Genomic DNA, 121896 nt, shown 5'->3' on the forward strand with positions numbered 1-121896 from the left:
AACCAGCTTTAAAGCTTTCAAAGCTTTGCATGGAGCGTCTCCTGTATCTTTAAAGCTGGTTTCCATTGAGATTACATTGAATTACCAAGCAAAACGTTCAACTATATATCTGTAGTGTGAATGAGGCATAAGGCTGATTTGACCTTTGGATTCCAAAAGCAGTGTACTTGAGTACTATTTTGAGGTACTTTTATTTTACTTGAGTATTTACACTTCAATCAACTACATCTCAGAGGCAAATAGGCCTAGTGTAAGTTACTTTTACACAACTACAATGATTTGAAAACTTTACTTACAGTTACTCTGCAGATTTCAATACAAAACGTACAATTAAACCCTTATTTATACTTTGGCTACTCATCTATCACACTATTCAGTTTACTGTGAGATACAGTATACTGTCATGTTATTCACTTTACAGAAGCCCACAGTGGATGTGATACATAGTCCACTTTTAGGTGATCACCCTTTCACCTTTTAGGTGATGTGGGTCAGTAAAAACAGAGAGATGTGTCTGGGTGAGCAGTGAGTCTCTTATCACCGCGGCTCAGTGACGTCATGGTGTAGTTTTCCAACCACCGTGGTGAGTGAGTTATCACCTAAACTAGGAGGCCGACTTGATGTCTTAGTGATAAAAGTAAAGAAATGTGTTTAGGTGATTCCTTGGCCTACTGGCAGTAAAGATTTAGTGCAGTGCTGATCAGTCCAGAGGTTCAACTTGCACTAGATAGATAGATAGATAGATAGATAGATAGATACCTTTATTATCCCACAGGGGAAATTCAGTTGCCCAGAGGCAGCACAGCAGTTAAGGTTACAAGTTACAGAGAAGTAAGAAAAAGAAAAAGAGTACTGTAGTATACAGTCCAAAGAGCAAGCACAAAAAAAAGATAAATAAAACATAAAGTGTCGAAAGCTATTGCAAAAAGAGAGAAGAATATATACATAAAGTGACCACGAAACATTCAACGCTCATAAGTGACACGTCACACACGCACAAAAAAAGCTATACTCAAGCAACAAGACTAAATGCAACAAGACTAAACTAACTAAATGCAACTAAATGCAACAAGACTAAAAGCATTGCCATGTTATCTGAGGATGATACAAGATAACAGATCATGGAGTCACCAATATCAGTTGGATTCAGTGGCGTGCGGTGCATTTTATACCCAGGCCTTCATAGATAACAATCCTCCCACAAGCTCAGCGGTTAGAATTGCGCACAAATTCACATGATTATAGTGTCATTCATTCAACATAACCAGGCAACAATTACAGACAACACCGATATCCAAACCAAGCTGATGAGATCGGAGACTGACACACACACACACACACACACACACACACACACACACACACACACACACACACACACACACACACACACACACACACACACACACACACACACACACACACACACACACACACACACACACACACTAGCAGCTTAGCCATAGTTTCAATGCTTTGCAAATGAAGCTTTTTTGTCCGTTGTATGGGTGCCGCCATCGTTTTAGGCCTAGAATTATTGAATGCTTTAACCAGTGAAAAATAGCAGATATACAAGCTCACATACTAAAAACGGCTGGGTTGAAAATAACCCGATCTGGGTTGTATTATAACCCACCCCTGGGTAACTATTGGACCTACCCAACAGTAGTAAATTTTACACAGCAAAATGGGTAGGTCCTTTCTACCCAGCACCGTAGTAAGATATTCTACCACATCTGGGTAGAATTTTTTACTCACTCTGGGTCAACCACTATTATTTAGTATATATTTTATCCACATGTGGGAAGTATATTTTACTCATCGTAAATGACCATGCTAATATTATTTAACAGATAAGATTTGTTTCAGGGTTTTTTCTCAAATAATTTGTTCCAAGTATAGCAATATCTACATAAAGGGACATAATTGTAAATTAAGCAACATTGTTGAAAATCTATAATCAGAGAAGTTTAAAGTAGATCAACATAATAACCTCAAACTTATCATGAGTTCTTCTCTTTCAGAACAGCAGGGGGAGGGAGCTCAAGCATAAGCTAGCAGCCTAGCAGTTACGGTTAGGGTTTTGGCTCAAAAACTGACAAATGAAATTCTGACATATGACAGTCAGCTTGCCAAGGCAGACACATGGATATGACACATTTAGCATTTTTAGCTACCAAAAGCTTAGAAAATATCCCTGAAAACCTAGATAAATGCTTTTCCCAGCATGCTTTGCATACCAGGTGACCAGCTTAAGTTTAAAACTACCCATACTGAGTAAAACAATTTTACTCAGCAGCTGGGTAATGTATGAGCTGTACAAAACAACCCATTATACATACAAACACCATTATATTAATGGTACCAGAGGAAGGCTATTGGCTTCCAACGGTCACGTGCAACCGCAGGAATACATGGGACATTGGCTTGAGCTCGCCAAAAATAAAGCACACGAAAAAGAATCATCACAAGCCTATGATCACAAGCCCCTCCTACATCAACATCATACCCTGCTATAACATCAAATATAACATAAATTGGACCATATTTTCACAAAACGCGTATCATGGTGATTGAAAGGAGGCTTTAACCAGAAAGTATTTATGACAATGTTTATTAAGGTTAGAAAACGTTCGGGGGAATAGAATGGAATCCTATGGAGAACATGTTGCTTCTGGTACCAGAACAGCGCAACTAGCAGCCAACCATAGGAACTTTTAGTTCCATGTTTGATTCATTTTAAATCGGAACAACTACACCCCTGAGCTTAGCACAGAGCCAACTTGCAACACAGGCACCAACAACAATATAGCCATTAAAACGATCAATCATCATAGCAAGTACAAAATAATAGCCTTTTAAAGATTGATTAAACTCACCATGGCTGGTAATAGGTCCATCAATGCCAAGCTTTTCTTTAAAGTCCCCTTTAAGTCCCACTCGAAAAAGGTTTCCCAAATTGTCCAGTAAATCCAAATCCAAATCTGTTTATTCTCCTCCTTCAGCCATGTTTTGATATTTGTGCATTTATTTATGAGTTAATTTAGCAAACTGAACTCATCATCATCAGCTCAGAATAAACAGAAGAAGATGAAAACAATGGTTTGGTTTGGAGGAAGTGGTTCCCAGTTTCTCATTGGAGAGTTCTTTGAAAGAACTGTCCAATGAGAAACGGGAACCACTTCCAGGGATGGGATGGGATCTATATACTGTAGGGCTATGGGAAGCTAGCAACGCCAAAATAAAGGCCTTAGGTTTCTGAGGCAAGCAAGCAACATCATCAGGGCCAGCTAGAACACAGATATAAAGAGCTAGATGCCTCATTCGCCTCTGCAGTTAATTGAAGCGATGTGCAAAAGTTCTAGTCCGGACTTCCTGAAAAAACTAAGGGAACGCTGTCAGTCAAAGTGACTACTGGCCAATCACAGCGTGTCTTTTCCGTGACTTATCCAAGGACCACAATTCAAGCTACTTCTCTGTCTGTCTGTCTGTCTGTGTCTGTCTTTTCTTTCTGTCTGAGACTGTCCACGTCTGTGTTGGAAGGACTCACATTTAAGATTCAACATCAGGTTCCCAGACCTGATGTTGAGAAACAGTGATATAATCGACCATTCTGAATTAAAACAACATACTGATCAATAACATGAATCAAGTGTTTGTGGTATAAGTCCGGGTTGTCTAGATGTGTATGTAGACTGGATACATTCTCTCAGGTCCTAGATGTGTATATAGACTGATGCATTCTCTCAGGTTCTAGATGTGTATATGGACTGGATGCATTATCTCAGGTTCTAGATGTGTATATAGACTGGATGCATTCTCTCGGGCGGTTCTCCCAGTCAGTCTTCCAGTCCTTGTGTATATGTGTAACGGAGGTGATCCGAACCTCCCCACTCGGGTTCGTACCCGGGTCTCCCACGCGAAAGTCCAATATCTTAACCACTAGACCAATGGTCCGGGGGAGATACTAGACTTTTGAGGCTTCAAGGCTGGGGCTGCGACTCTCTCCGTCACACTCACCCCCATTTGATCTCCTCCTACGGGGAAGCCCGAATCCGGGTCACGGCACCAATGTAACGGAGGTGATCCGAACCTCCCCACCCGGCTTCGTACCCGGGTCTCCCACGCGAAAGTCCAATATCTTAACCACTAGACCAAACCGGGTGAGATACTAGACTTTTGAGGCTTCAAGGCTGGGGCTGCGACTCTCTCCGTCACATATGCATTCAACTGGTGTCTCCCAGAGGTCTAATAGCTAAAAAAAAAGGAAAAAGAAGATAGAAAAAACTGTCATTGTAGTTCCACTCCCTTGACTCTTGTCATAAACAGGGATGTAGTGACAATATACTGTACAGCACACAAGTCAAAATGTAGACTGTACACTGTCCAATGTAAAAAAAGAAGGAAAAAAAAAACCAGCAGCCTTGGCCGGGTGGCACAGTTAAGAAGCGAGGGGAAGACCGACACAGAGACCTCGGTGTATAGAGCAGGGTTCCTCAATTCGTTTTCCCCAAGGGCCGAATCATGTCTAGGGTACCAAGCCGAGGGCCACAACATTGCAGGGGGCGACGGTGGCGTTCCTGCTACTCCAACGACAGTTTTCGTTGTTGTCGGGTGAAAATCGTGTATGTCCAAAACCGTTCGTTTTGAATTTATCATTTTAAAAATGATTTAAACTAGTGAAAACAGCCGATCTACAAGCACACAACGCCTCGCGGTGCGAGGCGTTGTGTGCTTGTAGATCTGCTGTTTTCACTACTTTTGTGCGACGGCCTTGTATGATTTGCGAAAGAACGTACACATTTGGAGATACGAGATTTCCATCCGACAACGACAATATACTAGTGTTGTTGCTGCTCTTATACCACCATTATTACTGGGGTTGGTGTGGGCCAGACGGTAGCCCCCCCATGGGCCGCAAATGGCGGTGTAGAGGTTTACGCATGCTGGTGGCAGATATTAAAATGGAAATAGACGCTGTGTGTGTGTGTGTGTGTGTGTGTGTGTGTGTGTGTGTGTGTGTGTGTGTGTGTGTGTGTGTGTGTGTGTGTGTGTGTGTGTGTGTGGAGAACAGCACTAGAGGAGAGGATGTGGTCACAGAGCAGGCTGTACATCATGTTTAGATGTGAAACCTTCATCCTGACCACAAGCCTGAGCCTTGCAGAGAACACCTGCCTCTCTGCAACCCCCATCTCTGCAGCTCTCTGTACAAACATACACTGAACACACACAATGTTGTATCTATGTCAGCTGTATGGAGAATGAGCATTATGTGTAGTGGGTTGAGCTTTCCCTTACTTACGCCTAGTTATGTGTCGCCCCCCTAATTACCCTCATTCAGGCTGATTAATAAGATGCCGTAGCCTGGTGATGTGTTGGGTCTTTGGTGCAGTCTTTGATATATGACAACACAAAAACATCGATGCACACTTTAGAAGCGAGTAAATAGGCTACACAATATGGACAAAATATTGACAGACATATACATACTCCATACTCCACCATGCCAATATACCAATATTATATTTACTTTGCAATTATTTTATCATTTACAGATCCCCACAATAGATTACAAAAAAAAAAAAAACTACAGTATGTTTAATTGGACAGGAAACAGTGTCAGTTGTTATGATCGACAACATAAGGCGCCACTAAAATATATAAGTTATCAAGTATCATTAATGTTATCATGTTATCAACTGTCCCCTTGCCATTTTGGTAATGTGGCCCACAGGTACAGCTATTTGAGCCTCCCTGGTCTAGGGGGCCTATAAAGAAAATATATAATATTACATAATGGTGCTACTTACATTTGGTGGCTGCTCCAAATAAAAGAGCCCTGATTATGTAATAGTAATAGTTACTGTTTTGGGCAAAAGTAATAAGTTAAACTACTCGTTACAGGGAAAGAAATACTTTTTCTGATTCGCTATGTTTGTCCTTCTTCTCATTTCACTTCTCCAGGGTCCATTTGACTGGTACTTCCATTACGTAGGCAAGTGGAAGTGACTTGAGTTTTAAGGCAGCTCTTAACCGCGTCGGCGGCGGAAGAAGGCGGAAAGCGTCTGCTGCCAACAGGGAGCCATTGGGAGCTTGTCGGCAAGAGACGCTTGCCGTTGATAGAGCCGTCGAGACCCATGGGCCTGCTCACATTGAATACAATTCCTCTGCAATGTGTTCTTGTGTTTCTGCTTCAGTGTTGGAGCCGGAGGCGGAGTGTGTTGTCAAGTTGCCGCCCACTTCATGTTGGTCGCTTTAACTCTATGGTTGGTGGCGAGTTTCTTGATGAAACCCGTTTTTTTTGGTGGGGGTTGCCAATAATACGCGACCCCACCGGCACCTTCCCGTGACCCCACTTTGGGTCGGGACCCATAGTTTGAGAACCGCTGCTTTACACTATAGCTAGAGAAGATGATTATGTAATCAATCATCGATCAATACATCAATCAATGACCTGCCACACAATATAATTCTTGTAGCTCTTTTTTTTTTTTTTTTTTTTTATCTCCTCATATTCATCTCTTCATATGCATGTACAGAATTTATCTCTCCATAATCATGTTTTCATCTCTCTCCCTGCAGAGTTTTGTCCTGAAGACAACAAAAGAAAGCTGCTGTGGAGAAAGCAGAGGACAAAGCGTAATAAAGTCATTCACATCTTTAAATGTGCATTCCATGTTTTTCTACTGAAGAGAAACTATCTGTTCTCGATTGCAAAATGTAAATAAATTACATAACTCATTTAGGATGGGAACCCCTTTTGGAGTTCTTGTTGCTACAGTATGTACAACAGTGCCGTGATTCTTTTTCCACCCATAAAACATGATTATGAGGTATTATGATTAGGAGGAAGATTTATTTTCTCCAAAAAAGTGTACAGAAAGAGTTGAAAATATGTTCTGCACCCTTAATAACAGTCCCATTGCTATTTGTTTAACCATGTATTCGAGCCTGGCCTGAGCCATCCCATACATGTGTTGTACAGTATGTATCTTACCTCTAACGTCCATGGTGGTGTCAGAGATGATAGTGACGTTGGCCCGATCTACGCAGCAGGTTCCATTCCTTTAGACCAGGACACACAGACACACTTGTTAAGAACACATTTTACACAAGAGTGACACACACATTTTACACAAGAGTGACACACACACACACACACACACACACACACACACACACACACACACACACACACACACACACACACACACACACACACTCACAAGCAGCGTTCGTGTACCGCCATGGCAAGCGTTCTGTTGTCCTCAGCGGAAGGTGTGAAGTTGATCCATGACGACTGTGTGGGCCCACAATGTAAATACAGTCATCATGGTCTACCCGAGAACTGTCAGAGGGATAGACAAACAGAGACACAGTCATAATTAACAGACGGTGATGGAAAGCAACAAAGTCCACATTTGAATACAGGCCTTTTACAGAATATTGAATTGGTATTGCTACTTTTTCTTAAATGTGAGTCCAACACAGACGTGGACAGTCTCAGACATAAAGAAAAGACAGACAGACAGACAGACAGACAGACAGACAGACAGACAGAGAAGTAGCTCTTTTCGACTCGACAAGACAACATGAAACATATTTCACAGGTTATGGGGTTAGATTGTTTCCATCCGCTACAGCTCGATTTCAGATAAAGCTCTCAGAACCTAATTACGGTCCTGCACAGGCAGTTAACCCTGAACTCAAAACTTCTGCTTTCGAATGTTCCCACAAAAAAGTGTAAATCGCTATATATACATGCTCACAGTGCGTTTCCTTTTTCTTTTCTTTATTCCCCCCCCCCCCCCCATTATAACGGTTTGAGGTTACACGTCTGAATCGAAAAGAGCCAATAGTGACAAGCCTCCAACCAAGATGATGTAATTTTTAACGGCAATTGAACTGGACCTTGGCAGGGTTGTCCAAAGTCAGTGGTCGGGTCATGGTCTCACAGTCCTGTGGTGTTGCTGCTGGTGCTGCATGCCTTAGCAAGACTCAAACCCACCACCATAACAACCACACTGCTCCACACAATAAACATGGCTGACCCCCGGACGAGAAGTTTCCTCACAAATAAGGTTCACTGGAGGATGTTCCAATAAAAGTACAACTGGAAGTATTATTATTTATGACTTTTGAATTATTATTCAACTCAGTCACTCAGTCGAATGATCTTTGAAAAGTTGACTAAAGCCAGCAGTATTTATAAAGAGAAAGACACTAACGTGGAGCGGTCAGCTGTTCCACAAACGCTCCAACTCTTAGCACACATTAAACATTAAAGGCTGTGTGCACTTGAACTTGGATTGGACAACATTGGACGTTCAAAGGTTCTGTTGTCACAAACCTTGTCCTCATTCTGTTTTTGGGGAGCGTGTCGCTGTTACTACATGTCATCTTTTCGACACCCGACTCTAACCATCACCCTAACCTTAACCTCCGTGGAGTGAGTCGCTAACCCTCCGGTTGAAATGATGGGCGTTCGCAAAAGCAAGATTTCCCCCCTGTTTTTAATCATCACAAAAAAACGTTCCATGTGGCAAATGTTAAGTCAGTCAGCTCCTTGACCTAACTTGACCTCACAAAAGAAATGTATGTCTAAACCTAACCTGAACTCTAAAGCTAACCATAAACCTTTTTTGGGGTACAGAAACAATGTTAAACGTACAGTGTTTGGGGAGTGGAGTGGTCAGGTGGAGTTAGTGTGTTTATAAATACTGCTGCATTCGGTCACCTTTTCAAAGACCATTTTGACTGAGGGACTGGGCTAGATAATATGTCATTCAATAGTCAAAGCTTTAGTTTGTGTATCATTGTATGCGACGTGATGGTCGCTTATCTTCCGATTAGGGAGTCTTACCTGTAGTGCAAGGTAATATAGTTTCTAAACTTTCATTCTTTTTCATTTCATTCAATTACTTTTTTTCAAACATGGGTTTGTCAGTTTCTTTTTTATTTTGTGAAAAATAGCCAAGCCTCACAACGTGCACAAAGACAAAGATTTAGGACTAATTATCTGTGAATTTAAATAGTTTTAGTTATAATTGAAAACACTCATATGTACATTTTCAGTTAGTCTATGTAGTCTCCTCTTTTTATTTCAGACTGTTTTCATTTATTAATTAACTGACCGGCGATCGCAACAAACAAACTCGGTTACTTACATTAATCGATTACATTTTCCAGCGAGGAGGCGAAGCCTGAGGGAATCTGACCTGGAAGTGTTTCAGCAAGCCAAGTGTTTTGAACAGGGGCATAGTTCCGCCGATTTAAAATGAGCCCAATACGGAACTAAAACTTCCTATGATTGGCCGCTAGTTGCGCTGTTCCCCCCCCCCCTCCCGATCGCAAAAAGAATTGTTCTCCATTGGACCCCATTCATTTTCCCCTTTCGTTTTCTAACCTTAATTAACACTTTCATACAAACTAACTATCGCTAGTTCAAAATTGCCTTTCAATCACGATGATATGCGTTTTGTGAAAATAAGGTCCCATTTATGTTAAAATTGATGATAAAGTTGCGGGGGGCGTGGCCAACTAAACTGATACCAGCCGGCTGTGTTCTTCTTCGTGCGCTGTATTTCGGGAGGCTCCGACCACATTCTCCCATGTATCCCTGAGGTTGCACGTGACCGATGGCAGCCAATAGCATCCTCTGGTGCCTTTACAATCTATGATGGCAACACCCATGCCAAGGACCCAAAATGTGTCATTTGCGCTGCATAGATACCAATGGCTTCGCTTTGTCCATATCTTTTATACAGTCTATGGTTTTGAACTTCTATCTGCCACCAGACTTCCACTACGACACGGAGCAAGGTTCAGTCACACTAAAGACACTCATATGTCAATTTGTGGGTGTGGGTTTTATGAATATTGAATCAATGAAAGTATAAAGGCATATTTTCACTTAAAAAAAAAACGTTTGTTCATTTTATCGTCTAATCAGGCTTTTAGGAACACCCCAGACAGTTTTTAAGTTGTTTGATTCAATCAATATTTATTAGATATTCGATATTTATTTGATATTAATTTTATCAGACACGCCCCCTTCCCATACACACCCATTGTAACTTCAAACTCCATTACTTTTTTTATATAGTTTTATTTTTTTATTTTCTTCTTTTTCATTTTCCAAAAGAATTATAAAAAAATAAAAATTAATTAAAAGGTAATGGAAGAAGACTAAATAACAACTACTATTGGATCCTATTGGAACACAGGCCCTTTGATCTGGACATACAAGGTTTCCATCTGACAGTGATATCATGAAATAAAGCCTTGCCACGCAGTAAGCTCATTGGCTACCATTTCCAGGAGTTATTATTCTCAGTGGAGAAAACAAAAAAGGTATTCTCTCCAACTCTTTCCATCAAAGAAACTCTGAGAGAGCCGAGAGTGAGACAGTGTGACTGTAATATATAAATATCTTCATGTTCAAGAGTTCATTTCATGTCTTCATATTCATTTGTTCATCTCTCCCTCCCTGCAGAGTTTTGCCCTGAACACAACGTGGAAGCAGCTGTGGAAGCAAAGAACAATGTGTTATAAAGTCATTCATTCACATCTTCAAAAGTGCATTCCATGTTTTTCTACTGAAGAGAAACTATAGTCTAGATTAGAAGAAGATGAGAAGAAGGGGGAGCTAAGCTCTAAAAGCTAAAGCTAAGAATAGGCTACACCTTTGCCCAAATGCCGACTAAAGAAAGACTAAGCACTTAACAACTATCACACAAAAACATGTAATAAAACAACAATAGGCCTATATATATTTTGTTCGGACCACCATACTGTGCCTCATACATGTGCCTGCAGTCAGTCAGATTATTGCTCGTGTCGACTCAGCTAAGCATGTTTACACTTTGTTGTATGGCGGTGTTGCGCTGCAAACATAACAGCAGATCTGCAAGCCCACAGCAGGTCACGTCCGCGACGCGTTCTGGGCTTGTATGTCTCTTATGTTGACCATGTGAACTCGTATGACAAACTAAAGTAAATATATCGGACACTGCCTGCCTGCCTGCCTGTGAATGGAACAGATCAGTCTACAATTTGAGGGGGAAACACCAGCACTCCTCCGTCTTTGGTCTAGTGCTCATTTTTGCTGAGATTAATTGGCTCACAGGCTCAGTTAACGTTTGTTTTGTTGCGGAATTAGCAAAACATTAAAATAAGAAAGAAAGAAAGAAAGAAAGAAGAGGTTTCCAAAGAAAGAATACAGGTGAGAAAGAACACATTAATATCTGTATCTAATTAATAATTAGATACAGTAAAATCACATGCATGCATAATTAGTAATTATGCATGCATGTGATTTTACTTCTCTGTTCACTGTCTTTGCCTTAATGATTTTTGTATGCTGCACTGGGTTAGATCAAGCAGGAATTCTGGAGAAGAAAATAGGCCTAGTACTCATTTTGGTACAGAAGTTAACAGTAGTTGGCAATATAGTGTGAATGTCACCTTGTCTTGCCTGGTCTTATGTTGATTCGATACAGTGGTGAAATGCTTGGAAACGGCCGGTTCATTCCCGGCCGGTCCAGGCCGGCTATTAGGAAAAAATGTGTTTGCACAAAAGTAAAAATTAAACTGTTTGCACAAAAGTAGTGAAAACAGCCGATCTACAAGCACACAACGCCTCGCGGTGCGAGGCGTTGTGTGCTTGTAGATCTGCCGTTTTCACTAGTTTAAATAATTTTTTTAAATGATAAATACAAAACAAACGGTTTTGGACATACAAGGTTTCCACCCGACAACGACGAAATATAATTCATGTAATTGGCCCACTGGCTCGTCCCTTGTCATGATCTGAAATGGCAAATCTTTGAGTAGCAGCAGCTACTATATCTCTCTCTATAGCGCGCAATGAGGGCCTCTCCAATTCTTTTTCCCGGGCTGAATCAGGGGCCCAGCACGTCCCTGTTGTACAGTACTGTAAACCGATGCTGCCGAACCAGACATCCTTAATTGTCTTGGGTCTAGGCTATTATTGTAATCAATCAATAATAGTCTGGACAAAATTGTTAGAGTTGTCCTGAAATACAGAAACATTACTCTTAACCACAAATTCTAACCGACCTTGTTTACCCCCAAGATATTGTACATGGGGAATGCCCTGTGGGTTATTTTGATATTTATTGCCATAGTAGGCCTAGTTTTTTCTTCTTTACTTTTTTTCTTTTTTTTTTTTTTCTTTTTTTTTTTGGCACCGGTCATTGTCAGTATAAGTTTTGACAACAGAACCTTTGAACGTCCAATGTTGTCCAATCCTTGCAGGGGAAAGAGCTCAAGTGCAAACAGTTTTAATGTTTGGGGAATAACAGATTGAGTTTGTGAAACTGCTGACCAGTCCACATTAGTGTACCGGTATACTGGCTGGCTTCAGTCAATTTCCAAAGATCATTCGAGAGATTGGCCGCTATAATTCAATAGTCAAAGCTTTTGTCCTGTCTGCCTTTTTTCCCCAAACATTTTTTCATTCCAGTAAACCTCTGTGAAGAAAGCTCTGGTCCGAGGGTCAGCCATGTTTATTGTGTGGAGCAGCGTGGTTGTTATGGTGGTGGGTTTGAGTGTTGCTAAGGCAGCACCAGCAGCAACACCACAGGACTGTGAGAACATGACCCGACCACTGACTCTGGACAACCCTGCCAAGGTCCAGTTCAAATGATGACCATGATTGCGACCGTCAGGTCGCAGTTACTATCAAAACCTCAACCAGCTGTCCGTCCGTCAGTCACACGTCACACGTCACACTTTTGCCCTGCTCATATCTCCGCAACCGTTGCCCCGACCCATGGCAAATTTTGCACACACACTCCTTGCCTGGTAAACCACAACCTCCACCCATCAATTCTCACATGGCTCTCTTCTAGCGCCACCATGAGGCCGATTCTTGCAAAACACATTTTTGGACACAATGTTACAATGTTTGCCCTAAAATCACGCAAATCGGTACACAGTATGTCTACACTCATCTCATCAACATGGATCTGTCCCATTTTGCGCCACCTTCAGGCCGATTTTTTTAAACACATTTTTGGACACTACTCCTACAGATTTGGCCCTAAAATCACACAAATCGCTACACAGTATGTCTACACGCATGTCATCAACATAGATCTGTCCCATATAGCGCCACCATCAGGCAGATTTTTTCTAACACATTTTTGGACACTGCTCCTACAAATTTTGCCCTAAAATCACGCAAATCGTTACACAGGTACACACTTGCTCTACACTCATGTCATCAACATGGATCTGTCCCATTTAGCGCCACCTTCAGGCCGATTTTTTAAAACACATTTTTGGACACTGCTCCTACAGATTTTGCCCTAAAATCACGCAAATCGGTACACAGTATGTCTACACTCATCTCATCAACATGGATCTGTCCCATATAGCGACACCGTCAGGCCGATTTTTTCAAACACAACATTTTTGGACACTGCTCCTACACATTTTGGCCTAAAATCACACTGCAACCTGACGGTCGCTTATCTCCCGATTAGGGAGTCTTACTGGTTATTATATACTTCTTTTACAGTGCTTTTCCTAACATGGTTACACAGTGCTTTACATACAAACAGCAGCATGGCAATCATTAGAGACAAAGCTACAGCATATGATCAGTGAATACAATAACATGACATAAAAGAATAAAACCACATAAACAGAGATATAACATGAACCCAGATAAAATCAATTAAAAGAAAATGCTATAACTGGCCAGAAGAATAAGAAAATGACTTAACATAGAGGTGAGTTTTCAGATGTGATTTGAAAGATGACACAGGCTTAAGATCCTCACATTCCTCAAATGAATCATTAAAAAAATGTCTGTCTGTCTGTCTGTCTGTCTGTCTGTCTGTCTGTCTGTCTGTCTGTCTGTCTGTCTGTCTGTCTGTCTGTCTGTCTGTTTGTCTGTCTGTCTGTCCATCTGTCTATGGGAGTTTGTCAAGTTGTATTTGTGTAACCATGTTGAATGTCTCTGTTAATCAGTGCTGGAAGAAGTACTTCTTCAGTAAAAGTACAAAAGTATTGGCATGAAAGTATACTTAAAGTTTGTTTTAATTGTAGATCTACAAGCTCACAACACGTCACAATGCAGAGTGTTGTGAGCTTATACTGTAGATCGGCTAAAGTATAAAATATTAATAACCCAAATCAGCAAAGTATAATTAGATATCCAATAATTGCAGCGGGGTAAAAAGTACAACATTTGTCCCAGAGATACGATGGAGAAGAAGTAGAAGAAGTATTGAAAAATGCAAGCACAAGTAAAATAAAAGTACCTCAAAATTGTCCTTGAGTAATAGTAGGCCTACTTGGTTACGTTCCAGCACTGTCTGTTAACCTGTGTTTGTCTATGCCTCTGACAGTTTTTAGGTCGCTGGAACTTAATCGAAGGCTTCTCAGACCATACAGACTTTATTTACCTTCTGAACTGGACCCAGTCGTCATGGATTGACTTCACACCTTCTGCCGAGGACAACAGAACGCTCACCATGGTGGCACACGAACGCGTGTGAGTGTGTGTGTGTGTGTGCGTGCGTGCGATCGTGTGCGTGTGTGTTAGTCATGTGTAAACATGTGTTTGTAACCAAGTGTGTCGCTGTGTGTCCTGGTCTAAAGGAACGGAGCCTGTACCGTAGATCCGTTCAACGTGACGATCACCTCTAACTTCACCATGGACGTTAGAGGTAAGATACTGTACATACTGTACATGAACGCAACACAAGATACTAGACGTTGTCGCTGTCGTGTGGAAACCTTGTATGACCATATACAAGTCCAAAATGTTGCGGAGAGTTGCACGACTAATAATTCTATTCAAAAGGTCACCACTTTTGTTGGGACCGTCAGGTCGCAAGTTACTATGAAAAGCTCCACCGGCTGTCCGTCAGTCCCTCCGTCTGTCCCTCCATCTGTCCGTCACGTCACGCCACACTTTTCCCCCTACTCTTATCTCCGTCACCGTTGCCCCTATCCATGCCAAACTTTGCACACACACTCCTTGGCTGGCAATTCACAACCTCCACCCCTGATTTCTCACCCTCTTCTAGCGCCACAATCACGCCGATTTTGCAAAACACATTTTTTGGACACTGCTCCTACAGATTTTGGCATAAAATCTCGCAAAGCAGTACAAAGTATCTCTTAAGTCACGTCATCAACATGGATCTGTCCCATTTCCCATATTCCCTCCTGATTGGCTACGATTGCCTTCCTAAGTTTGTGTATGCGACGTGATGGTCGTTTATCTCCCGATTAGGGAGTCTTACTGGTGTAATAATTCTATTCAATAGGTGTGTCAGTGTCAGACACGGCTGATGGTACTACTGGCTTGGTTTTGTATTACATTAATATGTCACACCTGTGCGTTATGGCAGAGATTGAGAGAAGACAGAGATGTTATGCTTTATAGTAAGGTCGTGGAAGTATTACAATTATCTTTGGATTTGTTGGTGAAAGGAGAAATTTGCATTATATGCCAGTATGTCTCACATCTCCTAAACACTGTACTCATGATTTTATCTTTACCAAAGGCACTCGTAATGAGAAAGGATGTATTGCGTAAACTATATGTCTTTCCTTGCAAAGGTGTTTTAATCGTCAGCATAGGAAAAGTAATCTAACAAGTAACTTTTCCGTTCAGGATAGTAATCCTGAACAGAATACTTTTTTTAAATTCCTGCAATCCTGCAACGTATACGAGTTACTGTTAACAGTAACGTTACCCAACGCAGCGCATCATCCTGATGTAACACATAGACATGTGACATCATTAAAATGGTTGTTATTCCCCTCTCCAGGTGATATCATTGAGAGCAGGTTCAATTTGCTGTCTACTTGTGACGACTGTTTGGTCGTTAACATCACCACGACAGCATGTGACAAGTCAGGCAACACTCCCCCCGTCCATCACTCTCTGTATATCTTAGGTAAGTGCAGGTATGTCACTAACGCACGCACGCTCGCACGCACACACACACACACACACACACACACACACACACACACACACACACACACACACACACACACACACACACACACACACACACACACACACACACACACACACACACACACACAGGCATGCACGCACTCACAACTTCCCCCTACTTTCACCCCCCTTCCACTTTGTCTTGTTACACCTGGGGGAAAAATAAAGCTTTTCCACAATGGGATGAGAAAGGTTTACAGGTATATTCAGTGATTGTATTTCATTCAAATAAAAATATAATTGGTACATTTTCCATTCATTCTCCTCACTAGAATGTGTGCTGACCATATAAGGACTTCCACCATGGCCCGTGTTGCGAGCATAGCTAGATTCAGTTTTCAGAGGTAGCCAGCCAGTCCTCGACCAATCAGGGTAGAGTATGGCCATAGTTATGTTATGATGTTTAGTTATGATGGTCAAAATAAAGGTTTTGAGAACCACAGTCGGTCTGAATTAAGAACATCTGCTAAATGCCTAGATTGTAAACTACTGAACTCATAAAATGCCACAGTCTCGTAGTAAATCAGTATCATACATATCCTGAAGCTGGAGACGTAGGCCTACCGATATTCAGTGATTGGGTCTAATGATCAAAACGAGAACATTATAATGGTGTAAAAAATCTATAAAAAACAAAACATTTCCACGCTGTAAGGCCAGTAAGGGACAAGATGACCCCCGGCCACTTTCACTATCACTGAATACACCTTTAAGGCTGAAGGAGTAAGTATAAGATATCACAATCCAGTAGATGGTGGTAATGCAACACTAAAGGAAGAGAAACAAGATGGCCTCTGCTTTGTCACGATACAATATGTTTCAAGTTGAGCAGTAGAGATTGTATCTTAGCAACACTGACAGGGCTTCTCTCATTGGCCAGGTCATGAGTAAATCTCCCGTTAGAATACAGGTCTGACTGCGCAGCCAGTGCAGTGCCACTATCAGCCAGCCAGCCTGCTGGCTTACATTCGCATATCAAGGTAATTCTCACGTTTCTTTGGTCTAAAAACAGCTTGCAGCCAGCCTATTCATTGGTATAGAAAAATAGCAGATATACAAGCTCAGACAGTCACAGCGCGACACCGCACCGCAGCTTTGTCGTGTGCTACGTGAGTGCATTTTGTTTAGTGCTCACTCCCAACTGTTAAGGCCTCTCCATACTTTGACCGAAACCGCCGTTTTCGGTCAAAAGGTCCTTTTCTACCATAAAATTATATCCCTCTGGACTTCTGAAAAGCATTGGACCGAACGAGAGTTCGGAAATTTGCACGTCGGAAAACACAACTCACCGAACAATTCGGTCGAAGTATGGAGAGGCCTTTACACTGATTGTACGCTAGAGTCACTCCTCCCACGCTTGTTTAGATGAAACCGACGTCAAGGTTTGCCCAAAGTCGCCGAAATAAAACGAAATTTATAGCCAACAATGGAGCAAGGTCAATAACTTAATAAAGAAGCACAGAATTGACGAGCATCATGCACTTTGCACTGCTGTGTGTAACGGGTTGATGTCAGCAAAGGGAAGGTAGGACGCAATGGCATGCTTGATCCCTAGCCTATTCCTCAATTGTGAACAAAATAACTGCAGCTGAGCTAAGCAGTACCCATATATCCACAAGTCTCCCCTTCTCTTCCCCTCTCTCTGTTATATTATTTCTGATATGCCAGTCACGTGGATTAGATTTCTAATGGGACAATTTAACCCAAGAATAATTGCAAAAAACTATTTATATACAGTGTAGGCCCATCATGAAATAAAATAATTAATGAAGAGTCTTTGGGTGCATAAACAAGGGAGGTAGGCTACCCAGTCTTAGTTTAAACCACTTAAAACCTATGTTACACTATAGGCTATTCGAAAAAGCCGATCTTCAAGCTATGAACATTTTTTCTTTTTTTTTTAAGTGTAAAAATGGATTAATATGTGGGTCCCAGGCTGGCACAAAATATTTTGAGAAGGAGGTCCGTGACTAAATTGGCCTACATATCATTTTGGGGGTCGCATAAAGCACGCCCCGAAAAAAGTGTCCTCCTTTCTGAGGTCCTGCTGGTGGCCACCCTAGGCTCTCTTCTAGCGCCACCATGAGGCCGATTCTCGCAAGACACATTTTTGGACACTGCTCCTACAGATTTTGCCCTAAAATCACGCACATCACGCAAAAGCGGTACACAGTATCTCTACAGTCATGTCAACAACATGGATCTGTCCCATTACCCATATTCCCTCCTGAGTGGCTACCATTGCCTTCCAAAGTCCTGACGGTCGCTTATCTCCCGATTTAGGGAGTCTTAGGCTGGACTCACACATATTTTTTTGTTAGGTAGTGGCGCTGCTCAGCGGCGACACGGGCTGCAGAGCTGCTGCATAAGTTTGTTATTTGTTATGTTGTAAAGTGCGTCTTGTTGCCTCTTTTTGTTTTTTGTTGGTCGGGTGTTGACGTTGCGATACATTGCACCAGCACTACATTGTGAAAATGGCAAGTTTTCTGAGAGTTTTTGGCGTAGGGCTGCTTTTGCTGCTTTTTGCAGTGAAGCCCTACCAAACAATTGGCAACAACCAGCAAAGGCTCTGCGTAACAACAACGCGGCAGAAGTACAGCTTTCGCCTGACCTGCCCAAGGAATTACAACGACCCCTGAGAGGCGGCGCGCAGGACGAGGAGGGTCCCGACATGGGGGACAAGCCACGGGGACAACGGCGGAGGGGGAGACGCGGCGGAGCGAGGCAGAGGCTCCGGAAGAGGGGGAACAAACCGCCTCTACCATCGCTGATCCTGGCCAACGCGCGTTCCCTGAGGAATAAAATGGACAAGCTAAGGATCTACACCAGACACTGCAACGAGTACCGTGAGTCATGCGCTATGGTTATCACGGAAACACATCTCCATCCAGACATTCCCAACTCACTCGTTGAGCTGGACGGTTTCTCTCCTGCACGCTGTGACAGGAGTTTTGAGTCTGGCAAGACGAAGGCGGGTGGTATGTGTGTCTACGTAAATGACAGGTGGTGTAGGCAATATACAACACGGGAGACCGTTTGCAATCCGGACATTGAATTGCTATGCTTGAGTCTCCGGCCAATACCTCCCTAGGGAGTTTGGAAACATTCTAATCTGTGCTGTTTATGTACCCCCGAGTGCCAACGCAGGGAGAGCTGCAGCCCATGTAGCAGACTGTGTGCATAGACAGCTGCAGCGAACACCTGATGCTCCCATACTCATCCTGGGAGACTTAAATCATTGCAAACTGGAAATGTCCTTACCTGGCTATGATCAGTACATTAAATGTGATACTAGGAAAAATAAAGTATTGGACAAATGTTATGGGAATATTAAAAACGCTTATACAGCTAGAGCTAGGCCACCGATGCCGGCCAATTTAGGATTGGGTGCCGACTCGGACCATAATGTTATTCACCTTATTCCCACGTACCGGTCCGTATTGAAGAGGAGTAAACCCCTAGTTAAAACTGTCAAAATCTGGTCCACCGACAGCATTGAAACATTGAAGGGGTGCTATCTGAGCACAGACTGGGACATATTCCATGAACCTGATCTGAGCACATCCACAGAGGTTATTACAGACTATATTAACTTCTGTGTGGAGGCAGTAATACCCCATAAGACAATTAAACTGTATCCCAACAACAAGCCATACATCAGCAAGGACATCACAGAATGTATCCGACGCAAGAGGCTTGCTTTTAAGAACAAGGACCTTGTGCAACAAAGAGCAGCGGAAAAGGAACTAGATCAGAAACTGAACAAAGCTAAACAACAATATAAGGAATCCATCGAAAAGGATTTCAGGGCAAACAATACAAAGAAAATGTGGGCTACCATGAAATCAATTACAAATATGAACCCTACCAGGAAACCACTGCACTCAGCAGATGAGGGTTCCATGGCAAATGAGTTGAATGATTTCTATCTTAGGTTTGAGACACAGGATTTCTCTTCTGAATGTAACAAGGTCATTAGCAGTATACCAATAGGGGGAGATGTCCCAAAAATAGACATCGACCATGTTGAAGTAACTAAACTCTTTAAAAGAATAGATGCCAAAAAGGCTGCAGGCCCTGATGGTGTTTCATCTTTTCTTTTAAAAACATGCGCGGAGGAACTTACACCAGCTTGGGCCCCTGTCTTTCAAAGGTCAGTGGATTCACAGTCAGTTCCATCTCTGTGGAAAAGGGCAACTATTATTCCCCTTCCCAAAAAAGCTGTTCCCCGTGAAAATAATGATTACAGACCTGTAGCCTTGACTTCCATTGTAGTCAAGTGTTTGGAAAAGTTGATGGTGTGGAAGCTGAAGTCTAACTTGCATGGACAATTAGATTCACATCAGTTTGCCTACAGAGATAACCGTGGCACTGATGATGCAATACTCACAATAACTCACTCAATCCTGGGCCATCTTGAAGATCCCAAAGCTTATGCCAGACTACTCTGTTGACTTCAGCTCTGCTTTCAACACTGTGCAGCCACACATCCTTTTTAACAAACTGAAACAAATGTCTGTCAACCCGTATATCATTAGATGGTATCACTCTTTTTTAACCAACAGGACCCAACAGGTAAGAGTGAACCAGACAATATCACAGACCAGAGGAATAAGTACAGGTGTTCCTCAAGGTTGTGTGAGCAGTCCCTATTTATTTACGGCATACACTAATGACTGTATCAGCATTCATCCTGGTGTTTCATTTATTAAGTTCTCAGATGACACGGCCATTCTGGGTCTTATAGATGATAACACAAGCACCTCTGTGTATGAGCAGGAGGTAAGCAGTTTTGTACAGTGGTGTGATGACCATCACCTCACTGTTAACACACAAAAAACTGAAGAAATGGTTTTCGATCCAGGTCATGTGGGGGACCACACTCCCTTACTCATAAACAATGTTAATATTGCTCAGGTCGATTCATACAAATACTTGGGTGTGCATATTGACAGCAAGTTATCCTGGGATGTCCATGTTAATCATGTGTGTACTAAGATCCAGCAGAGACTTCACTTTCTGCGTAGGCTCAGGGTGTTTGGTGTCCAGCAGAGAGTGATGTTGCTTTTCTATCATGCTGTGATCGAGAGTATTTTCCGTTATACAATTTGTGTGTGGTTTGGTAATTTGACTGTGAGGTCAAAAGCACAGATTAATAGACTAGCTCAGATTGCATTGAAGGTGATGGGTGTGAGGGAGCACCCCACCCTTCAAGCAATATTTGAGGAAAGTGTAGTTAAGAAAGCTAAGAGAATAATTGCTGACCCCTCTCATGTTCTGCATTCAGAATACGAACTGCTACCCTCGGGTAGACGTTATAGAGTCCCAGTTAAAAACAAGAAAAGACATCTGAACAGATACAAATACTCATTCATTCCCATATCTGTTAATCTGCTAAACTCAGGCCGTTAGTAGGGGTGATGACTCTGGTGTAATATGTATGCACTTGACCTGTATATGTCAGCACTGTGTGTTGTGCACTATTCGTTGTAATTTACTTTCTGTATGTCTTGTCCTGTTGTATGTTATGTAGCAGCCTGCATGTCCAAGACAAATTTCCTTCGGGACAAAATAAATGAATCTTGAATCTTGAATCTTGAATGCGTGAAACATCGTCTGAGAATGGCCACTGGGTGCGCCGTACTAATGCATTGTCAATGCAAGGTTGTTTGGTTTTTTGTCGTTGCCGTGCCTCAAGCCATCTAGGCTAGCTTGAGACACGGCAACGACAAAACACCGAACAACCTTCCATTGACAATGCATTGGACCTCCCCCTCCCCCCCCTCTTTCTGACACGATAGCTGTCGCAAATGTGTGTGGCGCGTCTTACTGGTATAATTATATTAAGTCAAACGTTGTTTTGTTTTGTTTTTTCAGGGAGGAGGCGGAGCCTGAATGAATCTGACCTGGAAGTGTTTCATCAGCAGGCCAAGTGTATGAACTTCTCTCTGCCAGCAGACTTCCACTACGACCAGGAACAAGGTTCACTTCATTATTAACTCTTATACTGCCAGATGTTTTATTTATTTATTGGGTCTTTTGCCAGCACAAAGCGGCTTACCTTTGCGACGTTATAGTAGATAGATAGACATTTATTTATGTATTATTATTATTATTATTTTGATTGCGCAACATGCACTTTGGCGGACCAGGCAGCAGAGGGCGGCGTCATGCAAGAATTAATGTGAATTTGGCCGTTCTGAATTGCCATCCATTGAGACCAGTCACTCGCCACAGAGCCACAGGGCCAGAGAAATCAACACGGAAGAGAATTGGTCTCCGTTGATGTTAACGCATAAGGGATTTATAAGACCATCATTGCGGGCGATGTGTTTACAGTACACGGAGGCGCAACCCCTCATCAGCTTACGGACATCAACAAGGTAAACAAACGAACGGCCGTATTGGCGAGGAGCGACGTTCAGAATTGGGGCGAACAGGAATGTCCAAAGCGTTGATAGAGTTAACACCCATTTAGGCCTAGAATTATTTAACCAGTGAAAAATAACAGATCTACAAGCTCACAGCGCGGCACCGGGTGCCGCGCTGCGAGCTTGTAGATCTGCTATTTTTGAAAAAAGTCGTGAAAATGTGTGCAAATCTTTGACCATATGTATTTTCAAAGCGAACGTTTGTAACGCAAATTTTGCTTCTGGGGGGGTCCCTGCTGGAACTAAATATTTTGAGATGGGGGTCCGTGGCCAAATAAATATCATTTTGGGGGTCCTTCACATGAAAAAGGTTTGAGAACCGCTGACATAGTAGTCTCTCAGACTAACTGAGCTCCAGTTAAGTGAAAAGGACCTTTTCTTTGACGATGGCTGGCCAGATTGCTGACATAGAAAAATAAGGGTTTTCAAAAAATCTTAGAAGGATTCAAAAGACACTTATAGAATCGGGGCAAAATTCTAATTTTCACGATTTTTCAAAAATAGCAGATCTACAAGCTCGCAGCGCGGCACTCGGTGCCACGCTGTGAGCTTGTATATCTGCTATTTTTCAATAGTTAAAGCATAAAATAATGATACACAATAATGTGTACCCGTTCTAAATGGGTTAACATCCCACTTATAACCGATTCACAAGATCACAATGGGTTGTCTCGTGACGCATTGTGAGCTCGTAGATCTGTAATCTGCCACCAAGATTTTGTGACTCCCCGAACCGAAATAAATTTGTCTCTAAAAGTGGAGAATGAATCGGCTTGTCCGTAGTGCAGAGGGGCTCACATGAAAATATATTTTGCGAATATACGTATTACGTATATATTATATATACGAGGAGGGAACAGAGGGGGTGGGGGGAGGGGAGGCGGGCACAAAGATCAAACACAGACTGATCAAACATCAAATAGGGAGCTGCCGTTTGAATCCAGGGGCAAGTGTGATGAAACATAACAATGTGTGAGGTGACACCAAACGTGCACGTTTTGACTTTTGGCTCTTCAAAATAAAAGCAGAAGTGGATGGGGGGTTAATCGCTGGCAGCCTGGCACTCTACGGTCGGGATCACTTCAAAATAAAAGCACTTGATGGGTTTTTATAATAATCATGTGTTTCTTTCTCTCCCCACAGCGTTTTGCCCTGAAGACTACATGCTCAGGACCGGAGATATACGATTCTGTAACCCTGTAGTCATTTTTGAGGACAGGTCGGCGAACAGCATTTTCTGAAAAGTTCAATAATCATCCACCTTATGACGGGGAAATAGTTGTTTCTTTTTCTTCTTTTTTTTTATTTTGCCAACATGGTGATATTTTAGGTCACACTGTACACATGGGCAACTGGCAGTCCAGGGGCCACAGCTGTTACAATTACAAACATGCAAACATGACCCGCTCCAATTACTTCTACTTCTATATTAGTAGCAAAATTGACTAGTATTAGAATTGTAATGCCTTTGTATGTATTTGTATTTAAAGGACTCCAATTTAGAAATATTCAGGATTCATATAAATAAATTGCAGATCTACAAGCTCAAAACACATTAATTTACGAAGTTAAAATACAGAGATAAGAGGTTTCTGCTGGACAGTACATGCAACGTGGCCCTCTGGAGTGAGTGTGGAAATATAGTGGCCCCTTTCGCTCCATCATCAAAGTTGCTCACAGACTCTGCAAGCCTGATCTTAGGGGGAGGGCATTCCAGAGAGTCGTGGCTCGATCACCTTCAGTTTTTTACGGTCTAGGAGAGGACCTCATAGTGCACCTCTCGACCCATTCAGCTATGGCTACAGCAGAGAGAGAAGTGTGTCACAGCATGGAAGAATGTAAACTCAGAGCACGTTATGTCAGAGGATTTATCTTAAGTGGTTGATGTCCTACACTTTAACACAGCCTCGGACGACACAACATAGCCTACTATACTATACTATGTTTACTTAATAGAGTTTTCAATGTTAGAGGAGACCCTGTCCTTCAGTCTTATGGGCGGACATAGCTAAATGGCTAGAGAGGCGGAGGCTGCCTGGGAAACTGAAGGTCTCGGGTTTGATTCCCCTCTGGATTTTCTTTTTCTTTTTTTTTTTTTTCCAGTCCTGACTAACATGGAAGCTGCTGTGGAGAAAACAGAGAACAATAGTAATAAAGTCATTCAAATCTTCAAATGTGCATTCCATGTTTTTGTCTAGACTCTAAAACTACGGTGTAGTTTCTCTTCAGCAGGATAACGTGGAATGGAAAAATACAATGAAAATGTAAGCTTTATTTTTATTGTGTATTGTGTTGCTTACATTAAAATGTTAGTAAGCCTATACAGTATAATGTGATTATAATTGTTAGGGCCTTCTCTGTGTCCGGCCCCACCCTCTGGAATGAACTCCCCAAACCCATCAGAGATGGCCCCTCCCTCCCTACCTTCAAAACCGCCATGAAAACCCATCTGTTCACTATCGCCTTCCCCACTTGACCTTATATGAACTCTTGTTTTTATTGTTTTATGTTTTTATCTCTTATTGTACTCTCTTTTCTTAATTTTCCTAACAAAGTTAGTTTTCCCTCCCCCGTAGCCCCCGTAGGCTACAAGTGTACAACGTCTTTGAGTACTCAGAAAAGCGCCAGTCCCAGATATTATTATATTATTATTAAGTGGGTTGTGAATGGGGAATGTCAAGAGTACACACATCACAAAAGACTCAAAACATCCAGGAGACAGCCAGGGGCAACATTTAAACATGCAGGGTGTAGTGTGCAGATGTGAGTATCAGGCTGTGTGTCGGCCTTGAGTCATAGCAAACACTACAGTGTACACTACCATGTACACTACAGTGTACACTACAGTGTACACATGATACAGCTGCCTGACTGAAGGGAGGCACAGGTTAACTGAGGTAAGGCCTCCCCGGGCCTACTGTATACAGTAGCCTAGATCTGCCCCTGCATCCTTTTAGGAGGTCCAGTTAGCTCTAACGCCCTGATTGAGACTGGGAGGTCGTGTTTGGATCCCCGGCCGGGTCATACCAAAGAAGAAAAATGGGACCCAGTGCCTCTTGCTTGGCACTCAGCATCAATCAAGGGTTGGATTGCAACCGCATACAGTGAAATATTCAAAAACCTTCTTTTTTAATGGCATATAGAAAATCAAAAAAATCTGAAAAATATTACACGAGACCACTCAAAACAATTTGAATAATGTCAACTATCTGAAGTCAGAGTTGCTTGAAGTCCAGTGTGACATTTCTGCTGTAGTCTGTGATGATTGTGCTTTCTTACGCAATATTATTTTTATATTTTTTGAGACAGAGCTGTGGGTTGTTCCTCTCAGAAGAAGTGGATTGTGCAGCCAACCCTCTCCACCCCCTTGATTTCGATCATGACACATGTCCCCAATGATGATATTTTGACTGGTGTAGCGTGTCTATTTATATTTATACATGTATTTGGACGGGACGTCGCACATTAATGAACACACATAAAAAGCTGTGTACACCCAATTTAGCAAGAAGGCTAAATCCTACATTCAAAGGACGATTGCATAGCTTTTAGTATAGGCCCTCGCTTGGAAGCACTGCAGCAGCCATCTGTGACATGTAGATTATTGAACAATGTTTAACTGGCACATCAACTGTAATCAACTGAAAGTGTTTGCACGACCAGATGAGCGATTGTGAAACATGTCCTGGCTTAACCGCCTCTTGTTTACGGTCCATTCACCCTAGGATGACATTTGTATACGCAAGATTTCACCAACCTACTGTATGCTCCAAACTCCACGAACCCATGGTCAACTCAACTCCCTGTGTAGGGAAGTTGACATGAACATCTAAGCAGTTTTGGAAAGTAACTAAAGCCCCTTTTCCACTGACATGGCCCAACACCACACCACTCCACACCGCCCACTCGTGCCAGGTTTTCCACTACAAGGACCTGGGTAGAGTGGTGTGAAAGTGGTACTAAACATGGTACTAAAAGTACCCAATTCAGAGTAGGTCTGAGCTAGGCCAAACAGGGCCAAACATTTCATAATGACTGATCACTCACTGAACTTTTCATTTAGACCACCAGGATATAGCTGTAATACAGTACATGATAATAGATTCTATTGTGTTATAATCACTATTATAATATATTATAGTGTAGTATAGTTATCATTGTAATACATTAATACTTTATAGTGTATTATAATCACAGTTATAATCCACCAGTAAGACTCCCTAATCGGGAGATAAGCGACCGTCAGGTCCCAGCGTGATTTTAGGGCAAAATGTGTAGGAGCAGTGTCCAAAAAATGTGTTTGAAAAAATATATGGGACAGATCCATGTTGATGACATGAGTGTAGACATACTGTGTACCGATTTGCGTAATTTTAGGGCAAAATCTGTAGGGGCAGTGTCCAAAAATGTGTTTGAAAAAATGGGCCTGATGGTGGCGCTATATGGGACAGATCCATGTTGATGACATGAGTGTGGACATACTGTGTACCGATTTGCGTGATTTTAGGGCAAAATCTGTAGGAGCAGTGTCCAAAAATGTGTTTGAAAAAATGGGCCTGATGGTGGTGCTATATGGGACAGATTCATGTTGACGGCTCTCTTGACGCCGCCGAGGCGGGTGAGTGGGTACCGGCCCCGGCTCTCCCGGTCGCTCCTAGCCCGAGTTATGGCATTTTATGTGCGCTGCAGTGGCGGGGGTCCTCCACTAGGGGTGCGACCACTTTTGCATCCATTCTGGAGCACCAGGAGTCGGTGGTCCCTGGGAATTCCCCGTGAACAGCCCCGCTGGGGTGGTCATTGGTCATTTTAGCACTTAGCGACAGGGGGTCCATGGGGGTCCCTGGAGCTCCGGGGGTCCCGGGAGGGGTGGAGGTTGTGGATTGGCAGGCAAGGAGTGTGTGTGCAAAGTTTGGCATGGATTGGGGCAACGGTGGCGGAGATTGAGTTGGGGAAAAGTGTGACGTGACGGACAGACTGACAGACTGACAGACTGACAGACAGCCTGTCGAGGTTTTGGTAGTAACTGCGACCTGACGGTCGCAATTATAGTGTATTATAATTAGGATAGTTGTAACACACATTTATATTTTATTATCACAGTTAAAAGGGTCAATTTGTAGATATTTGTATGTGGTGCGGTGTAGTGTTGTGTAGTGTGGTGCTACAGCTGCAGTCGAAAAGGGGTTTAAGTGCATTTACTGTACAATTTTGAGGTTCACTTACTGTAATGGAGTATTTCCAATGTTCAGTACTTCTATCCCACTACATCTCAGAGGCCAATATTGTACTTGTTACTCGACTGCAAGTATTTTTAAACATGAGTTACTTGTTACTTTGTTGATTATGAGAATTATTACACACATCAATCAATGTATCGATATCGAGGTATCAACATGCAAGGTATACATGTTGACAGAGATGGCTTGAAATGAGGTATTGGTGTATGTGTCAAATTAATTAATAGACACACTATATACATGCACATAGCACAGGCAAAAAAGCAGTCCATCTGTAACCAGGTGTGGTTATTTCAATAAAACCAATGTTGGAAAATGGAAATAAGGCATTTAATGTATTCATTCCATGTGTACTGTGCAGTGTCCATGCATGGATATGCTATTCATTATCTGGGTTAGGCAGGCAGTGGACCTAAAGCAGAAAAAACATTAAAAACTATATAATGCAATAGGTTTTTACTGAAATCATCAATATCGAGGTATTCAACAACGTAATCGAATATCGAAGGTTTACCTAATATCGCCCAGACTTACTGTAAGCTATATGCTAATGTATGAAGTCTGTTCACACAACTTTTCAGACCGTGATCCCCCAAATAATCATATTTGAACTGGGCCCCTTAGTTGAGGCATTACATTATGTATATCACGGTTCTATTGTGAAAATAGCCGATCTACATGATTGGCTATTTTCACTAGGGATGCGGTATCGGTACTCGTGGTATCGGTACTCGCCCCGATACCGGCCTATTTTGCGGTATCGGTACTCGTCAGATACTGCTCACAAAGCGGCCGAGTACCCTGTGTGTTCCGCCACTTCGCCTTTCTCTCTCTCTCTTAAAGTATCAAAATACAAAATGTTTGAGCATAGCAGATCTAGAAGATCATGCACAGTACAGGAATTTCCATGGGCTAAACCTGAAAAAAAAGTGGAAATGTGTGGCAGTTGTGCCATGTTCTGGGAAAGCTGTTATATACAGCCAGAAAGTGAGGAACATCTGATAAAAAATAAAAAATAAACGTAATTTAAAGACATTTTGTATTATTAATTGTACTCGTATCGGTACTCGGTATCGGCGAGTACTCAAAATGAAGTACTCGTACTTGTACTCGGTCAGCAAAAAAGTGGTATCGGACATCCCTAATTTTCACACTGTCTGCCTCTAATATTTGACAATTTGGTCAATGTTTAATTTGTCATTTTAGAAATTTAGAGGTGTTAAAAAGTCCTTAAATGATCACTGTATGTGAATCGCAAGGTGGGAGGGCAGCTTCCGGGTGCATCACAGAAACTCCCAAGTGGCCAGTCTAACCCTGAGCCCCTCATTCATTCATTATTCTTCCTCTAATCTGCCGTCGAATGTTGTATTTTAAATGGCATGCAGTGCATAGTAGTCTGAAGACCCATCTCTTCAGACTCCAACTTAGCCCATAGCACTTTACCGTAGCACTTGCCTTGCCTACCCTGGGCCTTGATGACCGTTAAAGTTGTACTATGTAACTTTTTTTATAAAACAAATCTTAAAATTCTCCTAACTATTAAATCACAAAAGTTTTAGAAGATCCGCGCCGTGAATTTCAGCCTGTAAAGCCTTCTCTGTATGTAAACTGAGATCCTTGCCGTGGACCGGATCTCGCGCCAAAATTGCGTCATCACACTACCGGCCAATCACAGCGAGGGTTATACAACTGCCGGCCAATCACAGCGCATCTTGAAGTGGGGTCGCTATGGCAGCCATATTTGTTGTCGCCCGTTTGTACCATCCCTTCTCTAGGTAATTTCGCCTACCAGGCAGGGTGAAGGAGTCCGTATCTCTGGAATTACTGAACGCACAGGAACAAGGGACCCCTTAAAAGATAGATCTCAGCGAGGTGGAGGCAGACGCGGGGGTCTGAAGGTACGAAAAACGTCCGAAAGACGCGGACGCGACCGCGGTTTGCTATAGGGCTAATGACCACTAGTTGGGCATCTTACACAGTATGGCTTTAAGGCTTATACAAAGACTAAACAATAGTACAATACTGATGATGCATCCTAAATTAAAACCTAACCCCAGCCCCCCCAACGCGCACGCACACGCACACACACGCACGCACGCACACACACACACACACACACACGCACACGCACACAAAATGTTTATTTATGACCACATAAACAGAAGTACAAGGATGCCTCATACAAAGGTCATAAACAATGACAGTGCAGTCAGATAATATGAAAGAACAGCCAGTTACAAAGAGCTTAAACGGCAGAGCATTGTTACATACAGTACTGACACAGCGGACATAAATCATGGGTAAAGGAAACAACGCTTCCTCCAATTTGAGCGGCTTCCTATAATAGCTGAAACAGAGCAGTACCTTGCTAACTATTTGGCCCTCCTTTTGGAGAGGCCTGCCATTTGTAAGCCCCTCACAACCAACTTGTGCACATGCCCTAGGCTGCCAAAGATAAAAACTAAAAGTTTACGTCTGTAGCCTATAGCTGTGAGATGGTCTGCTCTAGCTGATGATAGCCTATTTCAGAACTTTGGTTAGAAAGGCTTCTTCCAAGCTGTAGTCAAAAGTGTAGCCGACCTTGAGAATAAACACACACACGCATACACACACACACACCCCACACCTATATGCCTGCATAACGGAAATCAACATCTCATCCTGTGTTTCATAAACCAAATGCCAGATCATTGTTTACTTGACATCCTAGGATAGTGTTTATAGCTTAGTACAGATTTATTATTCTACTGTTAGAGTCCTACCTACGTTTTTAGATTAAGCTACTATTTTTGTACCTGTCCTTGAATCGCTCTGGATTAAGAGCGTCTGCTAAATGCCCAAATTGTAGACCTACATTGCAAATTGTAAATTGCTTAAAGATTTAAACTTTTCAAAAACAAAACGTCAAGTTCCATCTATGTTTTTTTTTTCAAATCCAACTCAGAACTCACATCATCTTCGTTTGAAATGGAGTCAGGAGGAGAAAATGATGAGGAGGATGACAAGAGAGGATTTGGGGACAAAGTTAAAAAGAGAAAAGCAAGTAGGTTAGAAAGGGAGCCTGAAGAAAGAAAGGAAAGGTATGTCTTGGGAATGAAAGCAGAGACGAAAGCTGACGGCGTGTTCGGAGATCCGTACAAGGTGGGAAAGTTTGTAGAGGAAAAGGTGGGTAAGGTGAAATCCGTGAGGATAACTAACAGTGGGATAGTGATCATTGAGTGCAGGGATGTCGATCAGTTGTACCGGGCATTGAATATAATGCGGTTTGGAGACATCACAGTGGATACATTTATTCTTGGGAACGAAGGAATCAGGAGGAGGAAGGGGGTTATCAGCGGTGTGCCTCTGAATGTCAAGCCGGACATATTTGAAGACGTGGAGGGGGTTTGGATTGCAAGGAGAATGACGAGATACAGAGAAGGACAAAGAGAAGACACCAAGTCCATATGTCTGACATTTAATGGAGAAATACCAGAGAGGATTTATGTAGATTATATGACTTATAGAGTCAGGCCATACGAGAGAGGTCCCATAAGGTGTTATTGTTGTCAAGAATATGGACATGTTGCGTCGGTCTGCAGAAGAGCTCGGAAATATGGAAGGTGTGGGAAGGAGGGATGTTCTGATGAATGTAAAACTGAAGTACCAAAGTGTCTACACTGCAGTGGAAGTCACTATGTAGGGTCGGCGGACTGTCCTAAACGTAGGGAGGAAGCTAAGGTGAACAGGATCCGAGTTGAAAAGAGAGTCTCATATGCGGAGGCTGTGAGATTGAATGAGAAAGGAGGAAGAGTGATTCGACAACGGGAAACAGAGGAAATTAAGGAAAGAGATGAAAGAAATGTGTGCATGGACAAACGGCAGTTCTTGGCTTTTATAGCCATGGTGATAAACTGTGCGGTTGAGATGCAGGGGAAGCAGCGAGGAGATTCCTCAATATAGTGGACATAACTGGAGAAGATTTGGACAGCACTTTGAGGGAAGGGTTTGCGACATCTCAAGAAATGAGAGAAATTTAGAAATGTCTGGATATGTATGGGGGATTATGGGATTTTATGGGTGAGCACAGTAAAAGAACATTTTAAGACTTTTGTTTGATCCAGACTCTGGATCAGAAAGTGGCGGTAATGCACCAAAAATATGGTTGCCAACCGCCGTAAAACGACAAAAAGAAGAAGAAGAAGAAGAACTCACGTCATCTGTTGAGGAGGGTGAAGCCAACTGCAGTACTGCAGCAGGGCCTGAGGAGGGCAGCAAAGCACCTTGCAGCGTCTTGCCTTCCAGAAAACCAACAGTAGTAGAATCCAACTAGGAAGTAAAGAAAGCACATTACACAGTAACGTACAACAACAACAACAACAACAACTCTATGGCATCACGGAGCTCCAATGAGCTTCATACTACTATTGTTATTACATTATTATAAACACCACAACGATCGGATCGACGTGTGTTGATCCACAATGAGCGTCTCTCTGGACATCAGACTGAAAAGAGCAAACAAGGTTTATCATGAAGGGGTGAGTGCAGTGCAGACGTGTTTACACTTAAATGCTAATGCGTTATTGTATTATTGTGTTATTATGGTTATTACATTATTGTGTTAGTGTGTTGTGTATTATTGTATCATTGCGTTACATTTTAAAGATACTAGATCAACACTAGCCTTGGATCAAAGACTATATCATAGATGTAGCCTATATTATCAAGTCTGACTTTATGCAAATGTCAATATAATGTCGATCAAATACATATATCAATATGATAGTCTTCCTCCAAGGCTATAGTAGATCAACATGACATTCAGTCCATAAAGTGGTTCTGTTGAAATTAGCCTACTTCAACCGTTTCCTCAATGTCACGAGACTGGACTGGAATCACATGATGTGTTGTTGAGTTTCCAGACTCAAGCCTGGTGTGGCTGTGATGTTTCATGTGCTCCACAGGCAAACACAGCTATAGAATACACTCAACACTCACACATGTGTTTCTATACAGTACTACATTCTGATAGTGAATTGTGTGGGCACAACAGATTCATATCCTTCTGAAAGTTGTGGCAGAAAACTGATGAAATATCTCCTTTCCAATGCGACCCCATCCTATGTACAGTATGGGGGAAGACCTCCATTCAGAAACATCCCCACTTAGAAACATCCCCATTCAGAAATACCCCACCGAGGTTAGGTTTAGGTGAACCTCCATTTAGAATAATGGAAGTCAATCTTCTGAATAGCAATGTTTCTGAATGGAGAGTATGCAGGATGACATCCACAGCAGCATTGATTGATTGATTGATTGATGACTTTGTAGTTCACATAGGAAAACCACAAGACAGTAAGTACAGTTCAGATACAAGGTCTACTAATAGGTTTTAAACCCAAGAAAGCACCATGGCTTGTTTACATTGGGGTCCTTGTACTCAATTCAATAATAATAATAATAATAGTTACCTACTCCTCCCGCGAGGGAAATTCAGATATCGCAGCCCAAGCCAGCTGCTTTTTTCAGCTTAACCCAGCTGAACCCAGTGCTGCCCACAAGGAGCGCGAGGGGGGGGGGGGGGGGGGGGGGAGCAGTGATAGCCGGAGCGGGGAATCGTACCTGCGACCTCTGGGGCTTCCGGAGTCCCAGGAATGGACACTAACCACTCAGCCATCACTGCTCAATTCATAGAGACATGAAGTGACTGACACACTAATATGCACATTACTGCACACATGGACCCTTCCTAAAGTGTAGACAGGCCTGTCACAATCCTATATTAAATGTCATAATAGGGTCAGTGGTGTGTCGAGGTCACAAATGTAAACTCCAGACCTGCGAAGTGCACCCTTGGTCCGATCTGCACCAAATTTGGCACACACTGTTCAGAGGTCTGCCATGACAATAGTCACACAAGGGGTCACGTGTAGGGGGCCCCAGGGGCCAAGGGGAAGTGTGGCCTAGCCCAGGGTTTCCCAAAGTGGATGCCACGGCACCCTTGGGTGCCGTGAGGCCAGTCCAGGGGTGCCTCAGGATACTTTGATTATATTTGGAATTCAATATCACTTCAATATACTTAGTAAAGCAGACCTGATTTGCACTGTATTTGATGAGTTCTTTTTCCATCTTTGGCGAACTCTCTTCACCAAAAATAGCCGATCTACAAGCTCACAACGCGTCACATTGGTGAACCTTCCCCCCAGAATAGGTAGTTAAACGTCAAGCATAAAGTTATTTTCAGTCACTTCTGATGGAAACGGATATTTCTTCCAATAGGATGTAAGATTAAAAAAAATGACAGTGTAATTCAGTCAGGGGTGCCCACTGCCGTGGATGAAAACGTTATTTACAGGCTGAAATCAGGCCTTACAATATATCCCTGATTCAAAAAAGTTTGAAAACCCCTGGCCTAGCCTACCCCAACTAGGACTCCCGGATCGCGGCCCTCCACACCCTCATCCAGCTTTAGGGTTTTGAGCTCTGCAGTTGTTGTAAGCTCCACTGTCTCCCCACTATCTACGTACAGTAGTCAGGTGGTGCACCTCTTTCCTTTCCTGGCTTTGCCCTGGCTTGGCTAGTTGGCTCCCACAGTGTCAGTTTGCTGACCACCGTGTTCCGGGTGCCTGTTGCGGTGCCCAGCCATGCCAGCCTCATCCTCCTCTATCTGACCTTGTCTGTGACCCATGGTGGGTCCCTGTAGAGGCCACATAGTATTATTTGTCAAGTGACGTTTCACAATCGTGCCAGCCCTACACTCAAATTGACTAAATGGTATATGGTGCTTTAATATAGCACCTTTATCCAAGGCACTTTACAGAGATTGTGCATTACATTCACACATTCACACACCGATGGCGGAGGAAACCATGCAAGGCACCAACCTGCTCACTGGGAGCAACTAGGGGGGAGCCCGGATTCGAACTGGGAACCCTCCGTGTTCTAATGACGGTTTCTCTACCCCTGAGCCAGGCCCTCCCTGCGTTCTCATTGGCTGAATGCAAGACTGAGAAAACATGGACACCACCATTACGTTTTTGAGAAAACAAGTTTAGTTATTGACCAAACCGCGACGGAGCCACGTGAGACACCGCCAAGTGAGTCGCCGGAGCGAGTCGCTGTGTCGAGCGTTGCGAATTCCGCTTTCGAGTCGAGACATAATGTTTGGGGGTGATTGGGTGAAACATCACTCAAAGTGACTCTGGCCAATCACGGCGTGTCTTTTCCAGGACTTGCCTGAATCGTGCTATGGTCCTCTTATTATGCTGGCAGGTGTAGTGGTTCCTGTTGTTATTGGATGTCATGTTATCCAGGACACAGATATAAAGAGTTAGATGCCTCGTTCGCCTCTGCAGTTAATTGGAGTGATGTGCAAAAGTTCTTGTCCGGACTTCCTGAAAAAACTAAGGGAACGCTGTCAGTCAAAGTGACTACTGGCCAATCACAGCGTGACTTTTCCGGGACTTATCCAAGGACCACAATTCAATTCAACAGAGCCAGTTCCGATGTTGTGCGGCTCAGCTGTTCTCACAGGCTGCGTACGTAAAGACCCGCCCCCACCTGCCTCTGATTGGCCTGTCAACTTCCCCATGTGTGACGCACGCGGAAGCAATGAAGACAGAAGTGATGAAGATTCCCTTAGTTGCTAAATGCATACATACGCCCCCTAGCCGAAGGAGGCGTCTACCTTTCTATGTCTATGATCCAGGAGGTCCTGGCAGGTATAGTGGTTCCTGTTGTGATTGGTTGTCATGTTATTCAGGAGGTCCTGGCTGGTGTGGTGGTTCTGGCTCTTAAAGAGGCGGTGCAGCATCAAGGCATCTCTCTCACCATGGAGGGCGTGGTCAACCTGCAGCTGAGCTCCAAGAGCGTGGGCGTGTTCGAGGCCTTCTACAACTCTGTTAAGGTCAGTGGTGGAAAGGAACAATGACTCAATTACTGCACTAAAGCACAATTTCTACAACTCAAACAAAGGTGAACTTTTGAACAGTGCAGAAACCTTGTATCTCCATTTTTCAACTTTTCAACTTTTTTGTTGTTGTTGTAAATGTATACCCTTCAGGCATTGACACTAAGGCTTGCCCGCCTGCCCCCGGCAGGTAAATAAAACGTCAGGGCAGGTGAAGTTTGCTTTTAGGTTGCCCGACCAGGCAAGTGCTCATTTGAGAGAGGGGACACAAACGTCTATAAACACAACACAAGATATCTGTCTAAACACCTGAACATGGCCAGCGCGCTCGGTCTTCTGGTCTGTGGAACATAAAATAAGAGCACTATTTACCTATAATGTGCTATTTTTACTGTGGCTACTGTGTGAAACCATAGACATATTCAATCATAGCTACATAGCTAGTATGTAGGTATTTGGATTTGGAGGTATTGAGGTGTGACATTTTTTATCGCACAGGCCCAGAAAGTAAAGAAATAGGTGTTAAATTGAGCGGTAATTAAAATCTTTACCTATCATTTTACAATGGACGATTTACTTTTTGGGCAAGTGGGCATGACCTTTGGGCAAGTAGAACATGACCTGTACTTGCCCGATGGGCAAGTGCCTCTGAGACCTTAGTGTCAACCCCTGCCCTTCTTCGTTGTGCAAGAGTGTCGCACAGAGGTTTATAAATAGCCGATCTACAAGCTCACAATGGGATGCAATATGTGTTGTGAGCTCGGTCGTTACGTGTGTCTCGACTCTGTTTTATAAATATTTAACCAAAGAAAATGATTAACAAAAACGTGACTGAATAATAACGCCGGTTCTTTTTTCTTTACTTTTCTTTTCTTTTCTTTTCTTTTATTTTATTTCCTGAAAAGTAGTTTTGGACATACAAGGTTTCCACCCTAGGTAGTGTTCTATAGAAACGTGATCATGACATTTTGTTTTGAATATATGTCACCTAGGGCTGTCACGATATCCCATTTTACATGACGATTAATTGTCATTCAAATAATTGGTGATTAGCGATTTAATTGTGTTTTTGTCGTTGATAATTACATTTCTGTTTGGCTTTTAGGCTTTGAAGTTGCATATGGTAGATATGACACATAACCTAAATATACAAAGACATTTCTGACATATTTGACAACGTTATGCTTAAAAAAGAATATTGATAGTGGAAATAGCCGATCTACAAGCTCACAACGCGTCGCGATGCGACACGTTGTGAGCTTGTAGATCTGCTATTTCCACTATTTTTGACATGGAAACGATTATGACGATTATGAAAAATAATCACAATTATGTCAAATAATCACGATTAGACGATTATGTAATAATTGTGACAGCCCTAATGTCACTCTATGTCTTTGTGTTGAAACCAGCCCATCCAGCTGATCAACTGTAACATCGAGGTGGCCAAGGCAGGGAAGGTCCCTGGAGGCAAGACTGAGATCCCCTTTGAGTTCCCCCTGAACGCCAAGAACAACAAGGTCTTATATGAGACCTACCATGGAGTATTTGTTAACATACAGGTAATGTATTAGATCGGGGGGTCCGGGACCCTTTTTTATATTAACCACTTGAACCCTAGTGTCCATATTCTGAGAAATGTAGCCAAAAATAGAAGATCTACAAGCTCACAACGCCTCGCAGCGCAAGGCATTGTGAGCTTGTAGATCTTCTGTTTTTGGCAAAGAGCTTTTGGGGGAAAAGAGCGGACTATGTACAGAGTGAAAGGTCAAGTTTATTAAGTATTGACGGTTCAAGTGGTTAAATTATGTGAAAACACAAATTGACGTGAATCCAAAATACCCTGATAATTGTTCTGTCAAACAATGAAACTATATGGAATCTATGAACAGGCTGTGGGGGTCCCTGCTTCATCTATTTCTCAACTAAGGGGTCCTTGGCCTGATCTATTAGATCAGTGGTTCTCAATCTTGTTTGGCTGCAGTACCCCCTTACACTGATATCCTTTGCCAAGTACCCCCTTCCCCTGACTACAGCAACATTTACAACAAGTCCAGTTCCAATGCCAATACGTAAAAAATAAGGGAAAATCCCAGTTGTCCGACGCCCAGTTGTCCGACGCCCAGTTGTCCGACGCCCAGTTGTCCGACGCCCAGTTGTCCGACGCCCAGTTGTCCGACGCCCAGTTGTCCGACGCCCAGAGTGGACTAACGGGCAAATGTACGAACGGGCTCTCCTACCTTACTGATGAGCAATACAATGGTTAGATGTCACAGTTATTGTCCACGACATTGCAAGCGGCGCGAAGGCCAGCGGACCTTGGTCCTGCTCTTCGCGCCCGAGCACCGCAGGTGCGAGTGCCCGCGAAGAGCGGGCCAGGGCCGGCCGCGCGAGTTACGAAGCCGTGGTGAATGCAATCGTTATATTACGGCCTGGGCAAGCGCACGATAAACGCATGAATGGGATGAAGATCGCTTGCTTTACAGTCTGTTGGAAAGGCTCAGTACGGTAGGAGAGCCCGTTCGTACATTTGCCCCTGTTAGTCCACTTCACCGTCGCCGTCGCCGGGCGTCGGACAACTGGGCGTCGGAAAACTGGGACTAGCCCTCAAAATAAAACAGCACAATGGCAAAAAAAAACAAAAAAACATTGCTTTATATTCAATAACAGTTACTACTAATCAAGTAATTGATTTCATTTGGTTTAGAAATGTACAGATGAGCAGGTTCATGCAATCTCTGTCAATGTTTTATCATGAACCGAAACAGTAAAATATTATTCCCATTTTCTAGTTTTTCTCATGTACCCCCATTTGAGAAACACTATATTACATCTACCATGGGGTATTATTTGTTAATATTCAGGAATTTCAGGTAATCCGATTATGAGACCTAACGCATGCAGTATGTGTTAAAATATTCAGGTAAATGTGTGACATGTCATTCAAATGGAACACAGAGCTGTGTGCACTAGTAGTGTCGTGTGAATACATCGAATACACTTTCTAATTGCTTTTGGCCTGTATCTGTCCTATATGAGCAGAGTTATTATAGTAAACTAATCAAATAACAAAAACCAGAACGAAAAGGGAAAAAAATACAAAAATACAAAACCACAGACTTTTAGACTTTACAAAAAAGAATAGAACTTGTCAATGGATTAGGCCTTCAAGTTGCAACTATTGATTCTGTTCTATCCATTACTATTCAATAAATCAGTGTTCATGTTGGTTTTGTTTGTTTCCAGTACACACTACGTTGTGACATGAAGCGTTCCCTGTTGGCCAAAGACCTGAGCAAGACGTGTGAGTTCATGGTGCACTGTCAGGTGAGACGTCCCTGTCGTCACATGTATGACGTCCAACTTCCTTCTGAAGACACCCAAACCGTTCGGGTGTCTGGACTGGACTGGGTTGGCTTTAAACTTTAAAGCCAACTCAGTCCATTCCTCTGCCCTCGCCTCTCCTCATCAATTCCACACTCATAGTTTAAGGTGCGAGGATGGAACTAGTTAAGAGCAGCGCCGGCGGGCTGTATACGCAGACTACGCACTCTGCGTAGGGCCCCCGCCGATCAAAAGGCCCCCCACCGCCCCCTCCTCAGCAGAAAAGAACTATGGGACCTAGGGGTGCTGCAGGTGTTCCAGCACCCCTATGGGGAAGATTTCATTTTTTATTTAAATAAGAAAAGAACAAATCAAACATAGTTTTTTATTTATTCATTTATATATATTATATATATATATTTCCATTATAAAATGGATTAAAAAAACGATAAAAAATATTAGGCCTATTATTTCTTCGCGGGCGCTCACTACGCTCGCGCCTGCAGGAAGGCCCAATAGCAGAATCATGCTTAGGGCCCCCATGGGCCCAGAAACGGCTCTGGTTAAGAGTATTGGGATCTGACCACTGACTTGACACTGTGTTGGTCTATGTGTTCAACTCCTGTTTGTTATTGGTTGTTGCATGTCTTGGCTGCCCCCCTCAGGAATAATGTCTTTAATAATTATAAAATGACACTAGTATTATACAGTTTTGAACCCCTGCTTGTTCCCCTCAGGCGCAGAAAGCCAAGCTGACGCCCACTCCAGTAGACTTCACCATCACCCCCGACACCCTGCACAACGTCCGAGAGGTCCGCACACTTCACCTCTATGTACACTTAATGCATCTTTCAATATTAAGTATTTTATTCAAATCACAAATTTCTTACAATTGATTTACATCTATTAGTTTTAACTTTTGCTCCGCTACACTGATCGTAATGCAATAAGACAAAAAAAACACTGACTTGGATGGACATTTGGTAATTATTATTCACAGCTAGAGGAGTAATATTTGTGAAGTAATACTTCATACAAATATTATTAAAAAAAAAATAGAAAAGAATCCTTTAGCAGTGAAAGAACACGCTGTCACATCATATATGCACATTTTCTTTAATTGTAGAGATTATTTTACACATTAAAGTGTATTACCCCCTCAGGCCGGGAACACATTTTTGTGTATTACAGTATATGTACATTATGTAGTACAGTAATTAAAAAAACTAAAAAGAAAAAAAAAATATGAAAAGCCAAAGGTGTAAGCTATCAAATAGTTTTGGATTTTTGTTTGTAACATTTTCCAGTAAAACAGATGGTAATTTTGAAATCGGACTTCTATCTTTAAGGCTTTTTTCAAATTGGAGTTAGGCCTAAGTGGGTCATATTTGTGAAGTATGAACGTTTTGTTTCACTGTACAGGAGTTCTTTACTCATATAGTGAACATTTTCTGTCACTGTAGAGGAATGTGCTGCCTAAGTTTGTGATCCGAGGCCACCTGGACGCCACCAACTGTGTGATCAGCCAGCCTCTCACCGGGGAGATGGTGGTGGAGAACTCCCAGGTCCCCATCAAGAGCATCGAACTGCAGCTGGTCAGAGTGGAGACCTGTGGTAACTATAGGGCTGTCACCATTATAGTCAGAGTGGAGACCTGTGGTAACTATTAGGGCTGTCACCATTATAGTCAGAGTGGAGACCTGTGGTAACTATCAGCCTCACTTACACACAGCTGGTCAGAGTGGAGACCTGTGGTAACTATCAGCCTCACTTACACACAGCTGGTCAGAGTGGAGACCTGTGGTAACTATCAGCCTCACTTACACACTGGTCAGAGTGGAGACCTGTGGTAACTATCAGCCTCACTTACACACAGAGGTGGGAAGGTAACTCAGTACTTTTACTCAAGTACTGAATAATTTTGTTCGAGTTCACTAAAAAAAAAGATTGGTTCAAATTATTTGTTCATCGTTCACCGGATCCGCCCTCCTCATTTAGTTTGGTCCAATGACAAAAGAGGACCGTCTCTCTTCAGCCAGTCAGAATCATAGATATAAAACGGGACGTCCGGGAATCGGAGGGATCGCTGCCAGTCAAAGTGACTACTTTTTTTTTTAAAGATTTGTTTTTGGGCTTTTTGCCTTTATTGATAGGACAGTCGACTGACAGGAAATGGGGGAGAGACAGGGAGTGACATGCGGCAAAGGTCGCCCGGATCGGGAATCGAACCGGCAACGCCGACAGGCATTGATGCCGAAATGGCAATGCCTATATGGTATGCGCCTGGTCCACTAGGCCACCAGGCGCCCCAGTCAAAGTGACTACTGGCCAATCACAGCGTGTCTTTTCCGGGACTTATCAATTCAACAGAGCTGTATTGGTGTATGTGTGACGAACGTGGAAGCGATGCAGGCGGAAGCGTTGCACATTACCTTGGTTCCTCGTGCATGCCCCAGAGGCGATGGAGGCGTCTACCTTTCTATGTCTATGGTCAACATGACTACAGCTTGTAGCTTCAACCAAGTCAAAGTCATTTCAGTAGAACTAGTGTGGTTGCTGCTATAGGCAACACACAATTGTAATCGGTCTGGGAACATTTTGCCAGCAAAGTGAACCTGTGTTAACGTTTTGTTGTTGACCTCTGATTGGTCATCATATTGTACAAGATATCCAGCCTTACAACCCCGATAATAACATCACTCAAAAGGTTTACAAGACAGGAGTGGCATCATAATATGTAATTTAAATACAAGACAGGATTCAAGAAGGGGAAGTTCTATTGAACCCATGGATTACATGTGTTCAAATGGACAGTAAGTTCTATTGAACCCATGGATTACATGTGTTCAAATGGACAGTAAGATCTATTGAACCCATGGATTACATGTGTTCAAATGGACAGTAAATTCTATTGAACCCATGGATTACATGAGTTCAAATGGACAGTATGATGTGCTTGGACCTGAAGTGTGGTGGCCGTGGCACACCAATGTATCTGGTGGTTGTCGAAGCCATAGACATAGAAAGGTAGACGCCTCCTTCGACTCTGATGCATGTGCATCGAGGGACTAAGGGAATCACGTGTGCATTGCTTCCACGTGTGTCACACATAGGGAAGTTGCTAGGCCAATCAGAGGTAGGTCGGGCGGGTCTTTACGTACGCAGCCTGTAAGAACAGCTGAGCCGCGCAACATCGGAACTGGCTCTGTTGAATTGAATTGTAGTCCTTGGATAAGTCCCGGAAAAGCCGCGCTGTGATTGGCCAGTAGTCACTTTGACTGACAGCGTTCCCTTAGTTTTTCCAGGATGTCCGGACTACAACTGTTGCACGTCGCTCCAATGAACTGCAGAGGCGAACGAGGCATCTAGCTCTTTATATCTGTGGTCAAAGCTCCTCTTAGTATAGCCTAGTTGATTAAAGGCATGTCCATACTCTCTCTGAAACCAAACTTTTCCTCTGAAAGGTCCTGTTCAACTACAAAATGACGTCACTCTGAACCTCTGAAAACCGTTACCCCGAATTGGAGTTCGCGGAAAGCTGCACGTCGGAACTCTCTGACGAAAAGTTTGGTTTCGGAGAGAGTACTGGCCTTTATTCCCTCTGTCTTGTGTGGCTCTGTTCCTAGTGGATTCACGTCAGTGCAAACACACTTGCCTCAATTCCCAGAATTGCACCTTTCAACACTTGTTCTCTGGTGGGGTTTTTTAAATGGAGGCCACAGTGTTGTTAATTTAACGAATGCCATCCATTTAAAGGTTGTGCCGAAGGCTACGCCAGAGACGCCACAGAGATCCAGAACATCCAGATAGCAGAGGGCGACATCTGCCACGGCCTCTCCATCCCCATACACATGGTGTTCCCTAGACTCTTCACCTGCCCCACCCTGGAGACCACCAACTTTAAAGTCGGTACGTTGACTAGCACAAACTAGGGCATTAACGACGACTTGTGATTTTTGCAAGTTGACTCGACTCAGTAAAAAGTTGAGTTGAAGTCGACTTTATCGTTTGATGACGTCATCACATCACACACGACCCCCCAATTATTTTGGGGGGGTCCCCAGATGATTAACTTAATGTGAAACATGGTTTTCTCACTCAACTGTAAACAAACCAACATAAAGTTTAAGTGTATAGAGGGTATTTCACATTTCTAAAATGCCAATTTCAGGATTTTTTAATACCTCTAAAATGGCAAATTAAACATTGTCCAAATTGTCAAATATATAGAGGCAGAAATTGTGAAAATAGCCGATCTACATGCTCACAACTTGCTGTTTTCACAATAGAAAGTTCTATTATTATTTTTTTTTAACTTCGACTTTCGACTTTCTCTTGTGTAATGAAGTCGACTTGTCGACCTTTTCGTTAATGCCCTAGCACAAACAAAGTGTTTACTTCAGCGCTGAGAGGGTACGAATGCACCCATACGCTTTATGTAAAGTATGCACTGTATGTTGATGTTCAGTTGTCCAATATGACTGTTCCATTATGCTCTTTATTTGACAATGTATCCTGTACTACTTGACAGCAATACTGCACTTTAGACACAACTCCCTTTAGTATACAACTATATTTTGCCTATATAAATCCAACAGACTGCCACGTCATGTGATCTTCTGCCACCACTTTGAACACCAAACGTTTTGTCCCCTGCAGAGTTTGAGGTGAACGTCGTCATCGTCCTCCACGACGATCACCTGATCACGGAGAACTTTCCACTGAAGCTGTGTCGAGTTTGAGACGGGACGCCACATGACCGCTCCGACCATGGGACCACGAAACACACCACGACATGTAGTTCATATCGTCTCTATAGCCATGTTTCCGTAAACTTATTCGATAACTTTCCAATGAAGCTGTGTCGAGTTTGAGACGGGACGCCACATGACCGCTCCGACCATGGGACCACGAAACACACCACGACATGTAGTTCATATCGTCTCTATAGCCATGTTTCCGTAAACTTATTCGAATTTGGGAAGTGAATTATCAGAAATGCGTATTAAGACAAAGCGAATTTAGCCCGTTTCCATTTGCGGGTGTCATTCGATCTGCAAGCTTACAGCGCGGCGCGGAGACGCGGATGCGAGCTGCTGTGAGCTCGTAGATCTGCCACTTCTGGCACGCAACACTGTGTGATGAGGAAGGGTTTGCCACGGATGGCTTGACTCCGGGAGGTGAAAACGGGAGGAATTTAGTTTACACACGGTCCGTGTCACTCCGTGTGTAACAAACAACCGGTTTGTTTTGTGGGCTATAAACGCAATACAATGGACGTTAAGCAGCAGGGGAAAGTGTTAAGTTGGCGGACGATATGGACTCAGAACGTCATAATGTATTCGCATTTATTGTCTGACCCGTTTCCATTTACAAATGCACATTTAGTTTATTCGATAAAGCCTCAAAATCCACCTCCTCCAAACGGATAATTTTTTTTTTGCGGATAATGAAAGTTTATTCGCATTTTGAAGTGTTTCCATAAAAAGATTTTGCGAATAAGCCGTAAAAGCGCATTAAGAGGCTTTATGGAAACGCCACTATTAATGTGTGTTTGTGAAGATATGAACTATATTTTGTGGAAAGTAGTCTCCTCACACTAACCACTTGGACGTCTTACACAAACACTTTATGGAACTTCTATTTGTGTTGTTCCTTCACCGAGTTTTCTACCGAACAGGAATTCTTATTCTGAAAGAGCTTCAAATTCATTCTGCCAACATACATGTCTTTGTCCACTAACATGAACAGACCATAAGGCCATTAATTGTTTGATTTGTAGATGTTGCTGAGGTTTACATTTTGTACAAAGTCATTAAAATGTTCAGTCTTTTCTCCAGGGACTATTTTTGTTGTTATTCATTGTTGTATTTAAAGATTTTGCAAGGTTTACATTTTGTACGAAGACAACAAAGTGCTCAAACAAGCTTTTTTACCAGGAACAATGTCTTGTTTAGACTGCATTAAACACAATGGATAGCCTAGCTTTTTATGGTTTCTCATGAGCTTCAGAGTCAAGACAGTACTACTGTTCAGCCAGTAGGTGTCCTCATTACATCAAGAATAGGCGACCACCTCCAAACACACTGCAGATGTACTTGTTACACAGGGGTAGGCCAACTTTTGGATTTTCTTGAGTCAGGGTGCCGTACCAACAAAGTTTAATTATGACACGTCAAAATACAATATTTCCAACAGGTTTTGATTGTCCATGAATAAAAACTTTACTTTTTTCTTCTTTTGAAATATTTCCTTCCACATCAGGACATTGTAATGATCATGACTCCCCACTCCCCACCTTTCCCAGACTCCTTCCCCAGTAAGAGTTCGAATGAATGCATAATTATGTGCAGGATGTAGTTGGCATACAGACGTGAGGGGACTTAATTTACTGATTATTTTTTATACATTTCATTTTAAACCAACTCCTCTCTCACACTTATGACAGTGTTGAGCGATCACCCTTCCCTGTGCCAATGCTGCCTGGCACCCATGCCTAAGGGTAGATTAGAGTTTATCATGATTGATTATGTATGACGTTATAGAGGAGATCATGTATTCATTGATTATATTAATATCTAGGTCTGTACAGTATGATACTAATACTTGATAGGAGTCGAGAGGTCTTCAGAAGGCCTCAGTAACTAATATTGTTTTGATAAAGCCTATCTTGTTATGGTACAGCTTGTTCCAGAGGCCTTGAAGCCAATTGTACTTCTGTCCATGATATCATGTTATATAAACTTGACCACACCACCACCTAATATAATTGTCTTGTCTCCTCATTTTCTCATGATTATTGATTGATCTGAATTCCACCACATTGCCTAACCCTGAGTTCCATACTCTTACTCTGCCATAGATTGCAGCCAGCTACAAGCAGGATCACACAAGGCTTCCCCTTATACTGACATTTTAAATTTGAGCCAAACTTAACCAAATAACAGGAGGAAACCGTTAACTAAATAGTTCCTTCAGAGGTGTGTGTGTGTAGGAGTAAACCGTTAACTAAATAGTTCCTTCAGAGGTGTGTGTGTGTCACAATGTATTACACGTAAATGGATATGGTATAAAAAGGTTACATGATCTTTATTACTGTGTATACCACCTTGGGGACTGCCCCATAGGTCGAACTCCCGTTGGGTCGAACAGCGTCGGCAGGTTAGATAATCACCCGCGTCACAGTTACTGAAGTTAGGTTTAGGGTTAGAGTTAGGCATAGTTTTACTGAGGTTAGGGTTTGGGTTAGAGTTTGGTGGTCGATCCAAAGGGTGTTCGACCTTATCTTTCTTTAGGTCAATCAAATCCACAATAATGATTTCCCCTTGGTCCTAGATGTCAGTTATGGGCAAATGTCTTTATTTTTAGGATGATGAAAACATACAGCACATTTGAAGATGGTACATCAACACATTCTGATGGTGAACATAACAGCTAACGTTCTTGGATGCACATTTCACTGCTATGATAAATAAAGGTTGCTTCACTAAGAGGTGTTGACATGCATTATACTTCTAAACACCTTGGTAATGTATAAACATTCAGTGATGAAGATACTGTAGCCAAACAACACAGACTTAGGGCCCATTCCCACTGGGCCAGATCACGGATATTATTCCATTTGAATGGATAAATATCTGGAGAAGGAGATTTTTTTTATCAGTTATCTGGCCCAGTGGGAATAGGCTTTTAGCCTGACATTTAGAGAAGCGCCCTTCGGCAAACGTGTATTCACTTACAGCATGCTTGAATGCAATTGGTTTAGCCAGAAAAATACTCGCGTAAACGCCAGATTTAATATGTGGTAAAAACAACTGTGAAATATAGCAGTGTGGTAAATCTAAACCGCTAATTCTTATATGCATTAGGTTGACAATGAGATTGTAGAAAGAGACAGTGCCACTTAACCTTTTTTTAATTAAACGATTGGTTAAAAATAAAAGTAAAAAATAAAAGCACAGTTAAATTCAAACAGGCGGTTAATATGATTACACAAGAAAACAAGCTTAATTTATGCCCGTCGTGCGATTGTGTCGCTCGCCAAAAAAAAACACCCCATTAACAAGCAACGACGCGATCGTCTGTCGTTTCCCGGCGAGCGATACAATCGCACAACACAGTATGCATTAACAGGATTTAACCAGGAGCAAATGTAAAGCAAACAATGAGAGGTTTACAGGAGGGGTGGAGGTTTCAAGACACTAGGAGAGGTTGGCAGAGGGGTGGGGGTTCTTTAGAGGGGTGAGGGTTTCAGACTCTAGGAGAGGTTGGCAGAGGGGTGGGGGTTCTTTAGAGGGGTGAGGGTTTCAGACTCTAGGAGAGGTTGGCAGAGGGGTGGGGGTTCTTTAGAGGGGTGAGGGTCTCAGACACTAGGAGAGGTTGGCAGAGGGGTGGGGCTCTCGGCGCATCAGTCTGCCCGCAGCGGGCAGCATGGGGAAGTCTTCGGGGAGAACACAGTGCTCTCTGCACGTGGGACACGTGCTCTGCTCTCGGAGCCACGACTTGATGCACTGTTGAAAGTTATAAAAATGGAAAATGAAGTTATAACATTGGATGAATTGACAGCCCGCCACACTCCAAACACACTGGTTGTGTAACAATGCAGTAATGACTGGTTTGTTCCTCACCTCTTTGTGGAAGCTGTGTCTGCAATCCAGCACACACACATCACCCGCAGACATGTCGTCATGGCAGATGATGCACGGATCATCCACGTTCAGCTGGAATCACACACATTTAACATCTTTATCTGCACAAACGAAGGAAACTTAACAATATTTCATGATACAGATCATGGGTACGGGACGGGTACATCGCCTCCTCCATATAGGGCAGCTGCCAAACATCACAGAAATGGAACAAAAAAATAGCCGATCTACATGCTCACAACGCCTCGCGTTGCGAGGCGTTGTGAGCATGTAGATCTGCTATTTTCACAATTTCTGTCTCTAATATTTGACAATTTGGCCAATGTTTAATTTGTCATTTCAGAGGCATTAACAAAATCAATAACCAAAGACAATGCATAGCTTTTTTTTCCAGGACCTTCCAGGACCCTTGATCAATTCCAGAACTTTTCCAGTACTATTTTTCCAATTTCAAAACATTTTCAGGGATTTCATGACCGTGGGAACCCTGTATATTGTAACTATGAGCAACACTCACAGCATGGGAGGGTCTGTTGGCTCCCGTCTGCGTCTGCCAGACAGGACCAGGAAGTGGACCAGAAACAGACACGGGCGTGCCGCTGCGCTGTGGGGGGGTGGAGCGCATGTTGCTGCTGGAGCCACTGTTCACCTGCTCCTGGACACAACAGCACACAACACGTTAACACACCAATACTGGACACACAACAGCACACAACACGTCATCACACAACAGCACACAACACGTCAACACAGTCTCCATAGACTTCCATGTAATTCATAGTGCACGGATCATGCACACCCATGCCTAGATAATGCACCATGTGTGTCCACATTGCTCACAGCTTTCAAACAAAAAAATCCGAATGGAAATCCGTTCAGGCATTCATGAGATAGCAGCCATTATGTTTTCCTAAAATGTAAACAAAGATGGCTGCCATGTTTGAAAGATGGGGTTGCTATGGTGGTTAAACATGCAATTTCGCGATTGCTATCATGCCTACTACATTTTTTGGGGTCCAAACTTTTTTTTGAAAAAAAAAAAAAAAATCTGTTTTTTTTTCTTTTCTCGGGATTATCGGGCCTGGCGGGGAAAGACATTGAAATAATCTCGGGACTATCGGGCCTGGCATGCAATGAGTTAACACACCAATACTGGACACACAACAGCACACAACACGTCACCATACAACAGAACACAACACGTCAACAGACGAAAGCTGAGCTTGGGAGCGGACAGCAACACTAGCTTTGCCTTTGGTTTGTACCAGAGCAGTGTAAGCAGAGTGGTTTGGTTTGTACCAGAGCAGTGTAAGCAGAGTGGTTTGGTTTGTACCAGAGCAGTGTAAGCAGAGAAGCAGAGTGGTTTGGTTTGTACCAGAGCAGTGTAAGCAGAGTGGTTTGGTTTGTACCAGAGCAGTGTAAGCGGAGAAGCAGAGTGGTTTGGTTTGTACCAGAGCAGTGTAAGCAGAGAAGCAGAGTGGTTTGGTTTGTACCAGAGCAGTGTAAGCAGAGTGGTTTGGTTTGTACCAGAGCAGTGTAAGCAGAGAAGCAGAGTGGTTTGGTTTGTACCAGAGCAGTGTAAGCAGAGTGGTTTGGTTTGTACCAGAGCAGTGTAAGCAGAGAAGCAGAGTGGTTTGGTTTGTACCAGAGCAGTGTAAGCAGAGTGGTTTGGTTTGTACCAGAGCAGTGTAAGCAGAGTGGTTTGGTTTGTACCAGAGCAGTGTAAGCAGAGTGGTTTGGTTTGTACCAGAGCAGTGTAAGCAGAGAAGCAGAGTGGTTTGGTTTGTACCAGAGCAGTGTAAGCAGAGTGGTTTGGTTTGTACCAGAGCAGTGTAAGCAGAGAAGCAGAGTGGTTTGGTTTGTACCAGAGCAGTGTAAGCAGAGTGGTTTGGTTTGTACCAGAGCAGTGTAAGCAGAGTGGTTTGGTTTGTACCAGAGCAGTGTAAGCAGAGAAGCAGAGTGGTTTGGTTTGTACCAGAGCAGTGTAAGCAGAGTGGTTTGGTTTGTACCAGAGCAGTGTAAGCAGAGTGGTTTGGTTTGTACCAGAGCAGTGTAAGCAGAGTGGTTTGGTTTGTACCAGAGCAGTGTAAGCAGAGTGGCGACACGCTTTGATCTCGCCTGTTCTCATTCTTAGCAAGTCGACTTAAAGGAGTAGTTCACCCCCAAAACGACTTTTTTTCTATTGATTAGTCATTTGAGTTCAATAATATTTTTTGGTTTTTGTCCCCCGGATGGGGGACCCGTTTCGAAACAGGTCCCCATCCGGAACGAATGGGGGTAAATTCATTGTTATCACATTTTCGTCTTAGGAATGCGACAAAAAACTAAAAATATTATTGAACTCTAGTCTCCATGGCGTGACTAATCAATAGGAAAAAAAAGTCATTTTGGGGGTGAACTACTCCTTTAAGTGTCATAAGTCTCTCTTTCTAGGGGTCTGGTTTGTACTATTATAAAATGGCACCTTTGCCAAGGTCATGTCATAAGTCTCTCTTTCTAGGGGACTGGTTTGTACTATTATAAAATGGCACCTTTGCCAAGGTCATGCACAAAACATTCAGCCAAGCAGAAAACATTGTGGCTGTCGGGCAGGGTCAACCATATCTCAACTTTTAAACAGGGCTGTCACGATATGACATTTTACATTACTATTAATTGCATTACTCTAATTGCGATTAAGGATTGAATTGTGTTTTTGTTGTTTTACATTTCTGATTGATAATTGGTTGGATTTGGAAAATGCCTTCCTTGCAGTGCTTCCTTTAACTTCTTTGGCGAAACCAAGCTCATTCAAATAACTACTAGGAACAGATTATCGCGACGGCACAATTATTTCTCTCCAATCTCCTCTACGTGTTTTAAAGCGATCGGTGAATGGATCGTTGTGAATAATAATATTCTATGATTTTTAAAAGGTTTAGTGAAAAAGCTCTAAATCATCGTCTACTCTGCCCTTTGCCAGCGATTCAAACTCTGTCAGTAAATGTGTTAAGATGAGTGTGTGGAGCAGTGTTGTTTTTGACAGCACATTTTGATTTAGTTTTAGTCATAAGTCTTTTGAATAAAATGTAACTTGGTTTTAGTCATAATTTAGTCACCTGAAAAGTATTCATTTTAGTCTAATTTTAGTCGACTAAATCTACAGTTGATTTAGTCAAATTAAATGTATTTTGGCAGGCCTTGATGGCATCGTAATGACTTATTTTACACACAAATAGCAGATCTACAAGCTCACAACGCGTCGCAGAGAGCAACCAAACATAAAATGACTCTTCTCCACTAGTCCCTCCCTAATGTTTTAGTCTAGTTTTTATTTTGTTGACGAAATTGTCAATATATTTAGTCTTAGTTTTAGTTATCACAGCTTAGTTTTTATTTCGTTTTTATTTAGTTTTCGTCAGTGAAAAAAACGCAGCCGCCAAAATCTTTCGTCATAGTTTTAGTCGACGAAATCAACACTGGTGTGGAGGGTGGCTTTAGAACCGGTGGGTGTTAGTCAGTGTACCTGGTGGTCTAGAATGATCTGTGTTTAGAACTGGTAGGTGTTAGTCAGTGTGTACCTGGTGGTCTAGAATGATCTGTGTTTAGAACTGGTAGGTGTTAGTCAGTGTGTACCTGGTGGTCTAGAATGATCTGTGTTTAGAACTGGTAGGTGTTAGTCAGTGTGTACCTGGTGGTCTAGAATGATCTGTGTTTAGAACTGGTAGGTGTTAGTCAGTGTGTACCTGGTGGTCTAGAATGATCTGTGTTTAGAACTGGTAGGTGTTAGTCAGTGTGTACCTGGTGGTCTAGAATGATCTGTGTTTAGAACTGGTAGGTGTTAGTCAGTGTGTACCTGGTGGTCTAGAATGATCTGTGTTTAGAACTGGTAGGTGTTAGTCAGTGTGTACCTGGTGGTCTAGAATGATCTGTGTTTAGAACTGGTAGGTGTTAGTCAGTGTGTACCTGGTGGTCTAGAATGATCTGTGTTTAGAACTGGTAGGTGTTAGTCAGTGTGTACCTGGTGGTCTAGAATGATCTGTGTTTAGAACTGGTAGGTGTTAGTCAGTGTGTACCTGGTGGTCTAGAATGATCTGTGTTTAGAACTGGTAGGTGTTAGTCAGTGTGTACCTGGTGGTCTAGAATGATCTGTGTTTAGAACTGGTAGGTGTTAGTCAGTGTGTACCTGGTGGTCTAGAATGATCTGTGTTTAGAACTGGTAGGTGTTAGTCAGTGTGTACCTGGTGGTCTAGAATGATCTGTGTTTAGAACTGGTAGGTGTTAGTCAGTGTGTACCTGGTGGTCTAGAATGATCTGTGTTTAGAACTGGTAGGTGTTAGTCAGTGTGTACCTGGTGGTCTAGAATGATCTGTGTTTAGAACTGGTAGGTGTTAGTCAGTGTGTACCTGGTGGTCTAGAATGATCTGTGTTTAGAACTGGTAGGTGTTAGTCAGTGTGTACCTGGTGGTCTAGAATGATCTGTGTTTAGAACTGGTAGGTGTTAGTCAGTGTACCTGGTGGTCTAGAATGATCTGTGTTTAGAACTGGTAGGTGTTAGTCAGTGTGTACCTGGTGGTCTAGAATGATCTGTGTTTAGAACTGGTAGGTGTTAGTCAGTGTGTACCTGGTGGTCTAGAATGATCTGTGTTTAGAACTGGTAGGTGTTAGTCAGTGTGTACCTGGTGGTCTAGAATGATCTGTGTTTAGAACTGGTAGGTGTTAGTCAGTGTGTACCTGGTGGTCTAGAATGATCTGTGTTTAGAACTGGTAGGTGTTAGTCAGTGTGTACCTGGTGGTCTAGAATGATCTGTGTTTAGAACTGGTAGGTGTTAGTCAGTGTGTACCTGGTGGTCTAGAATGATCTGTGTTTAGAACTGGTAGGTGTTAGTCAGTGTGTACCTGGTGGTCTAGAATGATCTGAGTTTAGAACTGGTAGGTGTTAGTCAGTGTGTACCTGGTGGTCTAGAATGATCTGAGTTTAGAACTGGTAGGTGTTAGTCAGTGTACCTGGTGGTCTAGAATGATCTGTGTTTAGAACTGGTAGGTGTTGGTCAGTGTGTACCTGGTGGTCTAGAATGATCTGAGTTTAGAACTGGTAGGTGTTAGTCAGTGTGTACCTGGTGGTCTAGAATGATCTGAGTTTAGAACTGGTAGGTGTTAGTCAGTGTGTACCTGGTGGTCTAGAATGATCTGTGTTTAGAACTGGTAGGTGTTAGTCAGTGTGTACCTGGTGGTCTAGAATGATCTGAGTTTAGAACTGGTAGGTGTTAGTCAGTGTGTACCTGGTGGTCTAGAATGATCTGAGTTTAGAACTGGTAGGTGTTAGTCAGTGTGTACCTGGTGGTCTAGAATGATCTGAGTTTAGAACTGGTGGGTGTTAGTCAGTGTACCTGGTGGTCTAGAATGATCTGTGTTTAGAACTGGTGGGTGTTAGTCAGTGTACCTGGTGGTCTAGAATGATCTGTGTTTAGAACTGGTGGGTGTTAGTCAGTGTACCTGGTGGTCTAGAATGATCTGTGTTTAGAACTGGTGGGTGTTAGTCAGTGTACCTGGTGGTCTAGAATGATCTGTGTTTAGAACTGGTGGGTGTTAGTCAGTGTACCTGGTGGTCTAGAATGATCTGTGTTTAGAACTGGTGGGTGTTAGTCAGTGTACCTGGTGGTCTAGAATGATCTGTGTTTAGAACTGGTGGGTGTTAGTCAGTGTACCTGGTGGTCTAGAATGATCTGTGTTTAGAACTGGTGGGTGTTAGTCAGTGTACCTGGTAGCCTGGGCTGGCTTCCAATTTCGGGCTTTTGATCCGGTCGGGAGCGGAAGAGCTCCTACGTTTTTCTGTAGTCCAAAACGGACTACACTTTGGCCGGAAACAACGACCGGAAACAGTTTTAACCCGTACTTGCGCATGCGCTAACTACTTGCGCATGCGCTAACTGGGTTGAAACTGTTTCCGGTCGTTGTTTCCGGCCAAAGTGTAGTCCGTTTTAGACTACAGAAAAACGTAGGAGCCCTTCCGCTCCCGACCGGATCAAACGGCCCGTTTAGTAAACGAAGACCAGGCTTTCCCCCAGCGGAAAGCCTGGTGATGCGAGGTTAGTACCTGGTGGTCTAGAATGACCTGTGTTTAGAACTGGTAGGTGTTAGTCAGTGTGTACCTGGTGGTCTAGAATGATCTGAGTCACTCCACTGGCCACATCCTGGAAGGCCAGGCTGTTCAGATTCCTGCCGTTCATCACACGGAACTCCTGGACAAACTTTATCAAGTCCAGCCTGGGAAGGAAACGCACACACATTAGATTCTTTAGCTTGTTTTTTCCCCACACACAATCTTTAGAGTTGACAAAAAAGACAGAGCAGCAGGGATAGAAACTGAGAATCTGGACATCTCACCACTAACTCATTCAGTGCTCATTCAGATCCATTCTTTTTAAGATCCTAGCCGTTCTACACGACTGCCCTCGGCATTAAAAACCCTGTTCAATAATAGGATTGTAATTAGGGGTGCAATAATACTGAACCGAACCGAACGGCCCTGTCCCGAACCGAACAGCCCATACCGAATGTCGTTCTTTTTTTTGGGTGTCGCCACATAAAAACATAATTTTAACTCTTTCTGTACACTCTTTTAGAGAACATCTTCCTCCTAGTATAATCATAATACCCGTTTATCATGTTTGTGGGGGGAAACAAATCATGGCACCCCATCTTTAAAATAAACTGAACATTTTGGAAATATTTTCAAATAGTTTTTTTTTTTCCTTCATTTTCCATTTTTACTGTACCAAAACCGAACCGAAACCGTGAGCCGAAACATATCGTCGTTGTCGGGTGAAAACCTTGTACGTCCAAAACCGTTTGTTTGCATTTTTCATTTTAAAAATGATTTAAACTAGTGAAAACAGCCGATCTACAAGCACACAACGCCTTGCGGTGCGAGGCGTTGTGTGCTTGTAGATCTGCTGTTTTCACTACTTTCGTGCGATGGCCTTGTACGATGAAGCAGGGCTTTACTTTGCGAAAGAACATACAAATTTGAAACTTGGAGATACAATGTTTCCGCCCGACAACGACGATATCGTAACTGTTGCGTGGTGTTCACCTTGTGTAGTCGGGGAAAACACTGGACAGGTGCTCCAGAACGCGCTCAAACACAGTCATGGGCTGGGCTTCCATGGGCTTGGTTCCCAGTGGAGAGGCGGCTGCCTCAGGATGGCTGTGTGTGGGGGGCTGGTGGTTGCTTGTGGGGGCCTGGTGGTTGGTTGTGGTAGGGGCTTGGTGGTTGGTTGCGGGGGCCTGGTGGCTGGGTGTGGGGCCCTGCGCGGCCTGGGGCCCATCATAGGTGCCCTGCGATGATGGCGGGTTCTGTGGCAGCTGGTGGACTGACAGGAACATCTGTACGAGAGACAGGAGTGTAAAGTTTCATCATTTTAACTGAACCCTAGCATCCTTATTCAAAAGTTCAACAAAAATAGAACAGCTACAACTCTCAACGAGCTCGCAACTCTCACGTTGTGAGCTTCTTGTGAGCTTGTAGATCTGCAATTTTTTGGCGAGATTTGGTGTACTCTTTCTACATTGTAGAGGGAAAAAAAACCGAGAGGCACAAGTACAGCGCAAACTCGGATCCGTGGGTGCGTTCAGAGCTACCGTTTTGTAGACTGTACGAAACCCAACACACCAAACGTTAAATGTCATGCAGTTGAAATGGTCGGTCATTCATTGGATGGAATTTATCAGAGGGACAAGGTCCATTAACAGAGCGAAAAATCCAGATGTGAAAGCCAGCCAAGCATAGGGGGCTTTAACTTTAAGTGGTTAAAGGAGTAGTTCACCCCCAAAATGACTTTTTTTCTATTGATTACTCATGCCATGGAGAGTAGAGTTCAATAATATTTTTTGGTTTTTGTCACATTCCTAAGAAAAATTTGATTTGAGTAAATTTACCCCCATTGATTCCGGATGGTGACCCGTTTCGAAACGGGTCACCATCAAAAATGAATGGGGGTAAATTTATTGTTATCACATTTATGTCTTGGAATGTGACAAAAAACTAAAAATATTATTGAACTCTACTCCTTTAAAAATACTACTTTGGATACACGTCACCACATGGTCAGTAGAGCCAGGGACCCACTCGTCCAGAATGGGAGATGACCTGTGATGTCTTACCATACTTTTTATTTCTATTAGTTTGGTCATTAAGGTCCACAGAATGAGAGGTCTGCTCTGCCGGAAACATCGCAAAAAAAGGTTATGGCCATGTCCTTTGTGCTATTATAGTTTTCATACACACTGCCTTGTAAGGGAGAGCTTGTTTTCGGTGGAAATGACAGATGCACGCCGTCTCAAGCGGACGTGAACCATGTGAGATACCGCGAGCGAGCTAAAGGATTGCCAAGTCCACTTGAGCAGACTCAGCACCGTCCAAGTTATGTCACGATAGGGACAGAATCGTAAATCTTCGTCCCGACTTTCGGCACCTCCTAAAAATCAGAGTCATGGCTGATAAAGTATTCAATCAATCACTCTTACCGTAGGGGTGGATATTGGCAAGAATATCGCGATGCAATACGTATCACGATACTTGGGTCACGATGCAATAGTATCACAATATATTGTGAATCTTTGCGATACGATACTATTGCGATATATCAGCTTTAAAAGCTGAAGGCGCTGCTCTAATGTTGTTTTTCCGTCGTTCGCAACGATTTTCTCGAGAGACCTCACTCACTGAACCGTGGGAAGGGGAAGTAACTACTATAGTACAGCGACATCTAGAGGCAGCAGAGTGTCAGGACCGGACGTGTTGGTTCCTATGCATGGGAACATATTTTATTTTCCTCAAAGTATTGCGATACTATGGCCCGAAGTATCGATACAGTATTGGCAAATAAACTATTGCGATGTATTGCCATATGGATTATATTGCCCACCCCCATCTTACCGGTACAACTGGTGTCTGAGGAGCGCTGGGGACACTGATGGAAGGCAGAGAGCCCAGCCTGCTGCCTTTCTTCACCTGTTCCATCTGCACCTGGTACTGAGCCTTCACACAGACAGACAGACAGACAGACACATATCTGTATTACTATACAAATTGTATGAATGCTATGTTTAACCCATTCAGAACGGGTACGCATTATAGCGTATTATTATTTAATGCTTTAACTGTTACAAAAATAGCAGATCTATAAGCTCACAGCGAACGCTGCGAGCTTGTAGATCTGCTATTTTTGAAAAATCGTGAAATCTTTTTGGAAAAACACATTTCTACGTCAGTGGTTCTTTTTCATGTCAAGGACACAGAGAATTATATGTATTTGCCCGCCGACCCCCCGTCTCAAAACATTTTGTATCAGGGACCCCCCGGAAGCAAATATTTGAGTTACAAATGTTCACTTTAAAAATGAGCTATTCAAAGAATTGCACAAATGTTCATGATTTTTCAAAAATAGCAGATGTACAAGCTCGCAGCTGAGCTTGTATATCTGCTATTTTTCAATAGTCAAAGCATTAAATATTTCTAGGCCTAAGTGGATTCAAAAGAAAATGCCATTTACTGTAAAAGTAACAACTGCGATGCGTTTGTGTTGCGTTTCATCACGTGTGCTGTACAATTACAATACTGGTTGATTCTAATCTTATTATCAAGGACCACCATGACTCTGAGAGCGTTCAAATGGAACCAAATGGACCCGTAAGATAAGGATCCATTTGGAAGGGAACCGTTTAGGATTGTAAGAATTCAGATTCTTTAAGGGTCCCAACCCTAGTACTATGTGTAGCTGTGAGTGATGAATGCTATAGGGTGTTGTAGTGTGTCTAGCTGGGAGTGACCAATGCTACGCCGTTTGCCGTCTGTACCTCGACGTTGGAGATTTTGTCCTCAGCCTCTTGAACACAGGCTCTCCAGTTGCCTCTTGGAACGTTCAAAGCTTGCGGGGGGAACCTGGAAAAGATCGGGACACCACAGAATGATGTGAACGGTTTGGTATGCACACGATACCAAACGCAAACAGCAGGTAACAGCTAAATAGTAGTGTGCCTGGTGTTTAGAGGTGTGTGTGTGTGTGTGTGTTAGAATTGTTAGAAGACAACCATAGTTCACTTACCTGGGCGCCACCTCCTCCAGTTTGGCCAGGATAGCTTTGGCATCCGACCGAGACCTGTGGAGGTCATGCATGGCCTGGTCGCGTTGGTTCTCCAAGTTGGACAGCTGGCGGATGAAACGGAAGGTACAGTTTAAGGATGGTGAAACAATATGTCGGGCACGATGTGACGTGTTGTAAACGCATGATAGTGAAAAACAACTACCGGTAGATTCTGCTTAGTCCCGGAAAAGATGTGCTGTGATTGGCCAGTTGTCACAGAGTGACAGCCTCTTACCTGTCCCCTCCCCTAATGGACAGGTCTTCTTTCTTTATACAGTAGTTGGGCAGTAGTTGGGTGTCACATTCTAATACAGACCGAATGCTCCATTTCGGCAACGGCTTCAGTGGCTTGGCTAGCGAATGACTAGATTCTCAATCCACACCTCCCCTTGCCCCTTTTTCTCTGCCACCGCAGACAACTCTTTTTTTCAGATAAAGTATAGTTATTGACCATGACGGAGGCGACCTTGAGCCACGCGAGACACCGGCGATCAAGCGGTAGCGAGCGAGTTGCCGTGTCGAGCGTTGCAAAGACAGCGCCGTTCGAAGTTGTAAATCAAAGGGACTAGTGGGTTGGGCTGCTGCATGCAAGGCTTTCAGCCAATCGAACGCAGGCAGGGTGGCACTTGGCAGAATCTAGTTGTATTTCACTACTTGTCTGACGAAGTAGAGCATTATGTTCAAATTTAAATTGTCTAGAGGGAGGGTGGGCAGACCGACCGACCGACAGTGGACCAACGGTGGATGTAAGAAACCTTAACATCCGGACAATTCGCACCAAACTTATCTTAGCATAAACACTGTTCAGGGGTCTGTTCAGGGGCCATGACAATAGCGTGAGGCCTCTGGGAGCCCACAAGTGCTCCATTGCTCAAATCCACACCAAACATGGAACAAACTTAGTGGTGTTTTAAAAAATGGCCATTGCTCTGATCAACACAATATGGGATTAGTGTTAAAGGAGTAGTTCAGCCAAAAATGACTTATTTTCCAAATCCCATGAAGCATTGAATTTGTTTTTGACACATTCCTAAGCCAATAATTTGATGTCTGGATCATCGGTCAATAGGAGACAGTACAAAAATGTCAAGGGGGCACGGGCCAGTTGATAAAATTACATTACTTGATAATGTGGAATTCCATTTATATTGTCAATGACACAATTTGTAATCAAATTAATTTGCTACATTTTCTCTCTATAAAAATTCTGTGCAATTAGCATATTCCACACAAACACTAAAACCAAATGTACATTTGTCTGGGTTGTTGTCTATCTGTCTGCCATCAAGTGGGATAATGTTAAAGATAGCTGAGCAAATCTCTCTTTTAATTGCTTCACAATGTTATTTATGACTTTTTTTTACAGAAAATAAACTTGTGAAAATAGTAGAGATGGACCGATTGCAAAATTCTTGGCTGATACCAATCCACCGGTTTTATGAAGGTCTGACCTGCCAAAACCGATTTTTCCGATACCGATTTCTTTAGCTAAGAACTAGAAAATAGGGTTGCTCCAATACCCTTTTTTCAGGCCAAGTAGGCCTACAAGACATACTTCAATTTGAGTACCAATAAGCTAGAAGAACACTAATGGCAAATCAATCATAATAGTACAATATCCAAAATCACAGACAATATCCAGTCTAATATGACCGTCTGGACTAGGCAGGAGGAAAGCAGGTGACGCATGCTTTTTTCCCTTATTTTTGGAGACGACATTGACACAGGATTATGGAATATATCCTTACATTGCAAAGGTAATCAGCACCATCTGTATTCTGTAGGCTGCCACTAAGTAGACTGGCTGCTACTTGCTAATGTCTACTTTAGTTACAGGACCAGAGCATCATGCTGTGCAGTGCCATAGACACAATTGGCATAAAACCGGTATTTATGTCAGTGTCTGCCGATCACCGATTCGGCCGGTTTGATATAATACCTGCCGATTTTTGATATTGGCCGATACCGATGTCCATCCCTAGAAAATAGATAGTTATGGGTAATAAAAACAAAATAAAATCAAACAATCTACTTAAAACAGATTACCCAAACTGTTTAGCTACCAAATGGCTAGTGATGCAGTTAAGTAGAGCTACAGTACATAACATCTCTCTTTCATTTGATTTGCATTAGGCCTACAATGTAATTTTGGGTATGCTAATTAGTCAGGCAGAGCCACTGGTTAAAAAATAAATGGCGATTTCAATGGCTGTTTTCAAGATGTTTTGGCCATCATCTCTGGAACAGAAGGTCTAATCGGCACCGTTTAAAGCTTTTTGGATGCGTGACTTTGAGGACATTAGGCTGGTGGGCCGCTGCGGGCCGGAAGTGGCCCACGGGCAGGAGTTTGAGTATCACTGCAGTAGGAGACTCTGCCAGACTTCAAATCATTAGAAAATAAGTCATTTTTTGGGTGAACTACTCCGGTACTCCCTAAATTCTAGGAGCTAAAGTTGGTGTTTAAGTGAGGTTGAAGGGAGGACAGATACACACCTGAGCAGCCTGGGATCTCCTGCCAGCCTTGGCACACAGCTCCTTGCATCTCCTGATCTCATCTTCCAGGCTCATCTTCTCAGCTGCCGACTGGTTACTGTGGAGACAACATGACACGCTCACCGTCTGAGGTCACCAAGTCTGCTTGTTAGAAGAGATTCTTCTTCTGTACATCGCTTGTAAATATTGGTAGTTGCTTTCTGGTCTTGTTTCTTTTGTGTTTTTGATACTTTTGCGGCTTTTTCTGCCTTTATTGATAGTATACAGCAAGGGTCTTCAACAGGAGGTCCGGGAGCCCGGCCTAGAGGGTCCTCAGAGTTACTATAGGGGGTCCTCCAAATATTTGTGTGATAGAAACCTTTTTCTCCTTTTTTTATATTAACCACTTGAACCCTAGCGTCCTTATTTAAAGCTGATCGATTTGCAGTGTGAGATAATGCAGCCTAATCGCTTCTTTTAGACTTTTAGACAACAGCGAATGTCACTCCATTTCCTCAAGTAGACACGGTTTTGTGTCCGAGGCCAGTTAGAATATGGGATATACTGCAGTGTAAATGTTACAGTATGTTTGGGTAACTCAGGACGTTCATTGTAAGAGCGCTTGTTTTCCACCAGATGGCGACGACAGCCACTGCTCTGCCATTCACTAGTGAAGGCGCTGACGTCACTCGTTTGCGACTCTCTTTCTTTATTTACTAGCCTAGCCTAGGCTAGCCTAACCTAGCCTAGCCTAGCCTAGCCTAGCTTAGCCATTAGCTCCATTGTAGTCACTTGGACAGGGCGTTTATCGTGGGCTTGCCCAGGCCTTACGGGCTGGGCATAAATATAACGATTGCATTCACCACGGCTTCGTAACTCGCGCGGCGCTCCGCCGGCCGCGCGGCCCTGGCCTGGACCAAGGTCCGCTGGCCTTCGCGCCGCTTGCAATGTCGTGGATAATCAAGCGGCTCCGCCTGGAGGACGACGTTGTGGCGAGCGCTTGCTCCGCCCCGTGCGGCACCACGAGTGCTCCGTTTCTCGACCGTCCTGTTTCTCTAACAAACCGTGACATAAATACTTCTACCCCGGATCCGTTTGTGTAATGTTTTCAGTGCTGCAACAACTGGAGCATATCATAATTGACCAAAATAAGGGGACTTGCATAGCGTTTCCCCATTAACCTACACTTACCTTAGCTCTAAGAATCTCTCCAGCTGCCGGTCATAACCCAGGTTCTTCTCTCGGATGCTTTTGGTAATGCTGCGTGACACAAAGAGATTAGACCCTGTTAAAACATAATGCTGCGTGACACAAAGAGATTAAACCCTGTTAAAACATAATGCTGCGTGACACAAAGAGATTAAACCCTGTTAAAACATAATGCTGCGTGACACAAAGAGATTAAACCCTGTTAAAACATAATGCTGCGTGACACACAAAGAGATTAGACCCTGTTAAAACATAATGCTGCGTGACACACAAAGAGATTAAACCCTGTTAAAACATAATGCTGCGTGACACAAAGAGATTAAACCCTGTTAAAACATAATGCTGCGTGACACAAAGAGATTAAACCCTGTTAAAACATAATGCTGCGGGACACACAAAGAGATTAGACCCTGTTAAAACATAATGCTGCGTGACACACAAAGAGATTAAACCCTGTTAAAACATAATGCTGCGTGACACACAAAGAGATTAGACCCTGTTAAAACATAATGCTGCGTGACACAAAGAGATTAAACCCTGTTAAAACATAATGCTGCGTGACACAAAGAGATTAAACCCTGTTAAAACATAATGCTGCGTGACACAAAGAGATTAAACCCTGTTAAAACATAATGCTGCGTGACACACAAAGAGATTAGACCCTGTTAAAACATAATGCTGCGTGACACAAAGAGATTAAACCCTGTTAAAACATAATGCTGCGTGACACAAAGAGATTAGACCCTGTTAAAACATAATGCTGCGGGACACACAAAGAGATTAGACCCTGTTAAAACATAATGCTGCGTGACACACAAAGAGATTAAACCCTGTTAAAACATAATGCTGCGTGACACACAAAGAGATTAGACCCTGTTAAAACATAATGCTGCGTGACACACAAAGAGATTAAACCCTGTTAAAACATAATGCTGCGTGACACACAAAGAGATTAAACCCTGTTAAAACATAATGCTGCGTGACACAAAGAGATTAAACCCTGTTAAAACATAATGCTGCGTGACACACAAAGAGATTAAACCCTGTTAAAACATAATGCTGCGTGACACAAAGAGATTAAACCCTGTTAAAACATAATGCTGCGTGACACAAAGAGATTAGACCCTGTTAAAACATAATGCTGCGGGACACACAAAGAGATTAAACCCTGTTAAAACATAATGCTGCGTGACACAAAGAGATTAGACCCTGTTAAAACATAATGCTGCGTGACACAAAGAGATTAGACCCTGTTAAAACATAATGCTGCGGGACACACAAAGAGATTAGACCCTGTTAAAACATAATGCTGCGTGACACACAAAGAGATTAAACCCTGTTAAAACATAATGCTGCGTGACACAAAGAGATTAGACCCTGTTAAAACATAATGCTGCGTGACACAAAGAGATTAGACCCTGTTAAAACATAATGCTGCGGGACACACAAAGAGATTAGACCCTGTTAAAACATAATGCTGCGTGACACAAAGAGATTAAACCCTGTTAAAACATAATGCTGCGTGACACACAGAGAGATTAAACCCTGTTAAAACATAATGCTGCGTGACACACAAAGAGATTAGACCCTGTTAAAACATAATGCTGCGTGACACAAAGAGATTAAACCCTGTTAAAACATAATGCTGCGTGACACACAAAGAGATTAGACCCTGTTAAAACATAATGCTGCGTGACACACAAAGAGATTAGACCCTGTTAAAACATAATGCTGCGTGACACAAAGAGATTAAACCCTGTTAAAACATAATGCTGCGTGACACAAAGAGATTAAACCCTGTTAAAACATAATGCTGCGTGACACACAAAGAGATTAGACCCTGTTAAAACATAATGCTGCGTGACACAAAGAGATTAAACCCTGTTAAAACATAATGCTGCGTGACACAAAGAGATTAGACCCTGTTAAAACATAATGCTGCGGGACACACAAAGAGATTAGACCCTGTTAAAACATAATGCTGCGTGACACACAAAGAGATTAAACCCTGTTAAAACATAATGCTGCGTGACACACAAAGAGATTAGACCCTGTTAAAACATAATGCTGCGTGACACACAAAGAGATTAAACCCTGTTAAAACATAATGCTGCGTGACACACAAAGAGATTAAACCCTGTTAAAACATAATGCTGCGTGACACAAAGAGATTAAACCCTGTTAAAACATAATGCTGCGTGACACACAAAGAGATTAAACCCTGTTAAAACATAATGCTGCGTGACACAAAGAGATTAAACCCTGTTAAAACATAATGCTGCGTGACACAAAGAGATTAGACCCTGTTAAAACATAATGCTGCGGGACACACAAAGAGATTAGACCCTGTTAAAACATAATGCTGCGTGACACAAAGAGATTAGACCCTGTTAAAACATAATGCTGCGGGACACACAAAGAGATTAGACCCTGTTAAAACATAATGCTGCGTGACACAAAGAGATTAAACCCTGTTAAAACATAATGCTGCGTGACACACAGAGAGATTAAACCCTGTTAAAACATAATGCTGCGTGACACACAAAGAGATTAGACCCTGTTAAAACATAATGCTGCGTGACACAAAGAGATTAAACCCTGTTAAAACATAATGCTGCGTGACACACAAAGAGATTAGACCCTGTTAAAACATAATGCTGCGTGACACACAAAGAGATTAGACCCTGTTAAAACATAATGCTGCGTGACACAAAGAGATTAAACCCTGTTAAAACATAATGCTGCGTGACACAAAGAGATTAAACCCTGTTAAAACATAATGCTGCGTGACACAAAGAGATTAAACCCTGTTAAAACATGGTTTCAGGAACCGTTTGGTCCCGCAGGTGAAATAAATATGAGAGATAAAAGATGCATTAATCCTAGAGGAGGCCCTAAATAATACTAATATTTACACCAAGATATAAAAAGAAAAACATCACTCTTTTTATATCTTGGTCAACTGTAAAGCAGAGTAAAATGTAGTGCTTTATTGATGTATTCCGAGTCCAAAATTCAGTGAACAAAACAAGAAGACAGCTGTAAACTCAAATATCTAATACATTTTCACCCAATCTTTCTTCCCAGAATAGGGATGTTTGGTTGTGGTAAAGAGTCGAGAGCCTGAGACATTAGAGATTCACATTAGAAGTTGATGGTTAAAGATAAACCAAACAGTGTGGTGCTAATTGTCTAAAGCAGGGGTCTTCAACATTTTCAGGCCAAGGACCCCTTAGTTGAGAGAGGTGAAGCAGGGACCCCACACAACCTTTCCATAGATTCCATATAGTTTCGTTTGACAGCACAATCATCAGTGTTTTTTGGATTCATGTCAATTTGTGTTTTCAGATATTTAACATGCACTTGAACCGTCAAAACGTAATAAACTTTGACCTTTTACTTTGTTCTTAGTGTGCTCTTTTTCCCCTCTACACCAAAGCTCTTTGCTAAAAAATAGCCGATCTACAAGCTCACAACGCCTCGCGCTGCGAGGCGTTGAGAGCTTGTAGATATGCCATTTTGTCTAATGTTCTCAGAATATGGACACTAGGGTTCAAGTGGTTAATATAAAAAAAGGAGTAAAAAAAATATCACTCAAAGATTTAAGGAGAACCCCCTGTAGTAACTCTGGGGACCCCCTGTTGAAGACCCCTGGTCTATAGTTTTATAGTCACCTCTCCTGGCTCTCCACCAGGGCCTTGATCTCCATCTTCAGGGCCTTGAGGGTCTCCTGGTTCTCCTTCTTCTCCCTCTGGTCCCTTTTCACCTCGTCTTCCAGCTTCTGCTGGAAGAGCACCAGCTCTTTATTCATCACCTGCACACACACAGAAAGCAAAGATCATTGTCCCATCCCTACTCTTGACACGTTGCTATCGCGTAAAACACTTCGAAATAATCGTATTGTAGAGATTAAAACTGACATGCACTAGGATGAATAGGCTTTTGTTGCGCTGCAAATTCAATACCACGTAAACCATCCATGCTTGTTAAACAGACCTGTAAAGAGTGCATTTGTTATTTATTTCACTCGCCCCAAAATAGCAGATCTACATGCAGATCATGGCAAAGGCAAACATTTCCCCGAGAACAGGGACGCTGGTTAACTAAAGCGGCATTTTAAGGTTTTGAGAGATCTAGTCAAACCATTCAAAAGACTTTTATGACTAAAACTAAATCCAAAGTCTGCCGTTAGGGCTGTCACTTGATTATGGCATTTTACATGACGATTAATTGACGATTAATTGTCACTCAAATAATTGCGATTAACGATTTAATTGTGTTTTTGTCGTTGACAATTACATTTCTGTTTGGCTTTTAGGCTTTGAAGTTGCAAATGGTACATACATATGACACATAACCTAAACATACAAAGAAATTACTGACATATTTGACAACTTTATACTTAAAAAGAACATTGATAGTGGAAATAGCCGATCAACAAGCTCACAACTCGTCACGATGTTACACGTTGTGAGCTTGTAGATCTGCTATTTCCACATGTTTTTTACTTAAAAAAATATATATGAACATATTTCAACAAGGAAACCGTTACAACGATTATGTCAAATAATTGCGATTAGACGATTATGTAATAATTGTGACAGACCTATCTGCCGTCCAAATGACCAGCGCCACCTACTTGTGTATTGGTACTCATCTCCTTGCACTCTTCCTGCAGGATGGCGAGGATGGCTCCGCGCCTTGCGGTGACCTGGGAGTGGCTGGTCTTCATGGCGTAGATGTGGTTCTCCAGTTTCCTCAGGCTCTTCTCCCTCTTGTTGATCTCACCCTGGGAGGAGGAGCAAAGCACAGTTCAGTCACTGGTGGGAAGTAAACCTAAGTTAGTCCCCCCAGGAATCCGCGATCACGGAATTTATCGCGGAACTCGCGGCCACCCGCAGATTTCTCTGCCATTCGCGGACTTTTCTAACGGCCGCGGAATAACAGTCGCTCGCGAGTGGCAGCAGAGCGGCGGGAGTAGTTATTACTACTATTATAAAACGATTTGTACATGGTCTGGCCAGTGGCCACCTCATACAGAGCCTGGGGGAATAGCTTAGCTTCCCTCCTGCTACTGCTGCTAGCTGGATGGTCCGGTCCCACATTCGTTCCTGACAGAAACTGTGTCCTGGACTATAGTTCCTCTCTATGCCTCTATGGTCCTGGCAATAACAATGCTAATGTAGAAGAGAATAAATAATTACAATTACATCAGAGAGTGTGTGTGTGTGTGTGTGTGTGTGTGTGTGTGTGTGTGTGTGTGTGTGTGTGTGTGTGTGTGTGTGTGTGTGTGTTTAACCATGTGGAACTCACGTTATTGACGACCTCATAAGGCTCCAGTATTTCTGTATTGACTGCTACTGCCCTCTTAACCTACAAAAACAAACATAAGCAACATCATTTAGAACACTGTGTGAATGTCTACATTGAAGCATATGATGGTTGCTGTGGGGCGGCGATGAGCGTAGATAATCATCTACGCATTTTAACTGTTTGTGTGTAATAGTTTTTTTCCATTAAAGTAAACCCTACATGATCATACTGCAGGGTATGATCACGATCACAAAAGGAACAGATCCACTCCTTTTGCCGTTTTTGAATTTGAATCCTTAAAATAGTTCACCCAAAAGAATTACTCATTTCCTATCAATTACACACTCCACGGAGACATGAATTCATGGAGACTTTTTTTCTCGTTTTGGTCGCATTACTAAGCAAATAATTTGATCATAATAAAAACCCTTGTGTATCCGGTAGGAGACGCAAAGAGTCTCCTTTGGGTCTCCATAGGGAACCACTGCTGGATCAAACTAGCCTGCACTCTGTAGAGGTGCCAACCTGCACCTGGTATCAGGTCGCACAGACAGCTATCATCACCTTTCTTGCACGCTCTGCTGGCGCAAGTAATCAGTGGCTTAGGAATGCGAAAACAAAAAACGAAAGAAATATCCACGAATACAAGTCTCCACGAGGTGAGTAATCGAAACAAGGAAATAATAAGTCATTTTGGGGGTGAACTACTCCTTTAAAACTAACAGTTTTGGACACATAAAAAAATAACACGCGCAGTGTGAAGTGAGCCTTTTACCCATTTAGACCTGGTGCCACCTACACGTTGTTTTACCTTTCAAACTGGATGCCACCTCTCTGTCTCATTAGTATTTGCTATACATATTAGCGACATCATTAATTCAAAAGTCTTTGAATAAGCAGAAGGTTTTCAGAAATCTTAGATTAGGTTTTAGAAGGTTACGTTTTGGGTTAATGAGTCAATTTCATTAAGCTATAACGTCCTGCGAAGCTTGGCCAATGCCAAGCTTTTGCAGGACACACACACACACACACACACACACACACACACACACACACAAAGCCAGACGCAGGAGCTGCTAGCAGCGCGGTCCTCACCTGTACGACATACGGACATACACACAAAGCCAGACGTAGGAGCGGCTATCAGCGTGGCCCTCACCTGTACGACATACGGACATACACACAAAGCCAGACGTAGGAGCGGCTATCAGCGTGGCCCTCACCTGTACGACCGACTGTTTCCTCGCCAGCTTCTCCCCGGCGGCGCCGGGCGTCCTGGGACCGTTCTCCCCGCCAGGGAAGAGGCCCTCGGGAACGGCGGCGCCGTCGTCGTTCTGGCTCAGATACAGGTCCAGGTCGTGGTCCAGGTCGCTGGCCGAGAACAGCCCCGGGTCGTCCAGCATGTCCAGCGTGTCGCACCCCGCCGCCCCGCCGCCGCCCGCCACCAGGGGGAGCACGCCGTCGTACAGGAAGGGACTGGGCAGGCTGAGGAAGTCGGCGGAGGACGGGTCCGAGGCGCCACCCAAGCTCCCGATGACGTCCAGGTCGTCCAGGCCGCCCAGGCCGTCCACCAGGGCCGGGGGTCCTGTTCAGGGATGGGACCATATGAACGTTTCATACCACCATTATTGGGACAAAAGGGTGCCATGGCATTGGTCCGAAGGTTCATTAGTCCAAAGGTTCATTAGTCCGAAGGTTCATTAGTCCAAAGGTTCATTAGTCCGAAGGTTCATTAGTCCAAAGGTTCATTAGTCCGAATTTGTTAAGAATACTATACTATACTATAACCTTAACTAAATTCGGACTAATGAACCTTCGGACTAATGAACCTTTGGACTTATGGGCAGTCCCCGACAAAAGAAATCACGATTTACAATATCGCGATAATCAAAATCCATTATCCTGGGGCGGAACATTTCCCAAAAAATTGCCGATCTACAAGTTCACAACGCCTCGCGGCGCGTTGTGAGCTTGTAGATCGGCTATTTTTTGGGAAAGAGATTTGATGGAGTAGAAAAAAGGCTGTATCAAGTACGTATATTATAAGTACCTTTTACCAATTATAGAGGGTTTAAGTGCTACCGGATATATGTAGCTCGACAAAATTGAAGTGAATTGATCCCAGTACATTACAGAAGACAATATCACGATAAATGAATTCTCTACGATACGATTATCTTGAGTTTTTTTTATTACGATAAACGATAATATCGCTTAGCGTTCCATCCCTAGGGACAATAAGAATATTATCGAGCTCCAAACGTCCCTTTCCTGAGCAACATCAGCTACTTCATCCTGGGGGAACCCGAGGCGTTCCCAGGCCAGTGTGGAGAAGTAGGCGACCCATCTGGTCCTTGGTCTGCCCCGGGGGTCTCTTCCCAGTGGGACATGCAGTTTATACTTAAAAGCAATTGCTGCACAGTTGCTTACGTGATTGACACAACTTTCTAGATCGCCAAGGGACATTAGCATTGCTGTGTGTATATATTTTTTTTACCCAGCTGATTTGGTCACATTTCATATTAGCATTGCTGTACGTATATTTTCGACCCATCAGATTTGGTCAAATTGTCAGAAAACCCATAATAAATTCATGAAAATAAAAGAAACTTGGTGATTTCTTTGTGTGACAAAGAGGTATTTGCTCTAATCATTAATCAACCCATCTCAGAAAAATATGAATTTTAGAAATTATTGGAAGTCAAAACTGCTACGACTTTACAAGAGTATGTAAACTTTTGATCGCAACTGTACGTACGGTACTTGATACAGTCTTTTATCGCCCGACTCTCTTATCAAATGTCTTTGCCAAAAAACAGCCGATCTACAAGCTCACAATGAGACACGTTGCATCACATTGTGAACTTGTAGATCGGCTATTTTTTGGCAAACGTTCCGCCACGAGGACAATGGATTTTGGATTATCGCGATAATATCGTAAACCGAATCACAACAATGGCATTCATCATACGGTCCCAATCCCCACTCTACCTGCGGTGCCGTTGTGTTGCAGGGCCACGGCGTGGCGGGCCAGGCCCACGCTGGGGCCCACGCTGACAAAGCGCAGAGACTCCAGCAGGAAGGGCCGCAGGCCGCCCGCCGCATGGATCTGTTGCTGGGCCACCGGGGGGAAGTAGGCCAGCTCGCCCACCAGCAGGGGGTCCTCGGCCGCCAGCGGACCGTGCTCCTCCAGGATCTGAGCAAAGTAGCTGCAGCACGGAGACACAGACACGTTCAGAACGGGTACACATTATTGTGTATCATTATTTTATGCTTTAACTATTGAAAATATACAAGCTCGCAGCGCGGCACTGCGAGCTTGTAGATCTGCTATTTTTTGAAAAATCGTGAAAATTCGAATTTTGACCCCGATTCTATAAGTGTCTTTTGAATCCTTCTAAGGTTTTTTGGAAAAAAACCTATGTTTCTATGTCAGCAATCTGGCCAGCCGTCGTCAAAGAAAAGGTCGTTTTCACTTAACTGGAGCTAAGTTAGTCTGTTCTTGAGAGACTACTATGTCAGTGGTTCTCAAACCTTTTTATGTGAAGGACCCCCAAAATGATATGTATTTGGCCACGGAGTCGGACCCCCATCTCAAAATATTTAGTTCCAGGGACCACCCAAAAGCAAAATTTGAGTTACAAACGTTCGCTTTGAAAATACAGATATTCAAAGATTTGCACACATTTTCAAGACTTTTTCAAAAATAGCAGATCTACAAGCTCGCAGCACGCGCTGTGAGCTTGTATATCTGCGATTTTTCACTGGTTAAAGCATTCAATAATTCTAGGCCTAAATGGGTTAAGGCTGGCATGATTATTAGGTTTTGCTTGACGATTGTCACTTAAATACAACTGACAATCTGTCAAAGGTGTGAGTTGCAGTACACATAAAACAATTATGTTGCAGATCAAAACAATGTTATGTTATGATCAACACTATGTATGTCCATGCAGTCACACTGCCCAATACAATTAAAGAAGACATAAACCAGTAAGACTCCCTAATCGGTAGATAAGCGACCGCCACGTCGCATACACAAACTTTAGAAGGCAATCAGGAGGGAACATGGGAAATGGGACAGATCCATGTTGATGACATGACACAGTAGTAGAGATACTGTGTACCGTCTTGTGTGATTTTAGGCCAAAATCTGTAGGAGCAGTGTCCAAAAATTTGTTTTGCAAAAATCTGCCTGATGGTGGCGCTAGAAGAGGGCCATGTGAGAAATCAGGGGCGGAGGTTGTGATTTGCCATCCAAGGAGTGTGTGTGCAAAGTTCGGCATCGATAGGGCCAACGGTGGCAGTCCCCGACGATGACAAAAAGTCACAAACGTATTTCCATTGTGCTGCTCACTGTACTCACTCAAACTCTTTAGTATGGTCAGGGCTGTACTCACTCATACAAACTCTCTTTAGTGGGGTCAGGGTTGTTATCTAGGATGTTCTTATAGCGGCTTCTGCAACCAGCGCCGCTATACTGCTCCTCAAAATCAGCCACTTGCTCTCGAAGGTGATTGGGCACGCTGAACGGTTCATTCTGATTAAGCAATAATCTGTCGACACAAAGCCGGAGTTAGAACATACAGCCTCTAGCTTCAACATAAAAACCTTGTTTATACTTTAAACGTGCGATTACTCCAAGCACATTAGTCTCAATGAGTGGTGCTGATATGATAAGTGTGAGGATGAAGAGACTTACAAAGAATCAGCCTCATCCAGACAGTCTTGTTCACGATCCTCTCTTAGGGTACCGCCTCTCATCCCAGACAAGATGATAACCGGCTGGAGGAAGGGCAACACAAGCAACATTTCAGCATGGCGTTTCAAAGCTTCACAGTTAAAGGGCAACACAAGCAACATTTCAGCATGGCGTTTCAACGCTTCACAGTTAAAGCACAACTTTGTTTTTTTTACAAAAAGGGTTCATATTTTAACGACTCTGATGGGCATGCATGCAAGTGGCTAAATATGTATTTTTAGACACAATAAGCCCATTCCCAAGATGCAGCACAATCTTACATGGGCAGATGTGACTTATGGGGGCTGGTGTAAATATTAACAAAGAGATTGCTGTCTTATTGTGTCTAAAAAGACATATTTAGCCACTTTTAGGCATGCCCCCAACCACTGAAATCAACATACTAAAATCGCTAAAACAATAGAAAGCAGTAAATGAAAACATTTTAAAACGCATCTTTTCTTTTCTCTAATTACAATCTAAAATATGAAACATTTTAAAACGCATCTTTTCTTTTCTCTAATTACAATCTAAAATATGAAACATTTTAAAACTCATCTTTTCTTTTCTCTAATTACAATCTAAAATATTAACCCCCCCCCCCGTTATATTATACTCCACAGTGTTGCTTGCCTAAAATAACTGACTTTAATAATAGATGTGTATGAGGAGGGCATAACAGTAGCAGTCATTTTGTGGTGCCACCGATCGAAAACCGATAAATCTTTCCCATAGGGATCTCCGAAAATATTTATGTTAATTATTTTAAGCCTGGAACCAAGCTCCTTGTGGATCATGACCATACAACATTTGATAGGATATTCATTACATTTAGTATATCATAATTAAATATTGAAATATTTCTTTTCACAGAATCAATTGTGTTATGGTCATGATTAGGGGTGGGACGATATGAAAATGTCATCACGATTATTGTGACGAAAGAAATTTAAATATCCCCAACATTCATTATACTGGGGTGGAACATTTTCCAAGAAATAGCCGATCTACAAGCTCACAGATCGGCTTGTAGATCGGCTATCTTTTGGCAAAGATATTTGGTAGAGTGAAAAAAGTATGTGTATTATTATTGTTTTACCAATAGAAGGTTTAAGTGGTACTGGATATGCAGCTCGATAAATAAAAGGTGAATTGATCCCAGTGCATGACGGAGGACGATATGACAATGAATTAAATCTCCATGATACGATCATCGCTTATCGTCTCATCCCTAGTCATGATGAAAATGAATGGGCTTTCAATAACCACAAAAAGGGCGGCCACTGCTATGCCCAATAAAAAGGGCTTCTTGATAAGTGAGGGCATGTTTTCTTAATCACACAAAAAACGCAAAGCATTTTCTCACCTTCGCAATTTTCTTTTTGCGGCTTTTGTTCTTCTTAATAGGAGAGTTCTGAAAGCATGGAAGCAGATGATATTACATGAGTTAAGTGTCATCATACATGGGCCAATCGCTCAGCGCTTCTAGACAACCGTCGACCGTTTTCCTCACTCAACAGTAAACATACCAACATAAAGGTTTACTTGTATAGAGGGTATCTGCACATTTATAAAGTGACAATTTTAAATACTTCTGATAAATTAAACATTGGCCAAATTGTCATTGCAGAAATTGTGAAAATAGCAGATCTACATGCTCACAACGCAGAGGCGTTGTGAGCATGTAGATCAGCTATTTTCACAATATAACCATGTTATACAAAGTGTAATGCATCAACTCAATAGTGCTCGTCAAGTTGGGGCGTCCCCAGTTAAAATATGATTATTAGCCTGAAAAGGTTGAGAACCACTGTTCTAGTGTAAATAAAATAGTGCCTTTCCTATGCATGCTGCATTCAGTCCATGTTCATGAAGGACACGACAGCGTGAATATAAATTGTACTAAAGGGGAGAACCACCCATTTTCAATATTGAACTATGTCATTAATATATCTGAGTTGTTATGTGGAAATAAGAAAAAAGTCCTCCCCCTTCTGTGTTGCCTAGAACTGGAGGATTGATTTTGGGGTTTGTATTGCAAAGTACACCGTGAAGATGTCGTCACGGTGTACCAGCAGAATGCTGGTGACATCATTTTGTTCTTTAGATTTTTTGGAAATGGCGGTCGAATCGGCAGAGGTTGACACTTAAGTCTTTAAGGCACATGCCCATCAGGTTCTACTTGCCCAAAGATTATGCTCACTTGCCCGAAAAGTACATTTAATTAATGTTAAATCGAATCGATAACTGACAAGTGGCGACAGTCACTTTCAATGCTACTTATAAAACGGTAGCGCTATTCGAATCTATATGAATAACCAGTAATGAAGACTGTTGCTTCCACATTTAAACGCACTTGCCCGTCGGGCAACCAGAAAGCAAACTCCACTTGCCCGAACGTTTTAATTACTTGCCACGGGCAGTGGGGCAACCGTTCGTGTCAACCCCTGTATTGGGCTCAAAACTCGCCCAAATATGAAAAATGACTTGACGTCACGAAGCTGTACCGTTATTAGAGCCTGGGTTGTCCAAGTGCTACAGTATGTCATGTTTTGTGACTGAACAGTGACAATATACTGTATCGTTGTCGGGTGGAAACCGTTCGTTTTGTATTTATCATTTTAAAAATGATTTAAAATAGTGAAAATAGCCGTTCTACAAGCACGCAACGCCTTGTAGATCTGCTATTTTCACTAGTTTTGTGCCACAGTCTTGTATGAAGTAGGACTTTACTTTACCAAAAAACATACATATTTGAAACTGGAGATACAAGGTTTCTGCCAGATAGTGACAATATTTTTGTTTGGTACGAGTACAGCCCCATTATGAACTTGTATGAATCGTCAGGGACAGGCGAAGCTTAAACCCGGGCATGCAAACAGGACAGGGGTGAAAGAGGGGACACGATTGGGCAGGCGCCACAAATATTTCCGCTAGGGTCTGCACACATCACAGAAATTACTCATTTTGGGATTCAAAATAACAGTTTTTCGTCGAAAGGCAACACGTTTGCAAGCCTGAGCACGCGTAAGCACTTACATGTTCATTTTCATTCTCAGTCTTCTTTATGACTAAACAATGGCCATCTGAAAGAAGCGACAGACAAACACATTAGAAAAGACAACGCGGGAGCCACAGAAATACCTACCTACTTGTCCGTTGTCTGCTTACCCATCCATAATTTCAAAATATTCATCCCGAATAGTGCGGAAGTAGTCTTTCAAAGAGCTTACCCATCATTTCAAAATATTCATCCAGAATAGTGTGCAAGTGGACTTTCAAAGAGCTTACCCATCCATAATTTCAAAATATTCATCCCGAATAGTGCGAAAGTAGTCTTTCAAAGAGCGTACCCATCATTTCAAAATATTCATCCAGAATAGTGTGCAAGTGGACTTTCAAAGAGCTTACCCATCCATAATTTCAAAATATTCATCCCGAATAGTGCGAAAGTAGTCTTTCAAAGAGCTTACCCATCATTTCAAAATATTCATCCAGAATAGTGTGCAAGTGGACGTTCAAAGAGCTTACCCATCATTTCAAAATATTCATCCAGAATAGTGTGCAAGTGGACAAACTCATGCCTGTGCTCCTCCAGAGTCCAGATTAAAAGCCTCTGGTCCTGTTCCGTTAGTCCCGTTAGTCCTGCTACAGTACTACCACTAACAACCTTTGCGTTTCTTTGCAAAACAGCGTTCATTGGCACAAAGGTGAACAGAACAGTCTTGTCCAGGTCCTCCAGGACAACAGAGTAGCGCTCCAGAAACTCCTTGGCGGCGTCCAGACCTGCGGAATCAAGGAGGGAAAATAGGTGATTATGGGGGTGGCATAGCTCAGGGGTAGAGAAAACCAACATTAGAGCACGAAGGGTTCCAGAAGGGTTCCCAGTTTGAATCCGGGCTCCCCCTGAGTTAAAGGAGCTATAGTCAACTTTTTCATTGTAGGTGTACATCCTAGTCTACAGACTAGGATGTAAACAAAGTACGGGCCCTGTAAATGTAAACAAAGGGCCAAAATGATTATTTTATCATTATTTTACGCTTTTTGTGGTCATTTTTTAAATGAAACACATATATGAAGCTTATTTTTTTATAAAATATTTTCGAAACATTATTTTTATTTTAGCATCCGTTTTTCAAGAAAAAGTTGACTATAGCTCCTTTAATGTCCTTGAGCAAGACTCTGAACCCCTAATTGCTCCCGGTGGTTTTGGCCCTACTCTTATCTCTGGCACCGTTGCCCCTATTCATGCCAAACGTTGCACACACTCCTTGGTTGGCAAACCACAACCTCCAGCCCTGATTTCTCACAAGGCCCTCTTCTACCGCCACCATGAGGCCGATTTTTGCAAAACACATTTGTAGGCACTGCTCCTACAGATTTTGGCCTAAAGTCATGTCATCAGCATGGATCATATTCCCTCCTGATTGGCTACGATTGCCTTCTAAAGTTTGTGTATGCGACCTGACGGTTGCTTATCTCCCGATTAGGTAGTCTTACTGGTACACCCAACAAATATCTCAAGGCAGCGCTTGCAGCGCATATCAAGTCATTTCTAAAGAACACCAACCTGCACTGTCCAGATGACTGGCCCAGTGGTGCAGCTTGGGACTGATCTGGGCGCAGCCGCAGAGGAAGTGGACGAACACGCGGGCCCACACGCGGTTCTTCCTCTCCAGGAGGAGCTCGGCCACCTGGTCCAGCGTGTGGGGCTCCTGGCGGGAGCCGCCCAGCAGGCTGACGGCCAGCGCGTTGCCCTTGGACTGGTCCAGCTCCACCCAGGGCTTCAGGCTGCCCCACAGCTCCGTTACGCGCTGGCACTTCTCCTGCTGGAACCACTGCAGCCGCTCGCTGATCTGGAGCAGCACGCGGTCCCTGTACAGCAGCCAGGACTGGGACGAGGCTGGAGGAGAATGACACCAGGCACAGCAGTTAATCCATTTAGGCATAGTATTTTTTTCAGGTTAACATTCACTATTTTGGAAAAATCGTGAAAATGTGAAGTGTCTTTTGAATCCTTCTAAGGTTTTTTTTTGAAAAACCTATGTTTCTATGTCAGCAATCTGGCTAGCCATCATCAAAGAAAAGGTCCTTTTCACTCAACTGGAGCTCAGTTAAGTCTGTTCTTGAGAGACTACTATGTCAGTGGTGCTCAAACTTTTTCATGTGAAGGACCCCCAAAATGATATGTGGCCACGGACCCCCATCTCAAAATATTTAGTTCCAGGGACCACACAGAAGCAAAATTTGAGTTACAAACGTTAGCTTTAAAAATACATATATTCAAAGATTTGCACGACTTTTAAAAAAATAGCAGATCTACAAACTCGCAGCGCTCGGTGCCGCGATGTGAGCTTGTATATCTGCTATTTTTCACTAGTTAAAGCATTAAATAAGTCTAGGCCTAAATGGGTTAAGACCTGACAAATATCTAGAAATGTCTTCCAAATCCTAAATGGTTTTCTGAAAGACTTAAGTTTCTTTATCTGTGGTGCTCAACGTTTTTAATGTCAAGGACCCCTAGACTTGACCACGGAATCAAGAGCTTGTATATATGGTGTTTTTGAATAGCCAAAGTATAAAATAAATAATGGGTATGTGACACAGAAGCGTTCCCTGTCTTAATGGGTTAAAACAAAATTTTTAAACGCACTGAAACCCTACATAATATGTTGTATATACAGGGGTCTGTAGTTGACCCATTCTATTTCCCCCCCCCCTCTAAACCAACATTTTTCCCACAAAATTAGCCAGTCTACAAGCTGACAACACATCCGCACTGAGTTTTTAGATCTGCCATTTTTGCACGATGTTTGGCATCTTTTTTCTTATTCCAAAGACACCAACTTATGTGCTTAAGAAATGGTATTTCACAGAGGAGTGTACCTTTCTCCAGAGACTGGCCCACCGCGTTCTCCAGTAGAATGTGATCGTTTTCAGACTTCTCACTCTGGTCGTCTTCATCAGATGCTTGTCGATGCTGTTTACGTTTGAGCTTGCGTTCCTCCTTAGATTTTAACTTCTTGAGACTGAAAATGAGCGACAGACAAGAGGATGGAATCAGGTCGTTGCATCCCCCCACTCACGCCTAACCGCTTCCCTCAAAGTCTTTGCTCTTCCTAAAATGTGAATGCTTCCAGTCTGTGTCAATCCTAAAGGTCACTGTTTGACATAACCATATTATTTGGGACTGTAAATAATTTACAATTTAGGCATCTAGAGCCATTTACAATAAGCATAGTAATAGTAATCTAGGTAACCCAATAATCAAGAAACAGTAGAATATCCCCCCCAAAGAATTTATAATCTGTATACTGAAACTATACCCACTAGTCCAGGTCAACAATGACCTGCCATCGGTCTACATCACTGGTTCTCAACCTGTGGGTCCCCAAATTATTTTGCGGGGTCCCCAGATGATTAACTTGATGTGCAACATTGTTTTTCTCTCTCAACAGTAAACAAACCAACATAAGGTTTAAATGTACAGAGGGTATCTGCATGTTTCTAAAGTGACAATTTGGGACTTTACCTGTAAAATGATAAATTAAACATTGGCCAAAGGCAGACATTGTGAAAATAGCCGATCTACATGCTCACAACACCTCGCGTCACAATAGAACTGTGTTATACAAAATATAATGCCTCAACTCTTAGTGCGGCCTGAAAAGGTTGAGAACCACTGGTCTACAAAACATGCTATCCAATTACATTTTAGCCTTTCCATAAACCTGCAAGGTCATCAAGTGCCCCATGAATACATGAGTTTATCAAAACTTCCATTTTCAGTCAAATGTCCCACAATGGAAGGTTGGAACGTTTATGGGATTCAGCACGACGCACAACTGCTCACCTAGAACATGTTTGGTTTACTTTCAACTTCTTTGGACCCTCAGGTTTAGAGATGACCGTCTCAAACTGAAAGGAGAAAGGAGGTTCATTAATATGACTATTTGTGCATCGCTGTGATCAATACGTCCTAATTTTCAAATAAAATAAGGTGTATGTGCCCGTGTATGCATTCTTTATTCGATTCAGCATAATCGATCATAGAATGCAATTATTTTTGTTTGCGATTTTATTCTTTGATGCCAAGAAAAGATTTATTTGTATAATTTTTTATAATTATTCCCATTATAATGCATTATTATATATTATACATTTACTTATTTAAGAATGTTATATTATGGCTAGTGTTTTTGAAAGACAGCAGGTTTTAATGGCAGTCAGCACAAGTGAAAAATGTATAATGTTGACAATTTCACAACACATGGAAGAATCATGATCTGATTGGAACGTAGTGAATGGTGATTAGAAGGAATGGTGACGTCCCTGGTGATTTTACAAACTGACTTACCTTACATTTTATAAGGCCTGTTGAACCATAGATGTGGATATTATTGATTTTACCCACGCAGTCAGGAGTAAAGCATGGTTCCTGTAAGAAATCCTGGAAGACAAAAGACAACAATGTGGATTTGCATTTTGTAAATGCAGCCACATACAAAGTGCTTTAACAATCCATTCAGATTGTATTTTGTAAAGTGATGTAAATACATTAAGCCTGGCATTCAGTTGATGTATGCTAAATGCAGGCATTGACACTAAGGCTTGCCCACCTGCCCCCACCAGGTAAATACAACTTTCGGGCAGGTGGAGTTTACTTGCAGGTTGCCCAACCGGGCAAGTGCTAATTTGAGAGGGGACACAACAACAGATATCTGTCTAAACACCTGAACGTGGCCAGAGCGCTCTGTTGTCTCGTCTGGGGAATGTCAAATAAGAGCACCTATAATACGCTGTTTCCCATAGTCATATTCAATCATAGCTATGCAAGTATTTGGATAGAAATTTAGGTATGACATTTTTATCGCACAGTCCCACAAAGTAAAACAAAATAAGTGTTACATTGAACAGTAATTAAAATTTTACCTATGATTTTATAATGGACAATTCGATTAACTTTTCGGGCAAGTGGGCAAGATCTTTGGGCAAGTAGAACATGACCTGTACTTGCCCGACGGGCAAGTGCCTCTGAGACCTTAGTGTCAAGTTGTCAACCCCTGAAATGGATGCATCTTCAGATAACTCAATGAACCACAATGATCGTCAAATCACGAGTGTCCCTTACAAAATGCGGTTATGTTATAGCCTGGCTATGCCAGACAGATCACGTGCGATTGCGCACACGTTCCCTCGTGGAGAACGTTAGAGTGATCCCATGTGTCAGGCTAGTTATGTTATAAAGCCATTACATACTGTACCTTGACATCTTTTTATGTTATGATGATTATGTTATACAGAAAGATACCTTTTCATTCTGTTCTGTTATAATGCAAATATATAAACCATGTTGTATTTTAAGATATAATGCACAGATGTTTTGTCGTTTAGTTATCTTATGCACATACCTTGTCATTTCTGTCTGAAAATGCTGCTGCTTTGAGCGTTTTCCAACAGTTCATGTGATACTCCACAACACAGCTCTGGCAACAACCTATTCTAATGAAACCCTGGGGAAGAAAATACATTTGAAACGTCACGAAACCACGTAAACCACGGCAGGGTAACCTCATTATGTATCTACAACACACGATCACCTTGTCTTGTGAGAGCGCGCTGCGTTACCTTAAAATCTGGATCAGTGAAGTAGATTTCAACTTTCAAATGACCGAGGCAAGTCTCATGACAACAAATGGCATCAGGGGTTGGAGGAAACTTGCACACCTCCATGGCACACGCCAGGAGTTCCTAAAGGAAGAAAGCCACACAGATTTGAAAAAAGAAAAAAAGAAAATGTTGCCATCTACTGTACACTAGGGCATTCACGAATAGTGATTTTTAGTATTCGAATTATTCAACCTCAAAGTATTCGAATAGTCGAATATTCAACAGGACTCGCCAAACTGTCAAATATTAAGTAAGCAAGAGGCGAACAAAATAGCAGATCTACATGCTCACAGAGCATGTAGATCTGCTATTTTCACAATATTCATCTGCGGAACAGAGTCACCATTAAATGTAATAGCTACAATTCCAAGTGCTTGTCAGGGTGGGGGTCCCCAGTTCAAATATGTTTATTTTGGGTGTCACAGCCTAAAAAGGTTTGAGAACCAGCATTGACAACTCATTCGACTTCCTATCTAGCCAAGCTTTATAAACTATATATTTTTTAAAGAGAAAACAATAAAAAATAAGCGAATATTCGACTTCGTTGAACAACATCGAATAGTGACTTTGATATTCAAATATTCGAATATTTGGTGAATGCCCTACTGAACACAGCAACAACTACCCCAAAAAGAGATCTCCGTCCTAGATTGGTTAAATCCTAAGACAACAACCAATGTTTATAGATATGCAATGGATCAAAGATGACAATACAAGAGGAGGACATACCTTGAAATAATCAATGTTTGTTTCTTTGACAACCTCTTTAGTCAAAGGCCATGTGAGTTTACCAGGTGTTATTTGATTCTTAACCATCTGAAGAGAGTCTGAAAACTGACTGTGGGCCTCAGGATACCTGGAAGGAGATACAAATCATAGATCAAATGTATATCAATGTTGAGCAGAAACGTATTTCATTCACCCTATTGTAAATGGTTATTGCATGTTCATTACATAAATACGGTACCTGTTCTCTTTGAGATACACTTTCCCAATACCAAAGTAGACAAAGCACTGGAAAGTTCTCTCCTCATATGCCTTGATCTTCTCATATTGTTTTTGTGCTTCAGCAAGTTCCTACAGACACAGAGCCATTAGAAACACATTTAGTTCCTACGGACACAGAGCCATTAGAAACACATTTAGTTCCTACGGACACAGAGCCATTAGAAACACATTTAGTTTGGCTGCAACCAAGAATTGGGTTTACATTTATTAAGATGCACCATCATGCTACAGATGATCATCATGATTAGTCACTTTGTGCCACACTGCGAGCTTGTACATCTGAAATATTTGTTTGATTTTAGATTTTTTTTTATTTTAAACACAAATCTTCTCTTATGGGGGTCCCTGGCAAAAAGCATTTGCGGATTGGGCTCCACGGACAAATACAAATACGTTTTGGCGGTCATCTTCCATTTTGGCTCTTCGAAATATAACGCTGCTCTGAAATAACTTATTTATGCAGGGATTAAATGTTAAATGCTAAATTCACCGTGCAATGAATTGAAGGCAGTCATAAATGATCAGCCATTTACCTGAACTTGGCCTATTTCTGTCAGAGCCGACGCACGTCCATAGAGCAGCAGCACAACTTCAAGCGTAGACATTCCAAGAACCTGCAAAGACAAAGACAAAAAGAACAATACATTCAGTGGCTCGTTCAAACAACAATTCTTTCAAGTCTCATCCTTACCGTTTTCCCCCAGACATTTTAGATAAATATTTAATAACTAATAAATCTACAGGTGTTTTGAACTTGTACATTGTGTTTTGAGCTTTTAGATCTGCCATTTACACTATTTTTGAAAATAATACACAGTATGTCACAATGTTCTGCCGTCTACGCACTTTGCAACCGGCTGGTTTTTCATATTGTATGACTGCACTGATAGTGTTTATGTCCTTTGAACGAGGCATCCTTGTACTTCTGTTCATGTGGTCATAAAAAAAAAAAAAAAAAAAACATTTCAAATGTGTGTGTGTTTCTTGGTCTTCAACAGGGGGTCCGCGACCCCTAGGGGTTCGGTCATCAGAGTTACTACAGGGGTCCTCCAAATCTTTCAGTGATGATAACCTTTTTTCAAATTTTAGTGTCCCTAGTGTCCATATTCTGAGAACTTTAGACAAAAAAATAGCAGATCAACAAGCTCACAACGCCTCGCACTGCGAGGCGTTGTGAGCTTGTAGTTCGGCTATTTTCGGCCAAGAGCTTTGGTGTAGAGGGGAAAAAGAGCAGACTAAGTACAGAGTGAAAGGTCAAGTTAATTATAGACGAGAACCCAAATTGACATGAATCCAAAATACACTGATGATTGGGCTGTCAAACAATGACACTATATGGAATCTATGAACAGGTTGTGTGGTCTCTGCTTCATCTCTCTCAACTAAGGGGTCCTTGGCCTGAAAACGCTCTAGTAGCGTACTACCTTGGGTGTGTGCTCCTCTAACAGAGCTCTAGTAGCGTACCTTGGGTGTGTGCTCCTCTAACAGAGCTCTAGTAGCGTACCTTGGGTGTGTGCTCCTCTAACAGAGCTCTAGTAGCGTACTACCTTGGGTGTGTGCTCCTCTAACAGAGCTCTAGTAGCGTACTACCTTGGGTGTGTGCTCCTCTAACAGAGCTCTAGTAGCGTACTACCTTGGGTGTGTGCTCCTCTAACAGAGCTCTAGTAGCGTACTACCTTGGGTGTGTGCTCCTCTAACAGAGCTCTAGTAGCGTACCTTGGGTGTGTGCTCCTCTAACAGAGCTCTAGTAGCGTACTACCTTGGGTGTGTGCTCCTCTAACAGAGCTCTAGTAGCGTACTACCTTGGGTGTGTGCTCCTCTAACAGAGCTCTAGTAGCGTACCTTGGGTGTGTGCTCCTCTAACAGAGCTCTAGTAGCATACCTTGGGTGTGTGCTCCTCCAACAGAGCTCTAGTAGCGTACCTTGGGTGTGTGCTCCTCTAACAGAGCTCTAGTAGCGTACCTTGGGTGTATGATCCTCCAACAGAGCTCTAGTAGCGTACCTTGGGTGTGTGCTCCTCTAACAAGAGCTCTAGTAGCGTACCTTGGGTGTATGATCCTCCAACAGAGCTCTAGTAGCGTACCTTGGGTGTGTGCTCCTCCAACAGAGCCAGGGCCTGGGTGAAGGCCTGCTCGGCGTTGCGGCTGCACAGGTTGGCGAGGGCGGTGTGGGCGTCCTGCACTGCTGACCTGAGGGCGTTCCGCTGTCTGGTCTCCATGTCTGGTTTACACTCTGCTACCACCTGGTGGAGAAAGAGGGACATGGCAATGCATGGCCAGATGACGGCAGTTGACACTATACTTAGTACAAATCCACTAAAACCGGAAAAGCTTGTCATTTTATATTTTACATGTATACTGTACACACACACACACACACACACACACACACACACACACACACACACACACACACACACACACACACACACACACACACACACACACACACACACACACACACACACACACACACACACACACACACACACACACACACACACACACACACACACACACACACACACAGTATGTCGGCCACAGTTACAGTAAAGTGATCTGTACATGACAAAGCCTGCAGGAATTATTTAGTTTTTTGTAATGGGCTCTTATCTGTCAATACAAAATTAAACTCTGGCTCTAGTGTCATTAAGAGAAAGCTGACATTGCTGAGACGTGCAACCATCGTAGATCGACAAGCTCACAACGCATTGTGAGCTTGTAGATCTTGTAGATATCAGCATATACACCCAAGTGTAAATGGGGCATTAAAACTAAATGAAACTGTATTCAAAAGACTCTGACGTAAACTAAATAAAAATGTCCTGTCCAAATGAACACAGCACTGATCAGTGCTTCAGCGCTCCAAACGCCTGCTGCTCTTTTTGGCATTTCAACTTTTGGAAAAAAGACACCGGTCATTTGATCCTCCTGATTGTATGCCGGTAATGATAAACAAAAAAACAAACCCATCAGTGAATCATTACTGCAACCATGACATCCTGTGTTCACATTGTTTCTGCTAAGCCATTTGTGCTAATAACGAGCAGTGAGCACCTCGATGGGTGCTAAGTTGGAACAGTGTGGCCATGCAAGCGCTGTGCAGATGATATCCTACTAATAAAGGAGCAAACTAACGCTCTAACGCTCACGCTCTAACGCTCTAACGCTCACGCTTATCTACGTTTATCTATTCACTCGCTTCAGCAACTGATCCCAAAGTTCACCTGGTATTGGCCATTAGCATTATACCAACACTGACGGAGCCCGAATTTCATTTCTCCCAAATTAAAGCAGTTTAAATTAGCGTTTTCTTAACCACTTCTGTTGAACTCTGCTGTCTGTTGCCAGGGTTACGGTCCGTTCCTCCAGGCCATGGGATCTGTAGCCCCACACACACACACCCCTTTCTCTCACAGTTAGGAATGTTTCTCTCTCTCTCTCTCACACACACTTTCACCGGGTGCGTTTGACATATTTTGGAGCACATATCTTCGAACGGGTAAGGTCTAGTTCAAAGAACTTCTCTGCGTTCTCATTGGACACAAACCCCAGAGGGTCCATTTGGTTCCTAACTAACAATCACTCAACAACAAACATTTTATGTTTCGTTGCAGATTAATGCCCTACTTCATCATACGGGACAAGAGAGTTGAAAATAGCTGTGAAAATAGCTGATCTACAAGCTGACAACACACGAGGCGAGGCGTTGTGGGCTTGCAGATCGGCCATTTCCACCATTTTAAAATAACTAAAACAAGAGTGGTTTTGGACAAGCATGTAAAAAAAAAGGTTTCGACCCATTACACTGCAAAGCTTACCGCAGGGTTCCCACACATCTTTACCAATTAATTTCCAAAACATTTCCAGAATATTTAACCCGATTTCCAGGACTATATAACAATAATTCAGCTCAATAACGAGTCGCTTACTCCGATGCGCAATGCCCAAAGACAGGTAGTGTATGGCAGTGGTTCTCAACCTTGTCCGTGGCCGTGACCCCCCAAATAATCATATTTGAACTGGGGCCCCCGGCACCCTGACGAGCACTAAGAGTAGAGGAATTTTGTATAACACGGTTTTATTGTGAAAATAGCCGATCTACATGCTCACAACGTTGTGAGGCGCTGTGAGCATGTAGATTGTCTATTTTCACAATTTCTGCCTCTATATATTTGACAATATGTTTAATTTGTTATTTCAGAGGTGGTAACAAAATAATAACCAAATACAATAAACCAAAAGACAATAAATAGCATTTTTTTCCGGGACCTTCCAGGACCCTTGATCAATTCCAAAACTTTTCCAGTACTGGAAAAATATTTTTCTAATTTCAAAATATTTCCAGGAATTTCATGACCGTGGGAACCCTGACCATTTTAAAATAACTAAAACAAGAGTGCTTTTGGACAGGCATATTAACACATATGGTGCCAACCCCGAGTTTCCCGAGTTTGTATTGGTACCAACGCTGTGCTAACCCCGAGTTTCCCGAGTTTGGGCCGTTTTTGAAGAAAGAAAAAAAAGAAAATATATATATATATATTTTTTTTTTTAAGTTTTTTGGACCTCCAGAAATGTGTTAGGCATGACCGTGATCGCGAAATTGCATGTTTAACCCCCATACCAACCCATTCTTTCAAACATGGCAGCCATGTTTGTTTACATCTGAAGAAAACATAATGGCTGATAAATCATGAATGCCTGAACGGATTTCCAAGCGGATTCTTTTGTTTGAAAGCTGTGAACAGTGGGCACACACGTGGTGCATCATCTAGGCATGGGCGTGCACGATCCGTGCACTATAAATTACATGGAAGTCTATGGAGACCATGGCATCAAGGGACATTGAAGAGAAAAAATCATGGCAACAAAAAAGTAAAAAAAAGGTTTCGACCCATTGCACTGCACTGCAAAGCTCACCGTGTCTTTGGTCTTGTTCTTCTTCTCTTTCTTCTTGTCGGCGACGGAGGACTCCTCTGTTGTTTTCTTCTTCTTCTTGTCTGCAGCTTCAGCCTTGGGCTCCGAAGCCTTCTTGACCGGAGCCGCCGGAGCAGCCGCCGCAGTGGGGACGACCTTCTTCACTGGAGTGGAGCGGGGCGGCTCGGCGGGCAGTACGGTGGGGGGGAGGAACTTCAGGTTCTTGACGGGAGCCGACAGAGCCGGGTCGGCGGGCACTATCGTGGGGGTGAACTTGGTGATCGGACCGTTAAACGGGTCGAGGCAGCTATTATCGCAGTCCTTGCCCGGATGCAGGTCGATCCTTGTGTAAGTCACGCCATTCGCAGCTGTATATGTAGTTTGATTTGGTATCGGAGTGCCATCACTGCAACACAGCAAGCGTACAAAAGAGAAATTAATACATTGCAGATCGACTTGGGGTTGGTATGGCAATGGTCAAGTGCAAAGTGGACTAACAAAAGGTCTTCCTAGGGCTGTCACAATTATTACAAATAATGCGACGCATTGTGAGCTTGTAGATCTGATATTTCCACTATCAATGTTTTTTATTAAGTTTAAAGATGTCAAATATGTCAGTCATTTCTTTGTATATTTAGTTTATGTGTCATATCTACCATGTGCAACTTCAAAGCCTAAAAGCCAAACAGAAATGTAATTGTCAACAACAAAAACACAATTAAATTGTTACTCGCAATAATTTAAGTGACAATTAATACATCATGTAAAATGTCATGATCGTGACAGCCCTAGGACTTCCCTTTACAATTAACTGTTAATGTTAAGCTTGTGATGTTTGTTTTTTTTTAAAACACATTTCAACTTCAAGTCACAACCCTAAAATGCCACAATACAAACCCTGTGACTGCCATGTACTCCGGCTTGTGGTTTTTGGACCTCTTCTCTCCTTTTGCTGGTTTAAAGAAATAGGAGAAGATCAGTGACTTAAAGTCCATGTCTGTGCAGTGACACACAACATTAAGACACTTCAACACCGAACGGCAGCGCTCCAAAACACTGCTGCTTCACAGCAGAGTTCAGAACACCCGTTCCTCCTCCACAGCCATTATTGACAACCTAGCTGTGCAACGTTACTTCCTTCAAAGGTGTTACCAATGATGATACTAATTAAGGCCAAGCTCCATTCAGAGCTGCATTGGTACTAATAAGTCCACATAACAGCTCTGACAGTGTGGGTAAAATAAAGATTAAAAAAAGTACCGGAAATGGTTACTAGCGTGAGTTCAAAACAAGCCCTTTTCTACAGACCTCAACTAAAAAACGGATAGCGGTTATAATTTATTTTCGAGGTGAAAGAAAAGAGATTCTGTTTACATCACATTGTCACATGGTGCGTTCATGGAGCAGTCAAAAATAGGTAAAAAAAATGAAAAACCATCAGCCTTTACGGGTCTGTATACGAATGAAACCAAATGGACCCTCAACTTACGTGGGTTCTTCATTACCAATCCCACGGTGAAACTCTAAAGAGGAAGACAGAAGGACAGACGTCAGGATGTTTTTCTATTCATTCTCAACTGCGTCAGTTGTTCATCTACAGGAGACATGGACTAACCTGGCCTTCATCAGACGGGGGCTTGGTTTTTTTTAATTCCATCTCAGGGTCCGGAGCCGGTCTGCACAAAGTCAAAGAAAACATGTCACACACGAATCCTGTGACCCTTTTTTGTCATTGTTTGTAAAACGCATTGGGAGGTAAAATCTCAAGAGTGAAACCGTAATGACGGTGAGCAGGTGTCGCTGCTGACCTACATTACAGCCGACGAGTTGAATAGATCACAGATCAAACTTATTATTTATTTTTATCCCACGTTTTTTTGCAACCCATTTTCTCACCCAGTGCCAAGCCAACTACCTAACCTGTAGTCCTGGTTTCCGATCTCCCCCTGCTGCGCCAGGGGAATTGGGGAGCACCCGACTGGCTAGGGGGAGGTAGTATAGAAACCAGGACTACTGCATGTTTTTGTGAGGGCATCTACCCTAGGAGACACGGGGAGAACATGCAAACTCCACACAGAAAGGCCCTATCGCCAACCCCACCTAGGGTGTGGGCCCTGATGCCGCGGAAGGAGGAACACGCCCCCAGCACCCACAGCGTCCCCCGGCGGGAATCAAACCCAGGACCTTCTAGCTGTGAGGCGAAGCGCTAACCACTGCGCCACCGTGCCCAAACTTATTATCACCGTGCCCAAACTTATTGTCTATCAATTACACACCCCCACAAAGACTTGAATTCTTGGGAGATTGGTTTAGTTTTTATCGCATTCTGAGCAAATAATTTGATGACCAGCGGAGACTCAGTGGCTTCAGAATTGCGACAAAAACAAAGAATCTGCATGAACTCAAGGCTCCATGGGGCGAGTAATTGAGAGAGAAAACATTTAGAGAGAGAAGTCATTTAGGGGTCAACTATCACTTTAACCTTTGCCTCTTTGCCTTTATGAAATGTCTGGAACATGTAAGCCATTTACCATGAGAGGTTTACCATGGCTGATTTACCACTGTTTCAGGGTTGAGGCACGAGGCGAAGCAGAGTGCCAAACAACCCTGAAACAGTGGTAAATCAGCCAACAACCCACGACCATCGAATGGTAAATTGCTTTTCTACCACTTCTACCATATAAATGAAAAAAAGAAAAAAAAAAAGAAAACTGCAACACAACAGTGGGCGGGGTCCATGAGCCAACTCAAGGTTGATTTACCACTGTTTTAAGCCAATCAGAATCCAGTATCTGAACACGTGACCACAAAAAGTGGTAGAAGTACTGGTATTCAATTGTTAGTTTGACCTCTTCAAAAAAAAAAATAAAAAAAAATAACCGAAGATAGTCGATCTACAAGCTCACAACATGTCACACTGCGACCTGTTGCGAGCTTGTAGATCTGCTATTTTCGGTGTGGGGCATGCGTTCATACTAGATTACGAAATGCTAGCTTCTATGGAATCCTAACGACTGAAATCAGTACACTTTAAGTTTATTACTGTAAATGATGTTTTAGTAGTACGTACTTTTTAATAGCTAATTCCTTCTTATCGTTAGGTAACTCCTTTTCTTTAGGTAACTCCTTCTTGTCTTTAGGCGATTCCCTCTTTTCAAAAGGTAATTCCTTCAGCCTTTTACCAAGGGAACCTGCAAGTTGAGAATAAGCACAATGGTTAGACATCACAGAACGCTAAACGCACGCAGCAACAAAAAAACATGTGTAAATAGGAAGTCATGTCTAGTCTTGCCATTTGCTATAGTGCAATTTAACCCATTCAGGCCGAGAATTATTGAATGTTTTAACCAGTGAAAAATAGCAGATATACAAGCTCACAGCGCGGCACCGAGTGCCGCGCTGCGAGCTTGTAGACCTGCTATTTTTGAAAAAGTCGTGAAAATGTGTGCACATCTTTGAATATATGTATTTTCAAAGCGGACGTTTGTAACTCAAATTTTGCTTCTGGGTGGTCCCTGGAACTAGATATTTTGAGATGGGGGTCCGTGGCCAAATACATATCATGTTGGGGGTCCTTCACATGAAAAGGTTTGAGAACCACTGACATAGTAGTCTCTCAAGAACAGACTAACTGAGCTCCATTTAAGTGAAAAGGACCTTTTCTTTGACGATGGCTGGCCAGATTGCTGACATAGAAACATAGGTTTTTCAAAAAAATCTTATAAGGATTCAAAAGACACTCATAGAATCGGGTCAAAATTAAAATTTTCACGATTATTCAAAAATAGCAGATCTATCTATATCTGGTATTTTTCAATAGTTAAAGCATAAAATAATGATACACAATAATGTGTACCCGTTCTAATGGGTCAAAGGACAAATGTACCACTTGAAAACCTATAAACATTAGCCACAGCAGATGCACAAATGACAAGAGGACTGCTGAGTGAAAATAATTAGTGGTGTGATGGTTATTCAAACTAATTTCATTGATTAGGGAAAAAAAATGTATAACCCATTTCAATAAAAAAAACTAAATTATGTCTTTGGGGTTTAGAAGAAATGCTATGCTATCTTTAACACTAAGTATAATATGAGGCTTAAAGGGACAGTTCACCCAAAACATTACTTATGTTCTATTGCAGGGGTCTTCAACAGGGGGTCCGGGACCCCTAGGTGGTCCTCAGAGTTACTACCGGGGGTCCTCCAAATCTTTGTGTGATAGAAACCCTAACACTAACCCTTTTTTCTCCTTTTTTATATTAACCACTTGAACCCTAACGTCAATGTTCTGAGAACTTTAGACAAAAATAGCAGATCTACAAGCTCACAACACCTCGTGCATGTAGATCAGCTATTTTCGAGGTTTGGTGTAGAGGGGGGAAAAAAGAGCACACTAAGTACATAGTGAAAGGTTAAGTTTATTAAGTATTGACGATTCAAGTGGTTAAATATCAGAAAACACTAATTGACATGAATCCAAAATACACTGACGATTGTGCTGCCAACCATAAAACTATATGGAATCTGGGGGTCCCTGCGTCATCTCTCTCTCAGCTAAGGGGTCCTTGGCCTGAAAACCTTGAAGACCCCTGTTCTATCGATTACTCACCCCTCCTCCACCAAGGAGTCTCCGATTCATCGATATTTTGTTCTTTTCCCGGGGTGGGTTCCTGGATTATGCGATACAAGATTTCGCTTAGGGCCGCTGCCACTGGGGGCCACAACACAGGGAGAAGTGTTTTCTTTTTTGTTCCTTTACATTATGCCATGTATCCAAAAAACTAGCGTTATTATTTTAATATGCAATAAAACGAAGATCTCACATAAAAGGCGCAAAAGTATCATTTTAGACAATGCCACTGCTGCTTATATGGGCCTCTATGCCTCCATTGGATAGGACAGTAGACTGACAGGAAACGGGGGGAGAGACGGGGAGTGACATGCGGCAAAGGCCGTCCGGATCGGGAATCGAACCGGCGACGGCGACAGGCATCAATGCCTAAATGGCAATGCCTATGTGGTAAAATAATCTTTTGATCTGGTGCTGCAGTGGTTATGACTTTGTGTGTGTTGTGACCATACTGTAAAAAAAATATATGGACGAAGCGAAGCCATTGGTCTATATGCTGCGAAAATTATGTTTTTTTTTTTGTCCCTTGTATGGGTGTCGCCATCATTGTTTGAATGGTACCCCAGGAATCATAAGGAATGCTATTGGCTACCAACGGTCACGTGCAACCGCAGGGATACATGGGAGAATGTGGTCGGAGCCTCCCGAAATAAAGCACACGAAGAAGAACACAGCCGGCTGGTATCAGTTTAGTTGGCCACTCCCCCCCAACGTTATCATCAATTTTAACATAAATGGGACCATATTTGCACAAAACGCATATCATGGTGATTGAAAGGGAGTTTTTTCACTAGCGACAGGAACCATAAAGTATTTATGACAACGTTTATTAAGGTTAGAAAATCGAATGGGGTCCATTGGAGACACATTCTTTTTGGTACCTCGTGGGGGGAAAACAGCGCAACTAGCGGCCAAACATAGGACGTTTTAGTTCCGTATTGGATTCGTTTTAAATCAGCGGAACTATGCCCCTGGTTGTGACCTGCCAGTCAAACGGCTGCTCCAGTCACCGTCAGTAACGAATCAATGTGCTGAGGCAATCAGGGTTACCATAACGTTGCGACACCCGTCATTCAAAGACGACCGTATCCGGACGTATATAAAAAATAATTACATAAAAAAACACCCTTGTTTTACGCACGCTATGCATAGGACCACCCAAGTCCTAGAACAAGCACTGCACATTTCTATGCTAATAATTTGATGACCAACAGCAGTTCCCTATGGAGACACAAAGTCTCCTACCGGATATACTGTACATGAGGGTTTTTATTCTTATGATTAAATGAGTCTCCATGGGGTGAGTAGTCGATAGAAAAAAAGGCAGGTGAACTATCCCTTTAAGTGGTTAATCAGACCAACAGTTGACTATTAACCCATTTAGAACGGGTACACTATAATGTGTATCATTATGTTATGCTTTAACTATTGAAAAAATAGCAGATATACAAGCTCACAGCGCGGCACCGAGTGCCGCGCTGCGAGCTTGTAGATCGGCTATTTTTTTTAATCGTGAAAATTATAATTTTGACCCGATCCTATAAGTGTCTTTTGAATCCTTCTAAGGTTTTTTGAAAAACCCTATGTTTCTATGTCGGCAATCTGGCCAGCCATCGTCAAAGAAAAGGTCCTTTTTCACTTAACTGGAGCTCAGTAAGTCTGTTCTTGAGAGACTAATATGTCAGTGGTTCTCAAACCTTTTCATGTGAGGGACCCCCCTAAAATGATATTTATTTGGCCACGGACCCCCATCTCAAAATATTTAGTTCCAGGGACCCCCCAGAAGCAAAATTTGAGTTATAAACGTTCAGGTCAAGGTTACCGATAGCTCAAAGCCTTAAAATAATACCTTTAATATCTTTGATGTCTACGTCCAGATCGGTGAGGAACTTGAGCTGCTGCTGCTCCAGGTCCTTGATGCCCTCGCGGTCGTCTTTGCACAGGACCTGAGCGTTACTGTTGGCCTCGATGGCCCTCTTGATCTCCCCCAGGGAGAACAAGGCCTCCGAGTAGCGGTAGTGACCCTGTCAAAAACAAGAATCATTTAGCCTGGCTGTTGGGGCAGAAAGCTCCTAGCCTCGCAAGCCATCCAGAGCTACGTCACATCACCAATGTGCTTCCTTTCTGGGTCTGGTGTCCCTCCCATCGAGCTTCTTTATTTAGAACTTTGGGTTCTAATTTCCAATCAAAAGGCTGCATTTCGAGCGAACCCGCCTCACACCGCTCCTCATTGGTCGAGCGGCTGCTACAGCTCTCGCATTTTGTAAACAAACATGGCGGACCCCATGTCCGATGCGAGTTCACAAATCGCAAATAAAAGCTGCATTAAGTGAAGTTTCATCTGAAATCAACGGCATCTCATAACTTATAAACGAACAACAGTTTGCACCTTTGGAATTTCTGTCTGGAAAAGACGTATTTGATGTCCTCCCGACAATGTTTTGATGCGCTGGTGACTACTGACTGGACCTGTCAGTCAAAGTGAGTAACTCATCGCGTATAAATGCGTTGTCTATGGAGAACTCCCAGACTCTCCCCTGGGAGAGTCTGGCTGTTGCGAGGCTAGAAAGCTCCCCTCTCCGTATTCTAAACCCAGACGAGCACTAAGAGTTGAGGCGATTTCATTTTGTATAACACGGTTCCACAGTGAAAATAGCAGATCTACATGCTCACAATTATTACATAATCGTCTAATCGCAATTATTTGACATAATTGCTATTATTCTGTCATAGTCGTTTACATGTTGAAAAAAGTTTATATTTTCAAACATTTAAAAAAATAGTGGAAATAGCAGATCTACAAGCTCAAAACGTGACGCGTTGTGAACTTCGGCTATTCCTACTATCAATGTTCTTTTTTTAAGATTAAGTCAAGTATGTCAGTAATGTCTTTGTGTATTTAAGTTATGTATCATATCTGTCCATGTGCAACTTCAAAGCCTAAAAGCCAAACAGAAATGTAATTGTCAACAACAAAAAACACAATTAAATTGTTAATCACAATTATTTGAGTGACAATTAATCTTCATGTAAAAAAGAACTGTAGCTACTAAACTACACAGCTGCAGCCAAATCAAGTGAATAATGGCTTGTATTAGATTCATGTGTGGAGACTGGAGAGCCATAAGCACATGGGTGTGTCAACGTGTAAGCAGCACAGATAGTCAACAGTATTGTCAAAGCACAACGCCACACCCAGTGTTCACGTGATTAGCTGACTGCACTTTAACCCTGGTGTCTGTATATGCCAGTGGTTCTCAAACCACAGTTAATGTGCAACATTGTTTTCTCACTCAACAGTAAAGAAACCAACATACAGTATAAGTGTATCTGACATTTTTAAAGTGACAATTTATAGACTTTCACCTAGTTTAATACCCCACAGGCGCTGTGAGCTTGTAGATCGTTTATTTTCACAATAGTTATCTGTGGAACTGGGTCAAACTAAATGTAAAGCCTCAACTCCTACAATTCCAAGTGCTTATCAGGGTGGGGGGGGGGGGGGGGGGGGGGGGTCCTCCCAGGTTCAACAATGATTACACCATCACAATGATTACACCATCACAATGATTACACCATCACAGTTCGACTACAAAACCAGCATAGTGAGGGCTGTTAATGAAGAATACCACCTTATATCTCACATTATTTAATCTTTTGATGTTTTCGTATGTCTCGCACAAAACTGCAGCTCTACATGCTTGTAGATCTGCCGTTTTAAATTTTTAACCCATTAACCCATTTAGGCCTAGAATTATTTAATTCTATTGAAAAATTGAGAAAATGTGTGCAAAATTTTCAGTATATACATTTTTGGATCTCAAATCTCTGCTTCTGGGGGGTCCCCTGGAACAACATATTTTGAGATGGGGCCAAATAAATTTAATTGTGGGGGTCCTTGACATGAAACAGTTTATGAACCGCTGATTTAGAGGAAGGATTTAGAAGTCGGGTCAAAGGTATTCAAAGACTTTCACACATTTTCACGAAGCTTGCACAAAATAATAACTACCATTTCCTCAAAAGGATTTCCAACTGGGAATCCTGCAGCCCTGAGTCATGCTGTGGAGCTTCAGGGCTGCTATGCACCTATGACATTGTGTCCTGGTAATACAGGGGTTTTCAAAGTGGGTGACTGGCACCCTGGGGTGCAGTGATGGCAGTCCAGGGGTGCCGCGAGATCATTTGATATTTGGAATTTATTTGGACGCTTAAAAGATATTTAGTATCATTTTAAGTACATCACTGTCCGGCAAAAACCTTGTATCTTCAAGTTTCAAATGTGTATTGTTTTGGTAAAATAAAAGCCCTACTTCATCATACAAACAAAGGTGTCACACAAGTAGTGAAAATAGCAGATCTACAAGCACACAACGCCTCACGATGCGAGGCGTTGTGTGCTAGATCTGCTATTTTCACTATTTTAAATCGTTTTTAAAATACTAACACAAAAAGAGAAGGTTTTGGACAACGGCGATTTAATGTAGGGGTGCCTTGCATGAAAGACATATTCATGGGGTGCCCGGCCCCTGAGACAAAAAAGTTTGGGAACCCCTGTGGTAATAATAAGCACCTGAAGTAACGCAGTCTTATTAGAACAAGAAATACATACCTTGGCCCACAGCGGCATTATCAATGTAGCCCGTTTTCCATCACCAACAGCTTTTCTGCAAAGATACAACGTAAAAAAGAAAATGTCTTAACCCATTTAGGCCTAGAAATGATTGAATGCTTTAACCAGTGAAAAATAGCAGATATACAAGCTCACAGCGCGGCACCGAGTGCCGCGCTGCGAGCTTGTAGATATGCAATTTTTTTTTAAAGTCGTGAAAATGTGTGCAAATCTTTGAATATATGTATTTTCAAAGCGAACGTTTGTAACTACAATTTTGCTTCTGGGTGGTCCCTGCCTGGAACTAAATATTTTGAGATGAAAATAAATTAAAAAAAAAAATCATTTTGGGGGTCCTTCACATGAAAAGGTTTGAGCACCACTGACATAGTAGTCTCTCAAGAACAGACTAACTGAGCTCCAGTTAAAGTGAAAAGGACCTTTTCTTTGACGATGGCTGGCCAGATTGCTGACATAGAAACATAGTTTTTTTTTCCAAAAATCTTAGAAGGATTCAAAAGACACTTATAGAATCGGGTCAAAATTCTAATTTTCAAATTTTTCAATAGTTAAAGGATAAAATAATGATACACAAATTAAATCCTTTATAGTACAGTAGCTTGGAGTTTGCATGGGGAAGATGTAGAGAGAACTCTCAAAAGATACAAGTTCAAAGTGGAGCGTACTGTTCTTCGACTACTGTACCCAGCACGTTAAGTCAAACAGTGTTGTAAAGTAACTAAGTACATTTACATAAGTACAGTGTTGAGGTATCTGTACTTTACTTGAGTATTTCCAAATCCCAATACTTTTACTTCTACTCCTCAACATGCCTGTACCTGTACTGTATTGTTACAATGACAATAAACTTCTATTCTATTCAACATCTCGGATCCAAATATTGTAATCCACTACCTTTATTTGAAAACTTTAGTTACTAGTTACCTTGCAGATATAAATTATAATATTATAAAACCTACATTAACCACTTCTTTAGCCCTATTATATACCTAGACTTTGAAAATAGCACATGATCTACAAGTTGTGAGCTTGTAGATCTGCTATTTTCAAAAATGTTGTACTTTCATTTTTGGTACTTTAAATACATGTTGATGCCAGAACTTTCATACTTTTTTACTCAAGTACATTTTGAATTCCAGACTTTTACTTGTAACAGAGTATTTCTATATTGCAGTATTGATACTTGTAACAGAGTATTTCTATATTGCAGTATTGATACTTTTAAAAAATTAGAGTACTTTTTCAACCACTGAAGTCAAACAATCAGATTAAATGCAACATGAGCATTAAAAAGTGGTACTTACAAATACTTCTCACAGCGGATATAGCACAGGGCCCTGTTCCCGTAAATAATATGGTTTTCAGGGCTAAAGGAAAAAAGAAGAACAGAAGAAATAGATCCAGATGGTTAAAACCTCTCAAGACAGAACGTGTCTCCACTACCGCTTCTATTAGACATGTACTGTTGTTGTCGGTAGGAGGAACGAAGACGCCCAGACGGAGAAGAATGAGAAGAGGAGGAGTCAAACACTGAGTTCCTGTTTTGCATGATATGAGGTTGTGACCCCAGGGGGGGGGGGGAGAGGGGGGGGCTGATTGTGACATACAGTTGTTTTGGTAAGCATAATGAGAGCGGGGGAGTTTGTCCTCTCGCTCTCTGCAATGAGACACAGCTCACAGGAGGCTGCGGATTCCAGTTCCTCCACATTCTTTAATGCTTTGTCTAATACAGTGGTTCTCAGCCTGTGGGTCGGGACCCCCAGGGGGGTCCCCACATTATTATGGGGGGGTCCCCAGATGATTAACTTAATGTGCAACATTGTTTTCTCACTCAACAGTAAAGAAACCAACATGCAGTATAAGGGTATAAAGGGTATCTGCACATTTATAAAGTGACAATTTATGGACTTTCACCTAGTTTAATACCTACAAAATAAAAATATAAACATTGGCCATAGTCAAATAATAAAGGCAGAAATTGTGAAAATAGCCGATCTACATGCTCACAACAACGCAGAGGCGTTGTGAGCATGTAGATCTGCTATTTTCACAATAGAACAGTGTTCTACAAAATGTAATGCCTCAACTCTTAGTGCTCGTACTTTTTTTTACGTTTGTACTTTTACTCAAGTACTTTCTACTTGTGAGGGCACGGTCACTCTGTTCTTTTATTCTACCTATGAGAGTGGATTCTGCCAAAAGAGAATTGTGATAGCGTCACACTTGATTCTGCCAAAAGAGAATAGGCCTAGAATTATTGAATGCTTTAACCAGTGAAAAATAGCAGATATACAAGCTCACAGCGCGGCACCGAGTGCCGCGCTGCGAGCTTGTAGATCTGCTATTTTTGAAAAAGTCGTGAAAATGTGTGCAAATCTTTGAATATATGTATTTTCAAAGCAAACGTTTGTAACTCAAATTTTGCTTCTGGGGGGTCCCTGGAACTAAATATTTTGAGATGGGGGTCGGTAGCCAAATAAATATCATTTTGGGGGTCCTTCACATGAAAAAGTATGAGAGCCACTGACATAGTAGTCTCTCAAGAACAGACTAACTGAGCTCCATTTAAGTGAAAAGGACCTTTTCTTTGACGATGGCTGGCCAGATTGCTGACATAGAAACATAGGTTTTTCAAAAAATCTTAGAAGGATTCAAAAGACACTTATAGAATCGGGTCAAAATTCTAATTTTCACGATTTTTCACAGCGCTTGTATATCTGCTATTTTTCAATAGTTAAAGCTTAAAATAATGATACACAATAATGTGTACCCGTTCTAAATGGGTTAATGTGATAGCTTCACACTTGATTCTGCCAAAAGAGAATGTTAATGTGACAGCGTCACACTTGCAGGCTGCTTGCAGCATCGTGCAACAGTGTTTCAACTAGAAAAAGTGTGGGCTCGGTAGAGCGCAAGACTCTTCCTGGAGGCGTGGCCTAATACACCGTCTCAATGTCAGGTTCGGGGACCACCAGAGGCACAAATGGACCTTCAACTCTTTTAGCGCACGTTAACGTTCGCCCCATTCTGGCGAGTTACTGTTGCCAATACGAACGCTCGTTCTTTTACCTTGTTTGAGCACTGTAAGCTGATGAGGGGTCACGCGGGTATGTACAGTAAACACATTTTGTGTATGTTAAAACTCATTTAGTGCTCCAGACATGAACAGGTTAAAATGTCCAAGCTGCCGTTCGCAGGCTCCGTCCCCGGCCAGTCTCTTATTTTGAAGGCCAGAAGTAGATTGCGCAAACAATTTCTACTTGACAACCTTTTTTTTTTTACCCCGAAGTCTTGTCGTCAAAGGGGTAAACAGTAATGGCGGCTCGATGCCTTTCAGCTTGTACTATTTTAGCGAGAATCCAATGCCATCCTTGGCATCAAAAGTCAGTGTTTTTTGGAGAAAATGGACATCAAAGATGAGAATGACCGTTGGCTTCCATGTTAAGGGATCACTATTGTGTGCACATGGATGCGCGATGATGATGAATCGGCGAGTCCACCCGTGCCAGCACTTTCCAACGGACGGTACGTAGCCCTTGCCAGCTTTACTGTATATACAGTATATTTTGCGAGTATACGCGGGATCGGCACTCTAAATACTTGAGTATTTTTCGCGAGTATACTCGGGATCGGCTACAAATGAGTTAAAACATGTTGGACACCTCCAAACAGACATGGCAAGGAACCAAATGGACCCTTATGTGCATCATGTAACTCATAGAGCTCAGACAGAGGCCCCTTTTCCACCGGGGTTGAACCGATTCAGTTGTTTTTTTCTCACCTAAATATTGAACCAGTTCAGAGTGTTTCCACTCCTGAAAATGAATTGGTTCAGAACCGTAAACGTTGGTTTGGAACTGGAACCAAAAAATGCCGGCCTGTTCCGTGAAAGCATCAAGGTTCTAAGAATCTAGAACGGAACCAGTTCTAGAAGAGTAGAACAGGGGCCAGAGAGCGTACAGATGGAACCAAAATGACCCCAACTCTCAAAAGTTAGATTAACACTGGATTATACCAACTACAGAGTAGATTGGGGGTCCCAGAGATCAAAATGGTATCAAATGGGGGTCCGTGGTCTGATCTATATCAAACGGGGGGGGGGGGTCTTTGAAATTAAAATGGTTGAGAATAACTGCTACAGGTATAAACAAATCTTCTCTTATGGGGGTCTGTGGGCTAATAGGTGTCAATTTGGTGGTTCTTGACATGAAAGGGTTGGAGAATCAGTGAAATAGACTCTAGAGATCACTGACTCTCAAACCTTTTCATCTAATCTGATTCTCACACCTTTTCATCTAATCTACTCTGCAGATCTCTGGGACCCCCAATCTCTAGATTCTACAGAATGACAGTTAGAAACTCACTGACGATACCAACTACAGAGTAGATTATGGGTCCCAGGTAACAAAATGGTTTCAAATGGGGGTCCGTGGTCTGATCTATATCAAACAGGGTTCCTTGAAATTAAAATGGTTGAGAATAACTGCTAGTTATAAAAAAAATCTTCTTATGGGGGCAGACCCCATAAGGGCTAATAGGTGTCAATTTGGTGGTCCTTGACATGAAAAGGTTGGAGAATCAGTGATCTAGACTCTAGATCACTGACTCTCAAACTCTTTTCATCTAATCTGATTCTCAAACCTTTTCACCTAATCTACTCTGTAGTTGTATTTCTTTTTGTTCCATTTGATACCATTTTGATCTCTGGGACCCCCAATCTCTAGATTCTACAGAATGACAGTTAGAAACTCACTGATATCTGATGGCTTTTGAGTAACACTTCACAGCAGCTTCGTAGTTCTTCTCCGTGAAGTGCTCGTTCCCTTTAATCCTCATGGCATCACTTTTCTGAAGGACACAAAACAAAACATATTTTACAACAGTTTACTCTCAGAAGGAAAGAAGTGTCAGAACCAAAGAAAGGTCAGAGATCGTGTAGGTTTCTTGTAGGGATGGGACGATATGAATATTTCATATCTAGGGCTGTCACGATTATGACATTTTACATGACGATTAATTTTCTCTCAAATAATTGCGATTAACAATTTAATTGTGTTTTTGTCGTTGACAATTACATTTCTGTTTGGCTTTTAGGCTTTAAAGTTGCACATGGCAGATGTGACACATAACCTAAATATACAAAGAAATTACTGACATAATGCAACTTTATACAAAAAAAAAATAACATTTATAGTAGAAATAGCCGATCTACAAGCTCACAACGCGTCGCGACGCGTTGTGAGCTTGTAGATCTGCTATTTCCACAATTTCTTTACTTAAAAAAATATATATGAAAATTTTTCAACATGGAAACGATTATGAAAAATAATCGCGATTATGTCAAATAATTGCGATTAGACGATTATGTAATAATTGTGACAGCCCTATTCATATCAAGATTATTGTGACGATAAGAAATCGCGATTTACAATATTATCGCGATAATCAAAATAGCCCCAACATCCATTATCCTGGGGCGGAACATTTGCAGAAAAATAGCCGATTTACAAGCTTACAGCGCGTTGTGAGCTTGTAGTTCGGCTATATTTTGGTAAAGAGATTTGGTAGAGAGTGGAAAAAAAGTTAATATATTATAAGTACTTTTTACCAATAGAGGGTTTAATGGTACCGGATACGCAGCTCGGAAAATAAAAGGTGAATTGATCCCACTGCATGACGGAGGACGATATCACGACAAATTTAGGCCATGGCCACAAGGAGCTGGATATTTCAAATATCCTGTTTCTTCAGATATCCACATAGAAAAATATCTAGGTCCACACGGAGCTGGATATTTCATATATCCCGGTTTTTCAGATATCCACATAGAAAAATATCTAGGTCCACACGACAAAGATATCTAGGTCTAACAAGCACACACACACAGTAAAGTCTTCAGAGATATCCGGGTTCCCTGTCTACACGGATCCAGTGAATCGGATATGTTTCAATCTCTCCACTTATTTATCCGGTTTAAAAAATATCCAGTTTCACAGCCGAAATATCCAGCTTTTTGTGGCTGCAAGCCCCAACAGCACAAAAAAATGTCTAGCTTCAGAAATATCCAGCTCCGAGTAGCCGGCACCTAAATCTCCACGATACGATTATCTTGAGTGGTTTTTTTTATCAGGATAAACGATAATATGGCTTATTGTCCCATCCCTATAAGTGACAGAACAAAAGAATGGTCCTAGATCCAGGTGAAGTGTCACACAGCGTGTCATCTGACCTCAACGGCCCATTTGTTTGGGGTGGCTTTCAGGGACACCATGGTCCCCTCTTTGTTCTCTCCCATGGCCTGGACATACTGAGCATCTGAAACCAGAGACACACAGACATGCATTACTCTGGACATACTGAGCATCTGAAACCAGAGACACACAGACATTCATTACTCTGGACATACTGAGCATCTGAAACCAGAGACACACAGACATTCATTACTCTGGACATACTGAGCATCTGAAACCAGAGACACACAGACATTCATTACTCTGGACATACTGAGCATCTGAAACCAGAGACACACAGACATTCATTACTCTGGACATACTGAGCATCTGAAACCAGAGACACACAGACATTCATTACTCTGGACATACTGAGCATCTGAAACCAGAGACACACAGACATGCATTACTCTGGACATACTGAGCATCTGAAACCAGAGACACACAGACATTCATTACTCTGGACATACTGAGCATCTGAAACCAGAGACACACAGACATTCATTACTCTGGACATACTGAGCATCTGAAACCAGAGACACACAGACATTCATTACTCTGGACATACTGAGCATCTGAAACCAGAGACACACAGACATTCATTACTCTGGACATACTGAGCATCTGAAACCAGAGACACACAGACATGCATTACTCTGGACATACGGAGCATCTGAAACCAGAGACACACAGACATTCATTACTCTGGACATACTGAGCATCTGAAACCAGAGACACACAGACATGCATTACTCTGGACATACTGAGCATCTGAAACCAGAGACACACAGACATTCATTACTCTGGACATACTGAGCATCTGAAACCAGAGACACACAGACATTCATTACTCTGGACATACTGAGCATCTGAAACCAGAGACACACAGACATGCATTACTCTGGACATACTGAGCATCTGAAACCAGAGACACACAGACATTCATTACTCTGGACATACTGAGCATCTGAAACCAGAGACACACAGACATTCATTACTCTGGACATACTGAGCATCTGAAACCAGAGACACACAGACATTCATTACTCTGGACATACTGAGCATCTGAAACCAGAGACACACAGACATTCATTACTCTGGACATACTGAGCATCTGAAACCAGAGACACACAGACATGCATTACTCTGGACATACTGAGCATCTGAAACCAGAGACACACAGACATTCATTACTCTGGACATACTGAGCATCTGAAACCAGAGACACACAGACATTCATTACTCTGGACATACTGAGCATCTGAAACCAGAGACACACAGACATTCATTACTCTGGACATACTGAGCATCTGAAACCAGAGACACACAGACATTCATTACTCTGGACATACTGAGCATCTGAAACCAGAGACACACAGACATGCATTACTCTGGACATACTGAGCATCTGAAACCAGAGACACACAGACATGCATTACTCTGGACATACTGAGCATCTGAAACCAGAGACACACAGACATGCATTACTCTGGACATACTGAGCATCTGAAACCAGAGACACACAGACATTCATTACTCTGGACATACTGAGCATCTGAAACCAGAGACACACAGACATGCATTACTCTGGACATACTGAGCATCTGAAACCAGAGACACACAGACATTCATTACTCTGGACATACTGAGCATCTGAAACCAGAGACACACAGACATTCATTACTCTGGACATACTGAGCATCTGAAACCAGAGACACACAGACATTCATTACTCTCTTAGGGGAACAGTTACCATTATGAACAGCAACACAATCACCGCTAGGACCGTCACAATTATTACATGATAATAGCAATTATTTGAGCATTAAAGGAGTAGTTCAACCTCTATTGATTACTCACGCCATGGAGACTTGAGTTCAATAGTAATTAATATAGTAATCATTAATCAATAGTAATTATTATTCAGTAATTATAGTACATTTACCTCCATTGATTCCAAATGGGGACCCAAATGCATTTGGGTCCACATCCAAAAATGTGGGTACATTTATTGTAATAAAACCTTTGTCTTAGGAATGTGACAAAATATTATTGAACTCAAGTCTCCATGGCGTGAAAAAAAGCCGGTGAACTACTCCCTAACATCTAAAATCATTTCCATTCATAAACTTTTTTTGAAATCTCTTGAAAGTGTACAATTGTTAAATACATAGCCTGTTTAGTCCATAGTACAATATATTGATTGGAACTGTCATTTTAATTTCTTTATATATTTTGGTTATATGTCATATCTGACCTGTGTCATTTCTGCTTACAAACAGACAGAAATCATTCTAATTCATAAGTTCCAATGTTCAATGCCAAAAACACAATTGAATCTTTAACCGCAATTAATTGACCATACATGAAGCTAGTTAGCATTTTTTAGGGTTTTAGAAACGTGCATGGTGATGGTCTACGTGATGTCATTACTATTTTCACTAGTGGTTCTCAAAGTGGGGTCCTGGGTCCTTGAGGGAGTTCCAGGGGGTCCCCAGATAAATGATAGTTAGGAACCAAATAGAACTTTATGGGTCTGTAACTCGGTGAACAAATGGAACCAAATGGACCTGTTCCATTTGTACTCTAGTATTTTAACATTTAATATAAATTGGGGTCCCAGTGATATAAATATAATTAAATGGGTGTCTGTAGCCTAGTGTATTTAGAAATCCTAGTTCTAAGTTCAAACATTAGCCAAATTGTAAAATAAATATATGAAATAGGCAAACATTTTGAAAATAGCCGATCTACAAGCTCACAGCGCTCGAAAACATTGTATTGAGGACTCATAAAACATTTCTGGGACCCATTTGAATGACCACCTGTGGGTCCCGGGACCCATTACATTGAAAACCTAGTAACATCACTGTATTCCTATGCATTTGTTATATTGTTGTTGATGTACTGACATATTATCTTGCTTATTACAGTGATGTATTAGCCGTTTACTGTAAATCGCTTTGGATTAAAAGCGTCTGCTAAATGCCTAAACTAAACTGTAACTGTAAACTGTAATTGTCAAAATGTCACAATCGTGACAGCCATAATCACTGCCATAGAAAGAAGATTTTCTTTTTAAAGGCACATGTTATCTGCACAGACCAGTTTTTAATGCCACACAGAATTAAAGGTAAGACAAACATGTGCAATGAACATAACCACACAATAATGACAATAATTAAGCTAGCAGAAGTGGTTTGGTATTCTACAAAGCAGCGGATGCTCTTGAAAGGGAGAGGTGCAATAAGACTGGGAGTTTGTGGTGAAAATGTGGCATGCAATCTAGTGCACGAGTAAACACAGCTGGTGTTTGTTGGCGTGGTTATCTTACATACAACACACACTGCTACCTTGCTAGACTGAAACTGACTGAAGCAGAACTTATTATGTTGAGAATAACCAAATAATACAGTACCGGATCAACTGGTCTTACTAACTATGCCTCAGGCATTACCAGACAATCAGAGATCTCTGCATGCAATATAATTTACATCTGGGGATTTCTGCCTTGTCAACTGGCTGATAAACCCATGCCCACTGCTTTAGAGACCAGTCAATATGAAGGACCTGCAGACTTTGGATTGGTTCAGCAAAAGGAAGGGTTGGTGTTTAACATTTAGACCTGAAAGCAAATCTGTGTCACTTTAGATTTGAACCACTTTAAAGCTATACTGTGTAAGTTGCTCACCTAGAGGTCAGTAGCTCTATAGCAAACCGCGGTCGCGTCCGCGTCTTTCGGCCGTTTTTCGCAGCGGACCGGGCCTCACACCCCCGCGTCTGCCTCCACCTCACCGAGATCTATCTTTAGAGGGGTCCCTGGTTCCTGTGCGTTCAGGCATTCCGGAGAAACGGACTCCTTCACCCGAGTAAATGCTGTTGTTATGTTGAGGCAAGCTACACGGGCGCCTACAAATATGGCCGCCGTATTGTGATAGCGACCCCACTTCAAGAAAGGCTGTGATTGGCCGGCAGTGTATAAACCTCGCTGTGATTGGCCGGTAGTGTATGATGACGTAATTTTGCCGGGAAATCCCGCCCCTGTCACGGCTAAGTAGAAAACATATAAAGAGAAGGCTTCAGAAGCTGAAAATAACGGAGTGGGTGTTCTAAAACTTTAGCGATTTAACAGTTAGGACAATTTTAAGATTTGTTTTATAAAAAAAGTTACATGGTATAACTTTAACCTTTATTTTATGCTTTAAATATAGAAAAATATATATAGCAGATATACAAGCTCACAGTGCGGCACCGCACTGCGAGCTTGTAGATCTGCTATTTTTTCTTTTTAAATCGTGAACATTTGTGCAAGTCTTTGAATATCTCAAAATGTGTTGTTCCAGGGACCACCCAGAAGCAAAATATTGAGTTTGCTTTTAAAAAGATAAAAAATAGCACATCTACAAGCTCGCAGCGCAGCACTCGGTGCCACGCTGTGAGCTTGTATATACGTTAATTGTTGGTCTCTAAATGAACATATGTGCGAATGTGAGAATGGCGTCACCTGAATCTGTTGACATTTCATTGAGTGAGGATTATGTCAAATAATTGCCATTAATCATTTAATCGTGTTTGGCATCGACACAAATAGAAATTACATTTCTGTCTTTTAGGCTTTGTATTTATAAACAAAACTTCAATACACAAAAGAAACTACCAATATTCAAAATAAATATAGCGGAAACGGAAATTGCCGATCTACAAGCTCAGCGCTGAGAGCTTGTAGCATTTCCAGCATATGGCATGGCGTCCTACACAGAGAGGGCAATGCTTTCAACGTGAAATGGTGCATTCAAGTTCATGAGAGTTTGGAAAAGGCAATGCTGCCATCGGGTGGTAACATGTCATTAGGTCGAACACCCTTTAGATCGACCACCAAACTCTAACCCAAACCCTAATCCTAACCTCAGTAGAACTATGCCTAACTCTAAACCTAACCTTAACCTCAGTAACCGTGACGCGGGTGATTATCTAACCTGCCGATGCTCGCGGATGATTATCTAACCTGCCGACGCTGTTCGACCCAACGGGAGTTTGACCTATGGGGCAGTCCCCCCATCGGGTAGCCTACAGCCATGGAAAGGGGAGTATTTGCATGTCTTTCACCATAGGAAGTGCTGCCTTCATGGAGAGGGCACTTTTGAGCGGTGCTAACCGTTCCTACACCTTTGTGTGTATGGTGCGTGAGGTGAAAGGGCAGGGACTGAAGCCAACTTTGATGTGTGTGTGTGTGTGTGTGTGTGTGTGTGTGTGTGTGTGTGTGTGTGTGTGTGTGTGTGTGTGTGTGTGTGTGTGTGTGTGTGTGCTAGTGAAGAGGGCAGTGATGTGAACTGGTCTTACATTCAGTGAAGAGGTGTTGTAGGACAGCGAAGCACAGCTGTTTGTGGCCCAGCTCCTGGACGCGTTTAACGATGTCTTCGTCCGCGCGCTCCAGCCAGCGCAGAGCGTCCTCCAGGACCTCTGGAGCGTTCTGAGGAGAAACACTTCCATCAGCTAGACCTCCTTCACACAACCTACGGCCCTTTGAGCGCCACGGTCGGACGGACACTTTCTTTTCCCTGTCAGTTTTCTGCCACATGCAAACTTCATGTGTCATTTCATATCATATGCCAATTAGGCATGGGGGGGCAGCACATTAATTGTCCCTGTAATACATTCAATGCCAAAGCATGGCCATAAAAGCTCTGGCAATGTTTTGACGAAGATCTTGTGTAGCAACTATATACTGGAATGTGCACACTGAAGCTTCAGTTTCCAGAACAATAACTTAGAATACTTGGTTACATTGCACACTATGACATGCAATAGTCATGCATGGGGGGTGGGGGGAGTTCTTTCTTAAAGTGCAAACTAAATCCCAAACCAGGATTAGCCTATACTATACATTTATACTGTATACAGGCACACATTTGGGTTTAATAACTGTTATTGTATTATATTATATTATTATTGTCCTGGTTATTATATTATTATTGTCCTGGTACTGTGCATACATTCATTATCAAATAGAAATGTAGAATATCTCATTAGAAGGGGAGGAAAGAAAGACTAATTCATCTTGCCTAGATAATAAAAAAGGTGCAGTAAAAACATGCCCAGGCATGTGATCATTATCATTATGAACTATTCACTAGAAGCTAAAATGACATTTCATTTCACTAGGTTAACAGTTTCTGTTGAACAGCAAATGTTCTGGTTTACCAGGATATGAATAGATTTACTTCAGATATATTTGATTCTGCTACAATGGCCAGACTTGATGAGCAGTTAATTAAAAAAAAAGGGAAAAAAGTGTATGCATTTGGCCGCAGACCCCCATCTGAAAATATGTTGTGCAAGGGACCCCCATAAGAGAAGATTTGCCAACAATATTTGTCAAAATATTTCAAAATTAGCCCATCATAAAAAGAAAATAGCCCATAAGCTAAGCTTTTTCACACAGTTTGCCATTTTCAAAACGCTCAAAAAGAAATTGGGGCTTAAATATTTAAACTGTTCCCTCATTTTGCTGGGAACTGACATTTAATTTATGGACTATGACTAAAGCCCAGTGTAATTGAAGACTCTCAAAAGATCAGATCACTTTGACTCGGATGCAATTTAAAATGATATAAATAGGTTTATCCACAGTGCTGTAACATTCACACAGCAGACAGGTAAAAAGATGGACTGGCTTGCCCCCCCCCCTCTCACAGTGCATTATTCATTTGCTAAAACAAAACATCACTCTTCCTTCTCTGCAGAGCTCATTAAACGCCAAGAACTCTCTTTCTCACAGCCGTAAAACAAAGATGACACTATGTGGCAACCATGACCTCCTTCAGGGGCGTCACACCAAATTCTGGGCCCTGGGTACAAGGATTCACTGTGGGCCCCCCATGAATGTTAACTATTGAAAAATAGCAGATATACAAGCTCACAGCGCGCTGCGAGCTTGTAGATCTGCTATTTTTTGAAAAATCGTGAAAATGTGTGCAAGAAACTTATGTTTCTATGTCAGTGGTGCTCAAACCTTTTCATGTGAGGGACCCCAAAAATGATATGTATTTGGCCACGGACCCCCATCTCAAAATATTTAGTTCCAGGGACCCCCCCCGGAAAGCAAAATCTGAGTTACAAATGTTCGCTTAAAAAAAACATATTCAAAGATTTGCACACATTTTCACGACTTTTCAAAAATAGCAGATCTGCAAGCTCGCAGCGCGGCACTCGGTGCCGCGCTGTGAGCTTGTATATCTGCTATTTTTCAATAGCTAAAGTTACTAGGGCCCCTCCACCTTGGGCCCTAGTAACTCAGTCCCACTTTCCTACCCCTTGTGACGCCCCTGACCTCCTTACCTATCCTCCCTCATCCCTAGCGGCGGCTGTGTCTCAGGGTCATGCAGCACATAACAGAATTCACTTTATTTAACCCTCAAGGACCCCTGGGGGTCCCCTTCCCCACTTTAGCCCCTTTTCCACTGGCCCAACACCACACTACTCCACACCGCCCACTTGTGACAGGTTTTCCACTACAAGGACCTGGGTAGAGTGGTGTGAAAGTGGTACTAAACGTGGTACTAAAAAGTATCCAATCTAGAGTAGGTCTGAGCTAGGCCAAACAGGGCCAAACACTTCATAATGACTGATCACTCACTGACTTTTCATTTAGACCACCAGGATATAGTTGTAATACATGATAATAGATTATATTGTGTTATAACCACTATTATAATCTATTATAGTGTATTATAATTATCATAGTAATACATTCATACTTTATAGTGTATTATAATCACAGTTCTAATCCATTATAATGTATTATAATTTAGGATAGTTGTAATACAAATTTATATTTTATCATAATCACAGTTAAAAGGGTCAATTTGTTTCTTACCGGTAGGGGTACTTTTGTGTAATGGAAAATGTAGATATTTTTATGTGGTGTGGTGTGGTGTGGTGCTAAAGCTGCAGTCAAAAAGGGGCTTTTGAGAAGCAGTAAGAGAACCAACTCACCAAGTTAAACTTGTTGCTTATGAAGAGTGCATGCCTGGTTTGGTCCACGTTGTACTGGAACACAGAACACACCCATGAGCATTTCACAGCAGAACATTACAGAACACACTGATGAGCATTTCACAGCAGAACAGAACACAGAACACACCCATGAGCATTTCACAGCAGAACAGAACACAGAACACACCCATGAGCATTTCACAGCAGAACAGAACACACCCATGAGCATTTCACAGCAGAACAGAACACAGAACACACCCATGAGCATTTCACAGCAGAACAGAACACACCCATGAGCATTTCACAGCAGAACAGAACACAGAACACACCCATGAGCATTTCACAGCAGAACAGAACACAGAACACACCCATGAGCATTTCACAGCAGAACAGAACACAGAACACACCCATGAACATTTCACAGCAGAACAGAACACAGAACACACCCATGAGCATTTCACAGCAGAACAGAACACAGAACACACCCATGAGCATTTCACAGCAGAACAGAACACACCCATGAGCATTTCACAGCAGAACAGAACACAGAACACACCCATGAGCATTTCACAGCAGAACAGAACACAGAACACACCCATGAGCATTTCACAGCAGAACAGAACACAGAACACACCCATGAACATTTCACAGCAGAACAGAACACAGAACACACCCATGAGCATTTCACAGCAGAACATTATGTTCAAGGGTGGACGGTGTAGCATCATGTGAACTCCTATTACATTCTTGTGCGTTTTGAGCTTTCACAGCACTACTTTAAATTGTTCTTGTTTCACCACCAAGTTGCAATCCAGGAATTGTCCACACGTTTTGTTGCCCTCTTTGATGTTGAGAGGTAAAGCATATCGTATCCTATGTAGTGTGAATCATACTGTACAATGTACAACCGAACGTTTGTAGGTTCGAACCTGTTTGTTATGTTGGCAAATTCTGGGCCCTGGGTACAAGGATTCACTGGGGACCCCCATGAATGTTCTTCATAGGGGGATGGGGTTTAACCCATTTAGACAACGCATTATTACACAATATTTTGTGCTTTAACTATTGAAAAATAACAGATATACAAGCTCACAGCGCGGCACCGAGTGCCTTAATAATTAAGGCCCCTCCACCTTGGTCCCTAGTAACTCAATTATAACAAATGTTCAACTAAACTAAACTAAAAACAAGTTTAATTTTGAGGACAACATAATAAGTAAGACTTACGCATCCCTTCTCCAGCGCTGTCAGAACTGATTCCAAGGTTTCGATCTTGTACAGCCGCTTCACCGTTAGGTCATTCTTATGACTAGAAGAGAAATAGAAATAAATATACATTCAATCAAGTTCCTTTCAACCATTCTGAGGGGTGGCAATGACACAGACATTCTATATTAACACACTGAGTGCCTAAGACGTCCCAGGGTTTCCTTCAGCGCTTTATCGGCCAGGCGGGCCACCCGGCCTAAAATGTTTAGCACCCGGGCAAGAGTCTGGTGAGAATTATGCAGAATTCCTCCTCAAAGTGCAAAACAAACTATACTTTTGCGTTTGTTTACGCAACTTTTCCTCCTATGATGAGGGCAAAAATAAGAATGAATCAAAAGGAAGGGAATTAATTTAATCAAATGAATTCATTAATAACAATAACAATGTGTCCCTGCGTCCAGAAAAGATGTCCGTCTCCAGTGTACATAATGGACACATGGTGTGTACACGGAGCCCTCGAAAATCAGGTAAAAACAATAGGAAAAAGCCTTGGCAGTAATCTACAAATTCTACATTAATTTGATTTAAAATTATGGCTGTCAAAGTGTTGAAATTGGCTAAAGTAGGGTAGGGAGGGGACGATACAAAATTTCATATCATGATTATTGTGACAAAATAAATCGCGATTTACGATATTATCGCGATAATCAAAATCCATTAACCTGGGCGGAACATTTGCCAAACAATAGCAGATCTACAAGCTCACAACGTGTCGCAACACGTATAATTATACTTGTGTGTTCAACCGGTCCCGAAGTGTCCATTTGGTTCCATTAGTTAGTACACTATGACAGTTACAGACCTGTAAGTGTCTAATTATAACCCCGTTCCCATCCTTTACACTGAATTGCAGCCCTGTCACTCAGGTGAGAAAAAAGAATTCCGACAAATCCATCTGTACCTGCAGCCATTGTATTGCTAAACAAAGAAATGATGCACCTCGCCTATGCATGGCACTTAAGCTCTTGAGCCTGTTATGACCATCTATTTAGGATGGTTGACTTGTTTTTAAGTGTCTGTATTATAGTGATTTGTATTTTTATTTTTAATTAGATTGCTTCATTTCTTTTAAAATAAATGTAGATTGGCGTTTCAGAGATAAACATTATAGTAACAAATGGGCGTCTGTGATCTAAAGCAGATCTCCTCTGTCGGGTGGAAACCTAAAACTTACCTTTCAGGTTACAAATTCAAAAATAGCAAAAGTAGCAGATCTACAAGCTCAAAGTGAATCCACTACTTGAGACACTTTTGTGTGACACTCTAGTACAGGGTTCCCCAATAGGCGGCCCGCGGGCCATTTGCGGCCCACGGGGGGCTACTGTCTGGCCCCCACCAACCCCAGTAATAATGGTGGTATAAGAGCAGCAACAACACTAGTATATCGTCGTTGTCGGGTGGAAATCTCGTATCTCCAAATGTGTACGTTCTTTCGCACAAAAGTAGTGAAAAAAGCAAAATGAACGGTTTTGGACATACAAGATTTTCACCCGACAACGATGAAAACTGTCGCTGGAGTAGCGGGAACGCCACCGTCGCCCCCTGCAATGTTGTGGCCCTCAGCTTGGTACCCTAGACAAATTCTTGGGGAAAACTAATTGGGGAACCCTGCTCTAGTATGACCAAGTAGGGCATTCATTTGCGAAAACACAAAGTTAGAATATGGAGAGAAGCGGTTTCTACCCGACAGCGACGATGTCAAACAGGGTATCCTTGACATGAGAGTTTGAGAATCATTTCTAACCACGTCACCCAGAGCTAGATCAAGTCACAGTGTTCCAGGGCTTACTTTGAGTCTATGAATCCTACTTGCACTGCCCAGCGGGTGGTGTTGTTGGTCTCTTGGCGCTGGAGCAGAATGGGATACCAGAACGTACAGACTTTCATCAGCTGGCCAGCCTCCTTTTTCACCTTGAGAGGGATGTTGTTCCACCGCTCATATACCTTTTCTAAAGACAAACACAAATAGAAAAAGATATTGTTCGAGGCCAAAATCGAGAACATCAAATCAGCTAAGATCACTGGCATCATTCGATTACAACAACGTCATTGTCCAATGTCCATATGACTGTATTTGGAAATTAATAGTACATTAATTAATTGTACAATCCATTGGTAGTATGTACTCCACATACTTAAGCTTCAGATTGATAACTGGACCAAAGACCTTTTTTCACACTTTAACGTTTATTTCCTATTGCTGCGTTTCATGATCAGTAGCTGACAGGATGATATAAAAGGACTGCATTTACAGTACAGGTACATATCACATTTTAGTCTTTCTGACAGCTTACTGGTAAAAGTGCAATTTGCAATATTACTTCACAATCACCCACACTGCAATGGTGGAACAACACTGTTAGCCATTACACAAATCCACACACTGCTTATCACGATCAGTTAGCGGTTCAGTGTCTTGCTCGAGGGCACTTCGACCGGGAGTGGCCGAATACGGCCAACATCCCTCCAGGGTTACTGCCCCTCCCCCAAAATAAACTTTTGACATGGGACGATGGGATCCGTAGTCCAAGTACCATTTAAACCCTCTATAATTTGTGAAACTGACCAGGAAATAACATACTTGATACAGTCTTTTTTTTCACTCTCTACCAAATCTCTAAGAATAGCCAAACAATGCACAATTGTTTAAGTGCAGCCACAAGTTAGTAAAATAATAATGTAAATTGTACAGTAAGAATATAAAACAGTAGTGCAGCCTCAACTGAAGCATTCAAAGTCTATAAAAGAAATATCATGTGATAAATTACTTGGTATCAGAACGGTATAGACCAGTGGTTCTCAAACTTTGAAATGTGAAGGCCTCCCCTTAACTTTGATAGTGTACACATGGAACCAAATGGACCTGTTCCATTTGTACACTGTCAAAGTTACAGACTTGTAAGGCTCAGACCCTAGAGTGTCCCTGAAATCCACTTTGAGAACCACTGGTATAGACGGACTTACACGCCGATACCAACATTTTAGGGAGCTTGTTTGGGAACAACGCTAGTACTTTATACACCAATACTAACACATGAAGAGAATCCCTTACCTGAAGGATTTATGGTCACAACTGGCCGCTCACCACCATAAATCTACAACAAGAGAGTCAGTGATGATTATCAAGGAATCAAGAGATGCATTACAGTCACTGTCTGGCATTAACCGTGTATGTCCAACAACACTTATTACTGTTGGATCCAGTCAGTTCAATGTTGTATTTAGTCACGGTTTAGGCGCATATCACAGGCTCCTATACAGGCTGACAGCGAGTCTCAGGTTCCATAAAGGATATGCGTGTGACATCACTGTTGCTGTAAGTTATGTGGGAATGCCTGCTGAGTGGCAAAAAAACTAATTTCTGCCATAGACAGCTAGCTTGAAAGGAACGATTACATAATCGTCTAATCGTGATTATTTGACATTATCGCAATTATTTTGTCATAATCGTGAATGTTGAAAAATTTCAGAAATAGTGGAAATAGCAGATCTACAAGCTCACAACGCGTCGCGATTGTGAGCTTGTAGATCGGCTATTTCCACTATCAATGTTATTTTTTTAAGTAGTAAGTTGTCAAATATGTCAGTAATGTATTTGTATATTTAGGTTATGTGTCATATCTACCATGTGCAACTTTAAATCGTTAATCGCCAATTATTTGAGTGACAATTAATCGTCATGTAAAATGTCATATTGTGACAGCCCTATTGACAGCCCATACATCCAAACAGAAAAGTCCTATCTGATTGTATTAAACAAAGTTAAACTCACCAACATTGCGGCTGTACTGAAAGTTTGAATTATCCTATTTCTATATGCAAAGTTTTTGTTTCATAAAAATCCACCATAGGCGTGTGATTTGCTACTTAGTGTAAAGACATTCTGTGCAGGTGATTCTTTTTTCCAAGTGTCAGAGTTTGGAAGCACTTGTTTTGGTTTTTTTTTGTGGTATGCAGGACCATTGAGTGATTTGCAACTAGCACTTCCAAACTCCAATGCTCCACGCTGCTCAATGTTTTGCCACTCAGTCTAGATTAGGGGCGGGTCCCAGTGGACGTGCATACCCTCTGTTCCCGAGTCACAACCTGGGAGGTCAGGGTTTGATCCCTGGCCAGGTCACGCTGGCGTCAGTTCAGAAAAAGCTACGATATGGCAACATGACTGGTGTCTTGCACACGTGCGACACGCGCGTGTGCAAGACACCAGTCATGTTGCCATACCGGCACGATTATAGTACATTTTATTTTTTTCCCCTGTAGCCAAGGTATGCTGCAGCTGCCATAGCTTGCCATATCCAATTGACGCCTCTGCCAGGTCATGCCAAAGACTCCGAAAAATGGGACCCAGTGCCTCCCTGCTTGGCACTCAGAGTCAAGGGTTGGATTGGGGTTAAGTCTCTGAGACATACTAGCATCATGAGTCATGACCAGGGGGGAGTTCTTGTACATCAAGCTGCCTCACGCTACAGAAACAGGAGATAGGCTCCTGTCCCATTGGCCTCATGGCTCGGCAAAGCTTACTTGCATCTCAGAGTTATGGAGGTCCTTCAAATTAAGAACGGCCCTGGAGCTCCTGTTCTACGAAAGAGCTTGTCTATCTCTGTTTGAAAGGGAGCATGACTAGACTAGTGTCTGACACCAGATTAAAAATAAAAACACCTTTAGATAAACTGTCCACTAAGTCAGGGGTTCCCAAACTTTTTTGTCTCAGGGCACCCCATAAATATATTTTTTTAATCCAAGGCACCCCTACATTATAATTTTACTCCCAGCACCTTATATTTATAGCATATTGTCGTTGTCGGGTGGAAACCTTGTATGTCCACCCTTCGGTCTTCTTCAGCATTGTATCAACGCTGAAGAAGACCGAAGGGTCGAAACGCGTCTGTTGATTTGACTCTGTCCATTGAGGTAAATAAAATCATGTTAAAAGGAGATTCCTTGAGTGCTGGCGACTACTTCTTTCCTCATATTTATCATCTATAAAATGTACTAAACTAGTGAAAACAGCAGATCTACAAGCAGTGCTTGTAGATCGGCTGTTTTCACTAGTTTTGTGCGACGGTCTTGTATGATGAAGCAGGGCAAAAGACGTAACATTTGAAACTTGGAGAGGTTTCTGCCCGACAGTGACGATATTTTAGTGATTATGTTGCGAGGAAAACGTTGAGATAATAGCCATTTATCCATATAGCCATACTAAATAATATTTTTTCAATTGTCCAAATAAATTCCAAATATTATCAAATGATCTCGTGGCACCCCTGGACTGCTGTCACGGCACCCCAGGGTGCCCCGTCACCCACTTTGAAAACCCCTGCACTAAGTGCAGCATGGAAGGATGTCACGTGTGACCTACACAAAATGATTTTACCCAAGCATTTCTATCTGCACCTGTAACAGTTCTATCCGTATGTAGTTATGCCACACACATCTTTTTTTTTTATAACATTTAATATATTCATTATTATACAAGACAAGTTGCAGTTCTTGTTAGCCATTGATTACGTTCTGGCCCACCAACCAATGACTTGGTAATAAATGTTAAAAACGGACATCGAGCATCCAAAAAACTCACCGAGTTCACTCGTTGTCTGAGCTCATCAGAGTCCAGATATTCGGGCTCGGAGTCCGAGTCTGACTGCATTTTATCGGAAATAACGAACATAGTCATATCTCGAACATTAGGCTGTTGGAAAGAAGGAGATCTGGATTATTGGGGGGGTATGGGATAGAGAGAGAGAGAGAGAGAGAGAGAGAGAGAGAGAGAGAGAGAGAGATAGAGAGATAGAATCCGAATCGCTTATTGTCACATCACAAGTTAAATGTAAAGTGTGTGTGTGTGTGTGTGTGTGTGTGTGTGTGTGTGTGTGTGTGTGTGTGTGTGTGTGTGTTTACTAGTGAATTACACTCAGATTTCACACTGATCATGGGTGGCGCACTGTTTTGCCTTTAGATCATATCATGACAAGATCACGGGTGAGGCAGTTTAGCCTGTAGATGTTACGTTACGTCAGAAAGCCCTGCCCTAAATACAGCATGCATCAAAGTACCTGTCTGAGCTCTGGAGAAGCGTATATATAATTAAATACTCATTAAAAAAACTCCTTGACGTGACAGTCAAGTAGAGAATATGAATTATGAGAGTTGGGAGCACAACCTGCTTTATTGTCACATCACAGACTTACAGAATTTAAAAAAGTGGGTGAATTTTGTATATATGTGCATAGTTTCATGGTATTATTGTTATTTCCATAGGAAAAAAGAAGGAGGAAGAGGGGGGCAAGGGGGGGAAATAGATGAATCAAAGAAAACAAACACATGATCTGATTCTACATATTATTTACCCATCGTGCCCGAGATAAGATATAAAGTTGTGAGCATCAGTTGCAACTTGCAAGCATAAGTGTTAGTTACTGTACATGTAGTTCATTGCATAAATGAACTTGCATTAATGAACTACATTCAAGAAGGCAGATCAGCTATTGTATTTAGATTTAGATATGATGCAGAGAATAACAGAGCCCAACCTTTAACGGTTGAATTAAAGAAGCAATAATGTGCTGTTTTACAGGGAAAACACAACCGGTAAAGTAAAAGTAGAAACAGCTTGCCAAGACCCTGATTTCACCCACGTCTTTACCTGCCAAACTGTGATGTGACAACAAAGTTACAGTTAAAAGAACAGTTAAAAGTGCGTTATGACCTTAGTTAACATGAAATGTCACTACAACAGTTGAACAGAAGTCAGTAATACCCTGAGCAAAGACTTGTCATAAGTTACTGATTCACACTGTATGCTTAAAAATAACACAGAGGTCACAGTTTTCTTTCTTTGCACAAGCACCGCGGACATTATGTGACCACGGAGAAACTTGTGGAATGCTGTCAAGTTGCTGGATGGGGCTGACTGCAGCTCCACGGCATTCTATAAGGTCACAGATTCCTGCGTAACATCTACATAATGTGGGTGGTGTCTCGTCTGTGTCTACAGCAGAAGTTCCCAAACCCTTCTAGCTCCAGGGGACTCAAAAACAACAGTGAAAACAGCATGTCTCTACCAGTGTGGTGTAAAGTAACTAAGTACATTTACTTAAGTACTGTACTTAAGTACACTTTTGAGTTATTTGTACTTTACTTGAGTATTTCCAATTTCCAATACTTTTACTTCTACTCCACCACATCTCGGATCTAAATATGGTACTTTTACTCCACTACATTTATTTGAAAACTTTAGTTACTAGTTACTTTTCCGATATACGTTATAATATTTTAAAACATACATAAACCACTTTAGCCATGTTTTATACCTAGGCTGTTTGAAAATAGCAGATCTGCAAGCTCACTACACGTTGTGAGCTTGTAGATCTGCTATTTTCAAACATGTTGTACTTTTACTTTTGGTACTTTAAGTACATTTTGAAGCCAATACTTTCATACTTTAGTTTTACTCAAGTACATTTTGAATTCGAGACCTTTTACTTGTGCCCTCACACCAAAATACCTAGCCCTGAATACAGGACGGTCATATCATGTATATGACCGTCCTGTATTCAGGGCTACAAAATACCTAGAGTGGAATCCGCCAATGCATTTCAATGAGAATGGAGCGGGTTTTTTGTTTTTTTTGCAGAAATCCTCTACTGGCAAAAAACACGCCATTCTCATTGAAATGCATTGGCGGATTCCACTCTAGGTATTTTGGTGTGAGGGCACCCTAACAGAGTATTTTTATATTACAGTATCGATACTTTTACTCAAGTAGGAAGACATGTGAGTACTTTTTTCCACCACTGGTCTCTACAATCTGCGACCCATGAAAACCTGTCCCGCCGCGACGCACAAAGAGGGTCCCGAGCCACCGTTTGGGAAACGGTGGCCTATACGTACATGTACACACATGCCCGACCGTCGTGTTCGTTCGTTAGCCGCTGCCGTTAGCCGACGTTAGCGTGCTGCGTGTTGAACAATAACAACTAAACGACCAGACAAAGCAGAGAAAGGAAGGACGGAGCAACGACAATCTGTTGTTTTCTCTCTCGAACTTTTACCCACACAACGACAACAACAAAGACCGGAAGTGCGCGCGGAACGGCAGTTAAAAACTAAAAGCAACGGCCGTTTGGGAGTTTTCAACTGTCGTCGTGTTTAATGTTAAACAAACGCATAGTTCTAGCGGTGGATAATGTGAAGGTTTTAGTAGTGTAGATAGAGATATACTCGCCTCGTCGGCTAGCAGCCAGCGTCCACCTCATTGTACGTTTACAGAATGGAGTGCAGGATGAATGCGGAAATGAACTTGTACGCTGAAAACTTGCTTCTACGGAGGCGTCGGTGGGACACGCGGCACCACGTTGGTTTTTCCCCCCTCCTGCGACGAGTGGATTGATTGATTGATTGATTGATTGATTGATTGAATAATTTATTAGAAGTTTACAATAGAAAAAAGTACAGTTTCATGACAGTACAAATCACTGGTACAAGGTCAACTAAAAGGAGATCCTAGAAAGGGCCATTGAAGTATCTCATATAACATTGAATGACATAGAACACAGTACTATGCAGTAGATATAGTCAGTAAATACAAAGAGGGGTCAGGGGAGGGTAGGGGCCAGGGCTGGGCTATGTTTGTTAACTTTTTACCAGTTGCAAACGGCTGCTGCCTGTAAGTGGTTTTTCAGGGCGATTTTAAAGGATGCTAGGGAACCACACTCCTTTATGGCCTTCGGTAAGGCATTCCACATGTTTGTGGTATAGCAGAAGAACGAGTTTGACCCTTTCTTTGAGGTGACTCTGCCAGATCACAGATCACGTTCAACCCAGAGTGACTGGGTTGAACGTGATCTGTGGCGCTGCCTCTGGTGTTAGGCTAATTATGGAAATCCTTAACCTTTATAAAGTATTTTGCCTGAATTTCCCCCTTGGGATAATAAAGGTATCTATCTATCTATCTATTTGTCTTAGTGGAACATGAGTGGAACGCTCCCCGGTTTTTGGCCTTAATCTAGATGCAGAATTGATTGATTGGAGTATTTATTAGAAGTAGCCTATTGCATAGGAAAAGGTGCAGTAGGCTACACTTCACTGATACAAGTTCAAAAAAAGGGGGGGGAAATAATGTATTTTTCATTATAACTCCTGAACCAAATATGTGATGTCTATGTCTACACCAGGCCTGGGATTTTATCATTTTAGGGTCAAGGCCACTTGGGCCTTTGGTGTTGTCCATTTGTTTGAGGGCACAAAGGCCAAATGCCAGGACAGGAAGGCCATCAAATAAAACAAGATTTTAGTCCATTGAAATTGTAGGGTTAGGGATGATAACCTAATCTGCAGTGAAATAGATAAATGATGGTATTTACAATCTGATCCATGCTCAGCCCTGCACGAATCAGTCACTGCATGGATTGGTTTAAAGATGGGGACTCGAATCCTGGTCTCTATAATGCCTCCCCCTGGCCAGCCGGGGCGTCTGATGGAAGGGAAAAGGAACTGGTTGGAATAATGTGTTCCTTCCACGCGCTACGTCCAAAACGGGGAAATCCCCCCTGTCAGGTGAAAAGAAGCAACTTGGACTCCTCGTGCACAGAATGAAGCATGAGGTCAGTCCGTTGTCTCCCCAGGCGCGGCAGAGGGAGAGCAGAGCCCAGGATTACGTATGCAATCAGCACTGGGTGAAAAAATGGGTTACAAAATCGTGGGATAAAAATATATATAAAAAAATCAAACCTCGGTTCGAAGTGAAGCGGTGAATCTTAGTATAGAATTGTCTGGAGAGCCGGTATGACAGCCGGTATAATAGGTTTTAAAAAAATCTATAAAAAGTCCTGCTTGCTGGTCTCTTTAGTTGTTTGTCAACTGCATCCCTCTATAATTATTTCAGTTTCTGTTATCTTTGTGGCCTACTAAATTTTTCAACTTCTGCTAGATTTTCAATGTATTTACTCTTGTCTGCCTTAAGGCTCCTTTTTACCATTCTGTTAGCATCTGTATAATCTTATTGTGCCTTTGCTTTTGCTCTTATGCGGCTATTTGTCATTGCTGCAATAGGTGAGACCTGCATGTACAAGACAGATAAAACCTGAAGGCCAAATTATCATGTGAAGCTTGACCAATCCTCAAAGTATCCATTCATCTGACCGGGAGGGACACCGCACACACATTCTGGACGTACAGGACAGATAAAGCCTATTCATTCTGAACTGAAATGACCATATATGGACATGGGACACACATTTTTCTTTTTGAAAAAGCCTATTCATTCTGGACTGATATTTTGCACGTACGGGACAGGAAAAACCTGTTCATTCTGGCCTGGAGTGACCATATATGGACATGAGGTGACATACATTGTGTTTTTGAAAAACCCTGTTCATTCTGGACTGAGATCACCATATATGGTAATTAAACGGACATTCTGTTTTTGAAAAAGCCTGTTCATTCTGGACTAAAATGACCCTATATGGGCGTGATACACACAAAGCCACTCATAGGAAGCGGTTTTCACCGCTTCAAAAAGATGGGGACTCAAGGGAGTAAAGATTTCAGAATCTCAACAAAAGCCACTGGTGTCTACATGACAAGATACACTGGTGTCTACATGACAAGATACACTGGTGTCTACATGACAAGATACACTGGTGTCTACATGACAAGATACACTGGTGTCTACATGACAAGATACACTGGTGTCTACATGACAAGATACACTGGTGTCTACATGACAAGATACACTGGTGTCTAGGCTACTGTAGTCTGTCTACATAATATGTTATTGACAAGAAAGAGACAGAGGAGAAAGTGGTACAGTCAGCTGGGGCATTAAGGCCACTGTGGCCTCAGGTTATGCCATTGGTTTGAGGGGCACAAGGCCAAACTGAGGGGCAACGATCATGGCCTCCATGAAATTCCTGTCCTGGTCTGCACCTATGTTTTGATTATCAAAGATTACAATGATATCAGCATCATAAACTGTCAAGGTGAATAGTTAATGGTAAATTCAGAGATGTGAGAAGGAAACCACAATATTTTATGACTGTTGCATCTATGTCTGTTGCATACATGTTGTGTAGAGTTTTAGAAAACCTTTTGAAAGATTGGTCATCAAAGAGTTGTTTTTGTATTTGTGAAATATTGA

The 121896-nt window shown here is 42.2% G+C and overlaps 3 protein-coding genes across 4 annotated transcripts; 2 read left to right on the forward strand and 1 right to left on the reverse strand.

Annotated features, from left to right (window-relative positions):
* The first annotated feature begins 11042 nt into the window (after nt 1–11042).
* Nucleotides 11043–24614, forward strand: LOC308304038 (uncharacterized protein). The gene is made up of 7 exons (XM_080748597.1): nt 11043–11224; nt 12488–12655; nt 14382–14527; nt 14635–14702; nt 15816–15944; nt 21887–21991; nt 23584–24614. The coding sequence occupies exons 2-7, from the start codon at nt 12527–12529 to the stop codon at nt 23679–23681; spliced, it is 675 nt and encodes a 224-aa protein (XP_080604723.1). The 5' UTR covers nt 11043–11224; nt 12488–12526; the 3' UTR covers nt 23682–24614.
* Nucleotides 24615–31890: 7276 nt separating this feature from the next.
* On the forward strand, nt 31891–44726 carry vps26c (VPS26 endosomal protein sorting factor C). Its single transcript, XM_080748769.1, has 8 exons — nt 31891–32197; nt 35422–35565; nt 36981–37130; nt 38815–38895; nt 39630–39704; nt 40356–40506; nt 42649–42801; nt 43552–44726. Exons 1-8 carry the CDS (start codon nt 32141–32143, stop codon nt 43632–43634), a joined length of 894 nt encoding a protein of 297 aa, XP_080604895.1. The 5' UTR covers nt 31891–32140; the 3' UTR covers nt 43635–44726.
* A 2253-nt stretch (nt 44727–46979) lies between these two features.
* On the reverse strand, nt 46980–119064 carry ttc3 (tetratricopeptide repeat domain 3). 2 transcript variants are annotated; one of them, XM_080749861.1, is made up of 47 exons: nt 118984–119064; nt 116338–116448; nt 113812–113854; nt 112549–112708; nt 110718–110799; nt 109491–109544; nt 106836–106965; nt 101495–101580; nt 100019–100113; nt 96570–96632; nt 95245–95299; nt 92482–92656; nt 89070–89190; nt 87615–87675; nt 87489–87522; nt 86897–86951; nt 86003–86405; nt 83164–83322; nt 81614–81694; nt 81040–81149; nt 80802–80928; nt 80031–80153; nt 79814–79915; nt 78760–78852; nt 78256–78320; nt 77289–77431; nt 75973–76305; nt 74934–75188; nt 74442–74488; nt 72769–72816; nt 71364–71446; nt 71062–71217; nt 69653–69870; nt 67885–68246; nt 66662–66721; nt 65988–66137; nt 65023–65162; nt 61331–61399; nt 60161–60257; nt 57629–57732; nt 57381–57465; nt 56461–56562; nt 54616–54908; nt 53672–53786; nt 48058–48195; nt 47520–47612; nt 46980–47402 (listed from the first exon to the last, which is right to left on the reverse strand). In XM_080749861.1, the coding sequence occupies exons 2-47, from the start codon at nt 116431–116433 to the stop codon at nt 47262–47264; spliced, it is 5805 nt and encodes a 1934-aa protein (XP_080605987.1). In that variant the 5' UTR covers nt 116434–116448; nt 118984–119064; the 3' UTR covers nt 46980–47261. The 2 variants fall into 2 exon arrangements, with proteins under 2 accessions (XP_080605987.1, XP_080605988.1); XM_080749862.1 differs by lacking the exon at nt 96570–96632.
* Between the last annotated feature and the right edge of the window lie 2832 nt (nt 119065–121896).

Source organism: Nannobrachium achirus, assembly GCF_963921795.1.
Source record: "Nannobrachium achirus genome assembly, chromosome: 19".
NCBI lineage: Eukaryota > Metazoa > Chordata > Actinopteri > Myctophiformes > Myctophidae > Nannobrachium > Nannobrachium achirus.

Excerpts from the sequence above, each read along its gene's own strand:
- LOC308304038 (XM_080748597.1), top strand. The coding sequence starts at position 12,527 with ATGTTTATTGTGTGGAGCAGCGTGGTTGTTATGGTGGTGGGTTTGAGT. Across the intron at positions 14,703-15,815 it reads CTTCACCATGGACGTTAGAG|GTGATATCATTGAGAGCAGG; the intron begins GTAAGATACTGT and ends TCCCCTCTCCAG. Across the intron at positions 21,992-23,583 it reads CCACTACGACCAGGAACAAG|CGTTTTGCCCTGAAGACTAC; the intron begins GTTCACTTCATT and ends CTCTCCCCACAG.
- vps26c (XM_080748769.1), top strand. The coding sequence starts at position 32,141 with ATGAGCGTCTCTCTGGACATCAGACTGAAAAGAGCAAACAAGGTTTAT. Across the intron at positions 35,566-36,980 it reads CCTTCTACAACTCTGTTAAG|CCCATCCAGCTGATCAACTG; the intron begins GTCAGTGGTGGA and ends TGTTGAAACCAG. Across the intron at positions 37,131-38,814 it reads GAGTATTTGTTAACATACAG|TACACACTACGTTGTGACAT; the intron begins GTAATGTATTAG and ends GTTTGTTTCCAG.
- ttc3 (XM_080749861.1), bottom strand. The coding sequence starts at position 116,433 with ATGACTATGTTCGTTATTTCCGATAAAATGCAGTCAGACTCGGACTCC. Across the intron at positions 77,432-78,255 it reads GTAAACCAAACATGTTCTAG|TCTCAAGAAGTTAAAATCTA; the intron begins GTGAGCAGTTGT and ends GCTCATTTTCAG. Across the intron at positions 54,909-56,460 it reads CTCAGACACCAGTTGTACCG|ATGTTCCTGTCAGTCCACCA; the intron begins GTAAGATGGGGG and ends TCTCTCGTACAG.